The sequence below is a fragment of the Scyliorhinus torazame genome, chromosome 15 (genome assembly GCF_047496885.1).
Source record: "Scyliorhinus torazame isolate Kashiwa2021f chromosome 15, sScyTor2.1, whole genome shotgun sequence".
In the NCBI taxonomy this organism is placed as follows: domain Eukaryota; kingdom Metazoa; phylum Chordata; class Chondrichthyes; order Carcharhiniformes; family Scyliorhinidae; genus Scyliorhinus; species Scyliorhinus torazame.
In genome coordinates this window covers 88708219-88852397 of record NC_092721.1, presented here as the reverse complement: position 1 = coordinate 88852397, position 144179 = coordinate 88708219, and the positions used below count along the sequence as shown (strand labels likewise).

The following is a 144179-nucleotide window of genomic DNA, read 5'->3' as shown; positions in this document are numbered from 1 at the left end:
AGAGCTGCGGGAAAAAGGGCCATTTCGCGGCTGTGTGCCGGTCCCGGGGGGTCGCCGCTGTCCCCGAAGAAGAAGGAGTCCTGCGCGTTCCAAACGCTCCCCTACCCCCTCCCCCCCAGCGTCCCATGTGCGACCCGCGGGTGCCGCCATTTTGGGTCCCGGCCACCACGAGGGGAGGAGGGGCGCCGCCATCTTGGGACCCCCCAGCCCTGCGCGACGCATGGGTCGGCCATTTTGTCCACCCCCGCCGCCATCTTGGACGGCAACAATGGACCCCAGCATCGATGGCTCCACGGGGTTCGAGGAAGACGCTGAAGCACTACGACCACGTCTGGCCTCAATGACGCTGGACCAAGCACGGCCCCGGACACTCCAGACGACGACAACAACGGTGCTGATCAATGGACACGAGACACCATGCCTGGTCGACTCCGGGAGCACAGAAAGCTTCATCCACCCCGACACGGTAAGACGCTGTTTTTTGACCATCCGTCCCAGTGCGCAAAAGATTTCCCTAGCTGCAGGATCCCACTCCGTACAGATCAAAGGCTTCGGCATAGTGACCCTAACGGTGCAAGAGAGGGAGTTTAAAAACTACAGGCTCTACGTCCTTCCCCAACTCTGCGCGCCCACATTACTGGGATTAGACTTCCAGTGCAATCTGCAGAGCCTAACTTTCCAATTCGGCGGCCCAATACCCCCACTCACTATCTGCGGCCTCGCAACCCTCAAGGTTGAGCCCCCATCCTTGTTTGCAAACCTCACCCCGGATTGCAAACCCGTCGCCACTAGGAGCAGACGGTACAGCGCCCAGGACCGGACATTTATTCGGTCCGAAGTCCAGCGGCTACTGAAGGAAGGCATAATCCAGGCCAGCAATAGTCCCTGGAGAGCACAGGTGGTAGTAGTAAAGACAGGGGAGAAGCAAAGGATGGTCATAGACTATAGCCAGACCATCAACAGGTACACACAGCTAGATGCGTACCCTCTCCCCCGGATATCCGACATGGTCAATCGGATTGCCCAATATAAGGTCTTCTCCACCGTGGACCTCAAGTCCGCCTACCATCAGCTCCCCATCCGCCCAAGTGACCGCAAGTACACAGCCTTCGAGGCAGACGGGCGATTATACCACTTCCTAAGGGTCCCATTTGGCGTCACAAACGGGGTCTCGGTCTTCCAACGGGAGATGGACCGAATGGTTGATCAACACGGGTTGCAGGCCACGTTCCCGTATCTCGACAACGTAACCATCTGCGGCCACGATCAGCAGGACCACGACGCCAATCTCCAAAAATTCCTCCAGACCGCTAAAGCCTTGAACCTCACATACAACGAGGACAAGTGCGTATTTAGCACAAACCGGCTAGCCATCTTGGGATATGTAGTGCGCAATGGGATAATAGGCCCCGACCCCGAACGTATGCGCCCCCTCATGGAATTTCCCCTCCCTCACTGCTCAAAAGCCCTATTGGGTCCCCCAGTACGCAGACAAGGCCCGCCCCCTAATACAGACCACGACCTTCCCTCTGTCGACAGAGGCTTGCCAGGCCTTCAGCCGCATCAAAGCGGATATCGCAAAGGCCACGATGCGCGCCATCAACGAGTCCCTCCCCTTCCAGGTCGAGAGCGACACCTCCGATGTAGCTCTAGCGGCCACCCTTAACCAAGCGGGCAGACCCGTGGCCTTTTTCTCCCGAACCCTCCACGCCTCAGAAATCCGCCACTCCTCAGTGGAAAAGGAAGCCCAAGCCATAGTGGAAGCTGTGCGACATTGGAGGCATTATCTGGCCGGCAGGAGATTCACTCTCCTCACTGACCAACGGTCGGTAGCTTTCATGTTCGATAATGCACAGCGGGGCAAAATTAAAAATGACAAGATCTTAAGGTGGAGGATCGAGCTCTCCACCTTCAACTATGAGATCTTGTACCGTCCCGGAAAGCTGAACGAGCCGTCCGATGCCCTATCCCGCGGCACATGTGCCAACGCACAAATTAACCGTCTCCAAACCCTCCACGAGGACCTCTGCCACCCGGGGGTCACTCGGTTCTACCATTTTATAAAGTCCCGCAACCTCCCCTACTCCGTGGAGGAGGTCCGTACAGTCACAAGGAACTGCCACATCTGCGCAGAGTGCAAACCGCATTTTTTCAGGCCGGATAGTGCGCACCTGATCAAGGCTTCCCGTCCCTTTGAACGCCTCAGTCTGGATTTCAAAGGGCCCCTCCCCTCCACCGACCGCAACACATACTTCCTGAACGTGGTGGACGAGTACTCCCGTTTCCCCTTCGCCATCCCCTGCCCTGACATGACAGCGGCCACAGTCATTAAAGCCCTTAGCACCATATTCACACTGTTCGGTTGCCCCGCATACGTCCATAGCGACAGGGGGTCCTCCTTCATGAGTGACGAGCTGCGCCAGTTCCTGCTCAGCAAGGGTATAGCCTCGAGCAGGACGACCAGCTACAACCCCCGGGGGAACGGGCAAGTAGAGAGGGAGAACGGCACGGTCTGGAAGACTGTCCTACTGGCCCTACGGTCCAGGGATCTCCCAGTTTCACGGTGGCAGGAGGTCCTCCCGGACGCCCTCCACTCCATCCGGTCGCTACTGTGTACCACCACTAACCAAACGCCCCATGAGCGCCTCCTTGTCTTCCCCAGGAAGTCCTCCTCTGGAACGTCGCTGCCGACCTGGCTGGCGGCCCCAGGACCCATCTTGCTCCGGAAACATGTGCGGGCGCACAAGTCGGACCCGTTGGTCGAGAGGGTTCACCTCCTCCACGCGAACCCGCAGTACGCCTACGTGGAGTACCCCGACGGCCGACAGGACACTTGTCTCCCTGCGAGATCTGGCGCCCGTCGCAACACACACACCCCCTCGACACCAATCACCCCCTCCCTGCCACCGGCGCACCTCGCGACAGCCCCCTTCCCGGGAGGATCGGTCCTCCTCCCAGGTCCGACCAGAAGTGAAGCTGAAGCAGAAACCGTAAAGCTCCCGGAGGCGACAACACTGGAACAAGCACCACCACCACCGGGGCTGAGGCGATCGACAAGGACGACCAGACCGCCCGCCCGACTCGTGGCATCGGTGTAACACTAGAATGTTGTGGACTTTAACGAGAATGTTTTTTTTTCCTTTTCCCTCTTACGAATACTGTAAATAGTTAAAAAAAAAAACCCTGTACATAGCCCAGTGTAGGGCACTGTAATGACATGCAAAAGTTTTTTTCCTCCCAGGACCAGCCTTGTAAACCCCTACCACCATGCGAAGCACCACCCCGCCGGGTTCATTTTTAACAAGGGGTGAATGTGGTAGTATGCATTAGGGGTCATGTGGGACTGTGAAGCCGTGATGTCATTGGCTGACAGATCCCGGGTCCTGGTTGGCTGTTGATCTCTAGCTCTGCCCTGAAGGCGGAGTATAAGAACCAGGAATTCTCCCCGCGGCTCCAGTCTGTTGCTGAACTGCGGGGAACGAGTCACGCTTAATAAAGCCTCATCGACTTCACCTCTATTCGTCTCTCGGGAGTCTTTGTGCGCTACACTATGTCAGCTGGTTGCTTACCGCAAAGTGCACACCATGGTCACAGCGGTCTTCAGTGCTCTTTCCATGCCAGTAGAAAGTATAATTATCCTCATAAATAGAGCCTGCATCAGCTAATCTTGTTTCCCTAGAGCAGCAATGTTGACATCAATCTTGTGCAGCTCATGGTCAATCAGGGCCATCTTGCATATACTTGCTGTGGAACGTGGCTAATGTCAGAGCATGCTTTCCTGACATTCCAGTTTCAAAGCTAAAAGGTTACATAGAAATATAGACAGAGAAAATAGGAGCAGGAGGCGGCCATTTGACCCTTCGAGTCTTCTCCGCCATTTATTATGATCATGGCTGATCATCCAACTCAATAGCCTAATCCTGCCTTCCCCATACCCTTTCATCCCCTTCGCCCCAAGTGCTATGTCTAACTGCTTCTTGAAAACATATAATCTGTTGGCCCCAAATTCTTCCTGTGGTAACAAATTCCACAGCCTCAGCACTCTCTGGGAGAAGAGATTTCTCCTCATCTCTGTCCTAAATGGTCTCACTCGTATCCTCAGACTGTGAGGATATTTTGCATTTTGGCATTTTGCATCTACCGTGTCTGGTCAAGTTCCAATTTTGTAGATATCTATGAGATCCCCCTCAGTCTTCTGATCTCCAGTGAATACAATCTTAACGTCTCAATCTCTCCTCATATGTCCGTCTTGCCATCCCAGGAATCAGTCTGGTAAACCTTTCTTACCTTTCTTTGTTTTCTGTGTAGCCTCGGCATGACTTTAGGATGTGCAGACTTGCCTTGCTACCGTATCCACCTCTCGGCTTCATCGGCTGGTATCCATAGAGAGGAATAAAGCCTATACGTATAGGGCTAGGCAGCTGCAGGAGTAGCTGGAAGATACTAACTTGAGCGAATAGTCAATTGCCGAATGGGATTCCGCTCTAGATTGTGTCAAGTTTCCTCCCTTAACCATTATCACTTGGAGCTGGATTTGGGGCTGTTTTCTATTATGTTGCACAGTGATGTCTCAATGATGAGATCCTGAGACTGTATAATTTGAACATGAACCATTTATTAGTAGTCTTTAACTATGCACAGATCCAAGGTATGGTGATGCATGGTGCTGTCTCCATGCAGGCAGGCTGCTTACTTACAGAGTGCTCTCTACACAGTCCTCTCCCAGAGTCATTTCCCATGTGACTCTATACATCACACTGTGGGCAGTTTATTCTCGAGTACCATGTTAACCCTTGCTCTGGTGAGCTGTTTACATTACAATGCCATGCAAGCACATAACATGCCACTGTATGCATCAGAGCACTCCCCCGGAGATGTTATCTCCATTTTCTGCTCCCTGAGTGGTCTCCAAAACCTGCCTTCTCCCTCCTTAGGATGCTCAATTCCTTCCCACCCCAGGGAATATCGTACTACAAACATCTTGGGCTGGATTCTCCAATAATGGGGCTATGTCCCCACGCCAGTGTAAAAACGCTGATGAATCACTCTGGATTTTCCTGAAGAAAGTCCTGAGTGATTCTCCTGTCTGCAGGGGGCTTGCAGGGCCCCGGAGTGCTTCTCGCAGCTCTGGCTGCGGATATGGGGCCCTGCACTTCTGGTCGGGAGTCCGTGCATGCGCACGACGGCGGCCTGCTGCAGCCGCCCGGTGAGACATGACCGACTCAGTCCGCAGGGCGACAGCGGAAATGTAGCCGCCCCCCCCCCCCCGAGATTGCACGCACTTGCGGATCAGTGCCGCCCGATTGCTTGCCTGGCCATCCATGAGGCTGCCCCGGTGATCGATCCCCCCACCCTCACCAGGGCGGCCGTGGACTGAGTCCGCAGCTGCCACCGGCCGTTCCCGACGGTCGATAGGTGGTTAGAACCACGCCGTCCGGGAACTCGGCCAGTTTTCCTCGGCTAATCGCAGGGAGGGGCGGGCATGCGCAATGCGCAAGCAATTCTCCGGGGACTGGAGAATTGCAGGAGCGGCGTCGGACCGGATTTCGGCGTAATCACCCATTCACCGCCCCGCGCCGATTTCAGCGCAGAGGCTCGGAAAATTGTTGATTTCTTTATTTCTATGTGAACCACAAGCTGCGACCTTGGGTTGCTGCTGTGGATTCATCATTTTCTCTAACATCTGCGCTGCCTTCTCTTCTCTACTTATAATTTGGAACAGGGGGAATAAGGAGTCGATCGAACAGCAGATATGGCTTACGGCTATATTCCGGTTCACAATCGCTCTAGATTTGCATGCAAGCCTGACGAGATTACCTTACCCTTCCCTGTTAGTTACGCATGCGGTTAGTGCACACTTCTGAAATTCGGTTATTTGGTCGATATGAAACTTACACTTGTGGTTCGTTTTTCTTTTCCCAATTCAATTCAAAGCTGTGGGCTCACTCTCAGTGTAACAAAGTCACTTCTAATTGAGGTCCTGGCGGAGTCGCCAATAAAAGTTGACTTCTTTATTTCTCTGTGAACCACAAGCTGTTTCTTATATTGACCGAATGACCACACAACCAGTATATTTGTCCAAAAGACAGTTTATTAACAAACACACTTGTTTTCTCTTCAATGGTTCATGCGGCTATACACTAAACTAAACCTAATAACTAAGATGACCTTTACTTAACTTCGGGCTGATCGGCTCTGTCCGGGAGATAGGGCCTTTATCTGTGGTCCACGTGGGTCGGTTGGAAGTCTTCAGGTTCGTCTCGGCTAGGCTCGTCCTTCAGGTAGCGATCGCGGGTCCTTGAACCTGGCTGGTTGATATGCTGCAATTGGTCGCACACAGGCCGGTCTAAAAGAGGCCGATCCCTAGTGCGCAGGGCTTCTTATCCTTCTTCTCTTTTGCGCCCTTTGGGTGGTCCTAACTCCAGCTCCAATGGATCGATAAGGTTTTGATCACCCTCATTGATCTTGGCCAATTGAGGGGCAGATACCTCGGTGGCTGGGCGGGTCCAAGCTATCATTGTTCCAGGCAATTAGGCCTTTCCAAATAAGGCTCCCCCTCCCTCCCCCGGTCCAGGCAGACATCCCCCCCAACCAGCGGCAGGACTGGCAGCCCAGAGCTGCACGTCTGGGAATACTCCTCTCTCACCCTCATCAGCCACAGCGCCTGTTTCCTGATTTTAAATACCATAAGTGAACCATGCCATCGGTACTTCCGCCTGGCCGAGATGAAGCATCGCGGGAGGCCCAGACTATGCCAGATCAATTAATGATATGCCGGCGGACCCGGCGGAGGGGATGCCAGAAATAATGCGGATACTTGGGGAGTTTGGGGATTTTTCAGGGTATAAATTGAACATGGGAAAAAGTGAGTTGTTTGTGGTGCATCCAGGGGAGCAGAGCAGAGAAATAGAGGACCTACCGTTGAGGAAGGTAACAAGGGACTTTCGTTACCTGGGGATCCAGATAGCCAAGAATTGGGGCACATTGCATAGGTTAAATTTAACGCGGTTGGTGGAACAAATGGAGGAGGATTTCAAGAGATGGGATATGGTATCCCTGTCACTGGCAGGGAGGGTGCAGGCGGTTAAGATGGTGGTCCTCCCGAGATTCCTCTTTGTGTTTCAGTGCCTCCCAGTGGTGATCACGAAGGCTTTTTTTAAAAGGATTGAAAAGAGCATCATGGGTTTTGTGTGGGCCGGGAAGACCCCGAGAGTGAGGAAGGGATTCTTACAGCGCAGCAGGGATGGGGGGGGCTAGCACTACCGAGCCTAAGTGAGTATTATTGGGCCGCTAATATTTCAATGGTGAGTAAGTGGATGGGAGAGGAGGAGGGAGCGGCGTGGAAGAGATTAGAGAGGGCGTCCTGTAGGGGGACTAGCCTACAGGCTATGGTGACTGCCCCATTGCCGTTCTCACCGAGGAACTACACCACAAGCCCGGTGGTGGTGGCTACACTGAAGATTTGGGGACAGTGGAGACGGCATAGGGGAAAGACTGGAGCCTTGGGGGGGTCCCCGATAAGAAACAACCATAGGTTTGCCCCGGGGGGAATGGATGGGGGATATGGAATGTGGCAAAGAGCAGGAATAACGCAACTGAAAGATCTGTTTGTGGATGGGAAGTTTGCGAGTCTGGGAGCGCTGACCGAGAAATATGGGTTGCCCCAAGGGAATGCATTCAGGTATATGCAACTGAGGGCTTTTGCGAGGCAACAGGTGAGGGAATTCCCGCAGCTCCCGACACAAGAGGTGCAGGACAGAGTGATCTCAAAGACATGGGTGGGGGATGGTAAGGTGTCAGATATATATAGGGAAATGAGGGACGAAGGGGAGACTATGGTAGATGAACTAAAAGGGAAATGGGAAGAAGAGCTGGGGGAGGAGATCGAGGAGGGGCTGTGGGCAGATGCCCTAAGCAGGGTAAACTCGTCGTCCTCGTGTGCCAGGCTAAGCCTGATTCAGTTTAAGGTATTACACAGGGCGCATTTGACTGGAGCACGGCTCAGTAAATTTTTTGGGGTGGAGGATAGGTGTGCGAGGTGCTCGAGAAGTCCAGCGAATCATACCCATATGTTTTGGTCATGCCCGGCACTACAGGGGTTTTGGATGGGGGTGACAAAGGTGCTTTCAAAAGTAGTGGGGGTCCGGGTCTAACCAAGCTGGGGGTTGGCTATATTTGGGGTTGCACAAGAGCCGGGAGTGCAGGAGGTGAGAGAGGCCGATGTTTTGGCCTTTGCGTCCCTAGTAGCCCGGCGCAGGATATTGTTAATGTGGAAAGAAGCCAAGCCCCCGGGGGTGGAGACCTGGGTTTATAAAGCTAGAGAGGATTAAGTTCGTTCTAAGGGGGTCGGCTCAAGGGTTCACCAGGCGGTGGCAACCGTTCGTCGAATACCTCGCAGAAAGATAGATGGAATGGAAAAAAGAAGGCAGCAGCAGCAGCCCAGGATTGGGGGTGGGGTGGGGAGGGGGGGGAGGAGGAACCAGAAGGACTCTCAGGGTTGTTAATATATACTGTATAATATGTATAGGTCGTTGCGACAGATAATTATATATTGGACTGTTAAATTATATTTTTGGAGAGTGTTACTTGTGATAAGGCAGTTGCCTATTAGGGTTAGTTTTCATTTTTGTTATTTATTATTTATTCATTTTTTGTTTATAAAATAGGTCATTGTTATTTGTGTTGTTATAATATTGTGTAAAGGATGCACAATGTACTGTGTTGGTTGACCAAAAGTTTTCAATAAAATATTTATTTTTTTAAAAAATGATATGCCGGCGGCCTTTAGGATACACTCTTCATGTCCATGCCAGCATGCGGCAAAGAATGCATTCACGCCGCTGTCAAAGCACTGGAGCATGGCATTCCATTGGGTTCCTGGTGCCGGCCTCTATTTTCATCTCTTGTGTGATTCTCTCCCAATCGCAGTTTGCAATTCCGCCGTCAGCCAATGGAGAATCCAGCCCATTCTCTGTCATGCTGCAGAAAGCATTTTTGTCGAAAACTGAATGCTATATTATAGCAGCTTCCATGTTAGGTACAAACACTAAATACAACTATTATTGTAATGCTCAGAAACCATCTGAAAAGGTTTCTGCCTTGAGTTTGTATGCATTAATGCCTAACTGATTGATGCTTCCAATCGCCTTGAATTCCACTATCCATCAAATCATATTTTTGATACTGCAAACTTGGTGGGGAACAAAAGAATAATACAGCACAGAAACAGGCTCTTCGGCCCTCCAAGCCTGTACCGGTCATGATGCCAACCTTCTGGCCTTTCTTGGCATATATTTAATGTGGGCACCTTATATTATCTACTTTACGGGATTTTTTGAAAAATATCCCCAGAAACCGGGCGAAGAAAGCCATAAAATTAAGAACTTTGTCGGGAGTTACCTCGTGCGTGACTTCTCCCTACATGCCGTCACCAGAATTCCCTCCTCTCACATTGTCTTTAACCACAGAAGCTATCCTGAGTATTGGTCCTTCTCATCAGCTTCTTGACAACAGCTTTATGAAATCATTGAATTATAGTTCATTCAACAGTTTTTTAATTTTAACTTTGTGCTTAAATTTGGGGATTTTTGAGTATTTTGTTTATAGGAATTACATTTAACATTTAAGGATTGTATATTCAAACAGATTTTTATAAAGGCATTTGAAACTAATGAGGTGAGCTTAGATTCCCCCCCCCCCTCAAATACTATAAACAATCAGCAAGCTGCCAGTCTGTCTCAGTGATTGGTCAACACCTCAAAGCCAAGACCAGGATTTTATTTTTTAGTTGGGAGTGGGAGGAGAAAGGATGGTGAGCTGACAGCGTTCTCTGTCATTATCCACTTGAAACTGACCACACACACATTAGTGTGGAAATCCCAAAGCTGATATAAAAAATATATTTTTCTTGTGGAATGCTGACAAGCTGACATGTGGGTATAAATATTGACCATCGGCTTACTTTCACAGCTAGTAATCAGGTATGTTTCATCTTCATGGTTCCACGGAATGTCCAGATGGGTTTTTTGAAAACTTTTCCTGGTGTTTCATCTCGGTGATAACAGAGGACCATGATCGATGGCTAGCTGCTCCTGTTGGACAAGAGACTCTTAGCACTAATGTGTCTCTATAGCCGACTAGAGCAATCAAGGCTGCACCTCGAGCATTTACCTGGACAGCCGTTTCTGCAACCTATGCACTCCTCAGTAATCCTCTGAGCACATGTGCTGTTCTCTGGAAAAGTAGAAGCACCATGTCAGTTTACTTCAATTGTGACCCAGGTCCTGGGCTCGCATCAGGATCAACAAAAGCGGAGAAACAATCCAACTAGCAAGATGGCTCCCACTAGATCCTGAAGTTACTGAGAAATTGTTGCCTGCAACCTGGCCCCATGACTGTGAAGGACAGAATGCAGTTCGTTCTCAATCCAGCTTCCCATAGCCTCCAGAACGACAGACTGTGCATCTGGTGACAAAATCATGAGCAATCACAAAGGATTCATTTGGTAAGAAATCGTCTCAAAAGTAAAAACAGACCTGCATCCAGGAAAGGGCTTCTACTTTAAGTAGTTGCAGGAGTTTAAATCCTAGAAATAACAATTATCCTCTGACTCTGCAATTTATGTCATATTTCACAGCAATTGTGTTCATGTGTAAAAATTGAATGGTGGGACTGAGTTGACCCAAAATGCGCCAGGGAGCAGATGTTCTGTTTTGTCAGGTTTACTCCAGTATAAACAGTAATATTAAATGTTGACCCCACAGCTTTTGGAAATGGCTTTCAAGGACAAGTACATTTTCATCATCAATCATGACTGATAGTTAATCCATCAAGTGAATGAGTTTATGCTCCCAGAAATGCACTGATTAAGATGGCCTTCCTGTGCCTTTTCACTGAACATATTCAGCTGTTCTGTGCTTCGCTCTTTATCTTTCCAACTCCAATTCACAGATATTCTAAACATTGCTTTGTCAAAACTGATTTTCGTCCTCTGGTGCTGCACAGAGAAATATCTTCTCCCCCGTCTCTTTGACCTCATTCCTGCCTGAGTGTTAATTCTCATTCATAGTTTGAAATATATTTTTATATTCACTCTCTGATCTACTTGTTTCGTAGGAATTTGGACCTCTATATATGTGTTACCAATTTGGTATAAAAAATATTAGGGTAGCAGAAATGACATGGGTCAGTTCTTAAAGAGTCAATAAACCTGAAAAGGTCGAAACTCAAACTTTTCCATTTTTAGTTGTACAAATTATTTGTTATTTGCCTGGATAGCATCTTAGTGCAAGGTTATATACCAACTGTTTGAGTAATAAATGTGTTAAAATATTATCCACTAACAATCTCTGTCGAAACAGAAAAAATCCCTGGAAAAAGAGGGGTTTTTTCAGAATAAAAAAAGCAGTGGTATATATAGGGTTAATTAAAAACATATATTCAAAGAAAAAGAGATGATATGGTTCACTTCATACTATTTTGGTATAGCAATATAATTTTTCTTGTTGGGCTTAGTGCCATACTTTCAAAATAAATGGTTCACTATTTCAACACATATTTTAAATAGGAAAGAGCAAAGGTTAACAGGCTGGGACTTTAGCAATAAACATCAATGTGCAGTAATTTGACTTAATAACAATTAATGGATAATAGAGACACACTGTTCTTTCATTCTGGGACTTGAGCTTGATTAACGTTCACACTCGAGTTTGCCTCCTTTGTTGCTCTAAAAAGTTGTTAGTGAGATCAGTTTGAGATGTTGTTTTACCACGAGAACTCATGGTGCCCAAATGTTAGGATTTATACACAATGGATAAATTTCCTCTGCATGCTATATGCAAAGTAAATATTAACCCGCTGTTGGGGCAGAATTAAGTGAGCTTTACTCATTCACTGGTGCATGAGATGCCCAAAGTTTCAATGCTTGATGCTAGCATTGGGTGTCAAAACAATTCATTCATCAGCATTGATAAACTGAGCTTGACAAGCAGAATATTAAATGTGGGAAAATTTACTCAGCAATCGTTTCATTTTTCCTAACCCTCTAGGCCCCAATCATCCACAGCCAAGCATCATGGCTGAATGTCATCCCAAGGGCAGGTCTTCTAACAACTCTCATTCTGCACCTCATTTGGAAATTCAGGCAAGATCTGGAACTGTGCTTATGTGAAATCATTTCCAAAATACTGAAATTGTATTTTTAAATTCAAATTATTTTTGGAATAGCATTCATTTTGAAATTAACAATCTAAATTACAGTTGATGTTACCAAGTGAACAATTAGTGAGAAGAATCTTATGGTTCCCCACTGGTGAGTATACAGACTGTAAAGTTGCCTGAGTCGTCTTCCCGCTGCCCAAACCTGCCCATAATTTTACACGGGGAAGGTGATGCCGAGGACATGGCTTTGCCCTAATTGAGGCCCTGGCTCTTTGTTGAAACTATGCAAGGAGTTCGGAGTGGTAGGGGTTGGTGCTGGCGTGGAGAAACCGAGCAATTCATCTGCTCAGGTGGTAAGGGGAAGGAAACATGCCTCAAGGGCCCTCTTTCAACCGCAGTGCAACGCTCCACAAGGTCTGCCCCACACAGGTGCTCCCTCCACCCCCAATCTTCTCATCAAGACCCCCACCAACCAAACCCTAACCTGTTCTCCACACTGTGAGATCCAAGACTGGCAACTACAGATTGGCCAACAGTTCTCAGAGGCAGGATCTTTTTCTAAGTGAGAGCCAGAATCTCGCCACCTACTAATTAATGCTCCTGGGTGTTAACTGGCTGTGGGACTGGGATGTGATCCTTACTGACTCTTTGGGTGAAGGGGCCGGAAACCTCACCATTGAAATATCCTGCCCAATATGTGTTTTCATGACACTCCTGTCTCTTAATTTAAAGCTGGTGTCAATCCATTTATTTGACATGGAATAAAACTGCAGACAGGAATACCGTATAAATGAATTAATTACCCAAGTGCTAATATGAGCAATAATAAGTTCTAAAAAGTATTCAGAAAAACATAGTTCAGTAATCTGGTTTAATTGTGAAAGTGTTAAGAAAGTATAAGGTTAAAAAAAAATCTAATTTCCAGAATACACCAGAGTGCTCGAGCTATATCCTGGGATCATAATTTAACACAGATACTTTTGCTGCCAGTAGTCTGGATAGTTGTAAATCTACTAAATCTGCTATGTATCTGTTGTTGAATCAAGATTAATGATGTTATAAGAGGCATTGAATCCCTTATGGACCATTTTCAAAAGTGCAGTTACAAAACAATAAGCAATTTAATTAGACACAAGTAAAAAGGTCAACTAGTCTGAGCAGCTGTTTTTATATTTAATTAACCAGTAATCATTTCAGATTTGTAGACGCTAGTAAATGGCATATATTACACGATAACAAATTCCTGCTAAATTGAGAGAAGTGGTTGTTTCTCCAGTTTGATTTCCACAACAAGTAGCAAGGTGAAGGTACATTTAATTTTCTCCTATAGCCACAGTTGTTGTGTTATGTAATTTGGAATAACACAAACTGCCATTTGATGCAGTTTTGAGTAAAAGATGCTCCAGACTTTGAAGTGAGTTCAATGTGTTTTATTGAACTATTAGCACAGTTCTCAATGAGTTCGACTCTCTGCTAATCTAAATGTAGTAACTCAGTCTAACTGAGCCAGCCTTGCTCTAAGCCATGTGCTGTGGTGTGATGCTGAGGATACACCCTGTCTCACTCTGTAGATGTTGGTCTCTGGAAAGAGGCCTCATCCCTTTTATAGTGAGATACAACCCCCAAGTGTCCTGACTGCTCATTGGTCGTGTCCTATTCTATGTGTTCATTAGCTGCATGTTTGCATATCATGACATCTCCCCTTTTTATTTTATGTTTTGTTGGCGTATGTGAATGTATTTACATGTGAATGAGTCTGTCTGAGGACAACAGAACAGAGCAAACAAAACAAATGTTCACAAGTCCAGTCTCTGACGCTTGCGTCTGATCCTGGTCGACCGCCGGAGAGGTGGTGGAGGGGGCGACGGCGCCTTGACAGGCGGGATGGAAGCCTGACTGGTGGCTTCATGGTGCGAGGTATCAGGAGGTGGCAATTCAACATATGGAAATGGAGGAGAAAGTGGTTGCGGGCAGGCAACTTTGTGTAGTGCCCGTCGATTCCTTCGCACGATGGAGCCATCAGCCATACGTACAACATAAGAGCGGGGCGCGGCCTATCGAACAACAGCCGGGGCAGACCACCCACCATCCAGTATCTTGATCCTGACAGTGTCTGCCAGGGATAGCACGGTCAGATCGGTGGCATGGGCATCATAGCCCTACTTTTGACGGTCTCTGAGCTGCTACATATTCTGCAGCACCGGGAGGTGATCCAGGTTGGGCAGGTGTATGGCTGGAAGCATCGTCCGCAGGTCCCTGTTCATCAGGAGCTGAGCCGGCGACATGCCAGCGGACAATGGAGTCGCCCCGTACCCGAGCAGTGAAAGGTGTATGTCGGAAGCAAAGTCCGCGCCCTTGCAGATGAGCTGTTTAACAATGTGCACCCCTTTCCCGACTTTTCCATTGGACTGCGGATAGTGCGGACTGGAGGTGACATGCTGGAAATTGTATGACCTGGCAAACGTGGACCATTCTCGACTGTTAAAGCACGGGCCATTGTCGCTCATGCCGGTGATTGGGATGCCATGCCTTGAGAACGTCTCCTTACAGGCTTTAATGACAGTCTGAGAGGTGAGGCCCGGGAGCTTCAGCACCTCAGGGTAATTCGAGAAATAGTCGATGATCACTACGTAGTTGCGACCATTCGCATGAAAGAGGTCGATACCAACCTTGGACCACGGAGAGGTCACTATGTCATGCTGTTGAAGCGTCTCCTTGCTCTGCGCTGGCTGGAACCATTGACAGGTAGCACAGTTCAGGACCATGTTTGTGATGTCCTGGCTGATGCCGGGCCAGTAGACAGCTTGCCGGGCTCTGCGTCTGCACTTCTCGACGCCCAGGTGTCCCTCATGAATCTGGCGCAGCACCAAGCTCTGAAGACTGAGCGGAATGACAATCCTGTCCAGCTTGAGGAGGATACCATCAATCACCATCAGGTCATCCTTCACATTGTAAAATTGTGGGCACTGCCCTTTCTGCCAGCCATTGGTGAGGTTGGATGCTGCAAAGACCCCCTCTTGCAGTGCGTCCAACCTCACCAATGGCTGGAAGGGAGACCAAATGTATATGAGTTGAATAATATTAAGATGGGAAAGTAGCCCATCTCAATACTGATGGTCAATGGTCGTCCACTCAAAATGGAGGTAGGCGCAGGAGCCACTGCCACTGTAGTGAGAGAGCTTGGGCGAAACTCTCCGGTATCGGTGCAATGTCTGCCGACTGGCGCTCAAAATGGTGCAAATCAGTCGGGCATCGCGCCGCCCCAAATGTGCGGAGTGCTCCGCATCTTTGGGAGCCGAGCCCCAACCTTAAGGGGCTAGGCCCACGCTGGACTAATTTCCACCCCGCCAGCTGGCGGAAAAGGCCTTTGATGCCCCGCCAGCTGGCGCGGAAATTACATCTCCCGGCGGCGCATGCGCGGGAGCGTTAGCGGCCGCTGACGGCATTCCCGCGCATGCGCAGTGGAGGGAGTCTCTTCCGTCTCCGCCACGGTGGAGACCATGGCGAAGGCGGAAGGAAATGAGTGCCCCCACGGTGGCCTGGCCCGCGATCGGGGCCCACCGATCCGCTGGCGGGCCTGTGCCTGATCGCCCCGCACCCCCCACAGGACCCCGGAGCCCGCCCGCGCCGCCTTGTCCCGCCGGTAAGAGAGGTGGTTTAATCTACGCCGGTGGGACAGGCATTTTAGCTGCGGGACTTCGGCCCATCCGGGCCGGAGAATCGCGGGGGGGGGGGGGGGGGCCAATCGGCGCGACGCGATTCCCGCCCCCACCGAATATCTGGTGCCGGAGAATTCGGCAACCGGCGGGGGCGGGATTCACACCAGTCCCCGGCGATTGTCCGACCCGGCGGGGGTCGGAGTATCTCGCCCCATATTATCAATACTTACAGGGAAGGGCCGAATCCCTGATATGAAAAAACACTATTGTCAAGTTGGCTATATATATATATATATATATATATATATATATATATGTATGTATATACACACATATGGGTGAAGCTATGCAGATCTTGGGAACAACAACAACAACCCTGTACGTTACAAGTAGCAAACTGCCTAACTGCCCTTAATTGTAGTGCGGGCCAAAGACCAAACTTAATGGGCTGAAATTGGCTTCAGGAAATTAAACTAAATTGCCTAGAAATGTTTTAAATTAATGAAGGGACCAACTTGAAGTCCTCAGAAGGTACCAAACGTTATTTCAAGATGAATTGGGCAAAATAGAAGGCTTCAAAGCCAAAATCCACATGGTTCCGGAGGCTGTAACAAAATTGTATAGAGCCAGACCGGTGCCTTATTCATTACCTAGAAAGTGGAGACAGAACTTTACAATTAGATTTGGGTATCATAAAGCCTGGGCAGCAGAATTAGACAGGTACCCTAAATTAGAGGATTTATACACAAAGTTAGCTGGGAGATCTAACATACACTAAGTGTCATGAGAATGTCACTTTAAGAAATGTTTGGCTGCTCATATTACTGCAGTGATGTCAGACTGTGGGTAGGGCTGGGTTGTCTGTCAGCATTTTACTTTAGTTTTCGCATCTTTGCTGCAGGGTGTGTTTTAGTTTTGTTTTCAGTGTGGGAGCTGAAGCCAGACAGAGCAGGTGTACTATTGATCTCTCTGCCATGAAAAGACTATCTCTTCATCATTTGGTGAATTCAGAATTATAAATGTTCTTAGTAGTGAATGTAAACCTAATGTGCTTCTGTTGAAAGGTGTTTCTTCTGTCTTCTGGATGTTGTTTGGGAAGTTAGTAACGATTACTTAGTGTTATATTCTTTCGGGGTTGTATTTGAATTGATGATTGCTAAGATGTTCACTGTATGTTTCAAAAAGGTTAACTTGAGTTCATAGAATAAACATTGTTTTGCTTTAAAAATTACTTTTCGATTTCTGCTGTACCACACCTGTAGAGTGGGCCATCTGTTCCCCATACCACAATCTATTAAAAGTTGTGGGTCAGGTGAGCTCCATGATACACTTTGGGGTTCTCCAAGCCCTGGCCCATAACAAATTGGGGGCTCGAGGGGGATAAAAGTCCATCTATTGGATTGGCTTTGTGAACTTAAAGACAGTGAGGGATGAGCATATTGTGGTTGCTTTTCAGGTGTGGCATTCTAGTTTAAGTAGGGAGTGTGTTGTGGACAATGGCTCTTTCAGAGGCTCTGAAGTTTTTGGGGGTGGAGACGGTCACACGAAGTACCTTACGGACAGAGACTAAAAGCAGACTGTTCGATTTGGCAAAACCATTGCAGTTAACTTTTTCATTTCATTTGAGAAGGTAGCTAAACAAATGAAATGGCCACAGGACATGTGGGTATTACTGATTCAAACAAAGCTGGTAGGTCGGGCTAGTGAAGTGTTTGCATCACTACCGGAGGAGGTATCTGAGACATATGAGGTGAAAGAAATCCATCTTGGGTGCATATGAACTAGTGCCTGAAGCCTACAAAAGTTTAGGAATTTAAGGAAAGAAGTTGGTCAAACATACATGGAGTTTGAAATGATCAAACAGAGTAATTTTGATAGGTGGATAAGGGCTTTGAAAATAGACCAAATGTATGAAGCTCTCAGAGAAATTATACTTTGAGGAGTTTAAAAATTCAATTCCTGATGTAGTGAGAACTCGTGTGGAAGAACAGAGGGTTAAAGCTGCGGGATTAGCAGCAGAAATGGCAGATGATTATGAATTAGTTCATAAATCAAAGCTTGGTTTCCGACATCAGTTTCAGCCTGTGAGGGACAGAAACTGGGGACATGAAAAATACTCCAAGTGGTAAAGGTAAAGGTGATCTGATGGGAGGTAATAAGGAGAGTGTACCTCAGATTTTTTTTTAAATCCAGGAGGGTGGAAAAGAAATGAAAAGTTTCAAATGTTTTCACTGTAATAAACTAGGCCATGTAAAATCACAGTGTTGGTGATTGAAGAAAAGCAGTGGGGTTTGTTAAAGTGACAAAGGAAAGCCCAAGTGAAGTGAAGGAGGTGCAAAAGATTGTACAGCCTGATCAAGAGGTGATTGATAAGAAGGTGCCAGATCTCTTCAAAGAATTTACTTGTGTGGGTAAAGTTTACTCATGTGTATCAAGAGGAGTAGGTAAAGAAGTCACAATTTTAAGAGATACGGGAGCTAGTCAATCTTTAATGGCAAGAGATGAGGAGTTATGTTGTCTGGGAAGAATGTTGCCAGAAAAGGTGGTAATATGTGGAATTCAGGGTGAGAGGAGTAGTGTTCCATTATATAAGGTAAGGTTGGAAAGTCCAGTGAAGAGTGGTGAAGTGGTAGTAGGAGTAATAGAGAAACTATCTTGTCCAGGAATACAGTTTATCTTGGGTAATGATATGGCTGGATCACAGGTGGAAGTGATGCCTACTGTGGTTGATAAGCCAGTGGAAAATCAGATAACTGAAGTGTTGAAGGTCCAATATCCTCGGATTTTTCCAGATTGTGTAGTAACAAGGTCGCAAAATCACAGGTTAAGGCAAGAGGAGAAATCAAAGAGTGAAGATGAAGTTGAAGTGCAATTATCAGAAACAATTTTTGATCAGATGGTTGAAAAAGAACAAGAACAGGTGGAGGATGAGGCAGATATTTTTAGTTCAGGAAAATTGGTGGAGTTACAACAGAAAGATATAGAAATAAAACGGATGTATCAGAAAGCATATAGAGGAATCGGAGTGTATACCAGAGTGTTATTACCGTAAAAGTGATTTCTTGATGAGAAAATGGAGACCTTTACATATGCAGGCGGATGTAAAGTGGGCAGAAGTTCATCAAATAGTATTGCTGGTGGGGTATAGAAAGGAGGTGATGCGAGTTGCACTTGAGGTACCAGTGGGAGGTCATTTGGGAGTCAAGAAAACTCAAGCTAAAATCCAAAAACATTTTTATTGGCCTGAACTACATAAAGATGTAGTTAAATTATGTCAGTCATGTCACACATGTCAAGTGATAGGGAAACCTCAAGCAGTGATAAAACCAGCACCCTTAATACCCATTCCAGCATTTGAGGAACCTTTTACAAGGGTCCTAATTGATTGTGTAGGACCAGTTCCGAAAACAAAAAGTGGGAATCAATATCTTTTGACAATAATGGATGTATCTACTAGGTTTCCAGAGGCCATTCCAGTATGTAATATTACAGCTAAAAGGAATGTGGAGGAGTTACTTAAATTCTTTACTTGATATGGACTATCCACAGAAATACAATCGGATCAAGGATCAAATTTTACCTCAAGGTTATTCAAAGAGGTTATGGATAGCTTAGGAATAAAACAATTTAAATCAACTGCGTACCATCCAGAATCGCAGGGAGCGTTAGAAAGGTGGCATCAGACATTAAAGACGATGTTGAGGGCTTATTGTCACGATTATCCAGAGGATTGGGATAAAAGAATTCCATTCATACTGTTTGCAATTAGGGATGCACCTAATGAATCAACCAAATTTAGTCCTATTGAACTAATTTTTGGTCATGAGGTAACTTAAATTGATTAAGGAAAAATTGTTGCGTGAGAAATCGGAACTCACATTATTGGATTACGTGTCAAATTTTAGGGAACGATTAAATGGAGTAGGTGAATTGGCTTGACAACAATTAAAAGTTGCACAAAATGTGATGAAACGGGTAGCGGACAAGAAATCCAAAGTTTGTAGTTTTGCCAGTGGAGATAAAGTTTTAGCATTGTTACCAGTGGTAGGTGAACCTTTAAAAGCTAGGTTTTGTGGACCTTATCAGATTGAAAGGAAATTAAGTGAAGTGCATTATGTGATACAAACACCAGATAGAAGGAAGACTCACCGAGTGTGTCATGTGAATATGCTTAAAAGGTACTTTGAAAGGGAAGGAGAGAAAAAGGAGGAAGTTTTAATGATTCTAACTCAAAATGACAAACCAAATCCAGATGACTGTGAATTTGACATACCTATAATTAAATTGGAAAACGAGGATGTTCTTAAAAATTGGGATAAATTGTTGAGTTACCTTCCAGCGGAAAAACAAACTGACCTGAAAGAGTTATTGATATCACATGGGCATGTTTGTAGAGATAAATTGGGAAGTACTAAAATGGCTATACATGATGTAGATGTGGGAAATGCTGTTCCAATCAAACAACATCCACACAGACTTCATCTTTAAAATTGGCACAGGTTAACAAAGTGATGACAGTATCCTTAAAAATGGCATAATTGAAGTGGGTTGCAGCCAATGGAGCTCACCCATAGTGATGGTACCTAAAGCAGACGGTACCCAACTGTTGTGTGTGGACTATTGTAAAGATCAGCCATGATCTCATTGAACAGCCATGATCTCATTGAATGGTGGCGCAGGCTCGAGGGGCCAGATGGCCTACTCCTGCTTCTAGTTCTTATGTTAATGCATTTGCAAGAACGGACTCTTGTCCTTTCCCATGTTTTGAGGATTGCATTGAGAAAGTGGGACAATCAGTTTTTATTTCTAAACTGGATTTACTTAAAAGGTTACTGGCAGGTACCTTTATCCGAAAGGGCGAAGGAGATTTCAGCTTTTGTGACTCCAGATGGTATATACCAATTCAAAGTTATGCCATTTGGCATGAAAATTGCCCCAGCCACATTTCAACGATTAATTAACAAAGTCGGTTCAGGATTACCCTGCGGTATACATCGACGATCTGGCAATTTTCAGCCAGACATGGACAGAACATTTAAAACATCTGATGGAGTTATTCGATCGACTTCAGGAGGCGGTTTTGGTGATAAACCTAGCCAAAAGTGAATTTGGAAAGGCCCAAGTCACTTTCCTTGGCTATACAAGGACAGGGTCGAATGGTCCCATGGGTTGTGAAAACAAAAGTTATTGGGGAGTTTCCGCTACCCTCGACACAACGGGAAATAATGCGATTTCTTGGTTTGAGGTGATTTTACCGGAAATTCGTACCCAATTTTAGCAGTGTGGTCGCTCCACTGATGGACCTGCTGAAGAAACGTAAAAAATTTCAGTGGACTTTCAACAGGCATTTGGTGGCCTGAAAACTGTGATTTATACACAAAGTTAGCTGGGAGATCTAACATACACTAAGTGTCTTGAGAATGTCGCTTTAAGAAATGTTTGGCTGCTCATATTACTGCAGTGATGTCAGAGTGTGGGTGGAGCTGGGCTGTCTGTCAGCTTTTTACTTTTGTTTTAGGCTGTTTGCTGCAGGCTGTGTTTTAGTTTCGTTTTTAGTGTGGGAGCTGAAGCCATATAGAGCAAGTGTACTGTTGCTCTCTCTGCCATGAAAAGACTATCTCTTGATCATTTGGCGAATTCAGAATTATAAATGTTTTCAGTTCTGAATGTAAACCTAATGTGCTTCTGTTAAAAGGTGTATCTTTTGTCTTCTGGATGTTGTTTGGGAAGTTAGTAACGATTACTTAGTGTTGTATTCTTTGGCGGTTGTATTTGAATTGATGGTTGCTAAGATGTTCACTGTTATGTTTCAAAAAGGTTAACTTGAGTTCATAGAATAAACATTGTTTTGCTTTAAAAATTACGTTGTCATTTCTGCTGTACCACACCTGTAGAGTGAGCCGTGTACTCCCCATACCACAATCTATTAAAAGTTGTGGGTCAGGTGAACTCATTGATACACTTTGGGGTTCTCTAAACCCTGGCCCATAACACAAGTTAGACATGAGTCATGCATACCAGCAGTGAGAGCTAGATAACTCATCCAGGGAGTTTGTCACTATTAATACACATAAGGACCTGTATCAGTCCACCAGATTGCCATTTGAAATCTCGTCTGCTTGTGCAATTTTTCATACATAATGGAGAACCTATTGCAAAATTTTCCTACGGTAGTTGTCTATTTGGATGATGTGCTAATCACGGAGGCCACAGAAGATGAGCCCCTAACTAACCTAGAGGTTATAAAAAGGTTCCAGAAAAGTGGAGCAAGACTAAAAAGAGAAAAATGCAGTTTCCAGGCGAATAAGGTGACTTATTTGGGTTTTAGAGTGAATGCATAAAGGATAGAATTTGATGGAAGAGAAGAATAGAGCCATTAAGGAAGCACCAGCACCGAATACATTGGAGCTAAAATCTTTCCTTGGAACTGTAAATCACTGTAGGAGATTCATTCCAATTTTATCTATGATATTGGCACCTTTACATGCATTATTTAAAAACACCCAAAGATGGTACTAGAAGGCATAGCAAAAAGAAGCCATCAGACAAGTGAAGCAAGCCCTCCACAGTCCTACTTTTCAGCCCACATTGATCCTTTTAGAGAAATCGTACTCACTTGTGATGCATCTCCTTGGGGAATTGGAGCTGTTCTGTCGCATAAAATGAATGATGGGTCAGAAAGGCCCACTGGCCATGCTTCAAGGACCTCAACTGATTCGGAGAAGTGATACTCCGAGAGAGAGGGTTTGGCCATCATTTTCAGGATTTAAAAAAACTTCCACCAATATGTTTATGGTCAGCATTTTCCCATAATCACTGATCACAAACCCTTACTAGGACTGCTTAGAGAAGATAAGGCAATGCCTCCACTAGCGTCTGCAAGGATACAGCGTTGAGCTTTATTGTTACGAATACACCTCCCAACACTGGTCAGGGGCACCTGTCAAATGCAGATGCCTTGAGCCGTCTCCTGCTGACAGAAAGTACGCCATCCCCAGCAGTGCCATAAGAATTGATCTTAGTCTTGAATTTTCTTGATACATTACCTGTGTTTGCGCAGAAGATACAATACAGGGGGATCCGATATTATCCGAAATAAAACACGGAGTGGGATTCTCCATCCAGCGATATTGGAATCACGAAGTGTGATTGGGAGGAGAATCACGTGTCAGCCGAAAATCGAGGCCTGCGCCGGGCACCCAACGGAATGCCATGCTCCAGTGCGTCAGCGGCATGAATGTGTTCCACGCTGCAGGCCGGCGTAAGCATGCAAATTGTACAGTAAAGGCCGGTGGCATATTAACGCTCCCAACCGGGCATTCTCTGGGCCTCCCACAATGCTCTGCCTCGTGGAATTACCAATGGAGAAGGTTCACCTGTGGTATGGAAAATCGGGAAACGAGCGCCGTCGTTCCTGAGGGAGAGAAAGTGGGTACGTCCAACATCGCTCTTGTGTGCCGACAGTTGTGCCACTGGCCAGGGGCATCTGCTCGGACCAGGTATGGACCACCATTGCCGCAGCCTGCAAGGCAGCCATGTGGCTGCATATGCCGCTGACTGTCCACTGTGAACGTAGTGCCCCAGTCCACCCCCCAGGTACCCGCTGGCCCCAGCTGACCTATCGATGGGCGTGCTCCAGCACAACCAGTGCCATCTTCTTGGCTAGGTGAGGGTGTGTGGGGAGTGGACTGCTTATACACAGCTTCTGTTTGTCAGGCTCTCCAGTGCAATACCAACCTCATTGTATCATTCACCAGCATGCATCAGAATTGCACTAGTCTGATATGGCACCAGTGTTAGCCCAGTAATGTGTTCTGAATTGCTCCAGAACCGGCGGCGCTTTCAGGGCCACAGAACACTCCCGATTCAGCCCCGGCATCAGCAATTGCCTCTCAAATGGACAATTCCGCCCATGATTCTTCATGGCTGGTGTTACGATGGAATCTCTGAACAGCTAAAAACTTTTCAAAATCAGGATGAACTGAGCTGTGAAGATGGTGTAATTCTGTGGGGAGCGAGAGTGGCTGTCCCTATGCCTGGCAGGAAGTTATTTGACAAATTACACAGCGACCATCCAGGCGTAATCCAAGATGAAAAAATGTTGGCTCACAGCTTTGTTTGGTGGCCTGGGATAGCTGAGCACCGAGCACTTGGCAATGCGACCAATGCCAGGTGCAACAAAGGTTACCATCCGCAGCCTCCTTTGGAATGGCTGTGGTAAACCACTGTGTTCCTATATTAAGGGTTGTACAGTAGAACCTGCACGTCAGGTTCACCTGGGCCCCTGCAAGCTAGCTCTGTCCAGGAGCCGGGTTATAAATATGTGTGGCCTTCAGCTCGCAGCAATTTTGTCAGCTGCTGTAGGAAGCCACACTTCAGATACTAATAAAGCCTCAGTTTGAATTCAACTGCGTCTCCAGCCAAATTGATCGTGCCTCAATTTATTAGTATCCGATTCAGAAGATGGACCTCCGGACTAAACCAGATCGCCTGCAGCTGGATCCACACGCAAGCGACGCCAAAAAGGACTTTCAGCACTGGCTAGCTTGTTTTGAAGCGTATATCAACGCAGCGCCGAGGCTCAGAAGATTCAAATCTTGTACTCCACTCAACTCTAAAATCTTCCCGCTGATCCAGGATGCGCCCAATTACGCTGACGCTATGACTCAACTCAAAGAGAGTTATGAGCAGAAGACGAACACGCTCTTCGCCAGACACGCGCTCGCAATGCGTACTCAACTACCTGGTGAGTCAATCGAGGACTTCTGGAGGGCCCTGATCCCACTATTTCGGGACTGTGACTGCCAGGACGTTACAGCTAAGGAGCACTCAGATCTCCTTATGAGGGACGCTTTTGTAACTGGGATTGGGTCCGATGTTATCAGGCAGCGGCTCCTAGAAGGGGCAACGCGCGACCTCGCAGAGACTAAAACACTATCTTTTTCCATGACGGTCACCCTGCGCAATGTACAGTCCTATGCCCCCAACCGCGCGGCCCACTCTTCCTACGCTTCATGGGCCCCACACGCAGCCGCCCCAGCGGGGGCGCTACCCACCCAGTACGCCTGCGCTATGCGCCAGCCGGTGATCTCCGGGGGGCCCCAACGTTATTTTTGCGGCCAACAAAGCCTGGCCCACGCTGCCCTTTGTAAGGCCTGCGGGAAGAAGGGCCACTACGCAGCGGTGTGCCAGGCCCGCTCAGCGGCAGCCCACCCCCCCCCCCCCCCGGTCACGGACAATGGGCGCCGCTATCGTCCCCAGGCCACGTGCGAGCAATGGGCGTCGCCATCTTCTCCCCCCCCCCCAGTCACGGACAATGGGCGCCCCTATCCCCCCCTCCTCCCCAGGCCATGTGTGAGCAATGGGCGTCGCCATCTTCTCCCCCGCACAACACGTGCCTTTCATGGGAACCGCCATCTTGCTCCACCCCCGCAACGTGCGTTCCATGGGCACCGTCATTTTGTGACCGCCAGGACCTCCGGGCACCGCCATCTTGTCCACCCCGCAGCATACGGAGACCAACGGTGTTTCAGGACCCCGACGCAGTGGCCGCCTCACTACCCGACGATCAACCACAACTCGCATCCATGGTAATCGACCAGTCCAGACCACACACTCTGACCAACGCATCCACCAGCGTGAAAGTCAACTGCCACGTGACCTCCTGCCTACTGGACTCCGGGAGCACCAAGAGCTTTGTACATCCAAATACAGTAAGGCGCTGCTCCCTTAAGGTACACCCTACCAATCAAAGTATCTCCCTGGCCTCCGGATCCCATCGCGTAGCGATCCGGGGGTGCTGCACAGTCACAGTCCAAGGCGTAGTTCCACGGTTTGCGCCTCTACATCCTCCCAACCTCTGCTCTGCACTTATCCTTGGCCTGGATTTTCAGTGCAACTCCAGAGCCTGACCCTTAAATTCAGCAGACCCTTACCACCCCTCACTGTGTGCGGCCTTGCGACCCTAAAGGTTGATCCTCCTTCCCGCTTTGCCAATCTAACTCCAGATTGCAAACCCGTCGCCACCAGGAGCAGATGGTACAGCACCCAGGTTAAGGCCTTCATCAGGTCAGAGGTCCAGCGGTTGCTTCAGGAGGGAGTCATCGAGGCCAGCAACAGCCCCTGAAGAGCTCAAATGGTATTGGTCAAGTCTGGGGAGAAAAATTGAATGGTCGTGGACTACAGCCAGACCATCAACAGGTACATGCAGCTCGACGCGTACCCCCTCCCACGCATATCTGACATGGTTAACCAGATTGCACAGTACCGGGTCGTCTCAATGGTGGACCTGAAGTCCACTTACCACCAGCTCCCCATCCGTAAATCGGACCGGCCATACACCACCTTCGAGGCAGACGGCCGGCTATATCACTTCCTTAGGGTCCCCTTCGGCGTCACCAATGGGGTTTCAGTCTTCCAAAGGGAGATGGACCGAATGGTCGACCTGTACGGCTTGCGGGCCACGTTTCTGTACCTAGACAATGTGACCATCTGCGGCCATGATCAGCAGGACCACAACGCCAAAGGTGAGACTTCATGTGGACTTTATAGGCCCAATATTCCTATTTATATTGGATACACATTCAAAATGGTGGGATATTGAAGAAATGAAGTCCACAACTTCTGCAACAGTTAAGGCAAAGCTTTGTCACCCATGGCTTATCAGAGGTGTTGGTTGCAGACAATGAAACAGCATTTACCAGTGAGGTGTTCCACCATTTTATGTCATCCAATGCCATTAAACATATACGTACCGCACTTTACCACCCCTCAATCGAAAGAACTCGCTGAGAGCGCTATACAAACATTTAAGGCAGAAATACAAAAAGAAAACCACTATCCCTGCTGATACTGGCACATTTTCTCCTTTAATATAGGATGACGCCACACATGACCACTGTGTTACTCTTGCCAAGTTACTGAGGGGTAGCGTATGAGGACTAGGTTGGACCTGATGTTTCCCAAGTTGGCTGGGAGGCAAATGGAGGCAAAGTGTTCAAAAGAAGAATCACAATTCAACAAGATATTCAATGTAAAATACATAGTACATGTATCAGATTTTGGGACTGGGCAGAGTTCTGCCCCAAGTGTTGTTGTGCCAGAATCAGCCCGGTATCCTAGGAGGTGGACATTTAAGATAAAATCCTAAAGAAGCATTTTGACCACATGAGAAGAGAGTCACAGAACCAGTGGGGCAGTCTGCTTCGATTATACCTGCCAGTAATGGCGTGTGAAAGTTTTGAAGCAATTCAACCGGAGGAAGAGCCAAGTGGTGTTCCTGCTGGAACTGAAGTAAGCAGAGTTGCACCTCTAAATATTGGGAGTGCAACTTCTGAAAGTCAAAATGAAGCTACTTCTACTGTAGAGACTGAACCTGCTGAACTATGTCACTCCCAGCAGAAGAGAAGGTCCCCAGACAAGCGGAATTTATTATCGACTGTTATTGTAATGGTTTAACTTTTGTTTGAATATGGTAATAAGGAACTTAAGGGAGTGGACTGTAATGCAAGCCCAGGATAGGGGCATGGTTTCAGGGATGGCATGTGACCTGATCGGCCAATCAGGCCTTGAGAGCACGAATGCTGGAGCCAAGCTGCAGGTTTCCCCAACCAGTCTGGGACTGGAGTCAAAATAGGTGGTAGCATTTTTCTTAATACTCTTGTCATTTGTTTAGTTACTAAACTTGATGGTCACCCATCCTTAAATTATTACACATGTAGAAAATGAGAGAAAACAATTCAGAAAAAAAACTGTTAAAATAAAGTCTGCAACAATTAATCGAGCGAGTGTAAAATTTACAACATCCCCTTTGACTGCTGGCGAGCACAAATTCACCAATTTTTATTAGCAGCTGCAAGGGATAATTTTCACCAAATGTGTGAATTAGCAAAGCAGATGTAGGGGGAAAAAGTTACTTGACTTTCACAAATGAAGCAGTTGGTGTCAAATATGGCAGGAGCGGTCCTTGCATTTTCGACCTCTTATTTCAATATCACTCTTCAAATACATCACAAAACAAGGGAGCAGATTGAAACTGGTGATACTTGTTTCAAGCAATACAACATTTTTTGCATACACATTGAATCATACAGTAACAAAGCAAGGCTTAATGTCATGACTTTTTTTGATTAGAACCATTGAATGTTATGTAGAACCATTGAATGTTATGTATTATCAAGAAAACATCTAAGATTATTTATAATACTGGTGGATCACGAAGCAGACAATCAATCACAAGATGATTCTAGTATACAACACAAAATACTTGTTTCTTAAAATAAAATCTACAAACTATTTTACTTGAAACACATGACTAAAGGCTTGGTTTCTGAAAATTGGAACATACATTCATTTTATTTAGTTGTCCAGAAAAATAAAGGCATGGGAGACAGTTTCATATTTTAAACCCATTACTTTTTTGATTTAAATCCAGTTTGTTTGCCAGCACACATCAAAAACTGGCTCAAAAAATCAATGTCATCATCATAGAATTTAGTGCAGGAGGCCATTTGGCCCATCGAGTCTGCACCGGCTCTTAGAAAGAGCACCCTACCCAAGGTCAACACCTCCACCCTATCCCCATAACCCAGTAACCCCACCCAACACCAAGGACAATTTTGGACACGAAGGGCAATTTATCATGGCCAATCCACCTAACCTGCACATCTTTGGACTGTGGGAGGAAACCGGAGCACCCAGAGGAAACCCACGCACACACAGGGAGGATGTGCAGACTCCGCACAGACAGTGACCCAAGCCGGAATCGAACCTGGGACCCTGGAACTGTCAAGCAATTGTGCTATCCACAATGCTACCGTGCTGCCCCATCTCAAGTAGAGGGCTGGATTGTTTTGGGCAAGAATTTTAAATTAAATCCGGTGCTCCATCTTTGTGGTTGAAATAAAAGAAAGACAGACTTGCCTTTATAAATAACCTTTCACCACCTCAGGATGCCCCCGCTACATTTAGAACTTGTTTTGATAATTAGTCCAAAAAGCCCATGCAAGATTTACTTGCACAATAACCCAAATACATTCAGTTTATGGAGACACTGGTTAGTGGGGCTCCTAAATATGTCTTGCACAAAATTATAGAACGCATATGGTGAATGTCAGTTTTAACCAGTCTTAAGGAAGCATCTTACAGCCAATGAAATACTTTAAGTGCATTCACTGTTGTACAGCACTGGTATCACTTAACAATATGAACCAAGTCCTCAATTTGCCAGCCAGACGATAGTGACTATTCACATTGGGCACTCCAGCATTGGGAAGAACTTGCAGCCTTGTACACAATGCCCAATTAATATTGGCCCATTTGTGCCTGATCGAGGACTGGGCTAGCATTGCAAATACAGTACACATGGCTCACTCCCTCAAGAGCTGCATATTTAATGCTACATTTAGGATCTTAAAAATCAATTGTACAGAGTGATATTGATTTGGCCAGGAAGTCCATTTGAACAGCACAAACCATGACAAATTAACACCAGTCAGTTAATGCAGGTAAACTAGATATCTTTTTACATTAAAAAAAATATCTTTAGAACCATTTGGCCCTCTTCTGGTACCTGGAAAATAGCTGAGGTCATGCCACAAATTTCCATTTTAAAATTAGGATAAATCTAATTTTCAGGCAAAAAGGTTGTACACAACTGAAAATGAGACTTCAGGTGATGACTCCTATTTCTTTGGGTGATGGTTGTTCAATTGTAAATATGTTTTTTTATGTGTTACTTCTTAGCAATTAAACTGCATGCAGCAGGCTTTTATGTAATTTCCACACATTATAATTTTGGCACTAGGAACTCGTGCTATGAATTTCTATTGATAATTCACTTGAATGTTTGGTTAGTACACTAAAGGAATTAACTGTAATACCATTAGACAATACCCTTCAAGTCACTTTCACATAATATTTGCGCAAAAATGTGCCTGTCACATAATGACAAAGAATCCAACATCCCATTGAACATGAGGAAAGGATTCTCCTCCTAATTAACAGGAACAGCAACTTGTACAAAACCAAATATCAGTGCCACTTTTTAAAATTACATGCCAGGTGTGGAAATAGGTTTTCCATATTTTAAAGTAATCCTGGAATTAGAGACGGTAATATGGTCAGATATTGGAGGTGGTGGTGGTGGAGGCACAGAGGAGGAGAAGGAGGAGGATAATACACATTAAATTGTCGCCATCCACCAATATTTGACACCTAGCAATTGAATTCAGTGATGCTCTTAATCCGATACCATCCAATATAGGGAAACAAACAATTAGCCATTGGTACCATCATCCCGCTACATTTTGAACTTATTTTGATGATTAGTCCAAAAAGTCCATGCAAGATTTACTTGCACAATAACCCAAATACATTCAGTTAATGGAGACACTGGTTAGTGGGGCTCCTAAATGAGTCTTGCACAAAATTATAGAACTCATTATGGTGAATGTCAGTTTTAACCAGTCTTAAGGATGAGAAAGTAACACTTCTAAGGCATCCTAACTTTCCTTTGAAACATTCAAACTTTCGACCCCAACGTTTCTTAAAAATATCGAAGCCCTTTTAACTAGTCTTAAATAAGAGAGTGTACAATAAAACTGTTGAGCAGAAATTTAAATTTCTCAAATAACGCAATACAATACTTCATTTTCTAAAGTGTGTTTGGTGACAATAGTAAAATTTGCACTCAAGGGTTAATTTGATATACAAGCTTCTCCAGCCAAATATAAATCATACGTTGGAGAAACAGAGTCTCTAGGATCAATATAAAGGAACCAGACTTCTCCCAACATTCCCTTGTTTCTGAAATTAAGTTTTAAAAACTGATTTTAGCAGATAAAAGTATTACCCATCATTGGACTAATCTTTGTCAAACTATAATCAACTCTGTCGCAAACATATTTATTGTTCCCATTTTGTAGCAGGCCCCTCTGCCCCACTGAGGGGCACAAGTCCCACCCTGACCTGCATAAGGTCATCGGCAGAATGTTATTAATCCGGGTTGGGCTTGGTGTCAGCTTGGGGTGGGGTGGGGTGGGGTGGGGTGGGGTGGGGGCAGGAGGAGGAGGAGGAGTACACCTTCCCACCACCCTCATCAAATTCAACCCCTGAAGTAATACTCCACCCAAAGCTTTAAACACTCCGATATCAAAGCTCAAAACTTCTATTCAATGAAACACAGTAAAACTAGATAACATTTTATTGGTACATGGGATGTGGGCATTTAAGAATCAATCAAATTGCAGTGGATCTGAAATCACGTAGGCCAGGGAAGCATGACAGGTTTCCTTTCCTAAAAGGACATTAGTGAACCAGACAGGTTTTTACAACAATCTAAAATAGTTTCATAATCATTAAGACTTTTCATTCCAGATTTTTCAATTCTGCCATGGCAAGATTCAAGCCCAGGTCCCCAGAGCATGACCCATGGCCTTTGGATTACTAGCGACAATACCACTACCTTGGGGCAGCCAAGGACCCGGGTTCGTTCCTGGCCTCGGGTAACTGTCGCTGTGGAGTTTGCACATTCTCCCAGTGTCTGCGTGGGTCTCACCCCTACAACACAAAAGGTGTGCAGGGTAGATGTATTGGCCACACTAAATTGCCCCTTAATTGGAAATTCAAAAAAAAGACAATACCACTACCTCCACAATATGAACAATAATTTCCTCAATGGGTCGTGGCAACAAATTCATGGAGCAATTTTCCTTTAGGATTACATTGTTTATGGTTTCCAACAGTAACAACTGAAGGACAGGTACACTTTAATGAATAGTTTACAGCAAACTCCTGATTAGTGCATGACATTTACAGCTGAAAATCTAATGTTACTGCATCAAACTTTTAACAATAATCAGTAACCATCCATCATCTATTCCCAATTAAGTTGTTCAGTAATCTCATCAAATCGATTTGATTGAGATAGCCCTGCCTTTCCCATTCCAGTGGATAGTTTCATTAAAAATTTATTCTGGAGATTACATTTCTGGACTATGTAGAGCAGGAAGAGGTATGTACAAAATAGATGATTGTAATAACTACAATACAGCCAAGGATGATCAACAAGTAAAACAAGTTCAAATCAGGTTGTAGATCACACGCACACAACACATTTATTGTATTTATCTTTAGTGAGTCCAGTTCTTACATCATAGGTCTACTGAAATCCTCTAGTTTAGCTTATAAAGGCAGATGTGGAAATTGAATTCAACTGTAATACAAATGAGAAAACAACTCACCAGGAAGGGGAAAAACCATCCATGCCAGATTTAAAACAATACCTTTGAAATGTTTGTGTTATGATTCAATTCACATTTTGAAAGTTACCACGGTCCTCTTTCACCACCATCTCTCACAAACCACTTCACATTACAACTGACTGTAACCGAGAACAATAGCACAGGCAAATACATTAACAAGGGTCTGCGAATTTGGTGAGTGATCAGTTATGCCTTTTCAGTGTTAAACTTAGGAACATTTCTATTATTCTACAGTATAAATTGCACATAATAGCCAAGGTTTAGGACAATCCTCTAGAGTGTGTTCATCATTACAATCCTGATAATTCGGATTCAGCACTCATTCATCTTCCATTGTAAGCAAAGTTCTTGAAGAAAATATCTTCTCGATTTCAAGTCATGTATTGAGTTATAGCACGCAGAGCATACAGGAGTTCTGCTTGCATACGTGCCTCCATCAACAGCAAATTAACATGGATCTGAAAGAAAGGAGAATACACTTACTATAGAGTTCACTCAGCACAAAGTAGGCTTAAAGGCAACCCTTGTTTGTGGTGCTGATTTGGTGGAAAGCTAGCTCACCCAATTTTTTGAACACAAGGCAGACTCTGAGGAACTTTAAAAATGGCAGCCTGGACCCGATTCCAGGAATCTCTAATTTTCACTAGTGAGGGAGAAGGGTGTGGGCTGATGCAGGTCCAAGCACTACCCTGCAGTCCCATTCTGGTTTGTTGCATTATGGGGTATGGGATCTCCTAACCCTCTGGAATGGTGAAGTTAGGCCAGCCAAAGATTATGGTTCACAGCCCCTCAGAGGTGTCGTGAACTACATTCTGTATGAGGAAAGCTTTTGAAGAGCAAGTTCAAAAGGTCTTATCCATGCCCAGCTTTGAAGAGCAAGTTCAAAAGCTCTTACCCATGCCCCCTTACCAAGCCATGTCCCTTCAGCCAGCCCTCCATGGCCCCTCATATCCTCCTTACCAAGGTATGCCCCTCCACCCACCTCTTGTAGTTACTCATACCTTCTATGCCTCTCCACCAATTTCCACTGCCCCCCCCCCCCCCCCCCCCCATGTCATCTATGGTTCTCTACCTACTGCCATGATCCCTCATACTCTACACCATGCTTTGCCCATCCACCCCCATGCCAACCTATGGCACTTCCATGCCCATTCACTCTAACAACGGCATGCGAGAGAAATATATTGAAACATCATTCATTCATTGCTTTCTACTTTCTTTTTAAATAATAGCTCTTACGACAGCACTATAAAAGTGTTAATCATCCAGATTCCTTTAAAACACCAATAGCTGAGAAACGGATGATACTTCTATCTTGTCTAAATAAATATTGCATAATGGCCACAATAGATCACCGAGAAAGAGCAATGAATCAGGCAATGGTTTGCCTGGGGCGTAGCGGTTTAAACAAAGTAATGGTCACCTGGGCTGTCAGCCAAGAATGCATACGTGAAGGGTGGCCGGGAGTCAAAACATTCATTAAGCACCACCTATTGAACAGTCGGCATGGCATAAAACGCATGAGAAAATGTTGATCTGGATGTTGTAGTAATCAGCGATTACAATAAGTGTTAACTTGACTGAGTTAATGATACTCCTGCCCAAAATCGACAATTTTAACATCTAACGCCAGTTTTAACACATCTGCAGTGAAGAACTTTCTTATTTTTATACAGTATTTCAAGAGTTAGCTGAGGGTTTATAGGCCTTGAGGGCCACTGAAACTATTCCCACCATTTTGAGGCATAACTGACTGGATGTTCGAGCACAGAGGCCCCTCATCTAGGGAGAATGTACTCAGGTGAGGCCACAGGGACTCGGAGGTTACAGACTCCGTGTCCTCCAGTCGGATTAAAACACAAGTAGCCAGAATTGCAGGACTTAAGTTCTTTCGGCCGATGGCGAAATTGAGAAATGTGATTGGGTGGAAAAGTTGGTTTTGGCGCCGAAAGAGTGGCCGATGCCAGGTACATGCTGAATCGCAATTCTCCGGTGCCTCAACAGCAGCAACAATGCATTCACTCCGCATTTACAGTAAATGCCATTTGCATATTATTAGTGGGCCTGATGCGGTATTCTCCAGGGCCTCCGCGATCCTCCACCGGGGGTGGAGGGGGATGCCTAACTGCGACGTTCCCTTCTGCTTTTTTAAAAAAAAAAATCAGAAAACCGGTGCCGTGGCTGATGAGGGAGAGAGAAGAGATAGGACACGCAGACGTGCGAACATGGGCTGCCGGTCCCGACATTGACCGTGCTGGCTGGGAGGTGACAGGTCGTGGGGTTGTGGGGACCTCCCCACGGGACTGGGACAGTATCTAGGCACGGACCGACATTGCCGCGGACTCCAAGGCAGCCATTTTTCTGCGCATGCCACTGACCACCCACCGTGGCCCTGCAGAGTGCCACCAGCCATAGGAGTGCTCCCACCCCAGCCCCCAATCCCCACCCCACAAGCCCCACCCCACAAGCCCCACCCCACCCCACCCCCCAATCCCCCACCCCCCAATCCCCACCATCCCCTCCCCACCATCCCCACCCCCCAATCCCCACCATCCCCACCCCCCCAATCCACACCCCCCCAATCCCCAACCCCCCAATCCCCACCATCCCCTCCCCACCATCCCCACCCCCCAATCCCCACCATCCCCACCCCCCCAATCCCCACCACCCCAATCCCCACCATCCACACCATCCCCACCCCCCCAATCCCCACCATCCCCACCCCCCCAATCCCCACCATCCCACCCCCCCACCACCATCCCCACCCCCACCCCCCCATCCACCCAATCCCCTCCCCACCATCCCCAACCCCCCATCCGCACCCACCAATCCCCACCATCCCCCCCCCATACCCCACATCCCCACCCCTCAATCCCCACCCCCCAATCCCCATCCCCACCACCCACCATCCCCACCACCCAATCCCCCAATCCCCCAATCCCCACCACCCTCACCCCCCAATCCCCACCACCCTCACCCCCCAATCCCCCCCCCCATCCCCACCCCCCCCATCCCTATCCCCCCCCATCCCCACCCCCCCATCCAATCCCCACCATCCCAACCCCCCCCATCCCCCCCCCCCCCCCACCCAACCCCCAATCCCCACCCCCCGGCCCGCAGTTCACCATCCCACCTTAACCGGCCGTCACCTGCTGGCGGGGCAACACGCGGCCCACACAAGGGCAACAGACACAGTAGACCCTATGGGGTGGGCACCGGATTGGGAGGGGGGCACGGAACGTACCATTGGCAAGGGCAGCACCAACCGACAGTGTCCCTAGCAACAGGACAGGCACCAGGGCCAGAGGCCCCTACATGCAGGGATAGAGTCCGCAGTGCTAACTGGGTACACCATGTAGCGCGTTGGACCTTTTTGGGCACGGGGGTATGCTCCATGCTAACATGTCAGCCTTTCACCCACTGCAAACGACGGATATTGGAATATAACATAATAATCTTTATTGTCACAAGTAGGCTTATATTAACACTGCAATGAAGTTACTATGAAAAACCCCTAGTCGCCACACTCCGGCGCCTTTTCCGGTACACAGAGGGAGAATTCAGAATGTCCAAATTAATTAACAGCACGTCTTTCGGGACTTGTGGGAGGAAACCGGAGCACCCGGAGGAAACCCACACAGACACAGGGAGAATGTGCAGACTCCACAAGAGTGACCCAAGCCGGGAATCGAACCTGGGACCTTGGCACTGTGAAGCAACTGCTAACCACTGTGCTGCCGTGCTGCCCAATACTCCGGTACTGAGAGTGTGGATTGTATAGGGTGTATGTGTACTCCATATACCCCGGTGCTGAGTGTGTGGTTTGTATAGGGCGTCTGTACTCTATATACCCCGGTGCTAAGAGTGTGGATTCCATAGGGCGTCTGTATTCTATATACCCTAGAGCAGAGTATGAATTGTTAGGGTGTGTATTCTATATACCCCAGAGCCGAGAGTGTGAATTGCATAGGGTCAGTGTATTTTATATACCCCAGAGCTGAGAGTGTGAATTGTATAAGGTGTCTGTACTCTTATATACCCCGGTGCCGAGTGGTTTACCAATGGGGACCTTCCTGCTTGTCGCCGCAGCCCTGGGTGATCCACTGCTGCTGTACGATATGAAGCTGCTGGAGAAGGAGGACGCTATAGCAGCGCAGCGTGCCCCAGGCGAACAGGAGGCAGCCGCTTGAGGATGAAGATTCGCCCACCCAACAGGTCGAGGGGGAGGTGCAAAGGAGGCACCGCATGAGGCTCCCAGTGTACCGGAAGCACCTGTCATTCGAGGATCTTCCGGACCGGGCATGCCGAAGACTCCAGCTGAGCACGCCGACAGTGCAACATATCTGTGGGGTCATGGCGCACCTGGCACCATGGGGGAATGGGAGAGGACCTCCGGTGGCAGTCAAGGTGAAGGTTGCCCTGAATATCTACGCCATGGGGTCCCTTCAGGTGTTCAGTGGTGACCTGTCCGGGATCTCGGTGCTCAGTGCACAGATGCATCCACACTATCATGGATCATGGAGGCCCTACATGCCCAGAAGGCACAATATAATGTGGGGACAATGGTACCGGGGGGCCCGGCTGCTGCTTGGGTGTCCCAGATGGCACGGTGACGTATGTTCTGCTCGTTGCCCATGTGATGAGCAATGGGGGTGGGGTGGGGGAAGAGAAAGAGTCCGAGGCGCGGTTGACGAATGTGATATAAAATAGTTACTTTAAAGATATTAGTTACTGTAATGTAGATATAGGCCGGTCTAATTCTGTTAGTTCACAGACAAAAGATTTCAGAACTCATGGTAAGGAAAGGGGGAGGGCGTCCAGTGGAGGAGGAGAAAAGGATGCTGGGTAATTGGAGGCCAGGGGAAGGGATGAGAAGTGAGCCAATTAGGATGTATGGCCAGGTCAGGAGGGGTATAGGATGGCCTATGGGAATCGTGTCTGTGAAACTTGATGCCATTTTGAATGTGATGGTAGAGATTGCTTTGTTCTACAGAATCACTCGATTCTGTAGACCTAGGAGACTGCTTGTGTTCTCGTTGTATGTGAAACGAGTCAGACATGCAAGTCGAATAAAAATAACTAATGCTATGCCTGCAAATCCATCTAGAGTTTTATTGAGGCCAGACTGACGGGTAAAGAATTTAAGATTTCTCACGGTTGTGTTCTGACACATCCCTTGCGGGAGTAACCAACATGGGCCCCATCCACCACCTCCTCCCTCAGTATGCCCGGTGGCCCCCGTGCTATTCAATGGGACTGGGGTGTGAGTGGGCTAACCACAGAGGCTCCCTCACCACCTGGCGCTGCCAGTCCTGGAGGCCCGCTCTCGTCTCGACTAGGGTCTGCATGCTCAGGGCCATGGTGAACAGGGAGTGGACCACCTCCATCTGGGACTGCGCCTCAAGCTGCGACTGTGCCACCAGCTTCTGGGTATGTGCCACATCAAACCATCTCCCTCTGGGCCATCTCCCTGTAGCTTCGTACTGCATCGGCCAGCGCCCGGGCAATGCCGCCGTTGCTGTAAGCCATGGCCTGCTGTGACTGGGCTATGCTGCAATGTCCAGGTGTCACATGGCTACCTGTGAAAGGCCAATCCTGTCCTGGGCCTCCCACCACCTGCACAGATTGCCCCAGGCCTTGGACATCCGGACCCATGCTGAAACCTTCACCTGCAGAGCCTCCACCAGGGACGCCACCCGTGCAGTGTTGGTCTGGGTGGCATGCATGGTCAGCACCACCTCTTGCACGCTGTTGGACTCCTCTAACTGCACCTGCAGGTGCTGCATGCTTGCCGACAACCCCTCATGCAGTCCCTGGATCTGTGACTGCATCTCCACAATCGATGGGACCGTTCATTCCAGAAGCCCGAAATCCACCTGGACAGCAGTTAGTCCCTGGGGTCAGCCTGCCCTCTGAACTGCCACCACCTGCGCACCAGTTAGTGCCCCAGGAGCCTCTCCACCAAATTGCCCAACTGAGAGGAGCGTCTCTGGGATAGTGAAGGGTGTTGGAGATAGTTGTGACGGGAAGTCAGTGTCATCCCTGGACTGGATCTCCAGTATGTCTCGGGATGCGGGTCGGTGGTTCTCGTCCGTGTTGGTCTCGTCATCGTCTCTGGTTGTGGCTGGGGGACATTGGAAGGGCCCACCCTATCACCAGCAGCTCCTGTGGACACAGGCTGGCTGTAGCCAGACACACTCCACTGGGCCCACCCCATCACCAGCAGCTCCTGCGGATACAGGCTGGCTGTAGCCAGACACACTCCACTGGGCCCACCCCATCACCAGCAGCTCCTGCGGACACAGGCTGGCTGTAGCCAGACACACTCCACTTTGAACCCAAGTTACATTTTGTGGATTTCTCCTCAAAATTCCGTGAGATGATTCTTCTACTGTGAGCCACCTTATTACATTGCACTCTCACTTCCATAGTGATTTCATATTCCACTTTCAAAAGACACAATTTCAATCTTCTTTTAAACGATGCTTTCCCTCAACTGTGTCCACCAATTTTCACTTCCAGGATTTACATCTCCCCTTCAGGTTTTTGTCTTGACTATTACACAAACTCTTCACAATTGCTTTATCTATCGATTTCCAGACCATTAGATTGGCACCAAACTTTTGATTTACCTCGGAAGTCTACTTTCTCATTTCAAATCTGGTTGCTGCAATTACCTCTTCAATTCAGGACACTATCTGCTTAATTTTCCTTAACAGTATCATGTTCAACTTCTTCCCTTAACTTCAACCTTCTTAAAACATTTGTTCTGTCCCAATTCCCTGGTTCTTTGGGAAGACTGCCTTTTTGCAGTTTCCTTGTTCTGCCCAGCTTTTCTTCTGGCAGATCGGAGATATTTTCACTCTCCGGCTTCCCATCTTCAACTGAAAATTAATTCAAACTAAACTCAAAAGGCATCCTACCCAAAAAGTGCCAACCAGTTACTAAGCAACAACTTTTACTTCTCCAAGCTTGTATTTACTTTTCACACCGTAATTTCAAGCAGTTTGAATTGAAACCACAACCCCCACACAAAATCCTGTGTCTAGTATTAGTCAAACCAAATGTTTACTTGTCCTTACACAGAAACACTAAATTAAGCCCACTAAAATGATACCTTTTTGCTAATATTTAACATTACAAATATAAATCTCTTAAAACTACCTTTGTTTTCCTAACACCTTGTCCTTCTAGATAGTAGTGATCATGGGTTTGGAAGGTGTTGCTTAAGCAGCCTTGGCGAGTTCCTGCAGTGCATCTTGTAGATGGCACACACTACTGCCACTGTTCGTCGGTGGTGGAGGGAGCGATCGTTTGTGGAACGGGTACAGTCAAGCAGGCTGCTGTGTCTTGGATGGTGTTGAGCTTCTAGAGTGTTGTTGAAGCTGCACTCATCCAGGCCAAGTGGAGAACATTGCATTACACTTCTGACTTGTGCTTTGTAGATGCTGGACAGGCTATGGGGTGGCTGGATGCGAGTTACTTGCCACAGGACTCCTAGCCTCTTATCTGCTCTTATAGCACATTATTAACATGGCTTGCCCAGTTCAGTTTCTGCTCAAAGGTAACCCCAATGTTGATAGTAGGGTATTCAGCAGTGGTAACACCACGGTCTGTCAAGGGGTGATGGTTAGATTTGTTCTTATTGGAGATGGTCATTCCTCATCTACAAGTTTGCTGACAACACGATCATAGTGAGGTTGGATCTCGAACAACGAAAAGTCAGAATACAGGAGGAAGATAGAGAACCTAGTGAAGTGGAATGATGACAACAATCTCTTCCACGATGCCAGCAAAACAAGAGCTGGTCATTGACTTCAAGAAGCAAAGTACTGTACCCACCCCTGTCAGCATCAACGGGGCCAAAGTGGAGATGGTTAGCAGCTTCAAATTCCGAGGTGTGCACATCACCAAAAATCTGTCCTGGTCCATCCATGTTGACGCTATCACCAAGAACGCACAACAGCGCCTATACTTCCTCAGGAACCTAAGGAAATTTGGCATGTCCACATTAACTCTTACCAATTTTTACAAATGCACCATAGAAAGCATCCTAGCTGGCTGCATCACAGCCTGGTATGGCAACTGCTCAGCCCAAGGCACGTCAGAGAATCGTGAACACCGCCCAGTCCATCACATAAACCCGCCTCCCATCCACTGACTCCATCTACACCACCCGCTGCCTTGGGAAAGCGGGCAGCATAATCAAAGACCCCCTCCCACCCGGCTTACTCACTCTTCCAACTTCTTCCATCGGGCAGGAGATACAAAAGTCTGAGGACACGCATGAACAGACTCAAAAACAGCTTCTTCCCCGCTGTTACCAGACTCCTAAACGACCCCCTTATGGACTGACCTCATTAATACTACACTGCTGTATGCTTCACCCGATGCTGGTGTCTATGTATTTATATTGTGTACCTTATGTTGTCCTATTATGTATTTTCTTTTCATGTACTAAATGATCGGTTTGAGCTGCATGCAGAACTTTCCACTGTACCTCGGCACACGTGACAATACACAAATCCTATATTATCCTATCCTGGCACTTGATACTAGTCAGCCAAAGCCTGGATATTGTTCAGGTCTTCCTTCACTTGGACATATAACTAATATATAGGAGTCATGAATGGTTCTGACCATTATCCAGCCATCAGTGAACAATCCCACTTCTGACCTTATAATGGAAGGAGGATCATTGATGAAGCAGCTGAACGATGGTTGAGCCTAGGACACTACCCTGAGGAACTCCTGCAGTAATGTCCTTGGTATGAGATGATCGACCTGCAACCACCACGATCATCTTCCTTGATCCCTTGTACTAGGAATATAAAGTGACGACAGTTTCCGCTTGAATTGCTGCACGTGATTAAAGCCAAGAAAAAAAATGAGCTCTACTAACGCCTCTCCATATTGAAAGGGCATCAAAATTGAGCAGTGAAGTGGGTGGGGAGGAAACACGAGAAATGCACAATCAAAACAGGCTGTCATTTAAACCATAGAACCGGAATACTGATGGATTTCAACCTTTAAAAATTCCATGGTGGTTGTTGTCCAGAATATTAGTTTGATTGTTAGAGCGACAGCAGCATGTCAGGAGATTTATCTGAACAGGGACGATGTATTGTGGGGATAGAAACGAAGTGCAGTGTAAATTGTCAGGGCCACTCACTCCTGTTAGGGAATAGAGTTGATTTGATTTATTGTCATGTAAACGGAGGTACAGTGAAAAGTATTTATCTGTGAGCAGCTCAACATTTTGTGGTGTTATAGGAATAAGCCATAGGTTTTAAGTTTAATTTATATTTCTGCATTCGTGTGTTCAGAAAAGGGAAACCGGAGTTTTGGATTCACTTCAGAGTGATGCCTACATATCTGTGGGTTTGGCTGTATACCTGCATTTTATCAAGGTTTTCCGACTCTTGGAGGGAGATTAAAACAAAGTAGAAAAAAAAAAAAAAACTGGGCTGTTGTCTAGCAACAGGTGACCCACACAGACAAGTTTTAGAAAAAAAGTTTTAGTTCAGCTCGAAACAGGTGCTAGTGGGAGCTGGACAGGAGAGTAAATTGTGGAAAGCAGAATTCCCAAAAGAACACAAAAAGGTTCCAGAAACCATGGAGTAGGACAAAAAAACAACAACCTGGAAGACAGATAAGTTAAGGACCAAGGACAGGAATCTGAACAATGTCCTGTTCAATGAAATTAAAGAGGAGAGGTAAGCTTTGAACTAAAGAGAGAAACTGTGGAGAGCAGAATCAAGGCAGAGTAGGCTTGCGAGAAGCCAAAAGATCAGAGGACACAGCCAAAAGTTGGTGACTCCTTACTATGGGCCTGTGAAGCAATAGTATTCTATTATGCCGACTGAGTATCTGGGTGTGTGTGTGGGGGGGGGGGTTGGTTGGGGGGGGGGAAGAGAAGCTTGAATGCATATGGTGATCCAGGGCATCCAGGAAAGGATCAGAAGGAGAGGTTGAAACCCTGGAGGTGAAACCTTGTTGAAGATGTCCAAGTGAAAGCATAGTTTGGGAGGAAATTCCAAGATAAGTTCTTTGAGAGTGGAGATTGAAAACCCAAGTTAAAAGACAGAATTTCGGAGACACTCATTGGCTCATGGCGTGATAAGTATCGCGAGAAATACATGGACTTTGCTTTGGATGGCATCTGTCACTTGGTTTCAGAGTGTGGTGTGTCCAACCACAGGTCACCTATTGGTTTACATGGACTATCCTTACTGTGAACACAAGATAGATTTTGCAATTTGTGTTATCTTTACAAATCTGGGGTGCATATTTGGAGCAAGGGAGTAATGTAATATAGTTCATCTTCTCTTGTTCAATAAATGTTTACTCTTTTATTAAAAGTTCATCAGCAGATTCCGGAGACTCAGTTTAGCAGCTGCCCTCAAGTTAGGATCGATCAAGTCAGGTTCCTCCCCGACTTATCCAGTGATATCAGCTGGGATCGTAACACTCCTCCTGTGCATTGACAAATCCATTTGTTGTAGAAGCACAATGAAGAGTCTAATGCTGGAGTCAGTACAAATTATGGTTTAACCATTGTCGTGGAAATTATAATAAAGACAAATTCTTAGAGGTTCGAATTAAGGAAATTTATTTACACAAATATTTGCGGAGTGAGAGAGATCTAGCTGCATAGCCATTCCACAGCACTGAGATTCGACCAAAGAAAGCATATCTTTACAGTCTGAAATAACTGCTTGAAGTAAACAGCTGTTTATATTAAATAGACTTTGGAAAGTACATAAGGTGAAATACGTAGTACATATATGTTCTTGCCCTTGGCTAAAAACAACTCGAGTGCGCATTTTAGCATCTTTCGGCAGACAATGTGTTATCATAAGACCGAGACCAAAATACTAAGCAGTATTTTGTTTACGTTACCTGACCTACTTATTTTCATTCAAAAGCAGTGTTGAACTATAGTCAAGCATTTCCCAGCATGCTTCTAAGTGGGCAACTCATTAATTTCCCTTCCACAGCCATCCATCCCTTATACCATGCAACTTTCATCAACACCAATACTTCTGCTGTAAGCAGTGGACAATGTGCTTTTGGTCAAGGCTTAAATACAGTAATGGTTAATTGGATGGGGAACTATAGGACACCTGGTGCTTTAGAATGGTTACCCAATGATGAGTTAGTGCCTTAGAACAGAATGAGGGGGGACAGATTTCTTTCTTGTTTTTTTAAAAATGAAAAGAAATGAGAATTTATTTTGCTTTTTTGTTAATATGAAAGAGGGTTGGATTGCCTACATGCTAATTGGGCTCAGCAAGAAACATATCTTAACTTGGATGTACTCACCTTTTCAGAGTGTTTGAATTGTCGCCAATAGCTATCATACATGCGTTTTGTGGTTCTTTCAGGGTAGCAGGTCACAGTCTTGATATAAACCTTCAGGCTTCGTTCTAATAACTGATTGACTTCACCATAATCATAATCATCATACCTTTAACAAAATAAAGTAATTGATTCCAAATATTAAATCTTTTTAAGCAGCAGCCACAACAACAAAAAAACAACACTTACTTATTTCACTTCCTTGGTGCACGATTTGACTTTCAAAACGATATACAAAATCATGGAACACCATTTGCAAATAGAGTGGAAAACAAGTCAAATGAAATTGCTCTTGGTTTTTTCTTAGAATAGTTTGTTGCCATCTTGTCAACACAACTTGAAGAATTGAAGGCCAAATTAGTCCAAGTTTTTGCATTTGGAGAAAATGGTTAATCCTAAGGTTCAGGATTTTTTTCCCCCTTTATTCTTTCATGGCATGTGGGCATTTGTTGTCCAGGGCTACCCTGGAACAGAATCGTTTGCTAGGCTGTTTCAGAGGCCAGTTAAAAGTCAACACTGCTCTGGATCTGGAGTCATATGTAGGCCAGACTCTGTAAAAATGACAGATTTCTTTCCTCACATTTCTGAACTTATCTTTCAAAATATTCAGAGTTTTTGTCTCACTTGTCTTGTATTATCCAAAGTTCACTCCGACTTTTTACATCCTGCAAAAAGGCTGTTTAAACATCAAGTTGATTTAATTTATTTCAGATATGATGCTTTACCTTATGCCAAACATGCAATGAACATAGTTCCATATAGCTCTTCTTAACATGGTTGTGTCCACATCTTCATGTATAGCCATAGTGTTGTACGTTAGGTTGCGGACCATACGAAACTTTTCATCCAGCAGTTGGCCAATATCAGAATAAAGTCGGTTAACAAGAGAAAAACCATGGTCCTCCCAGGAGTAGTCCTGAAGAAAAAAAGATTGAAATCCCAAGGAGGTTCATAGGGGGAATATGAAGAAAAGATGGGTAGCAATATAGACAATTTTCTTTAGTCAAGAAAACAGGGTTAAAAAAAAAAAAACAAGCAGAACATATGGTTAGACAGGAGGCTCAATAGCTAAGAGAAATACTTTGGATAATAATTTTGTTCCCGTTTCCTGGCACTGGAAACTTCTACATTTTTAGAAATGTTTTTTTTTTTAAAAAGGAAGAAATTCACCATAGTTTCGCTGCTTTAAAATTATGATTCTTATTGGCAACATACAAATCTAGGCATAGTATAATGGCTAAACAGAGTACTCCCAACTTTAGGCTTACCAGAGGTAACTGCTGAGTAACAACCTATTCTGTCTACTGATGAACTCTAATGGAGTGAATCTGAAAACATGGAGTTTTAGACAGTCATCTGGACACCCAATGCAAATAAAATGCTTCACTTTTCCATACAAGGTGACCTTCATTATTAAGCCTCAGTAGAGCTCTGAATGATGGACACATTTGTTAAGCAGGTTTATCACTTGGGAGTTCAACCGTTAATATTTAATGAATCTCTAATCTCATGATTTATTGGGCAAGAATGTAGTTAATCCCATCTGGTCATTTAACAGAATAATCTATGCTTTACACACCAATACAAACAAGAAAAAAATGCAAATTCCACAACAGTGTATCACAAAGCACTTTACAGCCAATGAAGTACTTCTTGAAATATAATCATTGTCGTATTGTAGGAAATGTGGCAGCCAATATTCACTTAGTAAAATCCCACGAGCAGCAATTTGTTATTAACAATAATCCTGTTTATAGTGATGTTGATTGAGGGATAAATGTTGGCCAGGACTCCAGGGATAAATAGCACCATGGGATATTTTCCATCCAACCCAGTAGACAGATGGGATGGCAGCCCTGATTTTTGTACTTGAGCATTGTGGTGGAACTTGAACCTAGAACCTTTGTGATTCCAAGGCAATCGTGCTATCAAAGGAGCCATGGCTGACACACAAATATGGCAGAAGATGGAATTATCATCATGCTTGGACTTGGATACAAATGTTGCAGAAGCAATGTTCACTGACTTATTGTAGTAGGAAAACCACTGATCTCCATTCCTGTACGGTGGATGGCAAATTGGCCAGATTTCCCTTTATTGAATCAGGAGTATTGACATTGGGCTGACAATACCAATATGGTTAGTAGTGGACAACAAGAATATCCACAACTATATAGTTCTTCTACATAGCAGAAGGTGGCCGTACGGCCAGTCATGTTCATTCCCGCTCTCTGCAAGAGCAATTGTCCTGGTGCCACTCCCTCACTTACAACACATGACAATGCAAAACCCTAGGATCAGCATCTAGCAAGCTATGCTCTCTCTTCCAGATTTTGCAATGATTCACCGTTCATTGCAAAAATCATGGTCATTCTCTGGGTTCCTGATGGGTTAATTGCAGCCCAAAACCAAATGTTTGTAGTTACATTTGAAATACTTTGCCCATTAGTATTGTTCACATACATTTACAGTTGCTTTCACTTTCGCCCCGATTGATCATATTCTATTTTTGATTTGCGATATAGAGATGAGGAATTGCCATACTTGATAAATTCTTTGATTTCTGATCATTCTTGAACAGCTGAGAATGTCAAGCATGTGTTCCAGGATGGTGTAAACATTTAACATTATAAATCATTAATTGTTCAGGTTTATGAAAGGTTGTTCTCGCGCATTTGAAAATCTTAAATTTTAAAAAGCACATTTTTCCCCAGAGGACATGGATTATAAAAGGAAACTAGATCTAAATGTGGAGCACCCATTCACGTGCAAGGAAACAATAATCCTGACAACTCCATTCCTATTTAGATGAAATGAAAGCAAGAGTTCTATTTTCATTGCTCTCAAATCTCACCCTTCACAAATCGGAGACAAATTACCTGTGCTCTGAATGTAGGAAGGTGATCATCTCCTCGTCTGGCAAAATCCTTATACCCAAAGCTTGGGTCGTCTACATATCGTGAGGTGTAAGAGGTTGAGATCAACTCATCTTCATAAGCTGTTGGGTCATTAAGTTCAATGCATAAGTAACGTAAGCATGAAGGACAAATTCAGCCTCTTCCTATGGTAAAGAAAACAAAACAATACCAGAAGAAGTGGAAGGTTTTGTTGAATATTTAGGATGGAAGGGGCAAAATAAAGGCAGACTTCCTGCCCTTTAGTAATCGGGCGTTATGTAGTCATTAATAATTCATGTGCCAAAGTACATCTAAGCATCACTTGCACCAATTTACAAATCAGAAATAATCGTTTTAAAAATTCAACCAACCTTAATGGTAATGCTATAGATCCAGAATTGTAATCACAAAATATTTCTTCATTTTGCATTCTATCTGCTCATTCCACAATGCCATTGTGTATACGTTTCCAATTAGAGCATTTCGAAGATTAACTCAGTGCCTGGGCCTCTGCTACCCTTTCTAGAAAAGTCTTGTTCCCTATAGAAAAACTTCCTGCTACTAGACCTACTTGTCTTGTGCTGCACTAAATTAGTCTCTTGCTTTATAGTGCATGAATAATTTATTTGGTTAAACATATTTACATAGATACATAGAACATACAGTGCAGAAAGAGGCCATTCGGCCCATCGAGTCTGCACCAACCCACTTAAGCTCTCACTTCCACCCTATTCTTGTAACCCAATAACCCCTCAAACCTTTTGGTCACTAAAGGACAATTTAGCATGGCCAATCCACCTAACCTGCACATCTTTGGACTGTGGGAGGAAACTGGAGCACCCGGAGGAAACCCTCGCAGACACGGGGAGAACGTGCCGACTCCGCACAGACAGTGATCCAGCGGGGAATCGAACCTGGGACCCTGGAGCTGTCAAGCCACAGTGCTATCCACTTGTGCTACCGTGCTGAGGTTGAAGAGACCTTGTGTAGTTATTTCCCTTTTTTACCACTTGATACCATGGATCGACCTTCATCTGCATTACCTCCTAGTTTTAAAAGGCCCTTATGACATGACGATAACTGTATACAGGTACAGAAATGGAACTCTGACCAGCACACTGCACAACAATAAATATAATTTCTGGAGGGGTGAACATAACTGATTTAGCTACATCAGCAAGCATCCTATTTGTCATAATATTTAGACACCATTAGGGCAGCACGATGGTGCAGTGGTTAGCACTGCTGTCTCACGGCACCGAGGAGCTGGGTTCGATCCCGGCCCTGGGTCACTGTCCGTGTGGAGTTTGCACATTCTCCCAATGTCTGCATGGGTCTCACCCCCTCAACCCAGAGATGTGCAGGGTAGGTGGATTGGCCACACTAAATTGCCCCTTAATTGGAAAAGAAAATGAATTGGGTACTCTGGAATTAAAAAAAATATATATTTAGTCACAGTGGTAATTTAACAGCTCACTTAATCTGGTTGAATCTTTCAAACCATATTTAAATCAGTTTTAAGCCCAAGAACAAGTAAATAACCTTTCCCAAATTTACTAAAAATTGTCAAAAATACAATGCACAAGAGGCGATTAATTTCTCCTATTCTGGAACATTTTGCATTTGCAATGCCACCTTTCCACATCGGTGAGAATTGCGGTTGTTTGATCCAAGGAAATATCAGCACTTTTTGACAGGAAGTTTCCATATATTCCACTTACAAGTGATACATACAACATATGCAGAGTTCTCATCGAGTTTGCTCCACCATTCAATCATTCCAGGGACATTCTTGTGAACCTCCTCAGGATGCTCCCCAAAGCCAGCATATCCTTCCTTAGACACAGGCTGCTCCCCTTGGAGAGATCCGGATCCCACCACAATGTGGCAAAAAAACAATAGTCACCAATTAAGGTCAATCAAGGACCCCCTATCTGACAACCTCCCATGATCAAATCGGCTCCCTAGCGAGCAGTCATGCGGGCGCCCTTCAGCACACCCATTTAAAAACTTGAAATTAGGGCAATGGCTGCTGTGCGAATCGGAGGTGGTGAGTTATCATCTTGAAAATCAGGCAATCAACCCGGGGGCATCAGGGCTGCTGCCCTGGTGCTTGGGCAGGTGGGGGAGACCCAGGGGGAGCGGGCCCGTAGTCCCCAATGGCCACCCCCCAGATCGTATATACCCATAACAGGGGCAACTTCAGCTGCTGCATGTCCGTCCTACTGAATGCCCCCAGGACAAAGCTCTGCCGTGGTAATTTGAAGGTCATTAACTCCTACTGACCATGGCGGCCTCTGGCCACACAGCTGAAAGCTAAAACAAATAGGGAATTGGCAATGTTAGTAATGTGAGCACTTCATTGCTCCCAAGTGAATTCCCACAGGTACACGGGCCATGTGTGCACAACAGTTACATCCTGTGGCAGTTGGAGATCCCCAGAGTCTTCGAGGAACACCCCAGGATGACCGGTTGGTTCTTGGGAATAAGGGGTATCCGCTTAGGCCCTGGGTAATGACGCGAGTAGGGAGGCCAGAGAGCAATGCAGAGACCCAATATAACAAGGACCATGTGGCCTCCCGGGCTGTCATTAAGAGGTGTACTGGATTGCTTAAAATGCAATTCCGATGCCTCGACTGCTCTGGTGGTGCATTGCTGTACCCTCCACAACTTGGCACAGCAGCAGGGAGACGTGCTCGAAGTGGAAGACGAGGAACATGTGGCCTCGTCAGAGGAGGAGGAGCCAGACCATGAGGGGCTGGAGGATGAGCCTGGAGAGGACCCGCGGGAGCAGCTTTACATTCCAGGTGACCCCCACCGCCCCCATCTCAAGTAAGTCATTTCCACCAAGAGGGGTCACCCAACACCTTAGGCACCAGGTCCACCAAGATGGCCACCAAACCCATCAACACAACAAAACAAAGAAAAATCTATAGTCAGTCAGCAAATTATTCCTGCCCATCCCCTACCCCCACCTCCCCGCCCCCAAAGACTACCACAACCAAATGACCAAGGCGGCAGACTATTATCTGAATGGCCATGGGGAATGTGCAACGAGACCTGGATGTCCTTGTAAAGGCAAGCATGTCGGAGGTAAAGGCGGCAAATGGCATGTTGGCCTGCATAGCGAGAGGATTAGAGTACTGGAACAGGGATATCTTGGTACAGTTATACAGGGCCTTGGTGGGGCCACACCTGGAATAGTGTGCGCAGTTTTGGTCTGAGGATGTTCTTGCTCTAGAAAGAATGGAGCGAAGATTTACCAGATTGATTCCTGGGATGGCAGGATGGACTTCTTGACTTCCAAAAGGATATCTTGACTTCCAAAAGGCCTTTGATAAGGTGCCTCATGGGAGACTGCTGAGTAAAATAAGGGCCCATGGTATTCGAGGCAAGGTACTAACATGGATTGACGATTGGCTGTCAGGCAGAAGGCAGAGAGTTGGGATAAAAGGTTCTTTTTCGGAATGGCAACCGATGACAAGTGGTGTCCCGCAGGGTTCAGTGTTGGGGCCACAGCTGTTCACTTTATATATTAACGATCTAGATGACGGGACTGGGGGTATTCTGGCTAAGTTTGCCGATGATACAAAGATAGGTGGAGGGGCAGGTAGTATGGAGGAGGTGGGGAGGCTGCAGAAAGATTTAGACAGTTTAGGAGAGTGGTCCAAGAAATGGCTGATGAAATTCAACGTGGGCAAGTGCGAGGTCTTGCACTTTGGAAAAAAGAATAGAGGCATGGACTATTTTCTAAACGGTGACAAAATTCATAATGCTGAAGTGCAAAGGGACTTGGGAGTCCTAGTCCAGGATTCTCTAAAAGGTAAACTTGCAGGTTGAGTCCGTAATTAAGAAAGCAAATGCAATGTTGTCATTCATCTCAAGAGGTTTGGAATATAAAAGCAGGGATGTACTTCTGAAGCTTTATAAAGCATTAGTTAGGCCCCATTTAGAATACTGTGAGCAATTTTGGGCCCCACACCTCAGGAAGGACATACTGGCACTGGAGCGGGTCCAGCGGAGATTCACACGGATGATCCCAGGAATGGTAGGCCTAACATACGATGAACGTCTGAGGATCCTGGGATTATATTCATTGGAGTTTAGGAGGTTGAGGGGCGATCTAATAGAAACTTACAAGATAATGAATGGCTTAGATAGGGTGGATGTAGGGAAGTTGTTTCCATTAGCAGGGGAGACTAGGACCCGGGGGCACAGCCTTAGAATAAAAGGGAGTCACTTTAGAACAGAGATGAGGAGAAATTTCTTCAGCCAGAGAGTGGTGGGTCTGTGGAATTCATTGCCACAGAGGGCGGTGGAGGCTGGCACGTTGAGTGTCTTTAAGACAGAAGTTGATAAATTCTTGATTTCTTGAGGAATTAAGGTCTATGGAGAGCGGGTAAATGGAGTTGAAATCAGCCATGATTGAATGGCGGAGTGGACTCGATGGGCCGAATGGCCTTACTTCCGCTCCTATGTCTTATGGTCTTATGGGCATACGAGGAAGAGATGGAGTTGGTTAGGATTATAGTCGCTGGAGTTCAGAAGAATGGATTGGGGGGGGGGGGGGAAATCTCAAGAGTAATATACAATTATAACAGGATTAGACAGGATAGATGAAAGAAGGATGTTCTCAATGGTGCGAGTGTCTAGAACCAGTGGTCACAGTCTGAGGATATGGAATAGTCCATTTAGGACAGAGACGAGGAGAAATTTCTTCACCCAGAAAATGGTGAGCCTGTGGAATTCGCTTCCACAGAAAGTAGTTGAGTTCAAAAGATTGTACGTTTTCAAGAAGCAAAGAAACAGTTAGATATAGCACTTGCAGTGAAGAGGATCAAAGCAGATGAGGTAATAGTGAGATGAGGCTATTTGAGTTGGATGCTCAACCATGATCATAATGAATGGTGGAGCAGGCTCGAAGGGCCGAATGGCCTCCTCCTGCTCCTATTTTCTATGTTTCTATGAAATTAAGCCCTTGTATCTATTTGGTGGCCAGGATTCTTTGGGAGCTTCCTGTCACTTGAAGACAGCTTCCTATCACTTGAAGACAGTAAGAAGTCTGACAACACCAGGTTAAAGTCCAACAGGTTTGTTTCGAATCACTAGCTTTCGGAGCACAGCTTCTTCCTCTGGAGAATGAAGATGTGGGTTCCAGAAACACATATATAGACAAAGTCAATGATGCCAGACGATACTTTAAATACGAGTCTTTGCAGGTAATTAAGTCTTTACAAGTCCAGACGGAGCAACTGGAGAGAGGGATAATCACAGGTCAAAGAGGTGTGAATTGTCTCCAGCCAGGACAAATGGTAGGATTTTGCAAGCCCAGGCCAGATGGTGGGGGGTGAATGTAATGCGACATGAATCCAAGGTCCCGGTAGAGGCCTTACTCATGTGTGCGGAACTTGGCTATCAGTTTCTGCTCAGCGATTCTGCATTGTCGCGCGTCCTGAAGGCCGCCTTGGAGAACGCTTACCCAAAGATCAGAGGCTGAATGCCCTTGACTGCTGAAGTGTTCCCAGACTGGAAGGGAACATTCCTGCCTGGTGATTGTCGCACGATGTCCGTTGGCGCAGCGCCTGCTTGGTCTTGCCAATGTATCACGCCTCGAGACATCCTTTCCAGCAGCTTCAGGTAGTGCTTTTAATTCGGCCTGCTGAGCTGATGTACCTGGGGGCAAACTACCTTCAGCTAATACTTCGTATAGGCTTGTGACTGCCCACCCAGCTTTTCCTTGTCAACAAAAGAGGAACCATCAGTGAATAGGACTAAATCTGGGTTCTGTAGTGGCTCTTCTACCAAGTGTACTACTTCCATTTCCTCTATTATTTTCACACAGGCATGCCCTTCTCCCTCTCCTCCCTTTTGTTCCTCGGGAAGCGGGAGCAAAGATGATGGGTTTACATAACTGGCTTCGTGAAAATATAGGTTGGGAGCTTCCAAAACTGCTGTCCATCTAGCTGATGTCATTTGTGACACTGTTCATGGATAGGAGAGAATGGACGGAGTGTGGCCATTTAATGGTTAACTTTTGGTCTAGGATAAGCCCTGATGTTGCCATTACAGCTCGACATGTGGCTTCCATGGCTTGCAAACAGCTGCCAAATGCTAGTGCCACATTGTCAAGTTTAAGGGAGTAGTATCCAACCGGTCTGAACAGATCACCATGTTCCTGAGCTAATACTGCAGTCATGTAACTTGCGAACACTAAAACTCAGTAGAAATTTGAGTTAATACTTCTCGGGTGCAAATAAGAATCGTTTATTGTCTTCTATTTGATCACAATTCAGAATCACTTAAATCTTATTCTCTAATAAGTCCGGTATGCAAAAGGACACCAGTAATTCGTACACAATTTAACTTTCAAACTAAAGTTAATTTGAAATGATTTTCTTGCTTACGGCAAACAGCTTGCATTTACTTCAAGAGTTAGAGATGAAAAGTGAAAGTATAGTGATAGAGAATAGTTTAGATCAAAGTATAAAATGATCCAGGATAAAGATGGCCATACGGCCAACACTGTTATACTAAATCATATCAGTCTTCAGCCATCTATCTACACCCCTATGTAATCCTAATTGGTTTGGGTTAAAATCAAATGAGTTTGATTTGACGGTTAGCTGTCAGTCTTTAATGTGCAACATTAACTTGAAATGTTTCATAAATGAATTCCTGTATGTGTTATAGAATGCGATTCTATGCTGTTATCGCGACCAGCTTGAACCGACTTCTTGCTGACTTAGCGGTTATCAACATTGAGAACAATGGTGCCTTGATATTACCATGTCATTGCTATGCTGTTGCCATGGAGTCTGCCCTGTCCTTGGACACTTACTTGTCAAAGTGTTTGTTTTAATCTATCAGGTTCTTCTGTGTTTCTGTTGAATTATGGGTTTTTATGTTGTAGAATTTGCGCTGTGTCAGGATGTTTTGCAAGCTGTATGTTTCAAGATGACCGGAGGTTATGAGTGAATTTAAAATGGGTATTTAGTAAGACAGGGGCTTAATATTTAGCTACCTTTTACCTATTAGGTGTGTTAGAAATCAGTTGGCTTCTACAGATAGACAACTTTGGCTGAGTCGCACGAGTATGGATAGTGTACCTGGTGGGTGGTGTTCTGACGTGCAATGGTGGTACCCATGGCGATGATCTGGCACGTCTTGCAGAGATTGCCATGGCAGGGTTGTGTGGTGTTGTGGTCGCTGTTCTCCTGAAGGTTGGGTAGTTTGGTGCAAACAATGGTCTGTTTGAGGTCGCGCTGATGTTAGTCTTCATCGCCGACATGTTGAAGGCTGCGAAGATGATGCCGTAGTTTTCCCACTCCAGGGAAGTACTGGACGACGAAGGTTATTCTGTTGGTTGTGTCCCGTGTTTGTCTTCTGAGGAGGTTGGTGCAGTTTTTTGCTGTGGTGCGTTGGAACTGTCGATCAATGAATCGAGCACCATATCCCGATCGTACGAGTGATTCGAAACAAACCTGTTGGACTTTAACCTGATGTTGTCAGGCTTCTTACTGTGCCCACCGCAGTCCAACCTCCACATCACATCACTTGGGAGTGCTAGCCCTTGTATAGGTCGGAGCCACCGCAAGAGGAGTAGGAGATGAGTGAGTTCATGGATGGGTTGGAGTACCCAAGGTTGGGGGAAGAGGACAGGGCAGGGTTGGAGGGGCTAGTGGGGGAGCAGGGGGTAAAGGAGGCAATTGGGAGAATGCAGTTAGGGAAGGTGGCAGTACCAGATGGGTTTCCAGTGGAATATTATAGGATTATAGTACAAGTTCGCTCTGCCGATGGTGGGAATGGTTGAGGATGCGAAATGTGCGGGGGTCTTGCCACAGACGGGGCAGGCTTCGATTTCCCTGCTGTTGAAGAAGGATAAGGGCCCGGTGGTGCATGGGTCGTGTAAGCCCATATCCTTTTTGAATGTATATGCCAAGATATTGGCAAATATTTTGCCGGCAAAGTTGGAGGGGTGTCTGCTGAAGGTGATAGGAGAGGATCAGATGGTGTTCATGAAGGGAAGGCAGCTGTTCGAATGGGAGAAGGTTGTTAAATGTGGTCATGTCGTCGGCGGAGGCGGTGGTGGCACTGGATGCAGAGAAGGCATTTGATCGGGTAGAGTGGGGTTATTAGATGGCAGTATTGGAAAGATTTGGAATCTAGCAGAGGTTCGTAGAGTGGGTATGGCTGCTGTATAAGGAGCCAATGGAGAGTATTCGCACTAATAATATGAATTTGGGGTACTTTACTCTGTTCCGGGGTTCGAAGCAGGGGTATCCTCTGTCCCCTCCATAGTTTGCGCTGGCTGTAGAGACTTTGGCCATCATGCTAAGGAGTTTGGGGTTGTGGAAGGGAATAGTGAGGGGGAGGTAGTGAAGTCTAGAGTATCCTTATATGCTGATGATCTGTTATTGCACATTTCAGAGCCGAGCACATCGGTAGGAATATAATGGGGCTGCTCCAGAGATTTGGGTCGTTCTCGGGATATACATTGAACCAAGGCAAGAGCGAGTATTTTGTGATTTCGCAGCCGGGAGGGGGAGCGGGGTGGGGGTGGGGGGGGGCTATTTTTTTGTTTGGCGGTGATCCACTTTAGGTACTTGGGGGTGAAGGTGGCATAGAATTGGGATGGGCTCCGAAGGTATAATGTTACTAATTTAGTGGGGCGGGTGAAGGCCAATTTGGCAAGGTGGGACCACCTCCCATTTTCATTGGTGGGTAGGGTGCAAGCAGTTAAAATGAATGTGTTGCCGTGATTTTTGTTCCTATTGCAGTACCTGCCGGTCTTTCGATCAAAATTAATCACCTCGTTTATGTGGGGGGGGGTAAAGAAGATGGCCAGGGTTAGGAGGGTGATCTTTCAATCTTTCAGAGAGCGACAGGTAGGGTGGGGGCTAGGTATCCCAAAGTTACTGTACTATTACTGGGTGGCAAATGTGGAACTGGGAGTCCTGATGGGTTAAGATGGGGGAGGGCTCACGTAGGGCGTCGGGGTTGTGGGCGCTGGCATCGGTGCCGATCCGGATGGCACCAGGTAAGTATTCGGTGAGTTTGGTGGGGTTGGCCACTTTGAAGATCTGGAGGCAGTTTTAGCTCGGGGCCGGGGAGGATAGATGCCATGTTTCGGAGATGGGACGAGAGGGGGATTAAGGAAATGATGGATTTATTTCTTTGAAGTGGGGGGGGGTGGGGGGGGAGAAGATTTTCAAACTTGGAGGATCTGGGAGAGAAGTATGGGTTGGCGCAGGGGGGGAAGGGTTTAGGTACCTGCAGATTCAAGATTTCGCAAGGAAGGTTTTTTCCAGACCGTGCCAGCCTCGTTGTTGGAGGCGACACTGTCAGCGGAAAGTTTGGAGAAGGGACTCGTGTCGGGGCTTTATGGGAGGATCCTGGAGGAGGGTAGAATGTCCATTGATGGGGTGAAGTGGGAAGAAGAGCTGGGGAGTGTGATGAGGAGGGTCTGTGGTGAGGTGCTGGGAAGGGTGAACGCCTCAAACCTTGTGCGCGAGGTTGTGATTGATACAATTGAAGGTCGTGTGTAGGGCACACCACACAAAATCAAGGATGAGCCAGCTGTTGGAGGGGGGGGGGGGGATGTCTGTGAGCGATGTGGGAGGGGCCCTGCAAATCACGTTCATATGTTTTGAGAAACCAAAACTGAAAAGGTAGGCTAGAGGTATTTAGCATTATCACTGGGGTTTTGCATATGGATGTGGAGCCTGGTCCCCTAGAAGCCATTTTCGGCGTGTTGGACCGGCCCGAGGTGCAGGGGCAGACGCTTTAGCCTATCTCGCTGATCGCTTGTAGGTGGGTCTTGTTGGGGTGGAAAGTCAGCTTCTCCGCCCTGTGACTCAGCATAGCAGGGGGACCTGCAGGAGTTTCTGACCCTGGAGAAGTGGCAGGAGGACCTGCAGGAGTTTCTGACCCTGGAGAAGTGGCAGGAGGACCTGCAGGAGTTTCTGACCCTGGAGAAATGGCAGGAGGACCTGCAGGAGTTTCTGAGAAGGTGAAATTTGATTGGGGGAAGGGGGGGGAAACTCTACAATTCATGGGGTGTTATTATGCATTTTCAGGAGGCAATTGCCATGGAATGCCAAGGGGGGGGGGGGGTGGGGTTGTTTTCATTTAGGTTTTATATTGTTGGGGTTGTTTCTGTTTTTTGTTTTCTTTCTTTCAATATAGAAAATGATGAAGATACGGCAAATAAAAATATTTTTTTTAAATGTAGGATTTCCTCGGTTTGTCTGAATGTAACAGTAACCACAGGCTACTGTGCAGGGATTCCCTCCTCTCCAAGTGGAGGCCCTGATACAAAGGTCATTAAAAAGAAATTCAGTTTAAAGAGATTGGAGTGCCATTTTGTGGCACTTTCTCCCAGTCAACTTTAATCGAGTTGCATTTTGTTGCTGCTTAGAAGCTGGGGCCTCTGATTGATCCTCCCTCTGAGATAGTGGGCTGGATTCTCCGATTCGGAGACCAAATGCTGACGCTGGCGTAGGAATGGTGGCGTTTTACGACCGATAAAAAGTCGCAAAACGGCCGTCTGGTGGGGGGCTAGCAGGCACGCAGTGTAGAGCACCCGGCTCTAGCTACGGGTACAGCCAGAGAATTGCCGGGTCCGTGGCCATGCAACGTGCCATGCAACATGGCGCCGGCTGTGCGTGCCCGGCCTGCTGAATAGTGACCCCCTTTGGCCAGGCTCGCCACCCGGGACCACCCCACACCAGTGTTCCCAGGCCCGCCAAAGCCTCCAGTGCCCGCTGATTGGCTCCACTTCCCACCCGACTGTGGCAGCAGTAGCCACCACGCGGAGTTCCTGAAAATAAATACCATGAGTGATCGACGTAGTCGGGAACGCGGCCCATCAGGGGGAGGGCCTCAGGTAATGTCCCGAGGCCGTCCATACGGCATACTACGCCATTTTGGACGAGGCGGAGGATCACAAAAGTGGCACCATCCCCGATTTCGGCGCCAACGTGGATTCTCCAGCCAAACAAGATTCTGGCATCGGAGACCAGAGAATGCTGCCCAGTGCCTGATGTCCATAATTGAGCAGCAAGCTCACTTTCTGGCCATTAATTGGCTAACTTAAGGATAATCACATCGAGTGAACTGAATGCAATAGAGTCTTAACCAGTGTTTAATACAGATGTAACATAACTACCTTGATTTCTTATCCCTTGCTTCTATTGATTGAGCCCAGAATGCAGTCTGCTTCATTAACTGCTCTCTCAACTTGTCCACCCACATTCAATGATTTATCCACAAATGCAGCCAGGTCCTTCTGTTCCTGCATCCCCTTTTACAATTGTATCCTTTATTTTACATGGTCTCCTTGCATTCTTCTGACCAAATGAATCACTTCACACTTCTCTGCATTAAGTTTCATCTGCCACTCGTCTGCCCATTCCATCAACCCATGTTTTTTTGACGTTCTACACTATACTCCTCACTGTTCACAATGCTTCCCAAGTTTCGTATCACCCACAAATGCCATGTACAACAAGATCTTGGTTAGTAATGTATGTCAGGAAGAGTAGGAGTCCTAACAATAATATTTGAAGAAATCAACTTCCTTCCTCCACTCTGAAAAACACCAATCCATTCACCAGTTTCTTGTCACTCAGATAATTTCAATGGGCGGCACAGTGGCGGAGTGGTTAAGCCCTGCTGCCTCACGGCACAGAGGACCTGGGATTGATCCCGGCCACTGTCCGTATGGCGTTTGCATATTCTCCCCATGTCTGTGTGGGTCTCACCCCCACAACTCAAAGATGTGTAGGGTAGGTGGATTTGGGGGGGGGGGGGGGGGGGGGGGGGGGGGGAATTGGGCACTTTAAATAAAAAAATTCACATCCATGTTGTTACTGTCCTTTTTATTCCATGAGCTCTAATTTGCTCAAGTCTGTTTTACGCCCTGTAGCAAATGTCTATTGGGAAATTCATGTAAACCATATCAACAGCATTGCCCTGATGAACCTTCTGTTACTTCATTAAAGTTAAATGCAATTTGCCCATAACAAATCCTTGCTGGCTTTCGTTAAGTAATTCACATTTTCCCAAGTGACTATTAATTCTGTCCCAAATCATTGTTCTTTAAAGCTTCCCCACCGCGGAGGTTAAATTTGCTAATTTGTTGGGCTTGCCTTTCCAACCATTTTTGAACAAGGGTATAATGTTTGCAATTCGCCTGTCCTCTGGTACCACCCCTTAGTCTCGGTGGGGAGGGGGGCGGGATTCGAATTTATAACCAGCGTTTTAGTGATGTCCACACTCACTTCACTATCTTTGGTGCATCAACTTTACAGCCCATCGGGGCAGCACGGTGGCGCAGTGGGTTAGCCCTGCTGCCTCACGGCGCCGAGGTCCCAGGTTCGATCCCGGCTCTGGGTCACTGTCCATGTGGAGTTTCCACATTCTCCCAGTGTTTGCGTGGGTTTCGCCCCCACAACCCAAAAGGATGTGCAGGCTAGGTGAATTGGCCACGCTAAATTGCCCCTTAATTGGAAAAAAATGAATTGGGTAATTTTTTTTAAAAAAATTACAGCCTATCCTTTACCTCACCTTGGGTGTAATCATCAACTTTACAGCCTATCCCTTACCTCATCTCATCAATTTTAAACCATTCAAGTGTTTGAACTACATTCCCCTTCATCGTGACCTGGGCAGCATCATCTTCCTTTGTAAAGACAGATGCAAAGTATTAATTTAGTACTTTAGCCATGTCCCCTGATTCAATGTCGAAATCCCCTTGTTGGTCCCTAATCAGTCCCAGTCTTCCCTTTTACTGCCCAAGCCCTCCTTTTACTATTTAAGTGTGTACGGAAGAATTTTGGATTCCAGCTTCTTCTCATAAGCTATCTGTACCTCTCTTTTTTTTTGCTAAACAATTTTATTCAGACATTTTGGCACAACAAACAACAATATAAAACAGTGTGCAAAAAACAATTACAGTGCAAGACAACCAGCTCCCCTCCTACAAGGACCAGCAGAACTACACCCCTAATCTACGTTACCCTAACCCTCCCTCCCGCCCCACTGACGATTCATTTTCCATGAAGAAGTCGATAAATGGTTGCCACCTCCGTGCGAACCCATACAGTGACCCTCTCAAAGCGAAGTTAATTTTCTCCAGACCTGGAAAGCACGCCATATCTGGTAGCCAGGCCTCCGATTTCGGGGGCTTTGAGTCCCTCCATGCCAACAGAATTCGTCGCTGGGCTACCAGGGAAGCAAAGGCCAGAACGTCAGCCTCTCTCTCCTCCTGGACTCCCGGGTCCTCAGAAATCCCCAAAATAGACCCCTCTAGACTCATCACCACTCCTGTTTTCAGTACCCGGTACATAACATCCGTGAACCCAATACCCCCCCCGAGCTTTGGGCATGCCCAAAACATGTGGACATGGTTCGCCAGCCCTCCCGAACATCTGGCACACCTGTCCTCCAATCCAAAAACTTTGCTCATACGGGCCAGTGTCATGTGGGCCCAGTGGATGACCTTGAATTGAATCAGGCTGAGCCTGGCGCATGTTGCGGTCGCGTTTACCCGACTCAACGTCTCCGCCCATAAACCCTCTTCCATCTCACCCCCCAGCTCCTCATGAGTGTCGCAAATTGGGGACCAAGCTGATGCTCCCATTCTCCCCACGGCATCCATTGGCCCCAGATCTGCAAGGTCGCCACCACTATAGGGCTGGTGGAGTCCCGTGCCGGCAGGAGTGGCAGGGGCGCCGTAACCAGGGCTGCCAAACTGGTGCCCCCGCATGAAGCGGCCTCCATCCGCCCCCAAACCAACCCCGCATCCCCCATCCACTTCCTCATCATAGCTATGTTGGCCGCCCAGTAGTAGTTACTAAAGTTTGGCAGCGCCAGCCCCCCTTCCCCTCGGTTCCTCTCAAGCATCAATCTCCGCACCCGCGGGGACTTCCCAGCCCACATAAATCCCATAATCGTTTTATTGACCTTCTTGAAAAAAGACTGCGGAATGAAATGGGGAGACACTGGAAGACGAACAGGAATCTCGGGAGGATTGTCATTTTAACTGTCTGCACTCTTCCCACTCGTGTCAGTGGGAGCGCATCCCACCTCCGGAACTCAGCCCTCATTTGCTCCACCAACCGAGATAAGTTCAACTTGCGCAGACGGCCCCAGTCCCGCGCCACCTGTATCCCCCAAGTATCAAAAGCTGGCCCCTACTAGCCTGAACGGCAGCCCCCTCAACCTACCCTCCTGGCCCCTCGCCTGGACTACAAACATCTCACTCTTTGCCATGTTCGGTTTGTAACCCGAGAACCGGCCGAATTCCTTCAGGATCCCCATGATTTCATCCATCCCAGCCACTGGATCTGTGATGTACAAGAGCAGGTCGTCGACGTACAATGAAACTCTTGTGTTCCCCCCCCCACCCCCGTACCAGCCCCGTTCAACCCCTAGGAGCTCTTCAGGGCAAATGCCAGCGGCTCTATTGCTAACGCAAACAGCAGTGGGGAGAGGGGACACTCCTGCCTTGTCCCACGGTACAGTCTGAAATAGTCCGATGTTGTCCTATTCATCCTCACACTCTCCTCCGGAGCCTGGTCCAACAGTCTGACCCAGTCGATAAACCCACCCCAAACTGTCCCAACACCTTACATAGATATTACCACTCGACCCGGTTGATGGCCTTCTGGGCATTCATTGCCACAACTACCTCTAACTCCCTACTCTCTGAGGGCATCATGATCACATTCAGCAGCCTTCTTAGGTTGGCCATCAGCTGCCTGCCCTTGACCCGGTTGGATCTTCCATAATGACGTCTGGCACACAGTCCGCGATCCGAGCCGCCAAGAGCTTGGCCAGTAATTTAGCATTTACGTTGAGCAGAGAGATCGGCCTATAGGACCCACATGCCTATGGGTCTTTGTCCCGTTTCAATATCAGAGAGATGGTGGCCTTTGACATTGTCGGGGGTAAAACCCCTCTAGCTCTTTCCTGATTGAAAACCCTAACCAGCACCGGCCCCACTATCTTGGAGAACTTTTTGGAAAACTCCACCGGATACCCATCCGGCCCCGGGGCTTTACCCGATTGCATGGCCCTCAAGCCCCTCAATATTTCTTCGGTCCTGATCGGGGCCCCAATCCATCTACCAATCCCCGGCCCACTTTTGGGAAGGTCAGTCCATCCAGAAAGCGCCTAATCCCCTCCAGCCCTGGGGTGGGGATTCCGAAGTGTAAAGCTTACTATAGAAGTCCATAAACATCTTGTTCAGCCCTGCCGGATCTCCTACCAAGTTTCCCCCCCGTCGACTACCTTCCCTATTTCCCTGGCCGCCTCCCTCTTCCTCAGTTGCTGTGCCAGCATTCTAAAGGCTTTCTCCCCGTGCTCGTAAATCGCACCTCTCGCCTTCCTAAGCTGCTCCACAACACCCCAAACTCAATCTGTAGCCTTAGTCGTTCCCTTAATAGCTCTGCCATCGGGGTCTCCGCATATCTCCTGTCTGTCTGCAAGATCTCCTTTACCAGTCGTTCCATTTCTGCCCGGTCTGTCCTGTCCCGATGTGCTCTAATCGAAATCGGCTCCCCTCTCACCACTGTCTTCTGCACCTCCCAAAGCACCGCAGCTGAGACTTCCCGTGTCATTGACCTGCAGGTTGTTTTGCATATTTCCTCACCCTCTCAGACACCGCCTCGTCCGCCAACAAACCGACCTCCAGCCTCCATTGAGGGCGCTGAAAACTTTCCTTGCAGACCTGCAGATCCACCCACTGCGGGGCATGGTCCGAAATAGCGACCGCCGAATATTCTATGTCTGTCACCCCCGCTAGCAAATCCCTGCTCATGATGAAAAAAAATCAATTCGGGAATACACCTTATGGACATGTGAATAGAACAAAAACTCCCTCCCCGTCGGCCGACTAGCCCTCCATGGATCAGCCCCCTCCTCCCCCATTTGCTCCATAAACCCCCTCAGCTCTTTTGCCATTGCCTGCATCCCCCATTCTTCAACACGACCGGTCTAGGCCAGGGTCAAGGACGGTGTTAAAATCCCCTCCCATAATCAGCCTGTTAGAGTCCAGGTCAGGTATCTTCCCCAGCAGTCTCTTAATAAACTCCACATCATCACAATTTGGGGCATATACATTGACCAAGACTACCCTCATCCCCTCAAGCTTGCCACTCACCATGACAAATCTGCCTCCCCCCTCCGAGATTGTGCTGCCCGCCTCAAATTGCACCAGTTTGTTAGATCAAAATCGAAACCCCCCTGGTTTTAGTGTCCAGCCCAGAGTGGAAGACCTGGCTAATCCAGCCCTTCCTTAATCTGACCTGGTCTGACACTTTCAGATGGGTCTCCGGAAGCATTATTACGTCCGCCTTCAGCGCCCTCAGATGCGCGAACACACGTGCCCTCTTTACCGGCCCGTTTAACCCTCTGACGTTCCAGGTGATCAGCCTGGTTGAGGGGCACCGTGCCCCCTCCCCCCTGCCGATCAGCCATCTCCTTTCTTGGGGCCGCCCCCAGCCCGTGTTGCGCTTCCCCCGGCCCGCCTTCTGGCAGCCCCCACCTCCGTGATTCCGCACCCAAGTCCCTTCCTCATCAGCAGAACAACTACCCTCCCCTCCCCCCTAGCAACAACACCCTGTAATGTAACACCTGCCATAAACTAACTAAATACACCCCCCCCCCAACCTGGCTTCCGTAGACCAGCTCACCCAGCTAGCCTGGTGACTCGCGACTCCGGCGCCAAAATGTCTCCCACCTATTGTTCCCTCTGGCGCCAACAAGTCTCCCACCTATTGTTCCCCCAGCACCAAATACCTTAACTACCCTCTTTTTCCAACAAAAACTCAAATACAGGAGAAAAAGAGAAAAACCAGGAAAAAAAAGAACATAGCACCAGAAAAGTGTGTAAACATCGGTGTCTTTTTAACACAAGTCCAAAAAATCCTCAGTTCGGCACCAGCCCTTCTCTCTTGGCGAAGTCCATCGCATCCTCGCGCTCCTCAAAGTACTGGTGCCATCCCTCATGTGTGGCCCACAGGCGCGCTGGGGGTGCCTCTCATTTGCTTTTTCAATTCCTCTCTGAACCTTCTAGATATTGCCAGTTTCTTTATCCACCTGACATCGGTCAAGAGCACACCCTTCCTGCTTCATATTCATCTCTTTTGTCATCGGTGAGCTCTGGATTTGTTTGCCCCAACTCTCCCTATACCTCAACTATATTTGAACTACTTTTGTTTTTAAAAAAGGCAACCCATTGTTCAGTTAGTTTTGCTGCTCACCTTTGATTACAATTCAACAGGACCAGATCCGTTTTTACCCAGTTGAAGTTAGCTTTCCCCCAATTAATCATTCTTACTCTGGAAGCTTCTTGTCCTTTTCTAGCCAACCTAAATGTCCTCTCAATGTTTCCCTACTGACACTTGATCCACTTGGCTCAACTCAACTTCCAGGTCCAGCAATGCCTCCTTTCTTTTTAGACTGGAGCCATTGCAGTAGAAGTTCTCCTGGACACTAGGAACTCTTGTTCATCCCTGCCCTTTACATTACTATCCCAGATGAGAAGGTGGGAAACCAGCTGTACTTGTAGTGACATGTGTTCCCATTACAAGTGTTCTTCACAAAATACAGCCTCGTAAACTAATCTTATCTAAAACGTCTAAATTTGTTGCACTACTCGCTCAGGTCCAACCGGACCTTATCAAACCCGCCGACAAGGGTGGGGCTGTTGTTGGCTGGCGTACTGTCCTCTACCTCAAGAGGCTGAGCACCAACTCTCAGGCACTTCATCCTACCTCCTCCTGGAATATGACTCCATCACTGAGCATCAAGCCATTGCTTCCAGGACTGTCACTGACCTGATCCTCTCTGGAGATCTTCCCTCCACAGTTTACAACCTCAAGTCTCCCAACCCCAGACAGCCCGTTACTACCTCCTCCCCAAAAGCCACAAACAAGACTCTCTCAGTAGGCCCATCGTGTCAGCCTGTGCCTGCCCCACTGAACTAATTTCTTCCCATTTTGATTCCATACTCCTTCCTCCTGTCCAGTCCCTTCCCACCTACATTCACGATTCCTCAGAAGGTCCATTCCTCCATCACTCCCAATTTCTAACACCTCACCCTCTTCCCACAGCACCTTCCCATGCAATCGCAGAAAATGCAACACCTGCCTCTTTACCACCTCCCTGTTCAACATTAAGGGCCTAAATACTCCTTTCAGATGAGGCAGTGCTTCACTTGTACCTCTTTCAATCTGCATTTGCTGCTCCGAATGCGGTCTACTTTAAATTAGAGAGACTAAACGCAGACTGGGTGACCACTTTGCAGAACATCTTCGGTCCTTCCACAAGCAAGACCCAGACCTCACCATTTTAAATCACCATCCTGCTCTAATGTCCGCATGTCCATCCTTGGCCTGCTGCAATGTTGTGAGGCCCAATGCAAACTGGAGGAACAGCACCTCACACTGGGCAAGATACAGCTGTCCAGACAACTTCAGACTGAACTCTCCCCTCCACCTTCACCCCTTTTTTATTACTAGCAATTTATTTTCATTTCTCAGTTTTTCCCTCACCATCGGCTCCCCTCCCCCCACCCCACTGAGGCTGTTCCCGGAATCTATTTCCCCACCCCTCCGGGGTTGTTCCCTGTTCCTAGTTGTCCTTTGACACACTGCTTACCTTTGTAACTTGTTTTTATTTGATCATGGGATGTGGCCGTTGCTGGCTGTGCCAGCATTTATTGCCCATTCCCAATTGCCCTTGAGGGGTCTTGAAGAGTCAACCATATTGCTGTGGGTCTGGAGTCATATGTAGGCCAGACCATGAAAGGATGGCAGATTTCCTTCCCTAAAAGGAAGGAAGTAAACCAGATGGGGTTTTACGACTTTTGATTTTAGATTTTTATTGAATTCAAATGTCACCATCTGCAGTGGTGGGATTCGAACCCGGGTCCCCAGAGCATTACTCAGGCTTGGTTTAAACTACTTGGTTTACTAGTCCAGTGACAATACCACTATGCCACTGCCATTAATGCATTCTGATCTCTAAATGTGCAACTATCAGCTCCGCTATCTATTGCTGGCCCTCTGTCCAGCCCTGCTGCTCTGTGCACTCCCTCCCACAACAGTATAAATCTCATCTTATTTCCAGTTCTCTCTAACTTTGACAAAGAGTCATTCAGACTCAAAACATTAGCTGCATTCTCTCTCCACAGATGCTGTCAGACCTGCTGAGATTGTCCAGCATTTTCTGTTTTTGTTCAAAACATTTTGGTTTCATTGATAGTTCCATTCATACCCAGTTCCATTCTACTGGCCCCGATTCAGAACAGAACCATGCCTCAGAGCTACTTATATCTAATGTCCCCAATACTTCTACCATTGGATTAAAGGCTAAAGCAAAAAAAGGTTGCTATGCTTCAAGATACCAAGATGCACCTTTTCATCTGAATGTAGGCCCTATTGCAACAAGCAGCATCCTAGGGCGGTGCAGAGACAAACCTTCAATGCAAGCCTGAAATTGTATGAATGAAACAAGCCTCCATTTGTTCTTTGGGAGCTGCCATAGTCCCCGACGACCGTAGGCTGCTCTCCCCTTTTGAGAGCTTACTGGTGGTGATTCAATCAAAGGCTCATCACACTTCAGACGAGGGGAAAGATGGATAACTTCAGCCTGTATGGGAATTGAACCCGCACTGTTGACATCACTCCACAGCATGAACCAGCCGTCCAACCAACGGAGCTAACTGGCCAATTGTTCAGTGAACCACATGAAACCCAGAAAACTCTCAATGAAAACAAAATGTTTTAGATTGGTTCAGCTTTACCAGAGGCTTCAAGCAAAAGGCTGCTTTTTATTAACATTGTGAAAAACATATGACTAGCTTTGATTTGCCAGTTAGCATAATGATGAAAAGATACTAGAGACAAATAGAATGAAAAACAATCCTGGTTTCTAAGGCAAGAGCACGATATATTTTATTTTCTTCCCTCTCCTGAAGGCACTGACAATTATCCGGGTTTTTTTTGTACAAGGGCAATGTCACTGTCTGTGATCTTACCCATGTGATTATTAGCTACTAGCCTAAACAAGTGCTGTTTGATATTAATGATGATACAGTTGACCCTCATCCTGTCACCAATTGAGATCAAGACGCATGCCATTCCAGCAGCTGGTTGATATTTCTTCCCCTTAACCCTAGGAACGAAGACAAAATTTAGTCCCCAGAGATAGAGATAAATTGGGAGGGTAAATCTGTGACTGCTTTGGTTTATTTGGCTCATTGAACAAACTCGGGTCACAGAAGGCCATAGTTTTGTATTTATCTCAAGATTCATGAGCTCAGTCAGTTAGCCATTAATATACTTACATGGTTTGGCTTTAAACAAGAGTCAACCTCAACACACACTGCATTTGTTTTAACTGGAATGATTAAACTGTTCCTATGAGAGTCAATATGAAGAACACCACATCCATAAAGCAATCTGAAATAATGATTGAAGATTGTTGTAACCAAGCAGTGTTACTAAGTAAATATTAATTTGTAATTTGCTGATTCCCACTAAGCTGACAAGTAGCTCGGTTGTGTGCAACTTCAAATAAAGGATTACTTTGCTGCTGACTGCAATTGACCTAATGTCATGGCTTAAAGACACTTGGCTGTCATCACTTTGTTTTCATTATTAAACAATTAAAACCACATTATCTCGTGGGGTCCTGCTGTTTTATCTGCATGCAATTTTGATAGTCTGGTATCTACTGGCAGAAGGATGAGTAACCAGAGGACACGGTTTTAAGAAAATTAGGAAAGGAGAATAATTTTTTTTGCAGTTTGACATGATCAGGAATATATTGCCTGTAAAGGCAGTGGAAGCAAGTTCAATCATAATTACTAAAAGAGAATTAGGTAAATACTTCAAAAAGAGAAACATTTGCAGGGCCATGGGGAAAAAACAAGAGTGAGGCTAAGTGCAAAAGTATACGGTGCATCTTTTCCCAAACTTATGATATTAAGGTGCTCAGACTAATATTTCACTGCCCAAAGCTGTGCACGCTATTCGCAACGAACACAATCTAGCACAGCAGTAGAAATAAAATTTGAAACTCACCATTACACAAAATTTGAAGGCCTTTTTTAATTCCGAGTCTCCTAATGACAGGCAGTGAACTAGTCGCTGTGCAAACCTTTTTAATAAGGGATCAAAGTCAGATTGACTCGAGTTCCAAGGTGCAAACGTGCATGATCGTTCTATGTTTCTCTTACTGAGAACTCAACCTTGATCAATTTGGCAAGACATTGAAGCAGAATTGCTACCTTTTCTTAAAAAAATAAAAAATAAAAAATAAAAATCGATAAGCTTGAGATTGCAAATAATGGTTAGATTACCTCCAGTGGCTACCAAAAGGCTCTCTTTCTTCTCTTTTTCAAAACGAGTTGCCATCTCTTCTTGTGACGCTTCTGCCTCTTCATTCTCCTCTTGAAGTCTCTTCATCCTCTCCATAAGAGCCTCCAACTCACTGACCGAATCTGAAGTCTACAAAACAATAAATAAATATCTTAGAACTATTCTGGATTACAGGATAACAGCACTCTGGCCAAGATTAAGAAAGCAAATGCTTTGAATTACTTCACCGAATGTTTTTGCTCAGTTAGAAGCTACAGAATTATAGTCACACGATATCCGCTGTGTGGAGTGTTATGAACCTAATGCAATGTTCTAAAAATGAAAAATGCACAAAAGGGGGAATAATCTTCAGAAATATGGCCTTGAAACAAGTTCACAGAAAGTACTTGGTAAAGGAAATGCCTTTTGAAATTACACTGAAAAGAACAAACACACGACCAAGAGATCATGCAGAGATTACCAGAAGATTAGTGTAGAATTTATATCCAGAACATCAGGTGTTATCTTCTGTAGAATAATGTTTATGTTAATTAGACAATGGTGTTAATGATGTAAGCATGACATCAGATCAGGTGACTATGGGATTTTGTGGAGTGTGTGTAATGTTTCATTCCATAGGGTCTTGGTTGCAAATGTAAATAAATATGTTTGAAGAAAAACTGCAACACAGGCCATGTCCAAGTCACTCATCGTGTAGAGGAACCTCATTTCACCCCGAAGCCAACACAGAGCTTAGAATAACAATCCAAACCACACTGGCAGTGTTGGAGGCAGCAGTTTAAAATAACTAGTACTATGGATTCGACATCACAGGAAATAAAACCTAGAAACATTTGAAAGGAAAAATTCTACTTTGCAAAGAAATGAAAATTTATCTTGGTAGGAGGCATTAAGAGGTCTACATCATTGAGCAGCCCCTTCCACTGCCCTTCAAAATACAGGGGGTTCTGAGGAAAGACAAGGATGGGAGCTCTGGATGCATCAGTTTGAAAGGTACTGAACAGCTTTGCGCTTACAGGAGAAAGGACAAAGTACCAGGTCAGTAACCTTCTGCAAATTTATCTGAAGTAGGGAAGATACTGGAGACTGGGGGCAGGATGCATTTCTGCCTCACCATGCCAGTGGGCTGCTCCGTTACGCCGGTCGGTCAATGGGGTTCCCCATTGTGGGACAGCCCCATGCCATCGGGAAACCCCGGGCTGTCGGCAAAACGGAGCACCCCGCCGCTGGAGAATCCCGCCCTTAGTTTTCTACAGAAAAATTAATAAAGTAATGCAAGATCACAGAGGGGCATCGTTTCGAAACATGTCCTATAACTACAACCCGAAAGAAGCCAAACTACTCGGCTGACACTGCTACAAAGGTAAAAAGTGGCACCAACAAGGTTCAGGATAAACTTCTAACAAGCCCCAGGAACGACCTCAGCTCTTGTCGCAATCTTGGGTGTCAACGCTCTCTCGATGGCCCAGACTTTTTCCTCCATTGGGTGCAAAGTGAAGGACCTCTTCTTGCTAGCTCCTGAAATAAGTACATCATCCAGGTAGACAGTCATCCTAGGAAGTCCTTGGAGGATGTTTCCCATCATCCACTGGAAAATTGCACATGCCAATGACACCCTGAATGGAAGCTGGGTGCACTTGTACAGCCCTATGGGTGTTGAGGGTCTAACTCCACTCGATCAGCCCCTATGGGTGTTGAGGGCCTTGCTCCAGCTTCATTTTATAGTCGCCACACAGGCAAATGGATGTCTGGCTTTAGCACCGGGACCAGTGGCACTGCCCACTCTGTGAACTGGACCAGGCCGATGATGTCCAGGATCTCCAGGCGGCTCAGCTCGTCAGTCACCTTCAACAACAGGGCGTATGGGGCTGGACTAGGTAGAGATTTTAGCTTCAGACATCTTCCCCAAGCCATCCTGGAAAACATCTGGATACTTTCAGAAGACATCATACCCGTCTGGAAGATTTGTTGCCAGTCCAAGCGGTGTCATTGTGACCAGTCACGCCCAAGGAGGTCCAGGTCCCTGCAACATTACCTTTGGTAGCCGGAACAACTGCAGTCCATGGCTAACGGGGTCTCCACCCTGGTCCAAATGATGGATCAACGGTTCTCCGGTGTATGCTGAAAGCCAGGAGGCCTTGGTATCCTTCCAAGCCCAGGGGCTAGGATCCCCAGACTGAGCTGGTTTGCTGCCTAATAACTGAAACAGCAGTCCCTGTATCAATTTCCATACCAAAGGGGTGACCACTAACTTGGGCGTCATTCGTATTTGGGCTTCTCACAGTTTAACTGTTATCTTACTTGGATGGGGCAATGTGCAAAGACCAGGCTTGGAGTGCTTCTGTCACCTGGCCAGGGCAACGTGCTCGCTGGCGATTCTGGTGCTTTTGCCGACCACTCTTCCTGTGATCGCAAGCGCAACACATGTGGGCAGTCCTCGCTATCCTTTGGGGAGATGTACCATCGGGCTGTGGCGATCCCTGGCTAGTGGGTCTGACCATGGCGCTGTTTGAGGGGACTGGGTTGTGTAAATCCTATCTGTGGGCATAGTTCGTTGAAATGGAGGTCGGCCGATGCTGTACACATCGTAGTCGATGGAACGATAGTGTTCCTGAATTTCCTGTTCCACATTCTCGCAGGAGAGCGACAACTCTATGGCCCCTTTTAGATCAAAAGTTGGCTCCACTAACGGCTTCCTTTGGGTTGCCATATTTTTTACGCCACACACCAAATCGATCTCTCAACACCTCGGAGAAATGGGCCAATGTCAGAATGCTTGGCTAATTTGCGAAGTAGTGTCAAAAAACCTCCGTAACCAATTCTCCATTTACGTGGAGCTCTATAGCAACCTCAGCAGGCCATAAGCGCAGTGCCAAAGTCTGATCTTCGAGGACGAGCATGTACTGTATCTGGATCCGGTAGCTGTTGTGATTTCTGTGGATGAGAAATTTGTCGAAGCAGCAGCCTCCTGGGCCATATGTGGTTTAGATGCCCATGTTGCATGCAACCCAGTTTGTTGAAGGATAAAGCCAAAGACCCAGAGCGGCGGTGGCAAATTGAGAATAACACCCAAGTCTCTGGGCACAAACTGCCAGCCAGGTAGATGTAGAGAAGGGCAATGCTCCTGCTGTTCCAGATTGCAGCGTACCTTCGTGCCAATGCCGCATAAGTGGAGCGCGTTACCTGGCTTCATTACCAGTTCGACAGGTGATGCCCAGTCGGCAAAACGGATGGGCCTGACAATACCCAGGGACTCCAGATGAGTGAGCTCTGCTTCCATTTTCTCTAGCAAGGCATGATGAACTGAGCTCGCCCGGAAATACGGTGGTGTGATTTCCAGGCCAACTTCAATGTGGTCCATGGCCGCTTTTATCTTGCCTAAACCCGGCTGGAATGCTTCTGGGTGTCTTCCCAGTACTTCAGCTAAACCACTGGAACCCATTTGGAGGATGGGCTGCCATTGCAGCCATAAATGGTGCAACTAGTCCCAACCCAACAGGCTGGGTCCGTGGCCTCGCACCACGATAAGCAGGAGGTGTCACGATTGGTGTCCGTAAACCAGAGGTCATCGTAGTCCCAGGAATGTCTAAAAGGTTCCTCAGTATAGGTGGCCAACCTGGACTACATATCAGTCAAAGCAAGGGTTTAAATATCCCGCTTGATACAGTCAAACGTCTTAACCACTGAGTCCGCTGCGCCAGTGTCCAACTCCATTTCAAGCAGGGTGTCCATTCACCTTAATGAGGGCTCCCACGAAATTCAGCTGCAGGCAGTCATCCTCGGGTTCATCCAAATGGAAAGTATGGACCCCGGGTTTGCCCCTGCTTCTGCCAGAGCACCTGGCTCTCTGATGCAGCAATGACCGGCAACCACAGGTCCTACATTTCCCCAACTCCTCATCCATGGGATCTGGAGAAGGTCTCTTCGGGAAGGAACTTCCAACAGCCACTGCCGTGAGCCTTTCCGGCGCCATGTCCAAGGCACGGCGGGGATCTGGGGAGGTGCATCCGGATGGGAGATGGCACGCTCTTGGGCATTCACCTCCATTCCCTGCAACTCCAGCACCCCCCATTCAGTGCTCTCTCAGGAAAACGCTACCTGGATTGCCTGTTGAAAAGTCAATGTGGGCTTGGCTAATAGTTTCCTCTGGGAGGTCGTGTTGTTGATGGCACAAACCAACAGGTCTCGTAACATCTCTGACAAGGCGGCGTCATATTTACAGTACTTTGTAATCCTGCATAGCCTGGATAACTCAGCAATGTTTTCCCAGAAGCAATGCATGTGTACTAGTTCCAAACTTCCAGCACAGCATCAAATACATCCAAAAGTCTGAAAAGAGGCATGGTGCAATAGTGGAAAAAAACTCCCAACTTGTATCCAACAGAAGTCCACGGAGGTGGCTTCAGCAGAGTGGACAGCAATCCAATTATAATCCCCGTCACCAGTTTTGACAGCCACGATGAGTCCAGCACAAATTTAGAATCAACCAGAAAGTAACTTTTATTTACAACAATATTTACACGGCAACCAGCAGTTCACTACTGCTTCTCTCTCTAGCCGGTACCACAGTGGCCAGCTCTATTTAAAGATTGCCTGGCCCCCCCTCATTGGGGGAACTCATATTCCTTAATGCGTCATGGGGTAACCAATTGTCCCCAGTCAATAGGATCCGGGCAGGTTATAACATGTTTAAATGTAGACTAACTATTGCCTTATACAAAATTCTCAGTCCTATTGGTCGAGATCATAGTGATCCAACTCTTTTTTTCCCCTTCTTATGGTTTAAATTTAATCCCATTCCATTCATTGTACAATTATTCTTTCTCGTGGAAGGAATGTGCAGAGACTCAAATCAGTAACAAAATGGAAAGATAATGATCTGTGTTAATGGCCAAAATTGTGTAGCTGCTCCTGCCGGTGAGATCTTCAAGTGAACAAAAAAAAAAAACCATTGATAATGGCGGGGCCAGAAGATCCCCCAACCGGCCAAAGGCTCTCGCCATCTCAGCTGCTGCAAAACACACCACAGGGGTGTGGAGAAAATCCCAAGCATAAAATGTAGATTGTTCGAAGAATAGACAAAGTGGAATGAAACCGAGAAAAGTGCATCCATCGGGCCCAGGAACGGAATGCTCAAATTTACTGTGTAGCTGGTTTTGAAAATTGCAAGTCCAAGGATAAAATAAAAAATGTATCTATCTCAAGAAGTCTGCAACTTAAAAAGGTCAATTTATCATTTTTTTCATTCAGTTAAATAATCTTCTCTTTTAAAAGATGGATAAGACGATTTAAAAATGAATTAACAATTTTAATTAGTCTATTTAAAACATATTAGTGAATAACTTTGTTTGCCTACACTAACCCCAGGACTGCTGCACATAAATATGACATCTTCCACGTTGCTCTCGTTACTGGCATCGCAAAGACAGAAATTGCTGATGGCTGCTGTTCTGTCTTGGTCCATCTCTGGATTAATGCCACTTCCAAAGACAAAGCTTGCCAATGCGTGATAATGTGCCAACAGGACCACTGCATGTACCAACTCTGCGAGGGACCAGCTGTTCTCCCCAGTTTTAAGCAATTTCTAAAACGAAAACACAAGATAGTAACAGGAGTACAATGTTTCTTTGGTAACTCAAAACTATACAATTGAACTATTTCTGCAATGCATTCTTCCACAACATGGGCAAATGTGGGCCTCAATGCTAAATAGACTAAATTTGTTTATGCTTTTTATTATTTGAACATTAAGATGAAATACTTAAATTAATTGAAACAGCATTATTTTTATCCACAAATTCATAAATCAGATTTTGGCCAACAAGACAGAAGCAGTCAGAAAGTACATTCCGCTCAAAATACACAATGGTTTCAGACACAAAAAAATACATCTTAAAAATGTTAAGAGGTGGCTTAGGGAAAGAATGATCTGTAATGGAATGGAAATGATCTTTATTGTCACAAGTAGACTTACATTAACATTGCAATGAAGTTACTGTGAAAAAACCCTAGTCGCCACATTCCAGCACCTGTACACAGAGGGAGAATTCAGAATATCCAATTCACCTAATAGCACGTCTTTCGGGACGTGTGGGAGGAAACCGAAGCACCCGGAGGAAACCCCTGGAGGAAACCCACGCAGACACAGGGAGAACGTGCAGACTCCACTAAGACAGTGACCCAAGATGGGAATCAAACCTGGGACCCTGGAGCTGTGAAGCAACAGTGCTACCCACTGTGCTACCGTGCTGTTCGGTGATTTGGGCATTCTGAATTCTCTGAAGTTGTGTCAGTGTTGGTAAGGAAGCATGGCTTAGTGCAATATTTGGCACGGGGATGATCAATGTTGAGACTGGGTGGGAAAAATAAAATCGATTCTTTCTTCAGAACAAAAATCATGTATTTTGGAAAGCACAAAAGAACATTCCCCTTTTAACTTAAAAGGCATGCTCCTGAAATGTGCCATTTTACATCAACATAGTGATTGCGGAATTCTGTATAACAGAAGTAAATAGGGCATTGTTTGTTGTGGAATTTCATTTTTAGACCAGTTATTCCTTTATCTTCAGCTAACTACAAACAGGTAATGTCACCACAGTCCCAGGTGACCCTGGGCTGCTTTCCCCTTTCAGGGAGAGCGCTGACAGGTAGTGATTTAACCTGAGGATCACCACACCTCACGGCGAGGAGCAAGGTTGAGAAATTCCTCCACATCTCTGGTCTTAAATGGGCAACCCCCCAAGATTATGCCTACTGGTGCTGGACTCTCCCACAAGGGGAAACAACCTTAGAATCTCCCTTGTCAAGCCCCTGCGAGTCCAAAAGTCTCAATAAGGTCACCTCTCATTCTTCTGAACTCCAATGAGTACAGGCCCAACCTACTCAACCTCGCCTCATAAGACAATCCCTCCATATCCGGGATCAACTTAGTTAACCTTCTCTGGACTGCCTCCAGTGCCAGCATACCTTTCCTTCGATAATGGGATCAAAACTGTTCACAGGTCATTCCAGGTGTGGTCTAACTCATGCCTTAGTTATAGCAAGACCACCCTTTTTTTAATATTCGAATTCCCTTTCAGGCCAACATTTCATTTGCCTTCCCCATTTCCTGCTGAACTTGCATGCTAGCTTTGAGAGATTTATGCACGAGGACCCTCAAATCTCAGCTGCAGCTTTCTCTATTTAAATAATATGTACTCTTTCTACCAAAGTGCATTACTTCATATTTCCTAACATTATATTCCATCTGGCAATAAGCATATGAAAACAGATAGATACCATTAAAAAGTTAGCAACTAACATGTTGTTTATCTTGGACAGCCAACATTTTCTGTGCTTATTTTCCAATACACCTAAATCAGCTTTTCATTCAGTGCAGACATATAGTTAGACGACAAGCAATGCCAAGATTATAGGAGTTTATTAAGAGCCTATAATCAATCATTCATTCAAAAGCACAACATCTGTTTAAGGTTTACCTTGATGTGTTCCTTGGTGATCAGCCAGGGTCTGTGTGCAAGGATTTTGTTGACTTCATTGATGTTTTTCAGTTTCTGTGGGACATACTCCAAGCCATTTAGCCACTCCCCATCTCCACCCACCTGCAATAACTCATTTACATGAGTGTTTACCAGATGGGAGCACTGGTGCCTGGCGGCAGCCTGATTAGGAAAGGTCACAAAAAAAAAATGAAGGTCGAGTCAGCAATACTTTTGTTCTAAAAATTTTGAACACAACGTGTAGTGTTCTTTTTAGCAGTGCGCGACAATCCACAACTCTAAACCTAAAATCACCATTGCCAGTAGATTACAAGTAGAAAGTCTTCATTTTTACTGCTTTGAGATTTCTTCTTCACACAATGGCAACAATAGACACAGAAAAGTGACAGGTTTTTGAGATCAAATAAATTACAAAAACCATATACCTTGTCCTCAGAATGGAGAGAATGTCAAAGGTCTTGGGAATCTTTTGTTTAGTGTTACAACAGTGTAAGGGCCCTTCCTGTTGATTCCCTTTTTCCCCATTTCTTTTACTTTGTCGTCATCATTTTGATCCATGTATATTTAATGGACATATACCAAGTCAAGCAGAGGAAGTGAGGAACTACATTGCAGAATAGTACACTGTGCTATTGGAGATTTAGCTTTTTAAAAGCAGAACTCACGAGAGATCGGAGGGATTCAGTTAGATTGGTTGGCCGGTGGCCAAAGAATTGGCAAAGGCAGTATGCTGCCCGGCGTCAGGTGGTGATTGGGTCCTACCTGTGTAGAATGGTTTTCAGAGGACCCAGGAAGGACAATCAGGTCCTGCGCTGTGAGAAGCTGGGAACTGCTGTCTCTCTCCCTTTCTCCAGAAAATGTTGCCTACCTGCTGTTTTCTGAACATGCAGATGTTTTTGAGGCCAGGATGAATCTATAATGAACACAATTGCAGTCCGAATTCAAAAACCTCCAACTGAAGGCCTAGACTGAGGAAAGGTGTTTTGGAAGACGTCCATGTGAAAGTGAGACTTCTTTCCCTTTTATTTTCCTTCACACATCCTCTGGTTTGTTTGTGGAGAGGACGGGGGGGGGGGGGGGGGGGGGGGGGGGGAGTTAAAGGGGCGTGGGGGGGGGTTAGGAATTAGATAATAATTAACTAGTTGCATTTGCTGCCTATTTACTCAGTTGTTATTAATAGAAGAAACGGTGGTTAAATTTACAAACCTATTAACTGTAGTTATTGGGCAAACAGAGGCCAAAGACTTTGGGTATTTTCTAAGAATTACTCGTAAATCTCAAATGTGTTGCCACTCTGGGTCAGGTGGGGCTGGAATTAACCACACACTAGCCCAGGGGGGCATAACAAAAGGGAGGAGCTGCTCTAGATTTAAAACAGCTTCATTCATTTCAAATGGCACAACAGCTTTGTAGCAGCTTGACTCCATAAAAATACTATGGCTGACAACAAAGACATTTTAAAAGGGAAGCAACCCAAGTCTTCAGGTCTCAAAAGATTAAAAATAGTCTTTTCTTTTTGCTGACTGGGATCAAAAGGAATTTTTTGCATTGAGAAAGGCTGTAAACTTTGATTCAAGTTCCATGGCTGCTATTTGGATTAAAACTAAATAGATGTAAATTGCCATCTCGGATTTTGTAAGTCAGTAACTATCAACACTTTTCTTCATCCTCAGTTATTAAATCAATCCTGCACTTGTGCTATTCCTTTTAAAATGTTAAATATAAAAAACATTACTGAACAACTCTGAACACCAATTATTGCACGCATTCAGCAATTCCGTAGCCAATGGATTTTAGAGTAAGTTAGCAAAATCAGATGTGGTGGCCCTTTCCCTCGTTAACCCCTACCTACCTCAGCGAACTAATGGTGGTAAAAAAATGTAAATAAATATACAATTTTTTATGATTACTTATTCAATAACAGACCAAGCACCAGTAGAAAATAAGGATATAATGTGTTCATCCCAGGTATGATGATCATTAACATGTTTTTCTATTTTTTGAGCATAGTCTTTTGAGGTCCATGTTTCCTTATAATAGTTATGGCATACATGGCCCCTTTCGAAAGTGGGTTGCAAAATAAATCAAATCTGGTTTTAAAACTCTGATGTGAAAGAAAGTTTACATTTAGGCAGCATATGTTACTACCTCATTATGTCCCAAAATGCTTTTCAGCTAATTAAGTACATTTTGAAGTGTGCTGGTGCAACATAGGGAAAACAAATCTGCATATAGCAAGATCGCACAAGCAGGTATTTAGATATGACTGGATAATCTGTTTTAGCTAAGGTGGTTTAGGGACCAGTGTGTTGGTCATAACACCGGGGAGAACATTTTTAAATAATGGGATCTTTTACATACACTCGAGGAGCTAAGACAGTGCCACAGTTAGACGTCTCATTCAAAAGATGCCACCTCAGACACTCAGACTGTACTGGACTGAGTATCAGCCTAGATTATATGCTCAAATTGATGGAATGGGATGGGAATTCACAATTTTCTGACTTGGATGAGGTACGAGTGCTATCACTGAACTGTTATTGACACCAGGAACACTTTACAGAACAAGTTAAAATCTGAAAATGTGTTGCCTCAGTGATATACAACTGTGTATAAACACGAAATTAAGCAGTTAAGCCCCTGCAATAACTGATGTATGATTAAATTCTTAGCATTTCCACTCAGTTTGCTTTACCATTATTGCCAAGTAATGCCTGTATTCAAAGGGGAGTGGTCCATCCATGCGCAGTATGTAATACTGGGTCCGGAGAAACGATTCTAAATATTGAGGGTGTAACCCCATGATTCGTGTGACGTTGTCAAGGTGTCCTGTGGTGGAGTATTCTTCCAGAAATAGCAAGTTGGCATGGCCATCGACAGGATTATCTTGCGCAATCTATAAAAGGCAACAGTAGCAAAATCATAGAATGATGACAGCACAGAAGGAGAACATTGGGCCCAGTAGGTCCATGACAGCTCTCTGCAAGAGCAATTTTGCTAGTTCCACTCCTCCACCCTTCCCCCACCCCAACCCCAACGAACCTTGGTGCTTAACCAATTCAGTTTTGAAAGATACTATTGAATCTGATGCCATCAACCTCGAAGGCACTGCATTCCAGATCTTAACAATAATAAAAGATAATAAAGATAATAATAACCACCCGCTGAGCAAAAATGAAAATGTTTCCTATGCCTCGACTGATCCTTCCGCCAATCACCGCAAATATTGGTGGTCTCGGATTTTCTTTTCCACCAATGAGAATGATTTCACGCCATCTACTCTTTAATCGTTATTATTGTCACAAGTAGGCTTACATTGACAATGCAATGAAGTTACTGTGAAAAGCCCCGAGTCGCCACATTCCGGTTCCTGTTCGGGTACACAAGACAATTCAGAATGTTCAATCCACCTAACAGCACATCTTTCGGGACTTGTGGGAGGAAACCAGAGCAAATCCATGAAGACATGGGGAGAATGTGCAGACTCCACACAGACAGTGACCCAAGCCGGGAATTGAACCTGGGACTCTGGCGCTGTGAAGCAACAGTGCTAGCCACTGTGCTACCCACTGTAGACCCCTTATGATTTTGAATATCTCTATTAAATCTCTCATTCTTCTCCTTCCAGGAGATTAACACTGACCTCTTCAATCCATCCACAAAATTGAAGTCTCTCATCCCTGGAACCATTTCTCAAATCTTTTTGCACTCTGCGTCCTCCCTGAATTGCAGTGTCAGAATTTCACACAATACTCCGGTCGTGGCCAAACCAGTGCTTTTGTACACTATGCCTTTATTTGTTAAGACCAGAATTCCATATGTCTTTTTAACCAATTTCTCAAGCTATCCTGCAATCTTCAATGACTTATGCACATATACCCCTTGATCTTTCGGTATCCGTTTAAGAATTGTACCTTTAGTTTAGATTACCTCTCCTGGTTTTACAAATATGTATTCATGTGTCCGTCCATTCCACCAGCCTATGTCCCCTTGAAGGCAGTCAACGTTCTCCTAAGTTCACAATATTTCCCACGTTTTGCATCATCTGAAAAATGTTAAATTGTGCCCTGTCCACCCAAGTCATTAAAGATGCATCAAAATATGCAGTAGACCTAGTACTAACCCCAGGTAACTCACTGTATACTGTCCCTCACTAGTCTCCTTTTATTCAATGGATTTAACTTGGCTGGCAAGTCTATTATGTGGCACCTCATCAAAAGTCTTACGATAATCCATGTACATGTCACTTGTCCAAGTGACTGTTACCTCAGCATTCTTGAGTATCCCATCAGGTCCTGGCAACCAGCCTATTGGCAGTCTCTTCTCATCAATTTGCAGCCCATCCAGTATATCAACTATGTCCTCTTTCACTATGATCCCAGAAGCGTCATCTTCCTTAGTAAAGGCAGGCACAAAATACTCATTTATCACCTCAGCCATGCGCTCTACCTCCAATTATAGATTCCCTTTTGTTCCTAATCAGCCCACCCATCCTCTTACTACCTTTTTTCTATGCCTTTAGAAGACTTTTGGATTCCCTCATATGTTACCTGCCAGTCTCTTCTCATACTCTTTGCCTGCCATTTCCTTTTTCATTTCCTCTCTGAACTTCCAATATTCAGTCTGGTTCTCATTTGTCTTACCCACCCAATATCTATCAAAATAATCTGCTTCATCATACTGCGTTTCATCACCTTGGGAATCTGGTTTTGTTTGTCCTACCTTTCCCCTTCACGGAATGCATCTCAACCCTACCCAAACCATGTCCACTTTAAAAGGTAGCCATTGTTCGATTCCCGCTTTGCCTGTCAATCTTTCTTTCCAATTTAGCTGGGGCACGTCCATTCTCAATCCACTGAAACCGTCTCTCTGCCCAATTAGGTATTTTAGATTACTCCTCATTCTTTTCCATAGCCAATCTAAACCTGATGATACAATGATGACGACGGTTTCCAAAATGTTCCCCGACGATACTTTATCTACTTGACATACCTCATTTCCAATAACCAGCTGGGCTGGGAACATGCTGATCAAGAATATTCTCCAGAATACATAAAAATTCTTCAGCCACCATCACCCCCTCCGCCCCCCCATACATTTCATTACACTATCACCCCAGTCTATGTTAGAATAACGTCTCCTATTATTACCCTTTAGCTCCTGCACCATTTCCTTGCAAATTTGCTCCTCTATCTTACCCGCTATTTGGTGGCCTTTGGAATAACGTAGTGTATTGGCAACTCTATTGTTTCTCAACTCTAACCCAACAGATTTTGCCCTGGTCTCGTTTTGCCCCAGCACTTGTATATCCTCCTCAATAATATTGCCATCCTCCCCTTCCTTCCCTTTTCCTTCAATTACTTGCCTGAACACATTGTATCCAAGAATATCCAGGACCCAGTCCTACTCTTGTACGAGATTGTTCTCACTCCACCACAATATCATATTCTCATGTGCCTAACGGCATTGCAGATCACCAACCTGATTTTCCTGCACTGTGCATTTACGACACTTGGGGTGAGATTCTCTCAGACCACGCCGGGCCGGAGAATCGACGGGCCGGCACGAGTCGCGCTACGCTGCCCCGATGCCGGTCTGCCAATGAGCAGAGAATCGGCGCGGGCCGCTCTATGGGTGGGCTTACCCGGCGAGACCTGTGTGCATCCATCCGGGGGGGCAGCCTCAGCTGTGGCCTGGCCCGTGATCGGGGCCTACCGATCGCCGGGCCGGCCTCTCAGGCTGGGGGCCTCTTTGCTCTGCGCTGGCCCCTGTAGCCCTATGCCATGTTGCGTCGGGGTCGGCGCGGAGAAGGGAGACACCGCGCATGCGGCAACCGCGCCAGTCGCACTTCGCATGCGCAGACCCGCAGCGCCCATTTGACGCAGTCAGCTGGAGCAGTGTGGGTCGCTCCAGTGCTGCGCTGGCCCCCTGTAGGGGGTCAGAACTGCTGCTCTCGAGTGCCTGTTGATGCTGTAGTGAAATGCGACGGCGTTTATGACGGCATCAACACTTAGCCTCAGGATCAGAGAATCCCGCCCATGGTTAACCAGAATTACTGCATCCCTTCTTAGTGTCAACCCACTTAATATCTTACTATCCTCTCACTCCAGTGCTATCTGTCTCTCCCAGTCCTTTGCACATCTGGTTTCTCCTTTCTAATCTGCCTGCCAAATTTTAAATCATCCCCAGAAGCACCAGCAAATGGAGGACCATAGGTCCCAATCCGGAGGTCTAACCCATTTGTTCTATCTAGGCCCCACTTTGCCCAAAACCTGTCCAATGTCCCAGGAATCTAAAGCTCTCCTCCTGCATGATCTCTACAGCCACAGATCCAGCAGCACTATCCTCCTGTCTCTAGTACATGACACATTAATCCGGAAACTGCTGCCCTGGTGGTCCTGTTTTGCAATCTCTTTCTGAACAGCCGAAAAGCTGCACGTATGACCACATTCCTCTTTTTAATCTAAATTCTTGGCACCAATATCTACCACTACAGCTGGTTGTTCACACTCATGTTTTGCAGCTGCTCAGTATAATCCTAAACCCTGGCACCAAGGAGGCAACATATTAGCCTGGAATCATAGGATGATGAATTTATCCCTTGATAAATGAATTATAAAATGAAAATTGTTGCACTCTAACATCACTGATCTTGGCTCACCAAAAATACAATTTTTTGCACCGAATCATTAGTGAAACAAGGGGCGCGATCCACCGGCCATGTTGCGCTCTCGTTTGAGCAGTGTGGCCGGTGAAGAGCGCATTCTCAGGCTTCCCAGAATCTGAAACACAGACCAAATGGCGGGTGCCAAAGCCGGTTTCAAACAAACTTCGGAGAACTTACCTGGTGTCCACCGGTCCCCCGAGCGAGGCTGCAGCTGGGTGCCGTTCAGTACTGGTCCACGCAAACGTTGACCAGATGGAATGGCCGGGGGGGGGGGGGGGGGGGGGGGGGAGAAGAGAGTCCCCGGGCCATCGGAGGCCCCTGGGTGGTCAGGGTCAGTGTGTGGTGATGGTGATCCCCTAGCCCTCCCCTGGAACGTGGGCACCATGGCACTGCCCAGCTGGCACCTTGGCGTTGCTACCCTGGCACTGTCATGGTGTCCAGATGGTGGTGCCAGGAGCACTGCCCAGGTGCCAGGGTTGCACTGCCAAGGACTATGGCGCAACGGGGATCATTTCCATGAAAGGAGAGTGGGGTGTGTGTGCGCGTGTAGGACAGGGAAGTAGGGGCCTCTGGGAGGTTTGGGGGGGGGGGGGGGGTGGGGTGTCCTGGAATGGAGGCAGGGTGTCCTGACTTGGGGGGGGGGGGGGTAGTGTTCATTTGTGTGTGTGTGTGGGGGGGGGGGGGGGGGGTAGTGTTCATTTGTGTGTGTGTGTGTGTGGGGGGGGGGGGGGGTGACATCGCCCATGGGTGGGGATGTGGGGAACCCACAAGTTCACTTCGGGGCATCCTTTCAAAATGGTGGCCCAATCTTCAGCTCCCCAGTGCTAAAAAAAAAATTGTAATGGGTGGGATTCTCTGTCCAGCGACCAGAGAATCTTGCCCGAGATCAACGGACTTTGCCATTGTCCGCGTCTCACACGTGGCAGTCTTGCGGGGTGGACGTATCCAGCCATAAGTAAGTGTGGGCTAAACCGGTGAGAAATTCCCCAGGGCCCAATATAGTGACTGCCATTGAATAACGATGGGGAACTCGCCGGCAGAGCTGGCGAGAAACTTCCTGAAAAAATAGTCACAAATTAACTTCAAAATTTTGGGAGAATTAAGCCCAAGATTTTTCTTTTATTAAGGCAAAAGTAGTTATGAAATATTGCTCATCCTACCAAACCAATTTGAGAAACATGCTGCAGTCCATCAAATCTATCTGTCAAGAAAGATCAAATAGCAGATCATCCACATTTCCTCTCCCGGCTTCACCATCATTCACCAGAGATTTTCTAGGCCCAACAAGATTGTTTTTCATAATCACTACTTTTCAGCTATGTGACAACTGAAGTTTGAACATTTTTGCCTTAATTTTCGATCTTGTAATTGGGAATGCAGATAGGGAGAAAATTTGGGTTTTACGTTCACTACTCCAGAAAGAATTTATATGCTGCCATCGTGCTTGTCGGGTGTACAGATGGGCTGGATGAAAGGTCGGCCTTAGTGATCTGCCACTTATCCCTGCTGTGTTAACAAGCAAAACAAAAAGCCCTCCAGCACTGTCCCTTCACACACCCTCACTCACTACACCCCACACTCACAACCCATCTATACCACTGCATGCCATCTCAGGCCCTTCTGCCCTCCTCCCATGGTCTCTCCTATCCTTCTTGCCAACCTAATCCCTTCCACCCATCCCATGTCCCTTCATATCCCAATTCCAATCAATGCCACTTTGCCCACCCCGTGGCCCTTTATACACTTGATGCCAAACTGCACTCCTCCATCCACACCCCTTTCTATCCCCTATTCCAACTTCATGCCAACCCATGCCCCTCATACACCACTATATCCTTACATCCTCCATGCTAAATCACTCAGCACCCGCAATGGACAGACCAATATTTAATCTCAGTATGGGCCCCAAGTATCTGGTGAAGAATTTGCTATTTCTAAAAAACAAAACATTCACTACATTTAAACTGCGTTTAATTCTTTATAAGAAGAAGCATTTATAGTCATTGTCTCATTTCAAAGACTCAGGGCAGCACGGTAGCATTGTGGATAGCACAATTGCTTCACAGCTCCAGGATCCCAGGTTCAATTCCGGCTTGGGTCACTGTCTGTGCGGAGTCTGCACATCCTCCCCGTGTGCGCGTGGGTTTCCTCCAGGTGCTCCAGTTTCCTTCCACAGTCCAAAGATGTGCAGGTGAGGTGGATTGGCCATGATAAATTGCCCTTAGTGTCCAAAATTGCCCTTAGTGTTGGGTGGGGTTACTGGGTTGTGGGGATAGGGTGGAGGTGTTGACCTTGGGTAGGGTGCTCGTTCCAAGAGCCGGTACAGACTCGATGGGCCGAATGGCCTCCTTCTGCACTGTAAATTCTATGATATGCTGTCAGACAAACTGAACCGATTAGATGTGAAATCAGTCATGCATGACTAATCCTGTAATGGTAGCCCTCAGGCTTATAACAGAGAAACAGCATACTGATTTTTTTTCCCCCCTAACATTAATGCAAACAGTTTTTAAAAAAATATTTGAAGGCGGGAGATTTAAAGCCTCGACAGCTTCCTTTGACAGTTCTAATGAGTTTATCCACTTGTTATTCCAATTCTATGTCTATGTTAAACAATCCGAAAGGGCACCTGACTGCTCCCAAAAGGTTTCCCAGGAACATATCCACTTCCCCGGAATTGGGTATCCCACCTCTATAAACTTACGGCAGTAAGATTAGACCTTTTCCTATCAGGTCTAATGTCTACTGCAAGCCATATTTCCCACTCTCTTCATGCAAATGTCCAAAGATTGACCTGCTTCTATTTTCTTCCCCTGCCTCCAGCACAAAAAGAGAGGGGGCCTGGATTCCAGGCTCAGGCCCCCAGTGCCATTTTTTGCAAAGATGGACTGCCTTTCTGTTGCATGAAAATTCAAGCCTTGGTTTGCTTTAACAATTTCCTTCTTTTAAAAAAAAAGAACATTCTAGTTAGAATGTTAATGATACCAAATTCCTAGCTGCTTCATACGACAGGTTATTTTTGCATAAAAATCAAAAAGTTAATTGAATGTTGAGATGCTAAATGGGACAAAGAAATAGGAGATTCGTGGGTACACATTTAAGTTTCTGCAGTATGCCACATAATTTTGTTTATTATAAAATATGTTTAGACCTTTTAATTCACTGAAGATAAAGCTTCAAAGCAAACCAAGTCCAGTGAGAGCAATTTATGGCTACAACACAATCATATCCAGGCTGTGTCATTGATGCAACTACAGCTACCTTAATGTAGTGAAACATCCCAGAATGCTTCACAGGAGCATTATAACACAAGAGTGACACACTAAGCCACATAAAGGAGATATTTGGTCAGATGACCAAACATTTGGTCAAAAGAGGTAGGGCTTAAGAAGGGTCCGAAAGGAGGAAAATGAGGTGGAGGGGGGGGGGGGGAAAGAGGTCTAGGAAGGGAATTCCAGAGCTTGGAACTGATTAGCAATGATGGAGTAATTATAATTAGGAATGCACAAGTGGTCAGAATTGGAGAAGAGCAGGTATCTTTGAGGACTGGAGAGTTGGAGTTAATTTAAAGAGTTGGAGAAGGGCAAGGCCATGGAGGTATTTGAAAACAAGCATGAACATTTTAATATCAATATAGGTGGCTTGACTGGTGTGGTAGTATGCATTAGGGGTCATGTGGGACTGTGAAGCAGTGATGTCATTGGCTGACAGATCCCGGGTCCTGGTTGGCTGTTGACCTCTACCTCCGCCCTGAAGGCGGAGTATAAGAACCTGGAGTTCTCCCCCGCAGGCCAGTCAGCTACTGAACTGCGGGGAACAAGTCACGCTTAATAAAGCCTCATCGACTTCATCTCTATTAGTCTCTCGTGAGTCTTTGTGCGCTACAACTGGCAGCCAATGTAGATCTGCAAGCAAACGGGGATAGGAAAATTGGGCTTGCTGCGAGTTAAGACATGTGGAGGAGATGCTGGCATTGGACTGGGGTGAGCACAGTAAGAAATCTAAAGTCCAACAGGTTTGTTTCGAATCACTAGCTTTCGGAGCACTGCTCTTTCCTCACCAGAGTTAAGACATCGGCAGTAGAGTCTTGGATGACTCTGTAGCCCCTCCCACACATCTGAAATCAGAGGATTTTTGAGTGTACGTGGCACATAACTGGCTTAACCTCTTCTTCCCAAATGACCTATTACTCTAGAATCATCTTGAAAAGTGAACATAAGCTCATTGTATTATTTTCACCACCACCAATAGCCTTTTTATTCAGTTTTCACGGCGTCCTCCAAGTCCAGCATCTGTTCCTCAAAAACATCCTTGACCCCTCTGGGCTGCAAATCATTCTCTCATCTCCAACCTTAATTTCTACTCTAAAGTCCTCAAATCTGTTACCACCTCAACTTCATGCTCATCTTTAGCGTAACTCTAATGCTTTTAACTCTTCAATGAAATTTTGGACACGGCCACAAAACCCAAAATGTCCCTGGTCAATCACAAATGGCATCCTTTGGTTGCGAGCCATAATCTCTATCCTATTTGTAGCCTCATGTGGTTGATCACTATCCTCCTCCAACATCTCTTCGCAGACGTCCCTAGTATGGCTCTACTCTGACCCATCAAATTATGACCAGAGCATCTCCAGCAATGTGTCCCCACACCAAGAATGTCCTAAAAATATTTCCCTGGCATTATTCTTCTTCATCTACATGCTTCACCTTGGAAACATCAGTAGTTGTAGAATAGATCTCTGATATTCAGTCCTCTCTCCATCAGTGCTGTCAAGTGATTCAAGGAACATACAATCTTGGATGAGATGCAATTTTCTCCAGTTAAATAGAGCCCAATATATTTGCCACTGCCACAAACTCCAGGCCCTGGTGCCACCACCCTCCTCCATGATGACAGGCACTGGCTAAACCCGACTGTTTCAAACCTTTGTCCTATTCAACCCAGAGTTGTGTATCCAATTACTCATCCAATCGAAAGATCACTTTCAGATCACTGCCTACTTCCACCCCTAACTCAGTACATTTGCAGCAAATCTCTCACCCAAACTGGCTGAATAGTACAATTCCTCCCCACCCAGTCTCCTAACCACCATCCTCCATAAAGTACAACTCATCCAAAATGCTGCAGCTGTATGCCATCTTGTTCTTAACTCCTGGTCACTCAAAATCCATTATTTGCTGATCAACAAATGCCTCAAATTTTAATTTCTATTCCGGGTGTATAAACCTTTATACACCCTCCTCACCCCTCGTCATATTTGCAACCTCTTTCAGTTTTAAAGCACCACACTCCTTCACCCATTCAAGCACTATTTCTCAGACTTTGACCTATTGTGTTTTTCCTTCCACAGCATCAATACAGTCATGTCTTCAGCTACCTTAGGCCCCCATTCTGAACTTTCCTCTGTAGGCAGCACGGTGGCGCAGTGGGTTAGCCCTGTTGCATCACGGGGCCGAGGTCCCAGGTTCAATCCCGGATCTGGGTCACTGTCAGTGTAGAGTTTGCACATTCTCCCAGTGTTTGCGTGGGTTTCGCCCCAAAGATGTGCAGGATAGGTGGATTGGCCATGCTAAAATTGCCCCTTAATAGGAAAAAATGAATTGGGTACTCTAAATATATTTTTTTTAAATAATTTTTTTTTTCCTCTGCAGCCCTCTGCTCACCACCTCCCAAATATCTGGTCACTTCCCAATAGCTCCTGTTCCTCATTGTTCATTTTCTTTATTCTTCAGAATATACACATGCAAGCATTTTGCCCACCCCACAAGTTATATTGGGTATTTTTGCATTGTTATTATTTACTGATTATATAATTAAAACCTGCCATCTCTCATATCTGTCACGTACTAAACTATTTGTCCCACTCTCATACATATGTCACGTACTAAACTATTTGTCCCACTCTCATACATCTGTCACGTACTAAACTATTTGTCCCACTCATACATCTGTCACGTACTAAACTATTTGTCCCACTCTCATACATCTGTCACGTACTAAACTATTTGTCCCACTCTCATGCATATAAAGTTTATAATTTCAAAAGCCTTGCTTGTCGTTCATAAAAATATCAACTCGCTTAATGTTATTCCTTTAAATATTTCTAGATATGTAAAAAGATTACCTCTTTCTCTGGTATAAAGGCAGTTGGTCCAGTTGTTGTAGGTGGAGGGACTCTCGCATCTTTATCCTGCTGAGAGAAGGAGTTCACCATTTATAGATGCTGAAATATTTTGAAAGCTTGAACAGTGGGCAGTGGTTCCAATTGTTTTGCACTTATTGAGGCAAAACTTTTCAATGATTAAAATAGGTTTCCAAATTCCAGAATAAAGTGTTTCTCTTCTTCTCCAAAAAGGAGGATTATTTGCAGGAATGATTGCTACAAAGACTATTATTCACATCTTATCTTTTACTAAGCCTCACTTCTCCATCACCTTATTCTCATCAGGCACCGCTCAGTACTCAATTACTTAATGTATGGATTCCAAATCGACTTTCAGGTCCATATATTCTTCCACTATAGAACCCGTTCTAGGCCTACATTCCAGATCATCCCACCTGATCGACCAACTTTTCATTCTGCTCGACCAAAATTATCAACCATTAAGTTTCTGGACTCTAGAACTCCTTTTTTTAAATCCACTTTTGTGCATCCACCAAACCTTAGTGTAGGTTACCTCTTCTAATTCCTCCCTTTCGTCTCTTGCCATGTCTTTACAAAACATAATGAGTAATTTTGTACATTAAAACTACTATATAAATGAAAGTTGTATTACCCATTTACCACCGACTCTAGACTGCACTCCCTCAGCGTATGCAAGCTTCAACAACAACCTTCATCATTTGCAAGAAGGGATAACATTGGTTTTTCAACAGTTTCTTCAGTGCCTTGATAATCTGAGCAACATCTAAAATCTGTACATTTTAGTGGCTTACCCCTTAAGAAACAGATTTTCACACATACTTTGACATTTATTAACCACTAAATTTTCTTCAATACTCCTCAAGTGCCTCGAATTAACTGAATTTTCCCTTCATTTCTGACATGTCCTTAAAGCATGAAAGAAATATGTAAATCAAACTTTATTCTCTTTTGGTCATTTACAAATTACCTTTACTGAACCACATTGTCGTGTTGGGTGTTCCGCTATACAAACGAACCAACACAATTGTAGATGGTACAACTCGGTTTTATTATTCTGGATAACAACAACTGTTAACTTCTGGCTGTGGTTCGTACTTTACCCATTAACCTGTGGACCCAGCCCTAGCACTATCTTAGAGAGGCACTCAGCACATGGTGTATGTCTGAGTGGCACGCTGTGAGCTCTGTGCTCTGCGCTATCTCCTGGTGGAATGAGCGGGAACTGTGGTGTTCCCTGTTTTATAGTGCGTGCGCTCTCACTGGTGATTGGTTGTGATGTTGCGCGTCTGTTGATTGGTCCGTCGATCTGTCCATCAGTGTGTGTGTGTGTGTGATTGCACCATATGTTAATGTGGATATCATGACACATTATGGCCACAAGTCACCCGATATCTGCAATTGTAAAGGGACCACCCTTTTGTGAGGGCCACAAAGAATCCAGCATGAGATTGTAGAGTCGAAAATAAATTTACATATATACAACAGCAGCAGTTCTCCTCCACTGATCTCCCCTGTCTAGCTGGTTCCACATTGGCCAACTCTATTTATGCAGGTGACTCTGCTAATGATTTCTCTGCCCTGCTCATTGGATGAGCTCATACTCAGAGGATTGTGGGATTGGCAATAGCCCCTAGCCAATAGTAATCAGGCAGGTTACAACACACCCCCAAGGAATTGTATGGATTGCACTGGAGACATGCCCTGACATGTTGCTCATGGAATCTCACACCTGGGACTGTCAACGCCAATTTCAAAAAGTAAATACTGAAAGTAAATGGATGTCATTTCCATCTTTATAAGCTTACTCCTCCTTTGGAGTCCAAGGATCGATCAAGACTATAGCTACCATGAACAGGGTCATCAATATGCACAACTATCAAAAAGGCTAATGGCGGGGTCATTATAAGCCACCAAACAAAAAACAGATCAGTCATGATATGCAGACATGCAGATAATGATATACAGACAGGCAGCTGATGAACACAGGGAACAGGACATGACCAATGAGCAGGCAGGACACTCGGGTGATATCTCACTATAAAAGGCATGAGGCACTCACACTCCACCTCTTTCCACTGATGAACATCTACAGAGTGAGTCAGGGTGTATGTACAGTATCACACCTCCAGCACGTGGCTAAGAGCTAGTCTGGTTCAGTCAGACAGAGCAACCACACTTAGGTTAGCAGAGAGTCGAACTCAGAGAACTGTGCTAACTGTGCTACTGGTTCAATAAATCAGATTGAACTAACTTCAAGGTCTGGAGTATCTTTTGGTTAAAGCTGCATCCAGTTGCAGCCTGTGTTATCCCAGAGAACATGACACATCAAATATCCCTTTATGAAAGTATTGTGGAGGAAGGACTCACAGTTGAGAACTCAGAAATAAATCCTATCTGCTGATTTATATTCAAACCGCAAGCGTCTAACAGTAGGTCAATAGGCCGACCAAATAGCCTGCAATAAACTGTCCTAAGACATTGGGCACCCTTTTGTCAAGCAGCAAAGCCTCGGAGTATCAACCTCATCTCACTGCGGCACAATCGTCTTAAAATAAATCTTTGCATGTGCATGAATGTCTGTACACCAAAATGACCACATTCACTGGGATTCATAAATAAATAAATAATTTATGATTGCAACCTGTTGTTGCTGCTCTAAAGTCACTGCGCTTCTGCATTCTTTTTGTGATTGGGGAGGCACAATAGGACAGTGGTTAGCACGGTTGCTTCACAGCACCAAGACCCGGGTTCAAATCCCGCTTGGGTCACGGTCTGTGCGGCGTCTGCATGTTCTCCCAGTGTCTGCGTGGGTTTCCTCCGGGTGCTCCGGTTTCCTCCCATAAGTCCCAAACGATGTGTTGTTAGGTGATTTGGACATTCTGGATTCTCCCTCGGTGTACCCGAACAGGCGCTGGATTGGCAACTGGAGGCTTTTAACAGTATCATTGCAGTGTTAATGTAAGCCTACTTGTGACAATAATAAAGGTTATTAAAAATCATCCGACTCCAATAGGTTTTCTTCATAGATCCCCCACACATTAAAATCACCTATGTACTCTCATTTAATCATGAGTGTTTGAGAAGTGCCATGCTGAATAACCAGTGTTTCAACAAAGCTCCTCATGAAAAACATTTAAGTCAACTGAGTTACTAGGACATTTCTAAGAATTACAGATAAGTAGCATCACTTTGAACTCATTACTGCTGTGGAAATTTTGTATTGTGACATCATTCTGATGCAAATACTAAAACAAAGTACTGCACAGGAACAGGAAGTTCACAAATTCTATAATTTAATCATAATTAGCAAATAAATAGGTAACGGCCATCTTACCAAGATATATTATCCAAAGATGAAGACCTGCTCAGGGATTAGAAACAGTATGACTAAAACCCATTTGATCCAGAAAATAAAGTTTTGACCCTCTTATCCTGTGCAACGAGATTTAAGAGAGTTAGTATAAATAAAAAGTAATATTACGGTCTATGTGATAAAGACACAAAGCTCAGTTTAAATCAGAGCTGTAGTTGCAGCGTATTCTCAACTATGGGGACCTCATTTCTTCAGGTGAATATGAAATGGAGCCATTCTAATCGCAGGACGTCTTCGCCAAAACTCAATCGCTGCACTGTACATTCGGTATTTTGCATACTGAAGACAAATGTGGGAGCACATGGCAACTTTGATCAGTAGGAATGCAGGCTTCCATATCTACTCACTGAGTTGTTGAAACACAAATCTAAGACTTTACTGTAGTTTACGGTCATTAATACAATATTATTACATCTGGCAGTTACGTATTGCTGATCAGAAAATCTAGCTTGCTCACACAAGTCGTAAAGAACAGAGACTCATTCACTTCATTATAAAACCAGAAAGGCCCTGATTAGAGGGCCTTGATTCTCCTGTGACAAGTATGGAAGGGAAAGGCTGCACTGTATGATTGGCCTATTCTCTTTACATTTGTTTTCTTTGGAACACAGCTCGTGATGAGAGTGAAGGGATTTTCCTCTGCTTGTAATTGTTGTGTGGAAGGTTTATAAGATGGGAATCTCTCCAAGCGATAAAGGCACAAAGCAATATTGCTTGTTCAAATTTGCACTATTGTGTAACCTTGTTTCATTTCTATAGAACTTTCCCAATTTCCCTGGAAAAAACAAGAATAAATTATGCTTACGTCATATTAAAAGTAAACAAAATCATTACAGATGAGCGGCACGGTAGCACAGTGGTTAGCGCTGTTGCATCACAGCTCCAAGGTCCCAGGTTAGATTCCTGGCTTGGGTCACTGTCTGTGCGGAGTCTGCACGTTCTTCCAGTGTCTGCGTGGGTTTCCTCCGGGTGCTCCGGTTTCCTCCCACAAGTCCCAAAAGACGTGCTGTTAGGTAATTTGGACATTCTGAATTCTCTCGCCGTGTACCTGAACAGATGCTGGAGTGTGGCAACTATGGGCTTTTCACAGTAACTTCATTGCAGTGGTAATGTAAGCATATTTGTGATAATAAAGGTTATTATAATAGAAGGTTGAAAAAATAAGGGTGAAATCTAAAGGCCGCACCGCACCCAACTTGTGATGCGACGTGGCCGGCAAATCTCAAGAGACCGCATGCGAGATTTACCCAGCTCATCAGGCCTCAAGATCTAATGGGATCTCGCAAGATTCGCGATCTGGATCCCACCCACAATGAGCAGGACCTAAATTGCATAATTAAGTGTGCAGTTAGGCATATTTGAATCTGCACTCGCCGGATCTAACCTGTGTTTGGGATTGAATCCCTCACTGAGGAGGCCCCAGCCGGGCACGGTTTAACACTGGTCTCCACAAACTGAGATCAGACAGAACGACACTGGAGGAGGTCTCCCAGACGATCAGAGGCTCCCGGGTGGTGGGAGCACCCTGGTACCAGTACACCTGGGGACCTCGGCAGGGTGCCTAAGTGGGACTGCCAGGGTTGCAGGAACACTGCATGGTGGCATATTGCCTGGGGATCTGGTCCGGGGTACCCTCAGGGGGTGTGGGGGGGTTGGTCGAGGACTCCCCAACAAGGAAATTGGGGTGTTGGGAGGTTCTGGATGATCGAAAAATCGGGGCACCATTGCCTGCATTGGTGAGTGGAGATCCTCTGTGCAGGAAATGAAACTTAGTGTGGCCTCGGTGGGACGTTCCTTGCTGAGGCCCAGAAATGAAGCAGAGTCCCATTTAAATGCAGGGTTTCTCGGGAGTGCTACAAGCGCTGAGAAGCACCCGGTTAAATGCACTTGACATAGGCCACTGTTTCATTACCGTTCATGCCCAAAACCAAACAAGGAATTGAGAAAATAGTTTGCATTTATACAGCAGATCCTAGAGACAACAATGCTTTACTGAAAGAAATCAAACGACGCAAGTAGGATAGAAATGGATATGGAGAGCAGAAGGCCCAAGGCAAAAACATTTTTTTCCCCCAAAAGCGCTTCATACAGAACATGGGCATATTTGTTATCCATTCCTAATTGTCAATTAGGTGGTGGCGAGCTGCCTAATTCAATAATAATAATAATAATATTTACTCGCGTCACAATAGGCTTAACATGGTCATGCGAGAGTGCCTTTAAGAACTGGATGTTTAAGCAATGTACCTTTAAGAAAACAGTGATGTCATAGAGTGGGTGGAGCTCAGCTCAGTTCAGCCATTTTGCAGGGTAGTTTTGCCGTTTGAAAAGTGCCTGGCTGGTTTTGCTGAGAGCAGTTTAAAAGTAGAAAGCCAGTTTAAGACAGCAGCTTGAGAAGTTCTGTTTTGCTGTGCTCTGCTTGAAGGGAGAAAGCCAGGTTTGAGAAAGCAGCGTGTCTGTCTGTGTCCAGAGAGCTGCAAGAAGAAAGGAAGGTGCTGGAGCTGAAATCAACCAAGCTAATATATCTCTGCCATTCTACAGAAAATGTATATATCCTTTAACCTGATGTGATTCTGTTTAAAGGTGTTAAGTCTCTTGGAAGTTTGAAGGAACATTTTAAGGAGTTATTTACTGTTGCAATATTTTTTTAATTATCTTTTAAGTAAGGGGTGTTAAGAGATGCAATGTTTATTTAAGATGTCAAGTGGAGTTCATGGAATAAACAGTGTTTTGTGTTTAAAAACCCACGTGTCCATAATTGTAATTCCACATCTAGGGAAAAGGCCCGCATGCTAGGAAAAGCAGCAAATCCATTAAAGGGTGAGGTTGGTTAAACTCCATGAGACATTTTGGGGTTCTGAAAACACCTCGCACATAACAATTGGGGGCTCGAGGGGGATAAAAGTTTATCGATTGGATTGGCTTTTGTGAACTTAAAGACAGTGAAGGATTGTTGCTTTTCCGGTGTGGTATTTTAGTTTAAGTGGGGAGTGTGTTGTGAACAATGGCTCTTTAAGAGGCTCATAACTTTTTGGGGGTGGTGAATGTTACACGTAGTACTTTACGGACAGAAACGAAACGCAGACTGTAAGATTTGGCAAGAACATTTCAGTTAACATTACCTGACAAAATGCGAAAAGATGAGGTAATTATGGCGGTGGTGAAGCATTTAAAGTTGCCTGAGATAGAGTTTGACTCATTGGAAATGGCAAAAATTCAGTTGCAAATTAAACAAATGGAACATCAGAAAGAATTAAAGCGGCTGGAATACGAGAGTGAGAGAGGGGAAAAGAGAAAGAGAGAGAGAGAGAGAGAGAGAGAGGAAAAAGAAAAGAGAGATGAAAGGAGAAAAGAAAGAATAGCCCTAGCAGAACAAAAAGAAAAAGGGTGATACAGATCAGGGAAAAAGATAAAGAGAGGGAGTTTGAACTTCAGAAAATGGCCATGAAACATGATAATCAGTTAAAATTGGCAGACATAAAGGGAAACGTACAGTTGGATGATAGTGATGAGGATAGTGAGAAAGAGCGTCATTGTCGAAGGCTTGGTGGAAATCTATTTAAATATGTCCAAGCATTGCCAAGGTTTGACGAGAAGGAAGTGGAAGCCTTTTTGATTTCATTTGAGAAGGTAGCTAAACAAATGAAATGGCCACAGGACATGTGGGTATTACTGATTCAAACAAAGCTGGTAGGTAGAGCTAGTGAAGTGTTTGCATCACTACCGGAGGAGGTATCTAGAATGTATGAGGAGGTGAAGAAATCCATCTTAAAGTGCATATGAGCTAGTGCCTGAAGCTTACAGACAAAGGTTTAGAAATTTAAGGAAAGAATTTGGTCAAACTTACATGGAGTTTGAAAGGATCAAACAGAGTAATTTTGATAGGTGGATAAGGGCTTTGAAAATAGACCAAACGTTATGAAGCTCAGAGAAATTATGCTTTTGGAGGAGTTTTAAAATTCAATTCCTGATGAAGTGAGAACTCATGTGGAAGAACAGAGGGTTAAAACTGCGAGATTAGCAGCGGAAATGGCAGATGATTATGCATTAGTTCATACATCAAAAATTGGTTTCCGACATCAGTTTCAGCCTGTGAGGGATAGAAACTGGGGACATGGGAAATACTCAAGTGGTAAAGGTAAAGGTGATCTGATGAGAGACAATAAAGAGAGTGTACCTCAGATTAAAAAAGAAATCCAGGAGGGTGGAAAAGAAATGAAAAGTTTCAGAGGTTTTCACTGTAATAAACTAGGCCATGTAAAGTCAGTGTTGGTGGTTGAAGAAAAACTGAGAAGGCTGATGTGGTGAAACAGGAAAGCCCAAGGGAAGCGAAGGAGGTGCAAACGATTGTACAGCCTGTTCAAGAAGTAATTGTTAAGAAGGTGCCAGATATCTTCAAAGAATTTACTTGTGTGGGTAAAGTTTACTCATGTGTATCAAGAGGAGTAGGTAAAGAAGTTACAATTTTAAGAGATACAGGGGCTAGTCAATCTTTAATGGTAAGAGATGAGGAATTATATAGTTTGGGAAGAATGTTGCCAGAAAAGGTGGTGATGTGTGGAATTCAGGGTGAGAGGAATAGCGTTCCATTATACAAGACACGGTTGGAAAGTCCAGTGAAGAGTGGTGAAGTGGTAGTAGGAGTAATAGAGAAACTATCTTGTCCAGGAATACAGTTTATCTTGGGCAATGATATAGCTGGATTGCAGGTGGGAGTGATGCTTACTGTGGTTGATAAGCCAATGGAAAATCAGTCAACTGAAGTGTTGAAGGACGAATATCCTGGGATTTTTCCGGATTGTGTAGTGACAAGGTCGCAAAGTCACAGGTTAAGAGAAGAGGAGAAATCAAAGAGTGAAGATGAAGTTGAAGTGCAATTATCAGAAACGATTTTTGATCAGATGGTTGAAAAAGAACAAGAACAGGTGGAGGTGAGGCGGATATTTTTAGTTCAGGAAAATTGGCGGAGTTACAACAGAAAGATGTAGAAATAAAACAGATATATCAGAAAGCATATACGAAAGAGGAATCTGAGAGTATACCAGAGTGTTATTACCGTAAAAATGTCTTGATGGGAAAATGGAGACCTGTACATGTGCAGACGGATGAAAAGTGGGCAAAGTTCATCAAGTAGTATTGCCAGTAGGGTATAGAAAGGTGTTGAGAGTTGCACATGAGGTACCAGTGGGAGGTCATTTGGGAATAAGGAAAACTCAAGCTAAAATCCAGAAACATTTTTATTGGCCTGGACTACATAAAGATGTAGTTAAATTTTGTCAATCATGTCACACATGTCAAGTGATAGGGAAACTTCAAGCAGTGATAAAACCAGCGCCCTTAATACCCATTCCAGCATTTGAGGAAACTTTTACAAGGGTCCTAATTGATTGCGTAGGACCGGTTCCGAAAACAAAAAGTGGGAATCAATATCTTTTGACAATAATGGATGTGTCTACTAGGTTTCCAGATGCCATTCCAGTATGTAATATTACAGCTAAAAAGATTGTGGAGGAGTTACATAAATTCTTTACTTGATATGGACTATCCACAGCAATACAATCTGATCAAGGATCAAATTTTACCTCAAGGTTATTCAAAGAAGTTATGGATAATTTAAGAATAAAACCATTTAAATCAACTGCGTACCATCCAGAATCGCAGGGAGCGTTAGAAAGGTGGCATCAGACATTAAAGACAATGTTGAGGGCTTATTGTCACAATTATCCAGAGGATTGGGATAAAGGAATTCCATTTGTACTGTTTGCAATTAGGGATGCACCTAATGAGTCTACCAAATTTAGTCCTTTTGAACTAATTTTTGGTCATGAGGTAAGATGACCACTTAAATTGATTAGGAAAAATTGGTGAGTGAGAAATCGGAAATTACACTATTGGACTACGTGCCAAATTTTAGGGAACGGTTAAATAGAGGTGAATTGGCGAGACAACATTTGAAAGTTGCACAAAATGTGATGAAACGGGTAGCGGACAAGAAATCCAAAGTTCGTAGTTTTGCCAGTGGGGATAAAGTTTTAGTGTTGTTACCAGTGGTAGGGGAGCCTTTAAAAGCCAGGTTTTGTGGACCGTATCAGGTTGAAAGGAAATTAAGTGAGGTGAATTATGTGGTAAAAAACACCAGATAGAAGGAAGACTCACCGAGTGTCATGCGAATATGCTTTAAAGGTACTTTGAAAGGGAAGGAGAGAAAAAGGAGGTTTTAATGATTCTAACTCAAAGTGACTAACCAAAGTGACGGTGAATTTGACATACCTCAAATTAAATTGGAAAATGAGGATGTTCTTAAAAATTGGGATGAATTGTTAAGCTACCTTCCAGAGGAAAAACAAACTGAGCTGAAAGAGTTATTGATATCACATGGGCAAGTTTGTAGAGATAAATTGGGAAGTACTAAAATGGCTATATATGATGTAGATGTGGGAAATGTTGTTCCTATCAAACAACATCCATATAGACTTAATCCTTTAAAATTGGCACAGGTTAACAGAGAGATTGAGAGCATGCTGAAGAATGGCATAATTGAAGTGGGTTATAGCCAATGGAGCTTACCCATAGTGATGGTACCTAAACCAGACGGTACCCAAAGGTTGTGTGTGGACTATAGAAAGGTGAATGCAGTTACAAGAATGGACTCTTTTCCTGTCCCAGCATTGAAGGATTGCCTGGAGAAAGTGGGACAATCTGCTCTTATTTCCAACTTCCAGACATGGAAAGAGCATTTAAAATATTGTATGGAGTTCTTCGATCGACTTCAGGAGGCGGGTTTGGTGATGAACCTAGCCGAAAGTGAATTTGGAGAAGCCCAAATCACTTTCCTTGAGGAGTTTCCGATACCCTCAAGACGAAGGGAGGCAATGCAATCTCTTAACATGAATGAATTTGATCGAACAGTTGTGCGAAGGTTGTGGCGTGATTACTCCACTGATGGAATTGCTGAAGAAACGTAAAAAAATTCAATGGACAGTGAACTTTCAACAGGCATTTGACTGCCTGAAAGCTGTGATGACCAATGCTCCTGTATTGGAGAATTGCAAGGGGCTCTGTGGTCAGATTGAACTAAAATATCTGATTCTAAAGAGAAATGCCGAGGAGTAGAGGAATGGATGGATCGTGCAGAGACTTTGTTCAAAGAGACTGTCAATCGAGAAGGATTTCGGTTGGAGTAAGAACAACAAAGAAAAAGGACTTTATTATTTTACCTGTTTGCATGTGGGGTTTTTTTTTTAATGAAAAGGTATATTTACTGTGTACATTTCTTAGTGGATGGTGCAAAAGTGAAAAATGAAACCATCTTGAAGTTGATGGGGTTTTTTTCTTGGGGGAGGAGTCATCTGAGAATGCCTTTAAGAACTGGATGTTTAAGCAATGTACCTTAAGAAAACAATGATGTCAGAGTGGGTAGAGCTCAGCTCAGTTCAGCCATTTTGCAGGGTGGTTTTGCAATTTGAAAAGTGCCTGGCTGGTTGCTGAGAGCAGCTAAAAAGTGCCTGGCTGGTTTTGCGGAGAGCGGTTTAACAGTAGAAAGCCAGTTTGAGACAGCAGCTTGAGAAGTTCTGTTTTGCTGTGATCTGCTTGAAGGGAGGAAGCCAGGTTTGAGAAAGCAGCGTAGGTGTGTGTGTGTGTGTCTCCAGAGAGCTGCAAGAAGAAAGGAAGGTGCTGGAGCTGAAATCAACCAAGTTAATATATCTCTGCCATTCTACAGAAAATATATATATATCCTTTAACCTGGTGTGATTCGGTTTAAAGGTGTTAAGTCTCTTGGAAGTTTGAAAGAACATTTTAAGGAGTTAATTACTGTTGCATTATTTTCTGAGTTATCTTTGAAGTAAAGGGTGTTAAGAGATCCAATGTTTATTTAAGATGGTAAGTTGAGTTCATGGAATAAACAGTGTTTTGTGTTTAAAAACCCACGTGTCCATAATTGTAATTCCACACCTAGGGAAAAAGCCATGTGCTAGGAAAAGCAACAAATCCATTAAAGGGACAGGTTGGTTGAACTCCATGATACATTTTGGGGTTCTGAAAACGCCTCGCCCATAACAATTGCAATGAAGTTGATGTGAAAATACCTTAGTCGCTACAGTCCAGCGCCTGTTCAGGTACACAGGGAGAATTCAGAATGTCCAATTCACCCAACAAGCACATCTTTCGGGACTTGTGGGATGAAGCCAGAGCACCCGGAGGAGACAGGAAGAACGTGCAGACTCTGCACAGACAGTGACCCAAATGGGAATCGAACCTGGGACCCTGGCGCTGTGAAGCAACAGTGTTAACCACTGTGCTACCGTGCCACACGCTAACCGCTGAAGGCCATGTGATGTAGGTGTACCAACAAGTGCTGTTAGGGAGGGAGTCCAGAATTTTGATCCAGCAACGGTGAATAAATGGTGTAGCTCCAAGTCAGGATGGTGTGCACTTGAGGGAAACTTGCAGGTAGTGGTGTCCCAATGCATCTGTTGCTCTTGCCCTTCTAGGTGGCTGGAAGGTGTTGTCAAAGAAATCTTGACAAATTACTTCAGTGCAGCTTTTATACACTGCTACCACTGTCAAGGTGGAGAAAGTGGATGTTTAAGGTGGTGGATGGGGTGCCTAACGTGGACTACTTTGCCCTGTTGTGCTTTAGAGTATTTTTGCACTCATCCAGGCAAGTAGCGGGTATTCCATCACACTCCTGACTTGTGCCTTGCAGATGGTGGGCAGGAATTTGGGGATCAGGAGGAGAGTTACACACTGCAGAATTTCCAGCCTCTGTGCTCTTATAGCCACAGTATTTATATGGCTCGTTCAGTTCAGATTCTGGTTAATGGTAATCCCCAGATGTTGATTTTGTGGTTCCGGCGATGGTAATGCTGTTGATCATCAACAGGTGGTGGTTAGATTCTCTCGTTGTAAATATTACTGCCTGGCACTTAATTTGGAAAATAATATTCTATTCACCAGCCCAATCCTGAATATGTTCCAGATCTTGCTGCACATGCACAAGGACTTCTTCTGTATCTCCGAATTGACTGGTACTGAACATCACAAATATCCCCGCTTCTGACCATACAATGGGGGGGGGGGGGGGGTCACTGATGAAGCAGCTTAAGATGACCAGGCCTAGATCGCTAACATAGAAAATAGGAGGAGGCCATTCAACCCTTTGAGCCTGCTCCATCATTAATTAGGATAGTGACTGACTCAACTCAATAATCTAATCCTACCTTCACCCCCATATCCCTTGATCTCCTTCACCCTATGTGCGATATCTAACTGCTTCTTGAAAACATACAATGTTTTGGCCTCAACTACTTCCTGTGGTAACTAATTCCACAGGCTGACCACTCTCTTGGGTGAATAAATGTTTCCTTATCTCTGTCCTAAATGGTCTACCCAGTGTCATGTTCTGTAGACTGGCCGAAGTGAAAGATGAACTACAGAACATATAGTTTAAATAATTTATTATGGAACAACTGCGTGATAAAATAACTAGGATAAATAAAATAATAAACTTCTAATACTAATTAGCTATTGTAGAGCTACTGCAAAATACATCTATCCTCCAGCACGGCCTACTCCCCAACTCCCAGATTACAGGGTCATGTGGCGGGTTTACACTGGCCGGAGGTGAACATTTATGTACAAACTTGCTTTACGCATATCATCACACCCCGTATCCTCAGACTGTGCCCCTAACCCAAGGAATTCCTGCAGTGGTGCACTGAGAATTAGATAATTGATCTCCAATAACCACAACCACCTTCCTTTGCGCCAGGTATGACTCAATTCAAAAGAGTTTTCCCCAATTCCTATCGGCTTCCAATTTTGGTCAAATGCTGCCTTAATGCCAAGGGCAGTCATTCTCACCTGGCAACAAATGTTAGTGCTGCTGCCTCACAGCTCCAGGTCCCAGGTTCAATTCCAGCCTCTGACTGTGGAATTAGCACTTTCTTCCAGTGTCTGCGTGGGTTTCCTCCAGGTGCTCTGGTTTCCTCCCACAGTCCAAAGATGTGCAGGTTAGATGGATTGGCCATGCTAAATTGCCCCTTAGCATCCAAAAGGTTAGGTGGGGTTACAGGGATGGGGTGGAGGTGTGGGCGTAGGTGAGATGCTCTGGCCAAGGGCCAGTGCAGACTTGATGGGCCAAATGGCCTCCTTCCGCACTGTAAATTCTATGAAATCACCTCATCTCTGAAGTTTCCACTATTTTGTCCATGCTTGAATCAAGGCCGTAATGAGGTCAGGAGCGGAGTGTCAGTGAGAAGTGCCGCTGTCGGCAACACCTTCCATCATTTGGCTAATGATCAAGAGTGGACTGATGGGGCAGTAACTGGCCAGGTTGGATTTGACCTGCTTTTTCTGGATAAGTGCTTTGCAATATTCTGATATCTTGAAAAGGTGTTACAGTCTTTCATTTTGAAAGCAGATGATAAAAGAGAGATAAAGCAGTTAGAGGGGGAAAGCTTAAGATGTAGCAGCCATCTAAGTGGAGAAGAGAAGTTAACTGGAGGGGTGTATGCTAGTATTGCTCGGGGTAATCAAGAGGTGGATAGTGCAAATAATTTGAAGAGAAGGTCAAATTTTTTTTTTTTTTTTTTTTTTTTTTTTAAATGATTACAAAATACGGGAACATTTAAAGTTTACAGCCTAGCAACTAAATCTTTTACTGCTGTCTAATTGCTCAACGTTGATGTGCTTACTGTGTCCTTGGCTATTGGCGCTTTTACATACATACACAAATTGTTGCCGAGACGGATTGCTAAATAATCATTAGGCTATTTCTGGACCTTTGTAACAGAATAATGTTCTGAGCATCGTAAGCAGGTTCAGAAATATTGGGTGGAATCTTCAAGTCCCACCAGCAGCAGGCAGCATGGTGGGCAAGTGAACTTAATTTGGCAGGAGGCCAAAAATCAGCTTCCCTAATGTCAAGTTGAACTGTAAGAATTAAGTTCTCGGGACATTAAAGGTGGATAAAGCTGCCCAACGAACAAGGTCGGAGTCCTTTTGCTTGCATTCACAAGTCACTTTGCCAGAATCAAGTTCCCCTTCCAAACGAAGTTCCCCGCCAGTTAGAAAGTTCATATTCACAACTGCATATAATTGGCATGCACCTGGCAGGTTTAATTTCTTCCACAACTCTGATGCAAGTAGATGCCACTTCAGCTTTCTTGTGGATGGTTCACAATTCTCAGCCTCCTGAATCACATCAAGTGCCGGTAGGACAAGCTGAACAGAGGCTGGAGGCAGCAAGTTCATCTTGACCTTCCTACACACTAACTTACAAAGTGGGGGAAAAAAATCAAATACTCGAAGATTTCACGACAAATATTAAAAAGAGGAATGAGAAAATTCCCACTTCACCGGCACAGAATTTCCACTTGCACCAAATTCTCAACCTTTGCGCACGGTTGACCTGGAACTCACTGCTGCACACCCCACCCTTACCCTGCACCCCTCACCATCACTGACCCTTCACAGTTGTTGACCCTTCCCTTCTGCTGAATCTGTACCCTTCACCGCCGCTGAACCCGTACCCTTCACCACTGTTAATGTTAGGGACAAATTTAATCTCTCACCACCATCATACCAAATGCCTTTTCTATAAATATACTAGAATTATAATGGGCGAGTTTGTGGATATTTGAAATGACCAACGAGCACTTCCTTATTCTTAACCCTCAAGTTCTTACTTAATTTGGTTAAAACAGCTAAATGTTGACAAGTGCAAAATTAGATTTTTCCAAAACTGTAATCCACTAACAGAGGCATCAAATTCCACCGGTTTCTGATCAAAAAATTGGAGTGTGACATCTTCAGGAGAAGGAGTCTAGAAAATGATTGCGTCCGAGAAAATTAATATTTATTACAGTATATAACATTCTTCTCCTTGCTACCACATGTCAAAGTGAACCAACAAAACCGGAGGAATTTTAGAAAGACTTTTTCCTCATTCAGGAGGATGCAGGTGTTTCTTTATAGCATCTTTACAAAATCAAGACACTGCTGCTATAATAAATATATAAACAGACACGTGTACTGAAAAGAAACTGCATTGGATCAACACAAGGTACAATCAGTAGAACATTTTTATTTAGTCAATTTCATTTCTTCCTTCAGCTTTAACTTCCCTCAGAACTGGACATTAGCTTATAATCTCTTTGTAAAGTTAGCATCTCAGACATTATTCTCAAATGCACTGAAACTTGCATCAATCTAGAATTGTGCCCGTATCACAGTTCAAAAACACAATCTTAAACCAGAGGATGAAACATAACCATTATAAGGCATTGACGATACCATTGAAAATATTGCCGGTGCCACGTGATAGCGAGGCTAGGAATAGGGAGAGAGTGCAGTTGAACACGTGGCTGCAGGAATGGTGTAGGAGGGAGGGCTTCAGGTATTTGGATAATTGGAGCGCATTCTGGGGAAGGTGGGACCTGTACAAGCAGGACGGGTTGCATCTGAACCAGAGGGGCACCAATATCCTGGGAGGGAGGTTTACTAGTACTCTTCGGGAGGGTTTAAACTAATTTGGCAGGGGAATGGGAACCGGATTTGTAGTCCAGCAACTAAGGTAGCCGATATTCAGGACGCCAAAGCGTGTAATGAGGCAGTGGGGAAGGGAACACTGACAGAGTACTTGCAGGCACGGAGATGGGTTGAAGTGTGTATACTTCAACGCAAGAAGCATCAGGAATAAGGTGGGTGAACTCAAGGCATGGATCGGTACTTGGGACTACGATGTGGTGGCCATCACAGAAACTTGGATAGAAGAGGGGCAGAAATGGTTGTTGGAGGTCCCTGGTTATAGATGTTTCAATAAGATTAGGGAGGGTGGTAAAAGAGGTGGGGGGGGTGGCATTATATAAACAGCTGCAGAAAGGCAGTTCGAGGAGTATCAGCCTACTGAGGTAGTATTGATTGAAGTCAGAAATAGGAAAGGAGCAGTCACCTTGTTAGGAGTTTTCTATAGGCCCCCCAATAGTAGCAGAGATGTGGAGGAACAGATTGGGAAACAGATTTTGGAAAGGTGCAGAAGTCACAGGGTGGTAGTCATGGATGACTTTAACTTCCCAAATATTGTGTGGAAACTCTTTAGATCAAATAGTTTGGATGGGGTGGTGTTTGTGCAGTGTGTCCAGGAAGCTTTTCTAACGCAGTATGTAGATTGTCCGACCAGAGGAGGGGCAATATTGGATTTAGTACTGGGTAATGAGCCAGGGCAAATGATAGATTTGTTAGTGGGGGAGCATTTTGGAGATAGTGACCACAATTCTGTGACTTTCACTTTAGTAATGGAGAGGGATAGGTACGTGCAACAGGGCAAGGTTTACAATTGGGGGAAGGGTAAATACGATGTTGTCAGACAAGAATTGAAGTGCATAAGTTGGGAACATAGGCGGGCAGGGAAGGACACAAGTGAACTGTGGAACTTGTTCAAGGAACAGGTGCTACGTGTCCTTGATATGTATGTCCCCGTCAGGCAGGGAAGAGATGGCCGAGTGAGGGAACCATGGTTGACAAGAGAGGTTGAATGTCTTGTTAAGAGGAAAAAGGTGACTTATGTAAGGCTGAGGAAACAAGGTTCAGACAGGGCATTGGAGGGATACAAGATAGCCAGGAGGGAACTGAAGAAAGGGATTAGGAGAGCCAAGAGAGGGCATGAACAATCTTTGGCAGGTAGGATCAAGGAAAACCCCAAGGCCTTTTACACACATGAGAAATATGAGAATGACTAGAGCGAGGGTAGGTCCGATCAAGGACAGTAGCGGGAGATTGTGTATTGAGTCTGAAGAGATAGGAGAGGTCTTGAACGAGTACTTTTCTTCTGTATTTACAAATGAGAGGGGCGATATTGTTGGAGAGGACAGTGTGAAACAGATTGGTAAGCTCGAGGAAATACTTGTTAGGAAGGAAGATGTGTTGGGCATTTTGAAAAACTTGAGAATAGACAAGTCCCCCAGGCCTGACGGGATATATCCAAGGATTCTATGGGAAGCAAGAGATGAAATTGCAGAGCCGTTGGCAATGATCTTTTCGTCCTCACGGTCAACAGGGGTGGTACCAGGGGATTGGAGAGTGGCGAATGTCGTGCCCCTGTTCAAAAAAGGGACTAGGGATAACCCTGGGAATTACAGGCCAGTTAGTCTTACTTCGGTGGTAGGCAAAGTAATGGAAAGGGTACTGAAGGATAGGATTTCTGAGCATCTGGAAAGACACTGCTTGATTAGGGATAGTCAGCACGGATTTGTGAGGGGTAGGTCTTGCCTTACAAATCTTATTGAATTCTTTGAGGAGGTGACCAAGCATGTGGATGAAGGTAAAGCAGTGGATGTAGTGTACATGGATTTTAGTAAGGCATTTGATAAAGTAGGCTTATGCAGAAAGTAAGGAGGCATGGGATAGTGGGAAATTTGGCCAGTTGGATAACGAACTGGCTAACCGATAGAAGTCAGAGAGTGGTGGTGGATGGCAAATATTCAGCCTGGATCCCAGTTACCAGTGGCATACCGCAGGGATCAGTTCTGGGTCCTCTGCTGTTTGTGATTTTCATTAATGACTTGGATGAGGGAGTTGAAGGGTGGGTCAGTAAATTTGCAGACGATACGAAGATTGGTGGAGTTGTGGATAGTAAGGAGGGCTGTTGTCGGCTGTAAAGAGACATAGATAGGATGCAGAGCTGGGCTGAGAAGTGGCAGATGGAGTTTAACCCTGAAAAGTGTGAGGTTGTCCATTTTGGAAGGACAAACATGAATGCGGAATACAGGGTTAACGGTAGAGTTCTTGGCAATGTGGAGGAGCAGAGAGATCTTGGGGTCTATGTTCATACATCTTTGAAAGTTGCCACTCAAGTGGATAGAGCTGTGAAGAAGGCCTATGGTGTGCTCGCGTTCATTAACAGAGGGATTGAATTTAAGAGCCGGGAGGTGATGATGCAGCTGTACAAAACTTTGGTAAGGCCACATTTGGAGTATTGTGTACAGTTCTGGTCGCCTCATTTTAGGAAGGATGTGGAAGCTTTGGAAAAGGTGCAAAGAAGATTTACCAGGATGTTGCCTGGAATGGAGAGTAGGTCTTACGAGGAAAGGTTGAGGGTGCTAGGCCTTTTCTCATTAGAACGGAGAAGGATGAGGGGCGACTTGATAGAGGTTTATAAGATGATCAGGGGAATAGATAGAGTAGACAGTCAGAGACCTTTTCCCCGGGTGGAACAAACCATTACAAGGGGACATAAATTTAAGGTGAAAGGTGGAAGATATAGGAGGGATATCAGAGGTAGGTTCTTTACCTAGGAGAGTAGTGGGGGCATGGAATGCACTGCCTGTGGAAGTAGTTGAGTCGGAAACATTAGGGACCTTCAAGCAGCTATTGGATAGGTACATGGATTACGGTAAAATGATATAGTGTAGATTTATTTGTTCTTAAGGGCAGCACGGTAGCATTGTGGATAGCACAATTGCTTCACAGCTCCAGGGTCCCAGGTTCGATTCCGGCTTGGGTCACTGACTGTGCGGAGTCTGCACGTCCTCCCAGCGTCTGCGTGGGTTTCCTCCGGGTGCTCCGGTTTCCTCCCACAATCCAAAGATGTGTGGGTTAGGTGAATTGGCCAATGATAAATTGCCCTTAATGTCCAAATTGCCCTTGGTGTTGGGTGAAGGTGTTGAGTTTGGGTAGGGTGCTCTTTCCAAGAGCTGGTGCAGACTCAAAGGGCCGAATGGCCTCCTTCTGCACTGTAAATTCAATGATAATCTATGATTAATCTAGGACAAAGGTTCGGCACAACATCGTGGGCCGAAGGGCCTGTTCTGTGCTGTATTTTCTATGTTCTATGTTCTATGCAGGTGCTTTCCGATGGCAGCATTTAGGTGGAAGTCACACGTTGGGGGGCTCTGCTTGGGGCTCATTTTTCTGGAATTTAATGTCCAGTCCTGGGGCAGTTTTTGGATGAGCTGGTGCAGGAAGACACAAGGAAGGAAGGGAATGTAGAAGAACTGGAAAAAAAACCCCAGTAGGAATAAGAGGGTGTGCGAAGGGTCCCCATCAAGCAGACAGGTCAGCCCGGGTGCAGGAAAGATGGCGGAGGCTGGGTCGCTGGGTGGGGCGGCGCCCTTCACAGTGGAGAAGATGACAGAGATGATGGTTGGTGAGTTTGAAAAGCAGTTTGCTAAGCATATGGAGGTGATATGGAAAGAGATGATGGCAGTGATGAAGGAGCTGGTGGAGGCGGCGATAGCCCTGGTGAAGGCGGCGGTGTTGAAGACATCGACCGAGGTACGGGAGCAAGGAGAGAAGGAGGCAAGAGGGGGAGGTGTGGCGCTGCTAGTCAAGAGCAGTATTACGGTGGCAGAGAGGGTATGGGCTGAGGTTAGAAACAGGAAAGGAGAGGTCACCCTGTTGGGAGTTTTCTATAGGCCTCCAAATAGTTCTAGGGATGTAGAGGAAAGGATGGCGAGGATGATCCTGGATAAGAGCGAAAGTAACAGGGTAGTTATTATGGGAGACTTTAACTTTCCAAATATTGACTGGAAAAGATATAGTTAGAGTACATTAGATGGGTCGTTTTTTGTACAGTGTGCGCAGGAGGGTTTCCTGACACAATGTTGACAGGCCAACAAGAGGCGAGGCCACGTTGGATTTGGTTTTGGGTAATGAACCAGGCCAGGTGTTGGATTTGGAGGTAGGAGAGCACTTTGGGGACAGTGACCACAATTCGGTGATGTTTACGTTAATGATGGAAAGGGATAAGTATACACCGCAGGGCAAGAGTTATAGCTGGGGGGGGGGGGAAAGAGGACAATTATGGTGCCATTAGACGTGACTTGGGGGGGGATAGGTTGGAGAAGTAGCCTGCAAGTGTTGGGCACACTGGATAAGTGGAGCTTGTTCAAGGATCAGCTACTGCGTGTTCTTGATAAGTATGTACCGGTCAGGCAGGGAGGAAGGCGTCGAGCGAGGGAACCGTGGTTTACCAAAGAAGTGGAATCTCTTGTTAAGAGGAAGAAGGAGGCCTATGTGAAGAGGTGTGAAGTTTCAGTTGGGGCGATGGATAGTTACAAGGTAGCGAGGAAGGATCTAAAGAGAGAGCTAAGACGAGCAAGGAGGGGTCATGAGAAGTATTTGGCAGGTAGGATCAAGGAAAACCCAAAAGCTTTCTATAGGTATGTCAGGAATAAGCGAATGACTAGGGTAAGAGTAGGACCAGTCAAGGACAGGGATGGGAAGTTGTGTGTGGAGTCTGAAGAGATAGGCAGGATACTAAATGAATATTTTTCGTCAGTATTCACTCAGGAAAAAGATAATGTTGTGGAGGAGAATGCTGAGACCCAGGCTATTAGAATAGATGGCATTGAGGTACGTAGGGAAGAGGTGTTGGCAATGCTGGATAGGCTGAAAATAGATAAGTCCCCAGGGCCTGATGGGATTTATCCTAGGATTCTCTGGGAGGCCAGGGAAGAGATTGCTGGACCTTTGGCTTTGATTTTTATGTCATCATTGGCTACAGGAATAGTGCCAGAGAACTGGAGGATAGCAAATGTGGTCCCTTTGTTCAAAAAGGGGAGCAGAGACAACCCCGGCAACTATAGACCGGTGAGCCTCACGTCTGTAGTGGGTAAAGTCTTGGAGGGGATTATAAGAGACAAGATTTATAATCATCTAGATAGGAATAATATGATCAGGGATAGTCAGCATGGCTTTGTGAAGGGTAGGTCATGCCTCACAAACCTTATCAAGTTCTTTGAGAAGGTGACTGACCAGGTAGATGAGGTAGAGCAGTTGATGTGGTGTATATGGATTTCAGTAAAGCGTTTGATAAGGTTCCCCACGGTAGGCTATTGCAGAAAATACGGAGGCTGGGGATTGAGGGTGATTTAGAGATGTGGATCAGAAATTGGCTAGCTGAAAGAAGACAGAGGGTGGTGGTTGATGGGAAATGTTCAGAATGGAGTTCAGTTACAAGTGGCGTACCACAAGGATCTGTTCTGGGGCCGTTGCTGTTTGTCATTTTTATCAATGACCTAGAGGAAGGCGCAGAAGGGTGGGTGAGTAAATTTGCAGACGACACTAAAGTCGGTGGTGTTGTCGACAGTGCGGAAGGGTGTAGCAGGTTACAGAGGGACATAGATAAGCTGCAGAGCTGGGCTGAGAGGTGGCAAATGGAGTTTAATGTAGAGAAGAAGTGTGAGGTGATTCACTTTGGAAGGAATAACAGGAATGCGGAATATTTGGCTAATGGTAAAGTTCTTGAAAGTGTGGATGAGCAGAGGGATCTAGGTGTCCATGTACATAGATCCCTGAAAGTTGCCACCCAGGTTGATAGGGTTGTGAAGAAGGCCTATGGAGTGTTGGCCTTTATTGGTAGAGGGATTGAGTTCCGGAGTCGGGAGGTCATGTTGCAGCTGTACAGAACTCTGGTACGGCCGCATTTGGAGTATTGCGTACAGTTCTGGTCACCGCATTATAGGAAGGACGTGGAGGCTTTGGAGCGGGTGCAGAGGAGATTTACCAGGATGTTGCCTGGTATGGAGGGAAAATCTTATGAGGAAAGGCTGATGGACTTGAGGTTGTTTTCGTTGGAGAGAAGAAGGTTAAGAGGAGACTTAATAGAGGCATACAAAATGATCAGGGGGTTAGATAGGGTGGACAGTGAGAGCCTTCTCCCGCGGATGGAAGTGGCTGGCACGAGGGGACATAGCTTTAAACTGAGGGGTAATAGATATAGGACAGAGGTCAGAGGTAGGTTCTTTACACAAAGAGTGGTGAGGCCGTGGAATGCCCTACCTGCAACAGTAGTGAACTCACCAACATTGAGGGCATTTAAAAGTTTATTAGATAAGCATATGGATGATAATGGCATAGTGTAGGTTAGATGGCTTTTGTTTCGGTGCAACATCGTGGGCCGAAGGGCCTGTACTGCGCTGTATCGTTCTATGTTCAGTCGGGTTTGATAACCAGCAGGCATACCACTCCTTGGGAAACTATTCCTCCAACTTCACCTATGTCTTTTCATCAAAATTCTACCCACTATTAGGTAAAAGAGCTCTTTCTTGTGCCCTCAAGCAGGAGCCGCCCTGTGTGTGACCACTCACACCATGGCCACCACCTGAAGGCGATACCGAAGCAGTGAGTATCCACATGCAGTTAAGACCCAGACAACAAGAGACTTGGGCTGAAGTGACATTTATTAATATTTGCGTCATACAAGTGCCACATAGTAACCACCTCCAATAAGAGAAAATCTAGTCATCGCCCTTTCGACATCCAATTGCATGATCATTGCTTGGGCGGCACGGTAGTGGTTAGCACTGTTGCTTCACAGCTCCAGGGTCCCAGGTTCGATTCCCGGCTTGGGTCACTGTCTGTGGAGTCTGCACATTCTCCCAGTGTCTGCGTGGGTTTCCTCCGGGTGCTCCGGTTTCCTCCCACAAGTCCCGAAAGATGTGCAGGTTAGGTGGATTGGCCAGGCTAAATTGCCTGAGTGTCCAAAAAGGTTAGGGTTACGGGGATAGGGTGGAGGTGTGGACTTAAGTGGGGTGCTCTTTCCAAGGGCCGGTGCAGACGTGATGGGCCAAATGGCCTCCTTCTGCACTGTAAATTCTACGATTCTCTGTATCCCCAACTATCAACATCCTGGAGGTTTACCACTGACCAGAAACTGAACTGGACTTATAAATAATGTGGCTACAAGAGCAGATCTCAGGCTGCAAATTCTGCAGCGAGTAACTAACTTCCCGACTCCCCAAAGCCCGTCCACCATCCATGAGGCACAAATCAGGAATGTGCTGGGAAACTCTCCACTTTCCGGGATGAGTACGGCTCCAACAATACTCACTTAACACCATCCTGCACAAAGCAGACCACCTGATCAGCATCTACCACCTATTATTTTCTTCACCTCCGATGCACAGCGGCAGTAACATGTATCATTACACAAGATGTACTGCAGCAGCCCACCACCACCTTTCTCGAGGACAATTAGGGATGGGCAACAAATGCTCAGCCCATGAAAAAGGAATATATTTTTAAAAATAAAGATAGAGATGTCGAATAACTGGATATTTTATTTTTGGAAAATGATTTACTGCATCAGTGTAAATATTCCATTGATTATTAAGCCCTTTGGAACATTTTCCTCGATTAAAAGTATCTTATTGTTGTCAAGCATTCTTGATATGAAAATGTTGATTATAAATTGTTGCTTATTTTGTACTATATGTTCTGTATCAAGAACAGTTAACGATATTGTTTCAATTTGCTGATCTTGTAAATTGCCTGCACATAGACAGTAACCTAAAGTTTCTATATTAGCTGACATTGGCAAACTATTTTGTCTCTTCAAGTACTGTTATCACCCCTCGCTTCAATAAACTAACCTTTCGTCCCCAGTTGCTACTTACTCATCTCCAACCTGCCTTTTTGCTCTATGCTGTTGTCTCCCAAATTCAAGTCTATCATTCCTAGAGCTTGGTGTTTGAATTAGATTTCCATCCTTGCAGTGCCAAAATGGTGTTCAAACTCACAAATGATATCTACCTAATGGTGACACGGGCAACGTATCCCTCTTTTTTTTATTTTTTACAGCATCCTCTTCCAATACCTCACCACCATCTAGCTAGGTAGAACTGCACTCCCCAAATTCCCTTATCAATCCAATCATAGCCAGATAAAAACCTGCAATAGCTTCCCTGCTCAGTCCTGCACTGTTACATCATGTCCCAAGGATTTACTCTTAAACCTCTCACTGAAATCCACTGACAACATGTGCCAGTTTCGACATGTACGCTGATGACATCTAGTTCTACCTCACCCACCACCTCATTCTACCCTTCCACGGTCTCTAAACGGTCAGCCTGCCTGTCCAACATCCAGTGCTGGAGCAGCAGATATTATCTCCAAATATTGCAAAAAACAAAACCATGAAATTATCGACACAGCTTTATGTTGCTAATGCATTCACTTTTAAAAAAGAAAATTGCGCACATTGTCCTGTAAACCGCTCTTGAAATTCCACAAAATAACAATGAATGGACAGGTTTTTTCCAAGGCCATGATAATGTCTCCAATGTCCTCACCGGCCAACTGATTTCTTGTTCTCCAATGGCTGGAGGTTCTGATGCTCAAGCTCGCACAAAATATCAGACAGCTGCATGCCTTTTGGCTCTAGTGTTTCACACTCATCTGAGCCTGCTTTCAACAAAAGCAGCTCCCTTTTCTTTTCCCCCACGGAACAGCTGGATTGTCAGGAACTTCAGGGGTGGTGTTAGCAACCACAAAAAAAACATCTCTAGCCACTCCACATGTGCACCAAAAGACTCAGTCTTTTGCTGTATTCTCCCAATCACCCAATGATACCTGTTGATGCAGTCATCTCTGAAAATCAGTCCAATGTGTACAAACAGCCTTTTCATGAAGCCCAGATTTATAAGCCTACTTCGCATGGTAAAAAATATTCATGTTCCTCCCCGGTTTGATAGAAGCTTCTCAAACCCAAATTTGATCAACCAGGGAATCTGCAAAGCCAACCATAGACTATGATATCTTTGCAGGGCAAAAACACTATACAACAGAGTTCCATACCCAAGTGAAAAATGGTTTATATCCAGGTTTGGCTTATATACACATACATATACAAATGGCCACACGGAGGTACTATTAAATTGGCCTTGCTTCTTCCCATCACTAAACTCCTCCAGCATTAAATTCTTCCAGCCCTCAAGAGCTCCCTGCATTACAATTCTAACCTCTCGTGCTGCCCCCATTTTAATTATACTACCACTGGTGGCTGCACTGGCTGCCAAGTCACAAGTTCTGGAATTTCCTCTTTCTCATCAGTCTTCAAGACCTCTCTTTGACCAAGCTTTCGGTCATCTACCCCAATATATCTCTTTACGCAGTTTGTGTGATGTTCCGGTGACAAACCTTGGGCTGTTTTACTGCATGTTGTTGAACTGAAATTCAGAAAGCGATTAAATGCTTGACCTATTTCAGGGTGGTTCATTGTTCTATCAGAGAATAAATTTCAAGTGTTTCTCCAAATGGGAGTGACGGTGAAGGACAAGAGGGACAGCAACTTCCTACTGGTTGATTAGAACCACTAAGGTTTTGACGACAACAATTGCCCTCTGCAATATTAATTCATATTTACATTGTTTGAGTTCAGTAACGAAGCAGCCGAGGACAAGGGAACAATCTTTCTTTCTTTCCAGTTAATAGTAAAGACTGGATCTCAAAATTCCGTTTCACAATTTCAATAAGTTACCTTAATGCCCGAAAGATTTGGGATTCGGTGTAATCTATATTACCAGTCCCATCCACACATCATTAATGGCGATGATGTATCTGTAATCATTAGATTTTGAAGACGGTGCAGGAGATATTTTTTGTTTTCAATTCTCAATTAAATGTTTGTTTTGAAGTATTCAGATGTTTCAAAGTGCAACTTTATATTCATCAAAGTAATGAAACCACTGCACTTGCTAGCTTAGCCATCATTCACAAAACAGCTTTAGTATATTCATTCACCAGTGGTGAAAGCTGCATTTAAAATGCCACCTATGCTTATATATGAAGCAATTTAGAGTGCATTTCGAAGATTAAAAAGCTCAATAACTCCATTTGAATCGCAGCTAGTTGAGACCCTCTAGGCAGTCATCTCACGTTACTTGAAATTTGCATCAAATAGTGCATAAATCTGTGCAGTCTGAAACCAGTTTATAAAGTGCTCAAGTCATCCGAAGGGCTTGTTAAAAGTCAGAACCTTATTAGAAAGTGTATTCTGCTCTCCAATGTTGGGTGGACATGTCAATTGTGGCAAGCAAGAAATGGAACAATAGCTCAAAATTACATTTACACAATTGTACGATTATTTGTTTTTCCTATCTTACTTTACAGCCAAAACCATAATACAAGAATTTACATTTAACCTGCCTGCTGGAATGAAGAATTACAAGGCGATAGGTGATACAAGCTGGCATACAACAGTGAGGGTTCCTTGTTCAAGCCTGGAGTCATAGCGTCAACCTAGATATCAAGCAAGTAATGCATTCCACAGATCTTGGAATCTACTGTCTACTTCAGGACTTCTCAACTGGAGAGGTGGGTCACCAGGGGAGTCTCAAACTCTGCAGCAGCAATGGCTGCCGTGCAGCTCCGAAGCTTTGGAGCCTGGGAAAGGGGTGACGGTGAGGAAAAAGCCTGGGAAGCACTGGTCTACTTACAGAAGTGATTAATATGAACCTCAATTGAATGACCAGTATAAAATGTAAGAGTGTAATACAACCCACATTATGTAGTGGATGTCGCTGATTAGTCTTCAGCTTTCAGTCTCACAGGACCCGTCATAAATATTTTGTCGAACAGAGTGGAGCTTTAACATAAGGCAATGGAGAGGTAGTCAAACACAGCAATTTTAAAATCTAGAACCTATTGCTTAAATTCACCATTACCACAGTCTGTCAAATACGAAGATTTAATTAGAATAAATACTGGGAAGATGTGGGTCACTGTAACACAAATACAGAATCAATGTAACATAAACACAGAATAAGTTCTCAATAATTCAAAAAGATCAGCTGTACGACTAGGACAAAGCAAAGGATAACATGGTACTACGAACAAGATGATAGGATTGGTTTTGGGAGAAAGCTACATCACAAAACCACTAGGTCCCTAGTCCAAGCTAATGGACATTTCCTTCCATCTACTGCCTAGGACTCTACACTATGCTAGTAATACTAGATGATATTTTAAAATAGGTAAAAATTACACCCTAACCAAATAGGGATAGCCAATAGAATCAATTAGGAATACTGGGAAATGCAGAACCATTCTGGTGTACTTCTTAGTAGTCGCATAAAGAAGGCACAACATTTTTAACCGCTACCTTAAGGTGGTCCAGTAAATGGTCAACATTTTGGAAAGATTATTCCACGCTGTTCCAAGTCAAGACAGCATGGTCTATTCAAAATAAAGAACGGGATTCTCTGGCTGCCTCCGCCCTGCAACCGGAGAATCCCGCCCGAGGTCAATGGAGTTCTCCATTGTACGTGGCCCACCCGTGGTGTTTTGCGGCGGGTGGGGCAGGAGAATCCAGCCCAAAAAATGTACATTCCTGTGAATTACCTTGGGATGTTTTACTATGTTAAAAGTGCTTTCTCCCAGCAAACAGGAGTAATTGTTGCACAATTGCAGCATAGAATCACATCCTCCAGCATTTGCATGTCCACCAAGATAAGATTAAAGTAGCCATCTGAGGCTGTCTTAACAAAGAATGAAACATAAAACCCCAAAGCATCACAATTATTTGGCAATGTGTTTAAAGTCAGACATTCATAAACCAGTGGCACTGCCCTTGTGCAGTTCGTAGTATCAGAGGGAGGGTGCTTGCCCGAATTAGATCTTGCAACTTACTGCCAATCATCTACCTATATACAGATTATTTACACAGCAATTGCACAGCCTATAAAGGTCTCACACCCCCTATAAAGGTTTCTCAAACTCTTGGAAAAATGTTTACCACATCGGTTGCCAATTTGTTTATGACCATCAAGAAATTCTTTCCCTCCCTAGTATTTTAGCTCAGTATACAACTGCAACAGGTATTCTTTCCAAATGCAATAAGCAAGGGATCTCAATTAAAGCAGCAACATTCACACAAGGAGAGTTTCAGGCAGCTGGATACTGAAAACCCTCGTTAGCACATTATTAGTACAGAACAAAATAGTTCTGGTGCTCAAGCTCAATATTTCCATTAATTCAGATGGATTGCATCAGTTAATGACATTTATTCTAGATCCACAACTTTTAGGCACAATCCATGCTGGATCTCAGGGATTGGAAAATACTAGTCCTGCCCAAATATCATTGGCTAACTGGAAAATAAAGTACCTCATCAAAAATAATCAAATGTTCCATAGTTTAATGAAAACAAAACGCTGAAAATACTGGCAACATCTGTGGAGAGAAAAATAGCATTAATGTTTCAGATCTATAACCATCCAACAAAATAATCATTTTAAAAAGCCCTCACCATTATTAATGTGCAAATGTGACTACAACTTCAAATGAGGATAGTATGGTTAAACACAGCAACCCCAAACTTGTTGCCCACAATGTGCCATGCTTCTGTCATCTTATGCACCATAGAAAGGTTGTTATTCTATTTGTACTTATGCCATCAACACACGACGAGTGGTGAACGTAACTAAGGCGTTAATACACTAAACAGGAAGCCTCCTGGCCTCTGATCCCGAACTGGATCGGAGGCGGAGACTAGCCAGCTTTATACATGAGCCCGAGGGGAGGAGCCACAGGCGGAGCCAGCCGGGACAAGCCCAGGCATGTAACAACACAACACAAAACAGTGGTTTACCACATTCACCCCCTGTAAAAAATAAAGTCCAGCGGCGGTGAAGTGGTCTTAAAGGTAAAGTCTGTCGGGGGTCTTGACCTTCTGCCATGATCACCTCAGTCCCGGCTGTGGTGTGGGCACCGGTGTAGAGACCTGCGCATCCGGTAGTGTTGTCGTCCTCTTCTTCACCCAGTTGTTGAGTTGGTGGAGGGGGGGGCGGTGTATGGGTGGAGCTGGTGGTGATGGTCGCCGGTGGGCCTGCAGGTGCCAGTTCTTGAGGTAGGTGGGTAGAGGAAGACAGTGTAGGGTTGGGGGTGGTGGTGATGGTCCCTGGGGAACCTGCAGGTGCCAAATCCCAAAGGGAGACTGTGGTCCTGTCGCCAGTCCTGATGTGCCACGTGGGCATATTGTGGATTTGTATGGAGGAGCAGGACCTTCTCGACGAGGGGATCTGATTTATGGCTCCTCACATGCTTCCGGAGGAGGACGGGCCCTGGGACTGTCAGCCAGGACGGGAGCGAGACCCCGGAGGTGGACTTCCTGGGGAAGGCAAACATACATTTGTGAGGAGTCTCGTTGGTGGCAGTACACAGGAGCGACCGGATGGAGTGGAGCACATCGGAGGGGACCTCCTGCAAGGGGGAGACTGGGAGATTTCTAGGTCGTAGGGCCAGCAGGACGGCCTTCCAGACCGCCGCGTTCACCCTCTCCACCTGTCCGTTTCCCCGGGGGTTGTAGCTGGTCGTCCTGCTGGAGGTCGATGCCCTTGCTGAGCAGGAAGTGACGCAACTCATCGCTCATGAAGGAGGAACCCCGATCACTATGGATGTAGGCGGGGAACCCGAACAAGGTTAAAAGACTGTGCAGGGCCTTGATGATGTGGAGATGCCGGCGTTGGACTGGGGTGAGCACAGTACGAAGTCTTACAACACCAGGTTAAAGTCCAACAGGTTTGTTTCGATGTCACTAGCTTTCGGAGCGCTGTTCCTTCCTCAGGTGAATGAAGAGGTCTGTTCCAGAAACACATATATAGACAAATTCAAAGATGCCAAACAATGCTTGGAATGCGGGCATTAGCAGGTGATTAAATCTTTACAGATCCAGAGATGGGGTAACCCCAGGTTAAAGAGGTGTGAATTGTCTCAAGCCAGGACAGTTGGTAGAATTTCGCAGGCCAGATGGTGGGGGATGAATGTAATGTGACATGAATCCCAGGTCCCGGTTGAGGCCGCACTCATGTGTGCGGAACTTGGCTATAAGTTTCTGCTCGGCGATTCTGCGTTGTCGCGGGTCCTGAAGGCTGCCTTGGAGAACGCTTACCCGGAGATCAGAGGCTGAATGCCCTTGACTGCTGAAGTGTTCCCCGACTGGAAGGGAACATTCCTGCCTGGTGATTGTTGCGCGATGTCCGTTCATTCGTTGTCGCAGCGTCTGCATGGTCTCGCCAATGTACCACGCTTCGGGACATCCTTTCCTGCAGCGTATGAGGTAGACAACGTTGGCAGAGTCGCACGAGTACGTACCGCGTACCTGGTGGGTGGTGTTCTCACGTGTAATAGTGGTATCCATGTCAATGATCAGGCACGTCTTGCAGAGATTGCCATGGCAGGGTTGTGTGGTGTCGTGGTCACTGTTCTGAAGACTGGGTAGTTTGCTGCAAACAATGGTTCGTTTGAGGTTGCGCGGTTGTTTGAAGGCAAGTAGTGGGGGTGTGGGGATGACCTTGGCAAGATGTTCATAGTCATCAATGACGTGTTGAAGGCTGTGAAGAAGATGACGTAGTTTCTCCGCTCCGGGGAAGTACTGGACGACAAAGGGTATTCTGTCGGTTGTGTCCCATGTTTGTCTTCTGAGGAGGTCGGTCCGGTTTTTCGCTGTGGCGCGTTGGAACTGTCGATCGATGAGTCGAGTGCCATATCCCGTTCGTACGAGGGCATCTTTCAACGTCTGTAGATGTCTGTTACGCTCCTCCTCGTCTGAGCAGATCCTGTGTATACGGAGCGCTTGTCCATAGGGGATGGCTTCTTTAATGTGTTTAGGGTGGAAGCTGGAGAAGTGGAGCATCATGAGGTTATCCGTGGGTTTGCGGTAAAGCGAAGTGCTGAGGTGACCGTCCTTGATGGAGACGAGTGTGTCCAAGAATGCAACTGATTTGAGAGTAGTCCATGGTGAGTCTGATGGTTGGGTGGAACTTATTAATGTCATCGTGTAGTCGTTTCAGTGATTCTCCGCCGTGGGTCCAAAGGAAAAAAATGTCAGCGATGTATCTGGTGTATAACATCGCCTTGTGGGGGCCTTGATGACAGTGGCAGAGGTCACATCAGGGCATGGGGTGGCGAAGGGGAATCTTGAGTACTCGTAAACAATGTTGAGGAAGTACACGTTACGATCCGTGGAGGGGAGGGGCTCTTTGAAATCAATGTTGAGACGCTCAGAGGGGCGAGGCACCTTTACTAGGTGCGCTCTGTCTGGCCGGTTTGCACTCCGCGCAGACCTGGCGGTCCCTGGTCACGGTCCTGACCTCCTCTCGATGGAATAAGGCAGGTTGCGAGCCTTAATGAAGTGAAAAAAACGGATGACCCCCCGGGTGACAGAGGTCATTGTGGAGGGCCCGGAGTCGGTCTACTTGTGCGTTGGCACATGTACCGCGGGATAGGGCGTCTGGGGGCTCATTGAGCTTCCCAGGTTGATACAAGATATCATAGTTGTAGGTGGAGAGCTCGATCCTCCACCTCAGAATCTTGTCATTCTTGATCTTGCCCCGCTGTGTTTTATTGAACATGAAGGCAACCGACCTTGGTCAGTGAGGAGTGAAAATCGCCTGCCGGCCAGGTAATGCCTCCAATGTTGCACTGCTTCTACGATGGCTTGGGCTTCCTTTTCGATGGAGGAGTGTCGAATTTCGGAGGCATGGAGGATACGGGAGGAGAAAGCCACCGGCCTGCCCGCGTGGTTGAGGGTAGCAGCCGAGCAAAGTCCGACGCATCGCTCTCCACCTGGAATGGGATGGACTCGTCCACAACGTGCATCGCGGCTTTCGCAATATCTGCCTGAAGGTCAGTCGGGCCTCCGCCATCAGTGGAAAAATGGTGGATTTGATAAGTGGACGGGCCTTGTCCGCATAATTGGGGACCCACTGGGCATAATAGGAGAAGAACCCCAGGTATCTCTTCAGAGCCTTGGGGCAGTGGGGGAGGGAGAGTTCCAGGAGGGGGCGCATGCGGTCGGGCCCTAGGACTTGTTCCACGACAGAGCCGAGGATGGCTAGGCGGGTTGTGCAGAAAACGCATTTTTCCTTATTATAGGCGAGGTTCAGGAGTTGAGTGGTGTGGAGGAAGTGCCTGAGGTTTTCGTCGTTATCCAGCTGGTCATGGCCACAGATGGTGACATTGTCTAAGTACGGGAACGTGGCCCGCAGCCCGCACTGGTCAACCATTCGGTCCATTTCTCTTTGGAAGACCGAGACCCCATTGGTGACGCCGAAGGGGACCCTGAGGAAGTGGTAGAGGTGGCCATCTGCATCGAAGGCAGTGTATTGGCGGTCATCCGGGCGGATAGGGAGCTGGTGGTATGCGGACTTCAAGTCAACTGTGGAGAAGATTCGATACTGCGTAATCTGGTTGACCACGACAGATATGCGGGGGAGGGGGGTACACATCGAGCTGAGTGTATCGGCTGATGGTCTGACTGTAATTGATGACCATCCGGTGCTTCTCCCCAGTCTTGATGACCATCACTTGGGTTCTCCAGGGGCTGGTACTAGCCTCAATGATCCCCTCTCGCAGGAGTTGCTGGTCCGCCGACCTGATAAAGGCCCTGTCCCGGGCACTGTCTCGTCTGCTTCTAGTAGCGACGGGCTTACAGTCCGGGGTGAGATTTGCTACAGATGGTGGTGGGGGGGGGGCAGGGGTCCACCGAACTTTAAAGTAAGGCATTGGAAGTCGAGCCCCAGTAATAGGGCAGCGCAGAGATGGGGAAGGACGTAGAGTTTGAAGTTAGCGTACTCTACGCCTTGTACAATAAGGGTCGCGACACAGTACCCCCGGATTTCTACTGCACGTGATCCGGAAGCCAGGGAGATTCTCTGGGTCGCGGGTAAAACTGGGAGGGTGCAGCGCCTTACCATATCTAGGTGTATGAAGCGGTCTGTGCTCCTGGAGTCGAAAAGGCAGGCCACTCGTGCCCGTCGATCCGGACAATCATCGTAGACTTCATGAGGTGATGAGGCCGGGACTGGTCGAGAGTGATGGAGGCGAGCTTCGGAAGACGGTTGGTAGGCACAGGCTTGCGGCGCACCCGGGTTGGATGATGGTGGCGCCCATGAGGGTGCAGGCCTCCCATGTTCTGGGAGGCCACCTCCAGCGAGTTTGAGAGTTGCACTGTCTCTGGGAGGCAGAGTGTACCCCCTTCTAGTAATCGCTGGCAGATAGTTTGATTTCATGCCTGCGACATAAGCGTCCCTGATCAGCAGCTCCGCATGCTGGGTAGCCGATATCGCCCGGCAAGCACAGTTCCGGCTGAGTACCCACAGAGCATGCAGGAATTCTGCAAGTGATTCCCCAGGGCGTTGTCATCTCGTGGCAAGGAGGTGCCTAGCATACACCTCGTTAACGGACTTCACATCGTCCCTTCAGCAGCATTATTGCCTTCGCATACGAGGGGGCGTCCCTGATGAGAAGAAAGACTCGTGGGCTCACACGTGCATGGAGGATCTGCTTCTTCTGGAGGTCTGTGAAGTCTTCGGTGAAGGATCCAAGGTACGCTTCGAAGCAGCTTAGCCAGTGCTCGAATGTTTCTGTGGCATCGGCTGCCTGTGGATCCAGCTCCAGGCGATCAGGCTTGCGTGATGAGTTCATCTTAGAGGTTTAGTGTATTAAATTGATATGCCACCAATAAACACACGACGAGTGATGAACATAACTGAGACTTTAATACACTAAACAGCAAGCCTCCTGGCCTCTGATCCCGAACTGGATCGGAGGCAGAGACTAGCTACCTTCATACATGGGCCCGAGGGGAGAGCCAAAGATGGAGCCAGCTGGGACAAGCCCAGGCATGGAACAACAATACAATACAGTGGTTTACCACTGTACTGCAGATACTTTTTGATGCACACGTGTTCCCATTTCAGTCCCAGATATGGCTTTAATGATCTAAAGTGTTCATTGCTGCCAAACCACTCTACGTAAAAATTTATTTCAAAGTGTAAAGTCTAATTTCTTCAAGTTTCAATTGTTGAAGATTTTAAGAAGTCACTTAATTTATGTTAAAACTTTGGGTGCAATTTAACACCCAAAATTCAGAGCCCCGTTGGGTGTTTATCGGCGCCATTTTTAATGAGATTTTTAACCCCAATCTCTCGACCCCCCCCCTTTTACTCCTCACCGTGGCCTCTAGACCCCCCCCCCCCAACCTACATCTCCAGGGGTCCAAGCCCACCCTCACCCACCTCTTAAGGGCAGGGCAGGCCCAATCCTGATCTCCCAGGGAGCAGCACCCAACCCCCTGGGCAGCAGCACCAATCCACTGGGGCAGCAGAACCAAAGAGCCCAGGCATCAGAGCCAAGTCACCCAGGCACACCGACCACCCGGGGGCCTCTTTCTCTTCTCCCCCTCAGGTGCCGTTATGCCTGATCCATGTTTGCATGAACCAGTGCTAAATGGCACCATGGTGAGATCTCCCATGCATGGGCGTTTTTAGTTAATGGGTAACTTTGATGTCAAATCAGGCACTGAAAGAGCAGGCACTGAAAGAGGGGGGGGGGGGGGGGGAAGAAAGATTGGATTGAGGGAGGGGAGACAAAGATAATTGGCACAATCAAACAATGAGGCGCCTCGAATCTCACGAGTAGGCCTCACGGAAGATTTAATGGCCTTGTCATGTCACCAAGTCACGTTCGATCGCTATCGTTGACCTTGTGTCCCCTCCCTCAATCCATCTTTCATTATCTGATTTGACATTGAAGTTATCTATTAACTTACTGTTCTCCTTACTCATTGTACTGCCAATCTATCATTTGATTGTCTAAGGATGTACACAGTCACTTGCTTGTTCACTCAGTTCCTCGCTGATATATCAGCTTGCACTCTCAACAACTGGTCATGTAGTTTTTTTTTTAAAAACTTTAACATGCAAAGCCAGACACCTTTGGATGCTCAGCCATAGCAAATTATGGCCCACTAATTGCTGAAAATCCTGGGACAAATTCCATCCTCCCTCAAGCCAATTAATTTACAGTGTAATCAGCCAGACACTCCTGAATTAGTGAGGCCAAGGACTCCAATGGATAAATTGTACAGTAGAGGTGGGTGCCTACAGTATTATATTTTACAGTCAAGGGAATAGGTGAGCCTCCACAACTTTTAATAGCGCAAAGCAACATCTTTGATATTGGACATTCAAATTGTTAATACATGTCCACAAAATCTATTGCTAGTGTAGTGCCTCGATATGTTTTTACTGGTAGCTTCTAGTTTTTAATTATTATGCTGCTTATTATTTATCTCATACCTCTCCTGAAAAATATCCTGTTGTAAATTGATCAGCAGTTTGAGACAGTGTTGCAGATTGACTGGGGACAGTGGAAATACTATTTAAATTCCAGTAAACTAAATGTACTAATTAGGACAACTTTTAGTTCCACCCAAACCAAACCATATACACTGCCAGATCATTAAAAACCTTACTTGGTCCTGGTTAAAGTTGTATAAATTCAAATATAAACAGTGCTTAAAAGAAATGCATGCAACATCAATATATAAATTGGGTTCAACTTTCAGCGGGGAAAAAAAAGTACTTTGTGGTTACAATGAGTTTCACCCCAAGTTTTTCCTTGTGCAATTAGCTCAGTGACAGTTGTCATAAGCAGACCAATTCTCTGGTGAAATCCATACCCTTTATTCTGTGTTGGATTTAGGTTAGTGTAGCCAGCCTAATAAATAAATCATCTACTGCAGAATTTACAAGATACCCAGCACATTGTCATCCCAGACACCACGTGCCATGAAACTAAACTGTTGTTCACATTACAAGTACAACAATGCAAATGTTCATCTGATCTTCAATATAATAAGTGGCCGGCATGGTGGCACAGTGGTTAGCCCTGCGGCCTGACGGACCTGGTTCAATTCCGGCCTCGGCTAACTGTCCGTATGGAATTTGTACCTTCTCCCAGTGTTTGCGTGGGTTTCTTCCGGGTGCTCTGGTTTCTTCCCATAGTCCAGTGTTTACATGGGTTTCCTCTGGGTGCTCCAGTTTCCTCCCATAGTCCAAAGATGTGCGGGTTAGGTGGATTGATCATGCTAAAATGCCCCTTAGGTGTCCAGGGCTGTTTAGGAAAGGGTTATTGGGATAGGGTGTTAAGTGGGCTTGGGTGGTGCTCTTCAGAGTTGGTGCAAAGTCACTGGGCTGAATGGCCTCCTTTGGCACCGTAGGGATTCTATGATGGCGTACGTGAAATGGAATTGGCCTGCAGGAGGTGATAAATCTTCTCAAAAGGCCTATTCCTTTAGATAAAACAGTTGACTTCTGTTTTCAAGTCCATGGTGTTTCTGGTTGAGACGTTAGATGCGGTACATGGTCACTAATGGGGCAGGGACCAGTGAAAAATCCTAGTTTTAGTCCTTTTGAAGGCAGATGATCAAAGGCATAAAATATTCATTACATAAAAATGGTTTTCTGCCACAAATCAAAGCCAACCATCTGGGTCTCGTACCAGCTGCAATCTTCAACATTGTGTGCAATATAATCCACACCACCACCAAAATATCATAGCATTTTTCAATATGTACTGCATTAATTGATCACGATATTTGCTTTACCAGCCCAAACACAGATTGGATGATCACTTCACGAACATCAACGTTCAGTCCACAAGCTTTTGGTTATTTGTGGTTTTAATTTTCCAACTCTTCAATGCAAGCTCAAGGAATAATACCAAAGGCTTGACATAAATTGTTAAACTCTCTACAGTTGCTGTAAAAAAAAAAAAAAGGGCAATAATTCTACTATTCCCAGGTATGTCTCCTTTAGACTGAAATCTTGTTTCTTGTCCCATTAACATCACTTTGTTCCTTGCATTATGATCCCTCGTCAGTTGACCGATCCTATCTTTCACAGACTTGTGTATTGTTCACATTTTGCGCCCCACCTCCCGCCCATTACAAAAGTGGATTGTGAAATGACAGATATTTAAGATCCCCACAGCAATAACACTTTGCTGCCGGCGTAAACAAGCAGAGAGTGGGATTTTTGCCTCTCTGTGGGGAGAATGTGCCGTCCAGATAGTTGTTGACGAGTCTGATTGCCCAGACCTAGTAATTCCAGCAGTGGGCACTTCTGGAACTGCAAGCAATCCCATGATGGAGAGAGCAATGGATCCCAGAAGGTCCAGACTCGGGTAATTCTGGGATTTTTGTGCGTGGAGGGACCACAGACCCTCGGGAGTGGATGGGGGACGGGTTGTTGGAGGGCAGGCAGGAAGGCATCACCTGGGGGGAGGGGGGGTGGGGGAAAGAGAAAAAGAGACAGGTAGGAGGTTTGCCTGAAGCACACAGGCACCCTCCAAAGAATGAATCCCTCCCTTCCTCCTTTTTTCATCTCAGATGGTAAAAAGAAACAGAGTTCCCACTCTTCCCTGCCTGCCCATGTCAAATGCATCTTGGCCTGGGCAGCATACTACTCAGGTCAACAAGCTCATTTGCCAGTTATTGATTTTCTTTTAAAATGGTTTTGGGGGAGGGGAGGGTGCTGCCAATTTCAGCACACTCCCACTTACAATGTGTTGGGAAACAGGCATGTCGATGTCTGGTTCACAAGGCAACGTCATCACACTGCATTCTACCCACGCAGGAGATGGCAGCGGTCTCAATTTGCAAATGCAAAATCTCGGCCCTTAACTCCATTTCTCTCTTCTCCAGACCTGCTGTGCGACTTCAGCAATTTTGTTTTTTTATACTATCATCTTAACCAAGTTCCTTTCACCAAGCCTGAGAGATTAAACTAAAATGGTTTGATCACATTTCCCTCAAAGGTAGATGTCAAACGATAACACTGATTTACAAACATATTACAAACATAGAAACGAGGAGCAGGAATAGGCCATTTGGCCCTTCGAACCTGCTCCACCATTCAATATAATAATGGCCGATCCTCGATCTCTACGCCATACACTAATGCTCTTCCCCATGCCTCTCGGCACCTCGAGTCTAGAAATATATTTCCTTCTTAAATATATTCAATGACTTGGACTCCACAGCCTTCTGTGGGAGAAGAAAAAGCTGGATGAGCCCAGCTTAATGCTCTTCCACTCGACAGTGTTTGAATCTTTTTTGTAAATACTTGATGCATGTGAAACCGTTGGAGGTTCACATTGTTACTGGTTGCAGATTGATATTGATCGATCACTGGCACCAGGTTACCTGACTAATGTCTACTGAATGGTGCACAGTTGTGGGTGGGGTTGGGGGGGGGGGGGGGGGTAATAAAAAAAAAAAGAGGGGTCATAGACGGGGAGAATAAATTATATTTTCTACTGCTGATGATATTGGTTTAGTTCTCAGGGGAAATGGTCATTAGCTACGGCACATATGCACACAGATAGTTACACAATACATTCACATGGCACACGTTTATTGTGAAAGGAATTATTTTGGCAGCAGATCCAATTCAATTATTAAAACACAGAGCAATCTTGATAAGGTGCAACCCACCATAATGTGCATCTTGGAGAGGTCACAGATTAGATTTCTTCACTATTGTTTGAAGCAAGCAGGGATAATATTTAGCAAAAACACAAAATTAGGATTCAGGATTAAATAATTTACCATGTCCAGTCACAATAATAATCTTGCACCAATCATACCACCCTCTGATACTTAAAAAGACTACATTACTACAAATTTGTCCTAGTGGTCCATTTATACGTTAATGGCAGAAGACAGGAAACACTTGAATAAAACAACAACTAATTTGAAATATAACGTACACAATTTTCCATAGTTCTGCAAAGGATTCAAGTGACAAGCAATAGTTTCAAACAATTCTAACATATTTCCTGCCTATGTTACATAATCAGGGGGAAGGAAAAGTCAAAAATATTCTCCAACTGAAGATTAGACAAGACTAAAACCGAGATGGGCACCTGTGTGCGGCCCGAGAACCCCATGTGGCATCTGGGTTGAGTGCAGCCCAGGAGACATTGACTGTTGCATGTGCAGAGCTGCCATGTTCTGATGATTTCTGTCGTGTTGGGTGCTCTGCTACACAGACGAACCAACACGGTTGCGGAGGGTACAACTCAGTATTAACATTTGTAAGTTGGTTACGGTGGTTCGTTCATTACCCTCTAACCTGTGGACCCAGCCCTAACACTATCTTGGAGAGGCACTCAGTACATGGTGAATGTCTGAGTGGCTTGCTGTGAGCTCTGTGCCCTGAGCTGTCTCCTGCTGGAATCAATCGGAAGTGTCATGTTCCCCCTTTTATAGTGTGTCTGCTCTTGCTTGTGATTGGCTGTGATGTTGCGTGTGTATTGATTGGTCCGTTGATCTGTCCATCAGTGTGTAGGTGTGTTTGCACCATGATGTTTATCGGAATATCATGACAACTTCTGTCTGCGTAGCTTTTTTCCTACTGGTATGACTTGAAGCAAAACCAAGGGCAAGTGCTGATTGCAAACAACATTGACTGTGAGAGCCATGCACTCCATCTGCGTCTAAAATGTAAAGATTGCTTTTGTCTCACCACTTCGAAGTTGATGATATTGCTATTAATATACAAATGATCAAGCATTTTCTAACTGGTTAGGAAATATTCAGGTGTTTAAACGTATTTAATCTTATTCATGGGGTCATGGTTAGTAAACAAGCCTGATTGCAATCTTGTAGCCCCCTGCAATCTTGTAGCCCCCCCAGAGACCAATGAGGGACACTCATACGGCCCACTCACTAGCCGAGGACACCGATCACTGGACTACAATCATAATTTCTCAATGGGTGCCAGAAACCCCATCCCCAGCCATTCACTCCAGCAGCCACTTGACCCAACGCTGAAATTTAAACCCTAAATTTCATCAGCTGCTAAACTCCTAATTCTATCAGTGTGTGGTCTTTCACTAATGCTTTTAACACACCAGTTCCTCGTTCGCCATCCTCCACAACTTCCAGCTGCTCCAAGACCCAGCAACCCACTCCGTCCCTCACTACATTGATTTATTGTCCTGAATTATGGCTTTGCAATGCACGTAGTGATGCTGCTCCATGTTAACTTGCTAATCCAAACCAATGCCACTTGACAACATGCCGCAAGTGCAAGGGGGTGACTCACTCTCCCTCTCGGGAGCAATTTCACGCTACTGGCAATTGAATGCCTGTGGCATGGATGGAGATAGTGGAAAGAGGAGGAGCTGGAAAAGTAGCAACTGAGAGAATGGACTGTGAAACATGTGAAAGGATAGGAAAAATTAATTCACTTAATTTATGTGACCTCCAAATTATGTAAAGTATAAAGATGCTGATTAAATAATCTAAACCAGCAGCAGGAACAACTTGCATGTAGAAAAATTAACATTGCAAACATTTGACACAATCATAAGGAGACAACAGGTGGACTAAGATATATTTAAAGCAGGGGGTGGAAGATGTGAATCGGAGTGGGTTAGGGAGTGTATTCCAGGACTAGAGCCTAGACAGCTGACGAGTGGAAATTTAAATCAAACCCATGAGACATGGAAGCAGAATTAGGCCATTTGGCCCATCGAGTCTGCTCCGCCATTCGATCATGGTTAATTTGTTTCTCATCCCCATTCTCCGGTCTTCTCCCCGTAACCCCCAACTCCCTTATTAATCAAGAACCTATCTATTTCTGTCTGAAAGACACAAGTGATTTGGCCTCCACAGCCTTCTGCAGCAAAGAGTTCCACAGATTCACCACCCTCTGGCTGAAGAAATTCCTCCTCATCTCCGTTTTAAAGGATCATCCCTTCTGCCAGAGGCTATGCCCTCGGGTTCTAGTTTTTCCTACTAGTGGAAACATCCTCTCCACATCCACTCTATTCAGGCCTCTCAGTATCCTGCAAGTTTTTAAGATCCCCCTCATCCTTCTAAACTCCATCGGGTACAAATGCAGATTCTCAACCGCTCCTCATATGACAAATCCTTCATTCCGGGGATCATTCTTGTGAACCTCCTCTGATGCCCCTCAAAGGCAAACATATCCTTCCTTAGATACAGGGCCCCAAACTGCTCACAATATTCCGAATGAGGTTATACAGCCTCATCAGTACTTCCCTGCTCTTGGTATTCTAGCCCTCTCGAAATGAAAGCTGACACTGCATTTGTCTTCCTGACTGCCAACTGAACCGGTGTGTTATCCGCGAGAATCCTGAACGAGAATCCTGAACTAGGACTCCCAAGTCCCTTTGTGCTTCAGATTTCCAATGGCTTTTTCCATTTCGAAAATTATGTATGGGCGCAGTTCTGACACCTCGTTCGGCTCTCGCTCAAACAAAAGGAGGCCGGTGAACAGCAGGAGGCCAAAAACAAGTACCGCCCCAGGCGCTAAACAGTTTGCGATGCAACAGTACCCGTTCCCGTAGACAAAAATTGGGATCTCGCGTGGTGAGAAACCAATTATCACCACTTGAGCCCTTTTCATACCATTAACGAGAGCCGCCCCTTATCCAACGGCGTCCAGTCATTCATCGGCCTCCACAGCAAGTGGTCATGCTGTCGCCGATTAGTACACCTTTTGAAAAATGTGAACCTGGCGGAAGGGCTTCTGTGGGGAGCAGAGTAGCCATCTTTGCTCACAGGCAAAGAGCCCAGGGGGGCTGGGCCTGCCACCCCAGTGCTTGGCAGAGAGAGCCCCGGTTGGAGTGGGCTGCCATGGGGAGGTTTATCCATTCCAGGGGCAACCCTTGTCCCTGCCCGTCTGCCCCACCGACTGCCATCCTCCGGTGAGGGAGCCCGCAGTGGCCAGGTGAGAATGGGAAGGGCGATCCAGGTGGGGTATCAATAGGGAAAATGGAAAGTCCCGGGGTGGGAGCCACCGCTCTTTTAACACCCTCTTTCAATTCCTTACAGATAAGGACCAATAACTTGCGTGGTGGTGCTGCAGATAGTCCGGGCGGCCAGACTCCGAGGCGGCAGCAGCATCTGCAGTTGCTCGAGGCGGCGGCCGGTGCACTGGACGCCACTTGCCCTTCAGGCCAGGTAGGGAAGCAGCACAGCGTATACAGGCATCGCTGGTCATTCAAACAGAAGACGGACAGCATGCGCCACAAGAGACTCCGCCTCAGCAAGGAGACAGTGCGACACCTGTGCCATGTCCTCGCAGACTTGGCACCACATGGAGGAGAGGACACCTGCTTCCGGTGGCCATTAAGGTCACCGAAGCCCTGAACCTTTACACCTCTGGATCATTCCAGGGATCGAGTGGTGGACGGCGTGGTGTCTCAGTCCACAGCCGACGGCGTGGTGTCTCAGTCCACAGCCGACGGCGTGGTGTCTCAGTCCACAGCCGACGGCGTGGTGTCTCAGTCCACAGCCGACGGCGTGGTGTCTCAGTCCACAGCCGACGGCGTGGTGTCTCAGTCCACAGCCGACGGCGTGGTGTCTCAGTCCACAGCCGACAGATCACGGATACCCTCCGCCTGGACGGAAAACTACAAAGTCTTTGACATGGACCAAGCCCAGCAAGATGCCTGGGCAGCAGGTTTCTCAGCTACTGCTGGGATGCCCCAGGTCCAGAGGGTAATAGATGCCACGCATATGTTCACCAGGCCATCTGGGAGTGCCCTATGTTAACCGAAAGGGGTTCCACTCCCTCAACAAAATAGCTGGTGTGCAACCACCAGACGTTAATGCACATGTGCCCGCTTCCCAGAGAGTATCCATGGCAGCTACATCCTGGGGCAGTCGGCCATCCCCAGCCTCTTTGAAGACCACCCCGGGATGAGCGGCTGGCTCGAGGGATAAGTGGTATCCACTGAGGACCCGGCTAATAATGCTGCTGGCCAAAGCGGAGACCCGGTACAACGAATCCCATGCAACCACCCGGGTTGTGATTGAGTGGTGCATCAAACTCCTCAAGGTGTGGTTCCAATGCCTCGACCTCTCGGATGGTGCACTCCCGCACAGTGCTCAGAGGTTCGCCCGCTTTGTGCTGGTCGGCTGTGCCCTCCTACAATCTCGCACAGCAGCAGGGCGATGAGCTGGAGGTTGGTGATGAGGAACATGTGGCCACCTCCTAGCAGGAGGAGGATGAGGCGGCGGCGCTGGACCAGCCGGGGCTGGAGGAAGAGGCTGGGGAGGAATCAGAGGACCAGCCGGAGGCTGCAGGATAGGCAGCAGCAGCGAGGGTCCAGCAAGCCGGGAGGGTCAGGGAGGCACAATACTAGCCTGATTCATTGGAGGATGTGACCTGGTCCATCAACCCCCACTCCAATTTCCCACCCTCCCAGGGTATGCGTCACATCACTCAAGGGTGCTGGGAGGTCGACCCACATCACGGATGAAAGTGTCAGAGACGTCATACTGGTTGTGTTCAAGGGCGTTTGTGTTTTACAATATCCCACTCTTCCGAATGTGATGCCCCCGCCCCCCACGAACCCCATCCCCACCTCCGCCGGTGCCCTCAGTGATTCTCTATGTGCTTTGTCTTCCTAGCTCTACCGCTACGTCTCGGTGTGACCCCAGATGCATATCTGAGGTGGAGGCAGTCAGCTGAATAGCTTGTCCGGCGGCTTTCGATGCCCCTGGCAGGCAACCTCTGGGGACTCTGGGGCCAGAGGGCCCCGCCTTACTTGTGGGCGGCACATGGACTGCCGTGCTACCTTGTGCTAACTCAAGACATGACCTCAGAGGGGTGCAGCTCAGGGGGGTTGATGACCACCATCCCCACTCCATGGGACAGGTCCGGGTTGGCACCCAGGGTCCCCTCCTCCCGGTCCGTGCCCATAGCACCCTGGGGTTCAGCTTGGGACAGCGGGGGAGCTGGTTCGAGCCCCAGCATCATCTGGCTCTGCCAGCCCTGGCGGTTCCCAGTGGTCCGCACCATCGTGTTGATGCCCTCGGCAATGCTCAACAGTGATTGGGCCATGCTCTGCAGCACCTCGGCAATGCCCACCTGCGACTGGGACAAACTCCGCAGCGCCTTGGCCATGCCCATGAGAGCAGGACATGGTCCGTAGAATGTCATCAAGGTCAGCCTGGTACTGGGTGACATCCCTCCAGTGAGGTGGACATTCTGTCGAGATCCTTCACCATGACCATCACCGACTGCGCAACGCCTTGGAAACGTCACTAATGATGCCGACATCGCGCACCAGGCTTTCCACTGCCGTTGCCATCCTAGAGGTGGAGGGTGGAAATGACAGCTGTGCCACAACTATTACAGTGGCATCCTCAGAGCTCTCCTCCGAGGTGGTCTCATGGAGAGACTGGAGAGGATGGCACTCGGGGTGGGCTGCCGCCATCAGTTGGAGGACTTACAGGAGAATGGACATGTGGTTAGTGGGAGGGATGGGTCAGTCAGTAAGGCAATAATCACGGGTCCACCGAGTGGTTCCTTACCTCTGAAGCGTCCGTCAGCTGCTGTATTGGTGACCGCCCTGTCCTTGGCAACACCGGTGACCTCCAGAGCATGGTGGCATGCCCCCACCAGTCTGGGCCCTCTCCCGGCGATTGTGGGAGAGCTTTTCCAGAAGAGATGCAGAGGGGGCATTGTTAGCCACAAGTGTGGTTCACAGTGATGGGAGGGGGAGTTGAAGGGTGGATGTTCCCATGGGGCAGAACGGTCTGTGTGTGGTGGGGGGTAGGGGCACTGGTGTCTACTCACTCGTGCTGCCCGGTGTAGATCATTGACTGTTGTTCAGTATTGGAAGGCAGTCCTCCTGGTCACACTCCGAGGCAGCACTGGCTGCCCCATGGTTGACCCTCAGGAGAACAGGACATCCCTCCTGGACTCCACAGCATGTAGCAGCATCCCACGGTCAGCGTTCCCAAACCTTACGGCTGGTCTCCTTGGCGCCATTGACGCAAGCTGGCTGGGTTGGCTGAGCAAGTGCTGCTAGAATTTGTTAGCGGGGGCCTAGCAGTCGCGGTCCCGGCGAATCAGCTGGCGAGCCTTCATTTGCGGCGAGAAACCCGTGAGCCCTCATCAAGTGGACCAATTAACGTTGAATTAAGTTGCCGGCCTCGCTGAGCCAGGCGCCGGGAAGCTTGCGGCAATTCCCGCACGCTGCAAAACTTCAAAATCTTTCCGGAGAATTGCGCCATATGCCTCTATTCATCCTACCAAAGTGCATAACCTGATACTTTTCCACATTGTATTCCATCTGCCACTTCTTTGCCCACACTCCCAGCCTGTCCAAGTCCTTTTGCAGCCTCCCAGCTTCCTCAATACAACCTGTCCTCTACACATCTTTGCATCATCTGCTAACTTAACAACAATGCCCTCATCCATCTTCCAGATTGTTAATGTATACCGTGAAGAGTTGTGGTCCCAAAACTCACCCCTGCAGAACACCACTAGTCACTGGCTGCCATCTTGAAAAAAAGACCCCTTTATCCCCACTCTCTGGCTTCAGTCAGCCAGCCAATCTTCTATCCATGCCAATACCTAGCCACTTTTATCTTATTTAGCAGCCTCCTGTACTGTACCTTCTGCAAATCCAAATAGATCACGTCCACTGGCTCGTTGTCTGACTGCCATTTTCTAATTACCATCACACCCTCATTTTCTGTGTTTTAAAGTCCAACTTAAAGTTTGCTTACAGTCCTGACAAAATGGCAAGACTGTAATGCATTGTTTGATCACAAGTTTCTGCATTTTAAAAAAATATTCCCCACTACTCCCTTAGGAACAGGAAGTAAAATTGAACGTCTAAAGTTATGTTTGAGGCCGATTTCCTCTTTTAAGCACCCCGGTTTAATAATTTCACTGTAATTAGACTGCCAGCAGTAATTATATTTAAAATATATTTGAAGTAACAGTAGACTAGCATGTGAACAGAGTAACAAAAAAATAATCAGGTTGTGTAAAACGGTCATCCTCGTCATGTCTTAGCTTCTTATAAAATGATGCTGCACCAGTTCAGAGACCCAGTTCCAATTTCTATAGCTCTGCCCATTTTCATCTTGTGCCAGCTGTGCTTCAGTTGATGAACACAACATTCTGACGCAAGAGTGTTAAGTCCCACTCCAGGAGTTATGCACTAAAATCAAGGCCAACATTCCAGTGGAACACTGTCAGTGATGCATTCTTTTGGGGAGGTATTAAACCAAGGCCTCGTCTGCCCTCTCAAGTGACCTAATAACCCGTGACACTATTTCAAACAAGGACAGGAGTTGTCCTCAGAGTCCAGGCCAATATTTATCCCTCAAAATCATTTAAAAATAATAATAATTTAAACAAATTTTCATCTCATCATTTTGCTATTTGTGTGAGCTTCTGCACTTCAAAGATCCTTTACTGTGTGTAAAACTGTTTGAGGTATCCAATGTTTGTGAAAAACACTATATAAAAGGCAAGTCTTTATTCACAACTATTCACCACACAGTAAGGTTTCTTTGATACAGCACCAATATCCTTTTCCTGCTCTGTGCCGCCACTCTGGTACCAGTTTGTTTAGTTGCTTTTCTTTTCCAACTGGATTAGGACTGAGCATAATTATAAACATTTTAAGGCTCAAATATCATGCCACCAAAATCTTACTGGATCTTCTAGGTTAGGAAAGTCAGCATTGCAACACCCAAGCTTGTTAATCTTGCACTCAATATTGCATCCCAACCATAAACATCATTAGAGTTTGAGATATTTTGCTAGGTGGTGGCTGGACAGCACAATGCACAATTGTACTCCACCAGCAGGTTTAATATGCAGAGATAAGCACCCTCCCAATGATTTCCTGATTAGGAAAGTGAGCTTGTCAAAGCTCACAAAGCTGTGCAGCATTCAGATAAGTGTTTGGCTCATGAAACAAACAAACGTGCCTTACTTCATGTGAGCAATTGAACTCATTGTAATTGCACCAAATTCATACATTGCTTAATAATTTGAATGGAATGAAAAATGAAAATCGCTTATTGTCACAAGTAGGCTTCAAATGAAGTTACTGCGAAAAGCCCCTAGTCGCCACATTCCGGCGCCTGTTCGGGGAGGCTGTTACGGGAATTGAACCATGCTGCTGGCCTGCCTTGGTCTGCTTTCAAAGCCAGCGATTTAGCCCTGTGCTAAACAGCAAGTGTTAACTTCCAGGGGAGAAACCAGATTACCTTACATCAAGAACCCTCTCAAAAAGTCTTCAACTCTGAATTAGAGTCAGAGACTTTGGAGAGCTCTGATCGACTTACCAGAATAGCTACCCAGGAAATGTTACAAGAAAAAAAAACACATCCAATTCTTGGGTCACTGTACAACAGTGCATGACTCCCCATCGAGACCCCCACCCCCTCCCTACCTGATATGACTCACCACTCCATCGGCTTACACCCAATTGATACACACACGGGACTATGGCGACTTCATTTTTCAAACATTGCCTGGTGTGCCTCAGCAGCTCCACATTTGCTGCATTTGAAGGCAATGAGCTGAGAGGGAGCAGAATTCAGTCAACACCCTTCTCAGCCAACTGAGGTTTGCGTTTCTCCCCATCTTTTCCAATGCTCCCCCAAAGATTCTGCTCAACTACAAATTGCAACTTCCTATGTATTCTGCAGCACGGAGAACCATTTAATGCTGTTGCAACAGTGAAATTCATTCCCAGCCTTTAGTTCCATTAACTGGCCAATTGACCTACAGGTTGAATTAAAGAGGCTGAATTTGCAAATACGTTTTACCTTTTTTGTCCCAACTAGGAGGCAATAACTATGTTATGACCACTTTGTGTACCTGCATACTGATTTCAGCACAAACAAAAACTAGTTTGAGATAAAAACAACAAACACCGGGGGGGGTGGGAAACTAGGTCACATTTGAGTGACCTGCTCCCATAGCTCCGCAGTACAAAATATCTTCCCATGGTTGAATGCAACTTTACTCACTCAGCTATCTCACTTCCTACTTCCCACATCTAGTGTCTCACAAGAGTCAGAACTTTCATGTCTGTTTCCCACAGCTAGGTTTAGCTGGAACAGGTTGCTAGCCTGTCGCTAGAGGCTATGCTATAGCTTGGACGGGTGCACTCCACATCAAGCACAGCTAACCAGGAGACTTTCGCCCTCTGGTTGCCTGGAAGGCACATTGGAAGGACTTGTAGGTTGACAATCACCCTGTCTGACCAGGTTATGAATGCACCTTCCATGATCACCCAAATCCAAGTCCTGCAGTGGGACTCGAACCCAGAGCTTCTGGCTCAGAGGCAAGGATGCATGCAGCAAATTGCGCCACAAGGCCCCCCTCATTTCCATCCGATTTTTAAAATGTTTTTCATAATTGCAGTTATGAACCAAGTTTGCTACATTAAGTCTGCCAATGCCTAGTTTATGGTAAATAATAATCTTTATTATTGCCACAAGCCGGCTTACATTAACACTGCAATGAAGTTACTGTGAAAAGCCCCTAGTCGCCACATTCCGGCACCTGTTCGGGTACACAAGAGGGAGAATTCAGAATGTCCAAATTACCTAACAGCACATCTTTCGGGACTTGTGGGAGGAAACCGGAGCACCCGGGGGAAATCCACGCAGACACAGGGAGAATGTGCAGACTCCACGCAGACAGTGACCCAAGTTCCATTGTCACAAAGATGAAGACGGCACAAAGGAACTGGCTGAAGTCTGCACCTCTCCTCCTGGGAGCCCGATTGAAGTGAGATCACGAGGACCAAGCAGGGAGAGCTCCTCTTTCGCATTAAAGGTAAGCAAACATGGCTTAGGTCCAGCAGGTAAAAGTAGGTCCCAGGGAAAAAAAAGCTTGCAAAACACAGTTGTAGATTGTATAAAATACCGCCACTGCAATGTTATGATGGTGGAGGCGCTGAACATTTAAGTTGGTGGATGGGGTGCCGATCAAGGCGGCTACTTTGTCTTAGATAGTGACGAGCTCCCAAAGTGCTGTTGAAGCCATACTCATTCAAACAAGTGGAAAAATTTCCATCACACTCCTGACTTATGCCTGGTAGATAAAGAGCAGGCTTCAGGGACTCAGGAGGGGAGTTACTCGCTGCATAATCCCCAGCCTTGGACCTCCTCTTGTAGGCATACTTTATATGGCTTCTCCAGGTAAGTTCCTAGTGATCCCCCCCCCAGGATGTTGATGGTGGGAGATTCAGTAATGGTAATGTCATTGAACATAAAATGGAGAAATTATTGCTCGGCATTGGCGTTGTGCAAATGTTACTTTCCACTTGCCAACTGGAGTCTGAATGTCATCCAGGTTTTGATGTATTTTGTCACACTGCAATCATCAGCAAAGCCCCCACCTCTGGCGATTATAATGGATTAAAAGGTCAGAGATGAAGCAACTGAAGATGATTGGACCCAAGACTCTACCAGGAGGAACTCCTACAGCAATGTTTTGTGTTGAGTCACTGACGTCATCACTTTCCCTAGCACTCGGAAACAAGCTTCCGGCCACCTTCTGCGCCTTCACCAAGAACACCTATTTTCACCTCCATAACATTGCCCGATTCTGCCCATGCCTTAGGTCATCATATCCAAACCTGTTCTCTCCAGATTTGACCAGCCCAACACAGCTGGTTGGCCTCCTTTTTTTACCCCTGTAAACTTGATGTTATTCCAAATTTTGCTGCCAATGTCCTTAATAGCACCAAGTACCATGCTCACGGACCTATAATGACTGCATGGTAGCACTGTTGCTTCACAGAGCCAGGGACCCAGGTTCGATTCCCAGCTTGGGTCACTGTCTGTGTGGAGTCTGCACGTTCTCCCAGTGTTTGTGTGGGTTTCCTCCGGGTGCTCCGGTTTCAACCCACAGTCCAACGATGTGCAGGTTAGATGGATTAGACACGCTAAATTGCTCTGCCGTGTCAAAGATAGGTGGGGATGCTGGGATGTGGGGATAGGGTGGAGGTGTGGACTTGGTAGAGTGCTCTTTCAGGGGCTGGTGCAGACTCGATGGGCCGAATGGCCTCCTTCTGCACTGTAAATTCTATGATTCTATGGCAATGGCTGGTTAATCAGCACCTTTATTTTAATCCAGCACATTAGAATGAGATGTGATGGCAAAATGATGAGATGCGAGGGGGGAAAAAAAAGTAATCTCTTGGTTGACAATTTTGAGAATTATTACGGACGTCAATAAGCCCTCAGAACAAAGCCAGCCACACCAGTGTAATTTGACAATATAGGAGTCTATTTGAATATTTGATGTGGTAACTGGTGCCGAAGGCAAATGTTATTGCACAATACATAGTGATAAAAGGGGAGTTATTGGTCACCTGGCCAATATTTATTCCGCAATCTACATCACACAAAAAACATTACCTGGCCATTATCACTGCTGTTTGAAAGAACTTGGATGTGCCCAAATTGGTGAGTGTTTTTCCGATCTTACACAAGGCCGCATGCTTCAAAAGACATATCTTATTAGTTCTAAATGCTTTGAGGTGTTTGGTGTTCATGGAAGGAGTTATATAAATGCATTTTTTACTTTATTGCATTTGGACCAAAAAGCTTGATCAAAGAGGTGGGTTTTAGAGAGCATGACACTAGAGGTGGGGATGTTTAGGGAGCCGAGGGCCTGGGTACTAGAAGGCACCATCACTAATAGCAGAATAACATTGGGGGTGCCCAGTAGGTCTGAATTTTAGGAGTGCAGAGATCAGAGGGCTAAAGGAGGTTAGCGAGATTTTGGGAGGGGGGGGGGGGGGGATGGAAAGAGGTGCAAAGTGATGGTGGGATTTGAAAAGATCAGAACTCTTATAAAGGCATTCTTGGACCAGGAGGCAATGCAGGTCAGTAATAACAGGTGGGATACACGAACAGGACTTGATGCAAGTTAGGATACATACAGCAAAGTTTTGGATTAATGGAGGAAGAGCTGAGCACCAACCACTGCAAGACTACGGTACAAATCTAAGAGCAAAATAAAAATAAATATTAAGATGTATTCTGGGGTTCATCAACGAAATAGAACAACAGTACACAGGCACGCAAGGCCTTCCATGCTCAGTGGGCACCGCAGGGGTTGGATTGCTTTAATCGACTCCTGTTTCACATTTTAATTTAATGTTTTAAGTTTCAGTTCCTCTTTGATTCTTCTTGGGCGGAGCTCCTGTTAGGAGGAGGCCCTTTTAATTTGTCCCTCAATTAATTGGTGTTATTTTATTTCGTTATGAACTCCAAAATACACCATGCTCCCTCTCCAGGGACACCCGGCCGGAAATGAGGTCGCGGAAGAGGAGCAGACAGTCCGGTCGGATGACCCCCTCAGTCGCCCACTGCCTGGACTAGTTATTGGCACGTTTCGCCAGGCCCAGGAGCAGGTTCACAAGGAGGTCCTCCGCCTTCCCACCCCTCTCTGCACCGGGTGCCCACAGATCAGGAACGTGGGGCTGAAGTGCAAACAAAACTTCAACAACAACCTAGTTAAGAAACTAAAAAGGGAGTGCAACCTAGGACACCAAACATAGACATGGCTCATGGACTCCACAAGCCGCAAAAGTGGCAAGGCTCTTGGGCATCCATGAACTTGTGGTTGCATGGTACTGCTGCGTGCATAACTCTCTATCCCAGGACCCCAGGTTTTAAGGGGAGGACACCTTTGTAGAGGGACCTCCAGGAGGGACCTCCGTTGGCAATGAGACACGCCAAGGTGTGTCTGGACACGGGCGTGGACAAGGAGGTGGAAGGGTGCAGCAGCAGAGCATAAAAAAACCTCCATACAGTGTGAAAAGGCACGGAGGATATTTCCATGAGGTGGCTGGGGTTGTGGGGTACCAGAGCCCATGGGAGGTTCCGGGCTTGGGACCAATGTGGAATTCCATCTGGGTAGGGGTTCGCTCAGATGGGATATCAGCCTTGCGCCACCTCGAGATTGAAAGTGCCCTCGGGTCAGAGCATGACCATTTTGAGGCCTTGAATGGCTTCGGCCGCGTGCTGGACGGACACTGCTCCACGCTCAGCTAGCTCGTAGGGTGTCATCCAGCCCCCTACTCCACCACCCAGCATGTCCCCGATACTGGTCACACTGGCAGCCACAGCCTTGCGCTCCGCCAGCTACCTGAAAGGATATTGGAGGTGCGGATTCCAGAGTAGCGATTCCCCAACAAAAGCCACCACTCCAGATGGTGGAGAGCTACGGCGCGTGGTGACCATGCCCCAGACTTTGAGACATCCTGGTACAAAGCGGGCAGCGCCAGCAGAGTTCCGAAGATCTTCTTGGTCAACGAACAAGAGCTGCTTGTTTACTTTCTTCTGCTACAACTCCTGAAAAATGATATCACGTACTTAGAAAATTTGATACATGAATCAAGCCTTTGTTGCATGTTATGCCTTTTGCTCCAGGGGGAAATGCCTATGCCTGCAAGGTGCAAACAAAGCATGTCACTAAATTTAACACTAATCATGTAAAACAAGTTTTGCCATTGCCTCCTTTATATACTTATTAAATTTATTATTTGTAAACTCAAAGAAATCAGTCTATAACTAGCATGCATTCATTAGCTCAAGGTCCCATAAGAAATCGGTCTATTAATCTGTTGCATACATACAGAAACTGATGACCAAAGCCATCACAACTAGCATGCATTCATTAGCTCAAGGTCCCATAAGAAATCGGTCTATTAATCTGTTGCATACATACAGAAACTGATGACCAAAGCCATCACAACTAGCATGCATTCATTAGCTCAAGGTCCCGTTTACAGGAAATATAAATATTCAATTTATCATCAACAGTCAAAACTTTCTTCTCCAACCATTTAAAAATGTTGGTAAAAGAAACATAGGTGCATTCTGTACAAAATGATTTAGTTTCTCACAACAAGTGAGATTTCACAAACACCGTAGCTCACATTAACATTTAGGCTTCAATTACTGCAGCGATAGCAGGCATATAGAACATAATTTAAATTTAAACTTAAGTCACGAGTGAAAACGCAGAAAAATGCAGGGATTAAAACGAGCCCTCTAATCTTTTCATTTTAGACCATCAGACTAAGCTGATGCTGTTAAAAGTACTGACATACTAGTATTTGCGAGAAGTTCAATTTGCTGCTGAATCAGCAAGTCTCTGAGCACTTCTGAAAATATGGCAAAGCAAGGATTACCAGGGAACAACTGGGAGTCTTACGCCTAGCGACTCGTGAACAGAAATCAGGAAAAACAAGTCCCACAGCCACCAGTGATCCTAGGTTGCATCAATGCCAAATTGCAGACCATTTCACTGCACCCGGACTACCCTGACACACGTTCAGAAAAACAAACTTTTTAGAAATATCAAGCTAAGAGGAGAAAACAGATCACCGCATTTCAGCACAAAATCTAATTTTAAAATACCTGTTCTGTCTCCTAAATACAGTCCACCTTAAAGATCACATCAGAGGCAAAGAGCACAATCAAAATATGACCGTTTCATCAATGTTAGTGAGAATAAAATAGCCCAATCCCATCTCTCAAGTGTTACAGGCCCCAAAGAGGGATGAACAAATGATAATCCCATTGGCCAGAGACACAAATTGACTTAAAAGAAAAATACTGCAGATGCTGGAGAGATCTGAAATAGAAACACTCAGCAGGTCTGTGGAGAGAAAAACATTTGAGTCCAATATGAAAGATATATAGATACATAGAAGATAGGAGCAGGAGCAGGCTTTTTGGCCCTTCAAGCCTGCTCCGCCATTCATCACGATCATGGCTGATCATCCAACTCAATAGCATAATCCTGCTTTCTACCCATAGCCTTTGATTCAATTCTCCCCAAGTGCTATATCCAGCCGCCTCTTGAATATATCCAGCCGCCTCTTGAACATATTCAAAGTTTTAGCATCAACTACTTCCTGGGCAATGAATTCCACAGGCCCACTGTGTGAGAAGAAATGTCTCCTTATCTCAGTCCGAAATGGTTCATCCTGAATCCTCAGGCTGTGACCCCTAGTTCTGGACACACCTATCATTGGTAACATATTCCTTGTCGAGTCCTGTTAGAATTTTAGAAGTCTCTATGAGACCCCCCACTCTGGGGACTCACTCGGTTTCTCTCTCCACGGATGCTGTCAGACCTGCTGGGTTTTTCCAACACTTTCTCGCTTGTATGATGCAGACTTGCTCCTGATCTTAGTGGGAGAATAATGCAGTAGGAAAGCTGAAATGTAATAATATTCTGAATTGGATAGTGATAGATTGAATCCCAAGTAGGCTCTGTAATTGCGAATAAAAGGTTACTTATGAATTGTAGCTGGAAGATGGTGCTACTCAATTCAATGCAGAGGATTGATCTTCAAATCAAGACGACAGAGAGGCGATGAGTCAGTACTGAAATGGGAACAATGGGATAGGTTGGTGTAGAATTAGGCAATTAAAAAGCTATGCACAAGAGAAAAGCTGAAGGCCACTATATTTTAAGTCTCCGCCAACACGGATGATGTATTTTAGGGGGAGGGGAGAAAGAGAGACAAACATCTTACCAAAACAAGGCAGCAATTTCAGTGCAATTTTTTGAGAAAAGGTACATTAGGCTCGTCGTTTACTAGCTTTATCAGGGAAATTCCTGATCTCTTTAAAAAAAACCGTAATCGATTAGAAAAGGACTCGAAAGCTATCGGATTTATCGAGTTCAGCGGACGGAGCTTGGAAAACAACTTTGATTGACATCTCGGCCGGCCGCTAGCAAGAGGCTAAAGACTCAGTGTCCAACTCAAAGAGGTTGATTTCCACAGAACAAGGTCGCTTTATAAAATTAGCACCCAACATTGAATCACACTCTACTTAAAACCTATTCACACGAATAGTCAACTTGCAAACCCCTGACAAATTACATATTCAAAATCCGAGCCCGTGGAGCAAAAATTCCCTATGTGATTTTTTTTTTTTTTTTTTAAACGGGATGTCGCAAGTAGACCAATAAAGTAATTTGTGCTCGAGTTGTCCCCATTTGAAACACATTGAGGATATGCTATTGATTCTCCGGACCACAGAAAGCAGGCACCAGGTTTATTTATTCCTGCATTGCAAAAGATTACCTTTCGAAGGACTTTCTGACAGTTGGTGCAGATCATGTAGTCGGTGGGAAGCTTTTCTGAATTCTTGGTGTGTCTGTTCTCTTTGCAAGTTGTGGATATGAACATTGTTACTCAGGATTTGGGGTCTCTCTTCACAGAGCCGCTGGAATAACCATCACATGTGGGCATGAGTCAGTGTAAAGAAAAGCGAGCATTCAATCTCTGGCGTTCAAAAGACCATAAAATCAGGACTTCTGAACTTCTCTAGATCTTTCCCACACAACCCCTCAACTCCAACTAAATAACTGCACCAACCAAACCGTCACCAACTCCATCATCAGCTGTTCGCGGAGTTTAATGTAACAATTTCACAGCTGTAACCAATTGCCTTTCCTCCTGGCCAATCATTGCAGAAATGCCCACCCCCTGACCAATCATTGCAGAGAAGTGCCCATCCCCTCACCAATCATTGCGCCGAAAGGCCCACCCCCTGACCAATCATTGCGCCGAAATGCCCACCCCTGACCAATCATTGCAGAGAAATGCCCACCCCCTGACCAATCATTGCACAGAAATGCCCACCTCCTGGCCAATCATTGCACAGAAATGCCCACCCCCTGGCCAATCATTGCACAGAAATGCCCACTCCCTGACTAATCATTGCAGAGAAATGCCCACTCCTGACCAATCATTGCAGAGAAATGCCCACCCCCTGACCAATCATTGTAGCAGGAATTGAAATAACCACAGAGTGGCCATCCTTTCTAACCAATGATCTTTCAGAGATTGACCCCTTGCCCGTCCTCTGACCAATCCTCTTCCCAGACTGGTCCCCTCACACCAGATAACCACTCACCGAGCTGCTTGCAATGGCAAATCATCCTGTCGTATTCACTGTTTTGGTCCAATCATTTATCAGCCTGTAATGAAACATTGTAAAAATCGAAAGACTGACATTTATGATGCACTTTTGAAATCACTATTGCAATTCCAACATGTAAAATTAGAAACACAAACTAAATAAAAACAGGACGCGGAGAAGTTGTTTCTGTTACACCATTTGATTGTGGATTGTTTGATTTGTCTGATTGCAAATCCCTGTTGAATTGCTTGACTGTCTTTGCAGTTCATGCATGTCTGAAATGTTAAAAGGACGTTCTGACCAGCTTTCAATGATCAGAACGGTTCTGCGTGGGTCTTGAATTAATCAATGTTCCAAAAGGGGTTGGACAGTAATGATCACATTGAGTGTGCAGCCGATATCCCACTTTGGTCGTTTCTTCCGCTC

At 45.9% G+C, this 144179-nt stretch overlaps 1 protein-coding gene across 3 annotated transcripts; it reads right to left on the bottom strand.

Annotated features, from left to right (window-relative positions):
- Positions 1 to 31907: 31907 nt before the first annotated feature.
- LOC140391672 (sestrin-3-like) lies at positions 31908 to 143248 on the bottom strand. Of its 3 annotated transcripts, none has more exons than XM_072476401.1 (10): positions 142913 to 143248; positions 88024 to 88092; positions 77925 to 78125; positions 75209 to 75391; positions 73093 to 73314; positions 67712 to 67859; positions 46321 to 46439; positions 44167 to 44357; positions 43406 to 43550; positions 31908 to 32538 (listed from the first exon to the last, which is right to left on the bottom strand). In XM_072476401.1, the coding sequence occupies exons 1-10, from the start codon at positions 143015 to 143017 to the stop codon at positions 32452 to 32454; spliced, it is 1470 nt and encodes a 489-aa protein (XP_072332502.1). In that variant the 5' UTR covers positions 143018 to 143248; the 3' UTR covers positions 31908 to 32451. The 3 variants fall into 3 exon arrangements, with proteins under 3 accessions (XP_072332502.1, XP_072332503.1, XP_072332504.1); XM_072476402.1 differs by having other exon boundaries at positions 88024 to 88089; XM_072476403.1 differs by lacking the exon at positions 88024 to 88092.
- Positions 143249 to 144179: the final 931 nt, after the last annotated feature.

What these genes read in the sequence shown, in the direction of transcription:
- LOC140391672 (XM_072476401.1), bottom strand. Translation starts at nt 143,017, where the DNA reads ATGTTCATATCCACAACTTGCAAAGAGAACAGACACACCAAGAATTCA. An exon ending in CCTTTTGGTAGCCACTGGAG is followed by an intron (nt 46,440 to 67,711) that starts GTAATCTAACCA and finishes ATGACCCAACAG; the next exon opens with CTTATGAAGATGAGTTGATC. An exon ending in TTCCTACATTCAGAGCACAG is followed by an intron (nt 44,358 to 46,320) that starts GTAATTTGTCTC and finishes TTTTTTCTTCAG; the next exon opens with GACTACTCCTGGGAGGACCA.